General features: G+C 37.4%; 1 protein-coding gene across 1 annotated transcript; it reads left to right on the top strand.

Moving 5' to 3' along the window:
• The first annotated feature begins 49,879 nt into the window (after positions 1–49,879).
• On the top strand, positions 49,880–141,745 carry col16a1 (collagen, type XVI, alpha 1). The gene is given in 73 exon segments (XM_048201530.1): positions 49,880–50,191; positions 55,902–55,995; positions 61,002–61,070; positions 65,001–65,118; positions 71,887–72,010; positions 73,382–73,663; positions 74,175–74,255; positions 78,325–78,399; positions 87,639–87,671; positions 92,681–92,716; positions 93,233–93,280; positions 93,631–93,666; positions 95,203–95,247; positions 95,390–95,428; positions 95,536–95,589; positions 96,267–96,311; positions 96,448–96,543; positions 100,354–100,392; positions 100,563–100,607; positions 100,890–100,925; positions 103,002–103,054; positions 103,056–103,122; positions 103,857–103,892; positions 105,635–105,670; positions 105,789–105,887; positions 106,260–106,304; positions 106,990–107,025; positions 107,135–107,188; positions 107,964–108,014; positions 108,107–108,238; positions 108,311–108,346; positions 108,441–108,548; positions 108,794–108,842; positions 108,845–108,915; positions 110,059–110,112; positions 110,217–110,258; positions 110,409–110,444; positions 111,124–111,177; positions 111,275–111,343; positions 113,855–113,908; positions 114,413–114,439; positions 116,590–116,646; positions 116,808–116,849; positions 117,055–117,126; positions 118,058–118,111; positions 120,469–120,510; positions 121,861–121,977; positions 122,189–122,230; positions 122,813–122,890; positions 124,850–124,894; positions 126,187–126,231; positions 129,101–129,154; positions 129,990–130,043; positions 130,170–130,223; positions 131,078–131,122; positions 131,474–131,527; positions 131,851–131,886; positions 132,180–132,242; positions 132,505–132,576; positions 132,705–132,758; positions 134,243–134,287; positions 134,503–134,547; positions 134,945–134,998; positions 135,524–135,577; positions 135,909–135,959; positions 136,065–136,154; positions 136,249–136,284; positions 137,678–137,722; positions 140,124–140,327; positions 140,592–140,655; positions 140,782–140,958; positions 141,051–141,128; positions 141,217–141,745. Coding segments are annotated over 72 exon segments (4,806 nt in total). The 5' UTR covers positions 49,880–50,191; positions 55,902–55,919; the 3' UTR covers positions 141,414–141,745.
• The last annotated feature ends 2,434 nt before the right edge of the window (positions 141,746–144,179 follow it).

The raw sequence follows: 144,179 nt of genomic DNA, 5'->3' as shown, positions 1-144,179 counted from the left end.
AGATAGCTCGCGAGCGTCTCTTCGACCTGAGGCATCGCTGTATAACCGTGTTCTTTCCCTCCCATGATGTTACTATACAGAGATGTTGTTGGGTTATGAACACGGAAATGTGCCGGACTCTGCCACGATCTCGACACCTCGGTGTGGAGATCTGGAAAGAACGGCAATCCCCGGGGCTGAGGTTGTGCTCGGGCAGGGAGAAAGCGCTCATCTAATTTGCTTTTAACTCGCGCTTCAGGTCTTTCTTCTGGCCATTCGATTTTTAATTTAGCCACTGCCCGAGTCAATACCTCTAAAAGCTCCTCATATGCTGGAGATGCGGGTGGCGGGCCCTCATCTCCAGCACCGGCGCTCGCTACATCCATCTCCTCGGAGACAGATAAGCGAAGCTCCGGTGCCTCCACTCTGGGGGAAGAAACCGCTACGCGTGCTTCCGCGGCCAGAGAAGAGGCAGCAGATCTGGCAGGTGAGGGTCGAGATAGGGCAGAACCCATCTCTAACCCCTCCACCAGATCCATTTGTGAACCCCAGGAACGAAGTCTACGCTGTGCCTTGGCAGCAGCGGGACCCGTGCCCTGGGGAACACTCGCCGCGGCATCCTCCTTTTTATCAAAGAACGCGCGGCGTGATCGGAGTACACGGAGCGTTAACTTCTCACAATGCACGCAGACAGCTCCCTCGAGAGCTGCCTGTGCATGCTCCACTCCCATACAAGCAACACACATATCATGTGTATCCCCGCCCGTGATGAAACGAGGGCAGGGAGGAGCACATCTAGTGAACTGTTGCTTATCTTTCTCCACCATAATCGTGTCTTTGCAATATATATATATAGTACTAATATATATGCTTGGTGACTAAAATACTCTTGTCCTCGGACAAAGAGATATTTTGTTTGCTGTAGATAATGACAGACAACACCAAATAAGACACACAATACACAGAGCGCTTGCTGAAGACGCAGAAGCTGGCGTTCTTTGTTCTCAGGGGTGCTTTATAGTTTCCTGGTCCGTGACGTCACCCGCTCTGACGTCCCGCTACACTATTGGTTTGATTTCACGAGTGCTTCAAGACGTAATCACGCAGAGGCGTTCCCAAAGCGACTACGCAGCGTCGATGTTCCCATGAAAGGGAACTAAGATGGAGATGTCCAGGCAAATTTTCGTTGTGCTCTTTCGGAATATAAACACAAAAAAGCACTATTTTCCACAGTTAATACCAAAGAATCATGTCCGCATATACAGTAGAGGTTAGATAGTAGGGTACAACAGGGCTAAAGGCACCCCGGGGTAAAAGGCGCATTTGACTTTATTCTCTTTTAAACCACTAGATGGCACAAAAATTCAGCTCAGCACTTTTCTTAAAGGGATAGTTCACACAAAAATGAAAATTATCCCATAATTTACTCAACCTCAAGCCATTTTAGGTGTATGTGACTTTCTTCTTTCAACCAAACACAATCAGAGTTATATTAAAAAATATCCTGGCTCTTCCAAACTTCATAATGGAAGTGAATGGTGCTATTTTTTTGAAGCCAAAAGAAGTGCATCCATCAGTAATCCACACAGCTCCAGGGGGTTAATAAAGGCCTTCTGAAGTGAAACAATAAATTTTTGGGCTGGGCAACAAACTCAAGCTCTTCTGATAGGTTAGACTTCACTCTTCGGCACACTTTTATGATGGATGGATGCGCTTTTTTGGACTTCAAAAAACAAACAAAATTTATACCAAAATGGAAGAAGATAGTCATATACACCTAGGATGGCTTGAGGGTGAGTAAATTATGGGATAATTTTCATTTTGGGGTGAACTATCTCTTTAACAAATCAAGCATTCTGCGTTAGTTCAGGCAGGCCTCGTAGCCAAGCTCCACTATCAGCTGATTCACAAATTACAACCCCACCCATATCAGCTGATCTGATTTCTATGGACTCTATTTGCAACTCTCAAATAAGTCGCATTACTTAAACGCAGCTTCTGTCTCTCTGCTTGCTTGGCTGCTTCCACTGCATGCTGCATGCGACCCACCTCCTCCCCCAGCTCCTCCTTAAACTTTTGTTTAACTTAATCAGTGTCATTCTGTTGTCATTGATGCATGCTTTCCCCAGAAGCTGCTGCTGTTCCCGGTCTTAGCTTTCATGGAGCTCATGAAAAGGACAGGGAATTTAGAATAGAGCCATACCGCCAAATGTAACTTCAGCAAAATATGCCAATAAAAAATGGACTAAAAAGTTTGTCTCTGGTCATTTTTTTGACTCAAGTGGTCCTAACTGAATTACTTTTGATGATGCACATGGAAATTTGGCTGATCATTGAAGCGATTGCGAACTGCAACGCAAAGTTGATTCTGCATTAACTTGATCTAATATTTAATGTTTTTAGATTTATGTAGCAAATGAGAAGTGATACAAATAATGACTATATTTTGAGACAAAGGTTTTGTTAATGATTTTCAGTTTTTTCAACGCTGACTTGAAAGGGCATTCCAGTTAACAGTTCCTACTGAGGACTAAATGTGCGTTCATGCCATGTCGTAATTACCGTAATGATTCTGAACTGTAAAAAGCCTTGTAGGACTTGTAATTACAACATGTAAACCCATAATTTTACTTGTTGACGCTACGACTTGTACCACCTGACCACTGCAGATTTAAGGTGTGTTCGACTTGAAGCGGCGCTGTGCAGACTGATCGGTGTATGATATCAAAGCACCACCAGTGTGATTCAAAAGCATATGGACCTTTATTTACAGTAATTACTACATGGCATGAACACAGCATAAGACTTTCTTCTTATTTCAAGCACAAATCCTAAAACATAAAATTGGTTTAAGCATATAATTATAAAAAAAGAAGAAAAAAAAGAATGATGAAGAAAATGGCCTTTTGCTTTGTAAACTTTTCTTGGGCATCATATGTTTTTTACACCATCATTTGAACTGCTCATTCTGTTTTAGTTTGATTTTGTTTCTGTCTGTTGTGTCTTCATTATTCTGCTGCACTTCACCTCTATCATTTATCATCTACCACCACTTATTCCATTGGGTCAGACTTCTCCCCACACACGCCAACATTAATGCTTATGAATTATTCCACTTTTAGAGATGAGAGCCTTTCATATGTTTTGAGGAATGGCATAAAGTCATAACTCTGTATCATTTATTGTTCATAATTGGCAACTGCATTGTTTACATTAAAGGTGCCATCGAACGTTTTTTTACAAGATGTAATATAAGTCTAAGGTGTCCCCTGAATGTGTCTGTGAAGTTTCAGCTCAAAATACCCCATAGATTTTTTTGTAATTAATTTTGTAACTGCCTATTTTGGGGCATAATTAGAAATGCGTCGATTCAGGTTGCGGCCCTTTTAATTACTCGCGCTCTCTGCCCCCTCCCGAGCTCTCGACTCTATCATTGCATAAACAAAGTTTACACAGCTAATATAACCCTCAAAATGGATCTTTACAAAGTGTTCGTCATGCATACTGCATGCATGCGTCGGATCATGCGAGTATTGCATTTATTTGGATGATTACATTTGATTCTGAATGAGTTTGAGGCTATGCTCCATGGCTAACGGCTAACGCTACACTGTTGGAGAGATTTATAAAGAATGAAGTTGTGTTTATGAATTATACAGATTGCAAGTGTTTAAAAATGAAAATAGCGACGGCTCTTGTCTCCGTGAATACAGTAAGAAACGATGGTAACTTTAACCACATTTAACAGTACATTAACAACATGCTAACGAAACATTTAGAAAGACAATTTACAAATATCACTAAAAATATCATGTTATCATGGATCATGTCAGTTATTATCACTCCATCTGCCATTTTTCGCTATTGTTCTTGCTTGCTTACCTAGTCTGATGATTCAGCTGTGCACAGATCCAGATACGTTAATACTGGCTGCCCTTGTGTAATGCCTTGAACATGGGCTGGCATATGCAAATATTGGGGGCGTACATATTAACGAGCCCGACTGTTACGTAACAGTCGGTGTTATGTTGAGATTCGCATGTTCTTCGGAGGTCTTTTAAACAAATGAGATTTACATAAGAAGGAGGAAACAATGGAGTTTGAGACTCACTGTATGTCATTTCCATGTACTGAACTCTTGTTATTTAACTATGCCAAGATAAATTCAATTTTTATTTCTAGGGCACCTTTAAGTTAGGCTCAATCCTAGGCATCAAATACCAAACCAACTCATTTACTCACTGTGTTGTTCAAAATAACAGCCCCTCGGACATTCAAATTTTCTTTCTGTTTTACACAGAAAATAAATTGATAAATAAATAAAATCCTGCAGGTTTGGAATGATATGAGGGTGAGTAAAGGATGATAAAAATGAAAATGTTTGGACAAACTTACACCTTAATGGCAGTCGCTAAACCCTCATGGTTTTGTTTAGATTTACAGTTTTTTCCCAACCCATTTCTCAATACTTATTTCTCAAAACGTACTTCATCAAAACTCTTCACACAGTTATCCTAACCAACTCTCAGCTTGGCACAGCAGATAATTTCACATCCAAATTGCACTAAAACTACCAAAACACTTTATTCATGTCTCAAATCAACTTATTCTTCCGAACACTAGCAGATGTTGTCACTAAACAAGCACATTTTGTCACTCATAAAACAATGACCTAAAAACATTAACAACAGTTACAGTAGCACACAATATTTTCTTTTATAAAATTAATTTACAAAAAAGAATGACACTCTTTATAATTCACTGCAGTACTGTATGTTACATGGTTCATGTTTACATTACATTAGAAAATTATTCCTACATTTTCCCCTTTTGTATAAATGGCAATGAAAGTAAAAGACCAACCCTTGTGTAGGTGTTCAGCTACATTTTGATAGTATTTCATTTTTTACATTTGGAATTTCAATATGGTTTTACTTAGTTTTGTTTTGGGGTCACACTTTAATTTGGGGAACACAAACTAAACACTTCACTATTAACTATGACTGTTTGCCCTCAATCAACTCCTACTTACTGCTTATTAATAGTTAATAAAGCAGTTGTTAAGTTTAGGTATTAAGGGATGTAGAATAAGGCATTGATATGTGCTTTATACGGTAAGTATTAAAGGGATAGTTCACCCAAAAATGAAAATTTGATGTTTATCTGCTTACCCCCAGCGCATCCAAGATGTAGGTGACTTTGTTACTTCAGTAGAACACAAATGATGATTTTTAACTCCAACCACTGCCGTCTGTCAGCCGTATAATGGCAGTAGATGGGAACTTCATCTATAAGAGTAAATAAAGCTTGCTTAGACAAATCCAAATTAAACCCTGCAGCTCGTGACGACACACTGATGTCCTAAGACACGAAACGATCGGTTTGTGTGAGAAACCGAACAGTATTTATATCATTTTTTACCTCTAATACACCACTATGTCCAACTCCGTTCATGACTCCTTTAGTGATGTCTGATCGCGCTCTGACAGCGGCAGTGATGTCTGACACTCATTGAAGTATATGCGCGAGACATCACTTCTGTTGTCAGAGCGCGATCAGACATCACTAAAGGAGCCATGAACGGAGTTGGACATGGTGTATTAGAGGTAAAAAATGATATAAATACTGTTCGGTTTCTCACACAAACCGATCGTTTCGTGTCTTAGGACATTAATGTGTCGTCACGAGCTGCAGGGTTTAATTTGGATTTGTCTAAGCAAGCTTTATTTACTCTTATAGATGAAGTTCCCATCTACTGCAATTATTTGACTGACAGACGGCAGCGGTTGGAGTCAAAAATCATCATTTGTGTTCTACTGAAGAAAAAATGTCACCTACATCTTGGATGCGCTGGGGGTAAGCAGATAAACATCAAATTTTCATTTTTGGGTGAACTATCCCTTTAATAAACAGCCAATATGCTAGTAATATGCAAGCTAATAAGCAATTACTTAATAGTGAGGATTGGACCATAAACTAAAGTGTTACCATGTTAGGTTTTGAACTTAAGTTTAACAGTTTTGGAAAGAGTATGAAAACATATGCAAATTGGCCTGTAGGTACATAATGTTTTGGCTGTATTTTAGTTTGAGTGAAAAAAAATGAATGCAATTTGAGAGATGTAGTCACTGAATGCATTTTGTGCCAAACAGTGATAAATGACCCACAGTTTAGCACATAGACTAATGTTGTGCTCACTGTGTGAAGAGTTTTAAAAAAGTCCTAGCAATTGTAAAAAAAAAAAACAACAAAAAAAAACAAAACAAAACTGTAATGCCTGCAATTCCCTCACTTTATTTTTTTCTCTCTCTCTTCTCTCAACACTTTCAGTTTATTCCTGTAAGTATCTCTTACAGTATTTCACCATCATACTCCTCTGTCTATGAAAATGTGCCTCTTTTATTGATTGAATAAATATTTTAAAGCTAATTAAATATGGTGCTTCTTTTGAGGATGGTGTGCCGAGAACAATTCTGCAGCCTGGCATTATAGGCTCCTTGGGAACATGGAGACACATCCAAATCTCTTTAGCTGCAGCTCTGTGACCGTGTGAGAGCAGATAATGTCAGTGATAGTGTGAGCTCTGCCAGTTGCCATGGAAAACAGAACTGTCTCCCTCCTGTAACATAAAAATGTAATAATTCAGCATTTCCACAAATAAACAACTGAAGACAGGGGAATTTCAGAACATCTTTAGAAGCATCCTGGCACTTCTCTTTGCACGCTCACAGTTGCATGATTGAACAAGGAGGTGCATTGTTGTGCAAACATGTAGAAGAACCCATAGAAGCTTCCATCATTTATACATGGCAAAATCTTTTTATATATAGGCTCTTTATATATAATTTTTTGCTTATAACAAATATGGATATTTTTCTTACAAACTTCGCTTCAGAAGGCCTTCATTAACCCCCTGGAGCTGTATGGATCATTCTTATGATGGATGAATGTCTTACCATTATAAAGCTTGGAAGAGCCAGGATATTTTATTATATATCCGATTGTGTTCGTCTGAAGATATACACCTATAGGATGGCTTGAGGGTGAGTAAATCTTGTAAATCAAAATTTTCATTTTGGAGTGAACTATTCCTTTAAAGGATTAGTCCACTTTTAAACAAACTTTTCCTGATAATTTACTCACCCCCATGTCATCCAATATGTCCATGTCTTTCTTTCTTCAGTCGAAAAGAAATGAAAGTTTTTGATGAAAACATTACTGGATTTTTCTCCTTATAGTGGACTTCAATGGGCACCAAACAATTAAAGGTCAAAATTAGTTTCACTGCAGCTTCAAATTGTTCAACACGATCCCAGATGAGAAATAAGGGTCTTATCTAGTGAAACCATCACTCATTTTCTGAAAAAAAATTGAAAATTATATAAGTTTTAACCTTAAATGCTCATCTTGAACTAGCTCTCTTCTTCTTCTCCTCTAATTGAATTCCAGCAGTGTAGACACTGCTAAGAGTATTACTGCCCTCTACAGGTCATAGTTTGAACTAATTTTTATATGCAATATGCTAGTTCAATAGTATATAACAATTAGTTCAAACTTTGGCGGGCAGTATTACGCTTAGCAGCGTCTACACTGCTGGAATTCTAATAGAGAAGAAGAAGAAGAGAGCTAGTTCAAGATGAGCATTTCTGGTTAAAACTTACATAATTTTCAATTTTTTTCAGAAAATGAGTGATGTTTCACTAGATAAGACCCTTATTTCTCATCTGGGATCGTGTTGAACAATTTGAAGCTGCAGTGAAACTAATTTTGACCTTCAATTGTTTGGTGCCCATTGAAGTCCACTATAAGGAGAAAAATCCTGGAATGTTTTCATCAAAAACTTTAATTTCTTTTCGACTGAATAAAGAAAGACATGGACATCTTGGATGACATGGGGGTGAGTAAATTATCAGGAAAAGTTTGTTTAAAAGTGGACTAATCCTTTAAGCAATTCACTGGTGCGCAGCTGAATTCAGAAAATCGCTTTTACAATGATCAGACGAACAGACTTGGTTTTGTACCAAAAGGTGTACTGTGAAATCACCCTTATAATTGTATTGCATATAATTTCCACTCAAAACATTTACACAGTGAGATGGTTTGAAGTCACATAGTTCAGAAATTAAAGGTAGGGTAAGTCATTTTTGGAGAGGCTAGCAATAGCAAGCTAGCTTTGAATACATAAGATCCCACCCTCCCTTCAGAGCATCCCTAAAGCCACGCATCCTCCGGTGTTTAGCGTCATTGTTAGTGCACTCACCTCGCCTGCAAGCAGCGGACGGGCTGGGGTTCGAGATCGACTCGGAGCAGGGTGGTTAGGATTGGAGTGTGAGTTTTGGAGGTGGAGCAATGAAGAAAGGGGTGGGTTTGTTTGGGTTAATTTCAAATATCAACAATGTCCAACAGTGTTTTTTAAAATCTATTGATCCCACCTTTAATGTATAGATGTAGAAGGTCTTCTGTCTCGCTATCGATAGACATGAACATCTCTAATCCTCTCTCTTTCTTTCTCTTTGGAGATTTGTCATAGAAAAAAAGTGGCACCCAATTTCCAGACACATAAAAGAGCAGCCTTTAAGGGTCCTTCAGTTTGCACAGGGATGCCGGGGGCATTGCCCTTCATCTTGTCTTCCTTTACTTTAATTAGCCAGGAGAAAATTGAGCTTTTCTTCTCCTCTCTCCTGATTGCCTCTTTTGTTCTAATACAGCTCAGATACGGAGACCGAATTGCTTTTGCGGACAGGGGGAACTAGAGCAAAGCAGACCACAGCGGTGCGAGACTCTAATGATAATGAACATGGCCTCTCTAATGCGGCTTCACGGTTTTATTCGTATATGAAGTATCTCTGCTCATCAAGTGCCATTCCCTTGATTGAGACTAGAGTGCTTCTTTTTATCCTAAAAGTCATGGAGATAAAGGAAATGCACTTTTAATTACAAAATGAGATGCCGTTATGCTTTATCATATATGATTGTCTGGACATGCTTGATGAGATCTGCCTTATATTATTAGTTTTATGGATATAAGGATCTTGAAGCGGATGACCATCTTGTGCTATGTTTTATTGGGATACTCATTTCTTGGTGGCACTGAACCAATGGGAAATGACTATGGTGCCTGATTTGCACCATTTGGTTTAGCAAACTAAAAATGGTCAGTAATGGTTAAATGGTTTGTAAATAGTTCTTATTTCTTTTTATTTTTAATGACGATTAAATTACGATTTTTAGTTGCCATTTACTGTCTGTTTAGTTTTTGTATTCTTCCCTTATAAATTGTTCCATGACAATATGTGCCACCGTAATCACAATAATACCATCAGTTACAGGTTTTATTTTAAATTCATGTTCAGATTTATGTAAAATTCATAACAATACAACATGCTATAAATTATAAAACGATAAAGCCATTATTGCTACTTTTTGCAGTGAACTGTATCATCACTCTAGCCAGCGTCTCCAGGGAATCCACTCAGATCTGTGTGAAATGGCCTGCTAGATTTGCCAAAATATTCTTTGAAATTTATTCATGAGTTGAGTTATGTTTGCGGCCATTTGGCTCAACTAAATGACACTCATTTTAATTTGCACTGTTCTTAATATATTTCACAAAGAGGGCTACACTATTTTTCTTTTTCTTTTGTAAATTTTTGCCACTTCAAGTGATAAAAATGCATTCCGATGGCGGTTTATTAATGGTGGAGGAGCGTGGTCAGTCACATGATTATCATCTGTAAACAAAATGTCATTTGCTTGGGACAATATGAATAAATTCATATTTAGTTTTTTTTTTTTTTTTTTGTCTTGCATTTTCTCTCAAAATGAAAGATGTCATTTTAAAAATGTAGAAATTTGCAGAAATAAGTTAATGCAACATCTTATTTACATAAGGTAAACATTTGACTTGGCTATTTGGTTTATAATTTTAATGTATATAATACATATTTTAAAATGTTATACCTGTTGCTGCCATAATAATGGCCCATTTCAAATGTTTATGTGCTTTTCTTCTCTTTCTTTTTTGTTCTAACAGCTCCCACTCTAATGTTCTTGTAAACACCTTCCAGCATTTCAGTTATGAAGGTGTTCATCTTTAAAATGTATGGAAATTATTGCCAAGTTACTGTACAGTGCTTGGCAGTGGTCAAAAAGGATTACAAAATGTCTTTTGGATCCCCTCTTATAAACTCAGAGATGGTGTTTGTCAAAAAAAAAAGTAGGTAGGCGAGTAGGTAATTTGGCCGGGTGGTGGAGAAAAACGCAGACATTCTGCATTTGGAGAGCAATAAAATTGCAATAAAATTCAACCCCTGTAAATGCTGAAAATATCGTACGTCCCTAGAAACAATTACCGTCTGAATAGGGCTTTAGATGTAAAAAACTAAACTGTGGTTGGTTGCTCGCATCCTGTGATCATATTTTGTTTTTCTTTTCTTTTTTTTTTTACTTTTTTTTGAGAGAGATAATAAAGCAATAAGAGAAGTCATCAGGTTTTATTAGATCAGACCAGTCTGCACTGATTGAAAATGTTTTAAAGGTGCCCTAGAATTAAAAATTGAATTTACCTTGGCATAGTTGAATAACAAGAGTTCAGTACATGGAAATGACATACAGTGAGCCTCAAACTCCATTGTTTCCTCCTTCTTATATAAATCTCATTTGTTTAAAAGACCTCCGAAGAACAGGCGAATCTCAACATAACACAGACTTTACGTAACAGTCGGGATCATCAAATGTTCGCCCCCAAATTTGCATATGCCAGCTCATGTTCAAGGCATAACAAGGGCAGCCAGTATTAACGTCTGGATCTGTGCACAGCTGAATCATCAGACTAGGTAAGCAAGAAGAACAATAGCGAAAAATGGCAGATGGAGCATAATAACTGCTGATCATGATATTTTTAGTGATATTTGTAAATTGTCTTTCTAAATGTTTCGTTAGCATGTTGCAATGTACTTTAAATGTGGTTAAAGTTACCATCGTTTCTTATTTTCACAGAGACAAGAATGTCATTATTTTCATTTTTTAAACACTTGCAGTCTGTATAATTCATAAACACAACATCATTCTTTATAAATCTCTCCAACAGTGTGTAATGTTAGCTTTAGCCACGGAGCACAGCCTCAAACTCATTCAGAATCAAATGTAATACATCCAAATAAATACTATACTTACGCGATTAGACATGCTGCCTGACAAACACTTTGTAAAGATCCATTTTGAGGGTTATATTAGCTGTGTGAACTTTGTTTATGCTGTTTAAGACGGGGGTGGGAGCACGAGAATTTAAAGGGGCCGTGCAGCCTGAATCGGCACATATTTAATGATGCCCCAAAATAGGCAGTTAAAAAAAATGAATAAAAAATAAATCTATGGGGTATTTTGAGCTGAAACTTCACAGACACATTCAGGGGACACCTTAGACTTATATTAGATCTTTTGAAAACACGTTCTACGGCACCTTTAATTTTTTTGTGTGTGTTAATAATTATTTATATTTATTTTTATATAATCATTTTCAAATGGATTCAAACTGACTGACTGTCCACACTATCAAGTGAAGTCAAATCAGTTTCTGTTGACACTGTAGTCAATATCCACTCTATCTACATGAGTTGCTAGTAATGTTGAGTTGCACTGTGCTTCACAAGGCTTGTAAGACAACACATGTCATTTTAAACATTCATGTGGATATATGAGCATAATATTTATTCAGTTGAATTGTTCAATTGAAATTGAACTGCCCTTCAAAATAAATTGAGTCAGATACACCAAAAAAAATAGATTTTTGTTGCCTGTCTGAACAAAACTATAGAGGCATATTGTGATTTGAACCCATACTCTTGCTTTTCTATGATTTTGACCAACATAATCATGTTAAACATTTAGTCTGTGTACTACATCCAGATGATGACAGTAATAGTGAAAAAGACTATAAGTCATGTCTGAATGTTTTACTACACATTTTCTCTATTTTCTGCCAATGTATTTTGCTGTTTTCCCGGTGTGAGGTACAGTATGCTCCTAATCTGTCAATCATGTAAACACTGACATGGACAAACAACCTTTTATTTCCAGTCTGTAATCACCACTTTCTGAGAGAGTCGAAAGGCAAGGATTTAAATGGCTTCTATGGAGTTCAAAAGAGCATATGTGTGTCTTTGAATGGGTGAGTATGTTCATGTTGTTTGACCATGGTCAGTGGGCCGGGGCGAAGACATCACTCGTTCAGAGAGTGAGAGTTAGAAGCTCTCTAAAGAGATGCTGGGAGTGACCTTTCTCTTTTCTTATTCACTACCGTTCCACTTCAGCAGTCACAAGGACACAGCACACATACACACACTCCATACACAAACAGACAGGGGTTTCATTCGGGTGGTCCATTTCTGATCTTTTTCAGCTTTGAGCGAAAAGTACTTGGTCTATTTCAATGGCTGAATCATCTACTTCATCTACTGTGTGTAAGCTGCTGTGAAAGAGTTATTATCACAATTATGGAAAATGAATTGCTGTCTTTAATCCCGCTGTGTGAATAACATTTTGCTTCTTACTAAAACAAGTGCCTGATTAAACACTGATTAAAGCTCAGGAGATGTTAAGCAGGTACTGGGCTGTATCTTATGTTTTAATCACTTAGCATCAATCATAATGTTACAGTATACTGTAACGCCTGCAGAACTCCTCAGAAAGTTCTAGAGATTTCAGAAGAATTCGAATGCTGGTCATTCCTTTCCATTTAAAATGTTGGACCCTGTTTTGGAGGTGCACTATTTCTCTGACAATCACAAAAATATGAAAAAAGCAAATAAAAACGACGTTATTGATTTACTTACAGATGCAATGTGTGTGTTTGTTTATAAAAAGATTTTATTTTGCTATATACAAAGTTTTGTGATGAAACTCTAGATGGCACAAGCTGACAGGTCCTTAACTAAATTTGCAATCACGTCATTCTCTATAGGGCACAGCTGATTGTTGTAGCTGATTGGTTCCTGTTGTATTGGTTCCTGTTGCAGTAGCAATGAGCTCGCTGCTTAACCTTCAAATACTGGTCAGCATTTGCTGTAGCAGTTGCAGTGTGCTTTCAGAAACCCTCCACCTTCGCCAGATCCACCTGCATAGATCTGCTATGGGTAATTCATTTATGCTATTTTCTACAGCAGCAGCATGTCTTACTGCTCACGTGTCATGTATGTATTGGCAGTAGCAAGTCCCGTACTTGCTCATCAGCAGCAGCAATGACCTACAACAGCAGCAGCATAGCAGATCTATTCCGCCAAGACTAAACATATCAACATTGTCATATCCATTACCATGACAAACACTGTCATGATATATATATTACAGTGGGTTCGGAAAGTATTCAGACCCCCTTAAATGTTTCACTCCTTGTTATATTGCAGCCATTTGCTAAAATCATTTAAGTTCATTTTTTTCCTCATTAATGTACACACAGCACCCCATATTGACAGAAAAACACAGAATTGTTGACATTTTTGCAGATTTATTAAAAAAGAAAAACTGAAATATCACATGGTCCTAAGTATTCAGACCCTTTCCTCAGTATTTAGTAGAAGCACCCTTTTGATCTAATAGAGCCATGCATCTTTTTGGGAAAGATGCAACAAGTTTTTCACACCTGGATTTGGGGATCATCTGCCATTCCTCCTTGCAGATCATCTCCAGTTCTGTCAGGTTGGATGGTAAACGTTGGTGGACAGCCATTTTTAGGTCTCTCCAGAGATGCTCAACTGGGTTTAAGTCAGGGCTCTGGCTGGGCCATTCAAGAACAGTCACAGAGTTGTTGTGAAGCCACTCCTTCGTTATTTTAGCTGTGTGCTTAGGGTCATTGTCTTGTTGGAAGGTAAACCTTCGGCCCAGTCTGAGGTCCTGAGCACTCTGGAGAAGGTTTTCGTCCAGGATATCCCTGTACTTGGCAGCATTCATCTTTCCCTCGATTGCAACCAGTCGTCCTGTCCCTGCAGCTGAAAAACACCCCCACAGCATGATGCTGCCACCACCATGCTTCACTGTTGGGACTGTATTGGGCAGGTGATGAGCAGTGCCTTGTTTTCTCCACAAATTCCACTTAGAATTAAGGCCAAAAAGTTCTATCTTGGTCTCATCAGACCAGAGAATCTTATTTCTCACCATCTTGGAGTCCTTCAGGTGTTTTTTTTAGCAAACTCCATGCAGGCTTTCATGTGTCTTGCACTGAGGAGAGGCTTCCGTCGGGCCACTCTGCCATAAAGGCCAGACTGGTGGAGGGCTGCAGTGATGGTTGACTTTCTACAACTTTCTCCCATCTCCCGACTGCATCTCTGGAGCTCAGCCACAGTGATCTTTGGGTTCTTCTTTACCTCTCTTCTCCCCCGATAGCTCAGTTTGGCCGGACGGCCAGCTCTAGGATGGGTTCTGGTCATCCCAAACGTCTTCCATTTAAGGATTATGGAGGCCACTGTGCTCTTAGGAACCTTAAGTGCAGCAGAATTTGAATCCTTTGACCTCATGATTCTCATTTGCTCTGACATGCACTGTGAGCTGTAAGGTCTTATATAGACAGGTGTGTGGCTTTCCTAATCAAGTCCAATCAGTATAATCAAACACAGCTGGACTCAAATAAAGGTGTAGAACCATCTCAAGGATGATCAGAAGAAATGGACAGCACCTGAGTTAAATATATGAGTGTCACAGCAAAGGGTCTGAGTACTTAGGACCATGTGATATTTCCGTTTTTCTTTCTTAATAAATCTGCAAAAATGTCAACAATTCTGTGTTTTTCTGTCAATATGGGGTGCTGTGTGTACATTAATGAGGAAAAAAATGAACTTAAATGATTTTAGCAAATGGCTGCAATATAACAAAGAGTGAAAAATTTAAGGGGGTCTGAATACTTTCCGTACCCACTGTATATATAATATTCCTCTGGAACATGCATGTAGACATGGTTGGGAATCACTAATGGCTTATGACATTTTATAGTTCAATCACACTTAAAAATAGTTGGTTGCATAACATGTAGTGCTCTGACATTTTGTGCATAAAGTCCACCTGTGGTGAAAATCAATTTATGTCGCTTATATGTCTGTTTTGTGTTTTTAATATGCTTTAAGACAAACCATGTGCAAATACATAAGTCAACACCATTGTTGAGTATTTTCTGTTTAAAACGGCAGTGATCTAAAGATCTAAAGACTTGATCTATCTCAAAAACACGGTTTGAAATCGTTGGTGTTTGTGACGTCACAAACTACCTTGTAACCAATCACGTCAACGTGCTGGCTTTAGCATATCATTAACCATGACTGTCCCTGAAGCAGGGGAGTCTCAAGGGAATCCCGGTATATTTTTCTGATGTACATTACGATGTTATGATGAACTATGCCTATCTCTACTGACGTTCTGAGTTGTTCAAAGCATTTCCAAGGATACTGATTGTTAGAAGGCAGCTGTCTGACTCAGATGGTGAATGGGAACATGGTTTGTAACATTAGCAACACATTATTAGCAGCTGTTTGATAATGTAGTCAAATTTAGTAGAAAAAGTTGAATCATATTAATTACTGTTATGTGTCCGACGTTGTAAACAGCGATACCATTGTGCAGTGTTTACCTCAGTAAGTTGACCGAGTGGATCTCTGAGCTTGTGCGAGGGAGTGGATGTGGAGCTAATTAGCATATTTATAGATCTGTGTATATTAAATGAAGCAAGGGTGTAGAGTTACATTCAGGCTATTTTAAGGCATGGGGATTTTTTTTTTTTTTTCTCATCAAAGATGAGTTTTAAAGGATAAAATTATTGACTACAGGGGACTTTAAGTAAGAATACACTCTTTTTCATTGCATTTTGATATCAATAATGCTTTCTGAGTCAGACAACAGGGTTTTATAATTACCTTTAGTAGCAGGTCACCACTACAAAATACTGTTTGGCGTTAACAAATCTCTCTGTCTCTCTCTGTAGGCTATCAGTTAGTCTTCTACACTAGGAATGCCAATGCGTTTGCAGTTGTCATCACTCATGGTTAGCAGTGACCAAATGAAATTAGCCTCTCTGTCATATTTGCATCTCACTCTGATGACATCCATCTCCTGGAGCTAATGGGTGGTGATGGACAATTCCTCTAGGATAGTCATAGTTTTAACGCCCCCTCCTATTTTATTCGTTTTCTCCATGGCTGACTATTGATATTACTTCTCCATTGCAACAACAGAATCACAAGTAGCTCACTCTCATCCCTGTGATAAATTTCCTAGATTTGTTTTGCTGAGATCTATTGCATTCTTTACCTCTAGTGACACTGGCTGGATTTTCCTATCGGAGTAAGTGATGCTCTCCTGCATCGATGTGCCACAGCTACACTCATGACCGCGACCGCCGTACAACATTAAGGAGCACTAGAGCGTGTCCTTCACCAGCTGCAGTCATGGTGTGAGATTGTCTGCTACCTTAAAACAAACTTTTATTACCGTCTTTCTTCTGGGCGGGATATAGCGGGGACATTGTGTCTGTGGCTTAATCCACATTTGGAACAATCTGTCTGATTTGGAATGGCCAGAGAATAAACCTTGATAGCAGTGGTGGATGGCGTTGAGTTCCAACTGCCAAATCTCTCGCTATCTGTCATTCCCCTATTTCTCCAGAAGCCTGGATCCCACTCTGTTTTCCTCCTCCAGACGGGATATAAGTCACTCTGCAGACATCTCAGCAGAGCCAGGAATTAAAACGCTCGACGTAAGACAGTCAAAAATAAACTGAAACAAAATGAGGCTTATTTATATCCCACACCCTGCGCTCATTATCCTGTCCATCCCATCTCCCTTTTTCTTACCCAATTACCCCATTCCTTCCTTGCCCATAAGTAGCCAGTTGACGGAGAGTGACAGAAGCTTGTTGTACGCGGTGTCAGAGCTGGTGTTGTGCGCTGAAGGGCGGTGAAGCACATGGTGATGGTGTCATTCTTGGACACCTATGCACAGCATCTAATTTATCACGGTGCTGATGGTTTACATATGCCTGGGATAATTGCCCCCAACATAAACAACCGTTGCTGCCGAGTGATTTATTAGCATGTCATTGCTTCCTAAGCTCACCAGTCATGGAGGTGAGAGGGGATTATTGGGTGAGCTGGATTTGAGGTCTTTTTATAGACTTCTATATGTTCATATTTGTTTATCAGTTGCTCCTTGTGTATATTGAGTTGTAAACCTCTAACAATCTGTATGGGTAATGAACTTTGTTCCCACATAAAGGCCCATTCAAACCAAGGACTATTACGGTAACAATAAAGATTTAGTTTTAAAAATCGTTTCTAAATTGAAAAGAATAGCAGAGTCCACACAACAACTATATCGATAACGACACAGAGGAATGATATCGTGGGTATCACTGTCAGAGCAATTTTTTTTCCCAGCTAACGAACGATAAAAGCATTGACAGATAATCAGAATTCATCTAGCATTAAAGAGCTTGAGCATTTAAAGTGACGAGACAAAACTGCAGCGCACGTTTATAATAAACAGAACGTTATGGAGTGTTGGTGTGGACACTCGTATAGTTATCTTTACTTATCCTTCTTGGTGTGGGCCTTTAGACCCCAAGTCTAGTGCTTCAACAGCTGCAAACAGCACGGTATAGAGTATCGTGCACAGTAGCGTGACGTAAATTTAGGTAGGGCAGATTCTGTTTATTAGTGCTAGTTTATGTTGAACATTTTGTAAGCTTTATATTCTAATCAGTGAACATGCAGACTCACATTTGGCAGAGGTCTAGTGTCCTTGCGTTATTCAGCCAGAGGGTGGCGCTCTAATTTTGATTGACAGGCTTTAAGTACACTTGACACACACATAGAATGGTATCTTAGAATTGCCTTAAATGTAGTATTTATTGCCTCAGAATGTTGTTTTAGAATATTACGAGTTGTGGAATTCTGGTGAGGGAAAGAAAGTCATGTCTATTCTCAGAACAAACATAAAACAAGCAGAACGGCACTATATTAAAGGGTTGGTTCACCCAAAAATGAATTCGGTCATTAATTACTCACCCTCATGTTGTTCCACACCCGTAAGACCTTCGTTCATCTTCGGAATACAAATTAAGATATTTTTGATAAAATCAGATGGCTCAGTGAGGCCTGCATTGACAGCAAGTTAATTTACACTTTCAAACACCCAGAAAGGTACTAAAGATATATTTAAAACAGTTCATGTGACTACATTGGTCCAAATGATTGGTGGTGATGAACTGAGAAATCAAATTTTCCTTGAGCTTTTGACATATAAGAGGTCATCATTCTGTAAGAATATCCTGTAAGTTTCAGAACTGAAAACTTCCTTGTTAGTCCAATAAAAGCTTTTATTGACACCAGACCCAGCAAAGGACAGGTTTTTCAAAGTGGGGATCTATGACGTCAAAGGGCAGCAAGCCTAAGTAACATAGGCCTACGTGGTGCTAAACCAGATCGAGCTACCAAGCAATAAACATGCCGTTGAGGATTACAAAATATTGTGCAGTGCCTGGACTCGACAGTAATGCAACAACATGTAAGTAACTGTGTTAATTCTAATGCCTGATCTGATATGTAATGATTCATGTACTGTCAGATGTTCTTTGTCTGTGTGTCAGTAAATCAAACCTATGACTAAACGTCAACTTGCGTTGTTTCTCTTAGTAGGATGAAAATAATATGTTATTTAATGGTGATTAAAGAAGGCAATCAAAGAAGGCTCCCTTTGCAATCATTGGAGCAGTGCTCGCTGAAACTGTCAATCAAACAGCGCGAGTTTATCAGTGACCGACACACGCAAAACTACCGTTTTATTCAACGAATCTCTTAATTATATCATTTTATACTGTTAGTGAAGATGAAAGCATTCGTTAATGTGCAGAAATTGAGTTGCAATGATGAGATCACTGCTTTCATGCGCTCAACATGTTTTTGATCGGCTACAGTGTTCATCTCTGCAACCTTTCATGCAACAATCTAAATATAGTGCCATAGATCTAAATGTAATGCAACACTTTTCATGATTAGTTAACCTTGAGAGCTGTAATAGTAAAAAACGCTAAAAGAGAGAGTAATTTCAAATGGAAAGATGTCAGCCAATCACAGCAGTGGGCGTTTACACTGAAGTCTCAAAGCAGACATGCCTCTTAAAACAGAGCGTTCAAACCAGAGTGCTAAAATCAGGGTAGGAAAAAATGCCTTTTATTTCTAAATTATGACAATTTTTGACATAAAAAGCATACTAACATTATAAGTGTACCCCAGGAAACATTATAAAACAATAAAACTATGCGCTTTAATGTTATGAAGCGATGAGAATACTTTTTGTGTGCCAAAAAAACAAAATAACGACTTTATTCAACAATATCTAGTGATGGGCGATTTCACAACACTGCTTCATGAAGCTTCGACGCTTTATGAATCTTTTGTTTCAAATCAGTGGTTCAGAGCGTGTATCAAACTGCCACACGAACCATTGAAATTTTGAAACACTTATGACGTAATGAAGCCTCATTTACTGAAATCACATGACTTTCATGTTCTGAACCACTGATTCGAAATAAAAGATTCGTAAAGTTTCGAAGCTTCATGAAGCAGTGTTTTGAAATCGTCCATCACTAGATATTGTTGAATAAAGTCGTTTTTTTTTTTTTGTTGTTGTTTGGTGCACAAAAATTATTCTCGTCGATTCATAACATTAAGGTTGAACCACTGTAGTCACATGAACTATTTTTAATATGTGTTTAGTACCTTTCCAGGCATTGAAAGTGTAAATTAACTTGTAAATGCAGGCCTCATATCTTCTTGGTCTGGAGCGAGGTTTATGTAAAGTAATGTAAAATAACTAGGGCAGTCTGAAATCTGCCCCAATGGCTGCAGTTTCATTTTTTACCACAGATTTACATTGGGGCCCTGTAGAACTGGGCAGGGTTCAGGCACCCACTGCGCCACTTAGCATCATGATACATGCCTGCCGAAGTCATACATTAAATTTTAATATATCCCGCTCACTTTATGACTTAAAATAATCTAGAAAATCCCAAGAATATTTGTTGCAGAATACTAAACACATTTACAATTTATTATTGATTCAGTTTATATAGAGGTCTATGTTTTGGATGAATATTTTGGTTGGACTCTATGTATTGCCATGCTGGAGGGTTCTCTGACTTAATACTGTGGCTGAAAGCCAGCAATCCAATAATGCTGAAGGAAAAAGAGAGAAGGACCTGGAAACAAGAGAATAGTGAAGAATAGCGTATGACAATGTATGACAGCTGACGAAGATGAGAGATTAGATGAGAATGAAAAGGAGAAAACAGCAAAAAGGAGCAAGGGAACAAAAAACAAAGCAATGCCAAGAACTGTCATCTAAGATTATTTGTACCCAGTTTAGAATTATTTGCACTGGTTTTGTGGTTTCAAACATTGACCTTTTTTCTTTTTCTTTTTTTATGGACATTTATAATAATGAAAATGTACAATTCTTTAAAGAATGGTATAGACAATATAATGTCTTTAAAAAATTACATAAAAAGTGTTTTGTATTAGGCATTTAGTTGAAATGCTGGGTATGGGAAAAGTACTATTAAATTAGGCCAACCTTTTAGATTCCTGAGTGATTTAAATGTATTATTTGTTTGTAAGATCAGGTAAAGTACATCACTAAGAAGGAAATATCTGTGGCATATGCAGGTAAACATGAATGTACCAATAGTCTGTTGTCTGTCTGTTCCACACCGCTAAACAAAACGATGAACGTTTACATTACATGTCAGTCGGACGGCCTCTTCCTGATTAAAAGTGTGCGGTCCTTGGCCAATTACAGAGGCTAAAGATCTCAGACATTTGGTTGTCAGGCAAAAGTTCTGGATATGCAAGACTAGTCGTGTGACAAATGATTTTTTTTAGTGCAAATATATGTAGCCCCTCAATTAATATGAGGTCATTAATGTTTAAAATTAAAGTTTTAGATGGAGTATTCACTGCAAAAAAGTGTAGCATGTCACATGACACATTTTAAAGTATTTAATATCAATTGCCCATTTATTGATATATATTACCACGACTGTACTATGCTACCACCATAGTAGACTACTTTCTGTAAGGTTCCTTATATTCCATAACATTTTCTGTCCTTAGTCAGCATTTTCGTAAGGGAGATTATCGTATAAAGCATTTTTACAGTTGTTTACATTCAGGAAAACTTATCTTATTCAGTAAGGAGACAATTTAAGTAAACAGGCACTCTGCTGCACTGCAGTACCAGCATACGGTAACTCCATAATGCCACACACTCTGACCACAGACCAGAGACAGAGCCGTGCTCAGACAGTGAAGAACACCTATCAGCAGATGCCCTCCCTGGGGCTGTATTCTTTCCTGTCCATTCACAACTAGCCTTGCCCGCAGGGCCCTGCTGTGCTTGTGCTAAAGTCAGCTCTACCTGCAGCAGCTCACCCACATCTACTCTCCATGATGCCCTGTCACAGAGCCACAGAATAAGACAACCCTGACAGCTCTAGTCATCACTTTAGTTCCAGAACAGGGTTAAATGTTTGTCAGTGCACTTTCATAACATGATACTCACAATGAAAAACAATAACACAACTATTATGATACCTAGAACCATGAACCTATCAAGATGTTGCTATTCCAAATTCAGCTTCATTTTGTGCATTAAGACCTCGATATACTCATGGTGAAGTTCTTCGCTTAGGGTTAAAAAGAAGTTTGAAATACCTTTGCAGCGGTATACTGTTCAAATCCTGATGCTGCCCAATCTGCTGAGAGCGGCATTTAGATTAGTGTTGTCAAAATTACTGACTTTGATGCCAAGTTGGTACTGAAATGTTAAAAACATGATGCTTTGAGCACTGTTGATCAGATTCGTAAACACTTCTGATTGGCCATTGTGTTCACAGGCTCAACAGATACGTCTGTTATTGGCTACTCCTATTAGTTCATTCCTATTAGTTATGAATGGGAGAAGCGCAATATGGTGGAATAGGTCCTGCCTTCTAAGTAAAAGAGCCAATAGCTGATTGATAAAGTCATTGCGTCACTGCAGCAGCCGTTAGAAGCTCCGGTTCCCATAGAAACCTGAGACTTGCGCTTAGGACTGCACATGAGCATGAGCTGGTCTAGCCTGAAAAATAAGCTTTTTACACTATTTGAGCATATGAAACAACATTTATAGGAGTTCATGTCAGATTTTGTTGTTGATTTGAAATACAGGTGCTGGTCATATAATTAGAATATCGTGAAAAAGTTCATTTTTTTATTGTTAATTTTTTTTTAAAAAAATGAAACTTTCATATATTCTAGATTCCCTACATGTAAAGTAAAACATTTCAAAAGTTTTTTTACATTTTGATGATTGGAGCATACAGCTCATGAAAGTCCAAAATCCAGTATCTCAAAATATTAGAATATTTCCTAAGATCAATCAAAAAATGGATTTTCAAAACAGAAAAGTTCAAGTTCTTTAAAGTATGTTCATTTGTACACTCAATACTTGGTCTAATGACTTGCTCTAGCACAAATTACAGCATCAGTGAAGTGTGGCATGGAAGTGATCAGCCTGTGGCACTGCTGAGGCACTATTGAGCCTTCAGATCATCTGTATATTGTTGGATCGACTGTTTCTCATCTTTCTCTTGAAAATATCCCATAGATTCAGGGGTCAGGCATGTTGGCTGGCCAATAAAGCACAGTAATATCATGGTCAGCAAACCACTTGGAAGTGGTTTTTGCACTGTGGGCAGGTGCTAAAGTCCTGCTGGAAAAGGAAATCAGCATCTCCATAAAGCTTGTCAGCAGATGGAAGCATAAAGTGCTCCAAAATCTCCTGGAAGATGGCTGCATTGACTTTGCACTTGATAAAACACAATGGACCAACACCAGCAGACGTCACGGCCCCCCAAATCATTACTAACTTCAGAAACTTCCCACTAGACTTCAAGCAGCTTGGATTCTGTGCCTCTCCAGTCTTCCTTCAGACTCTGGGACCATGATTTCAACATGAAATGCAAAATTTACTTTTATCTGAAAAGAGGACTTTCGACCACTGTTCACTGTCCAGTTTTTTTCTCCTTAGCCCAGGTAAGATGCTTCTGGCGTTGTTTCTGTTTCAGAAGTGGCTTGGTAGTCCTTTTCCTGAAGATGTCCAAGTGTGGTGGCTCTTGATGCGCTGACTCCGGCTTCATTTGACTCATTGTGAAGCTCTCCCAAGTGTTTGAATCGGCTTTACTTGACAAGTATTCTCAAGCTTGTAGTCATCCCTGTTGCTTGTGCACCTTTGCCTACCCAATTTCTTCCTTCTAGTCAACTTTGCATTTAATATGCTTTGATACATTACTCTGTAAACAGCCACCACATTCAGTAATGACCATCTGTGACTTACTCTCTTTGTGGAGGGTGTCAATGATTGTCTCCTGGACCATTGCCAAGTCAGCAGTCTTCCCCATTAGTGTGGTTTCAAAGAACAAGAGATACCCGAAATTTATACTGTAGGGATGGTCATTTAATGAAACTCAAATGTAAATATTCTAATATTTTGAGATACTGGATTTTGGACTTTCATGAGCTGTACGCTCTAATCATCAAAATTAAAAAAAAAAAAAAAAAAAACCTTTTGAAATGTTTTACTTTACATGTAGGGAATCTAGAATATATGAAAGTTTCATTTTTAAAAATAATTTACAATAAAAAAAATGAACTTTTTCACGATATGCTAATTATATGACCAGCACCTGTATGTTAATTGTGAGTTCACTGAGCAGATTTCAGGGATTTGAGATTTCAGGATTTCCCCATTCAAATAGATAGGACTTGGTCTTGGATGCCCGAAATAGCTGCCCGGAGGCGTTGCAAATATGGTCACCGAGTAAACAGACTTTCCTTGAAAGGGACTTTGCTATTACTTAATCACCACGGACCAATGGTTGTTCGAAGGTGTTTACCAGCTGGAGTGAACTTTTCAGGAAAGCTGTTTCAAACTGTTTCAAACGCCCCAATACGAATTCCAAACAAACTTCATTTTGGCCTGATTTTGTTCAAAATGATGTCACACCTGTTTTGCTTGAAGCATCAGGGCCTTTAGTGATGGGCATTTTCAATAACTTTTCAATAATTTGTTAAAAAACCGTGGCTTTGTTTGGAAATGTTTTTGTTGGCACAAAACTGACAAGGTAACTAACGATATTGTGATTACTCAATGTTACATTTATGCTTATTGAACTGTTGTATAAAAATTGTGCTATTTGCCTGAATATATTCATGTGATATTACTAAATAACGTGATTCTGTATCAGAATTAAATATTCTAAAATGCAGTGTCTGCCCTGACTAAGAGCTTTGCTCTTTAGGGTGTTCGATGTTCAAATGAAACCTACTCCACTGCCTTGGAGAAACATTTACGATGCATTACAGTTTCAAGAGAGTTATTATAAAGGAGCGCGTATCAAAACATCTTTCTATGCATTTCGCTTAGGAGAAGTTACAATTACTAGAGGAGCCAGAGGTCTGAAGATCAGAGCTGCTGCTCGGTGCGAGTGGGTGTATGGAAGAACTTGACGGCAGAAGAAATCACATCAAGATTTAAGATGGTTTCAGACACCAGACTTCCTGTTAAATCACGTGCATTCTCAAATATTCCATCAAAAATCTCAGCGTAGGATAATGAAAATCAGGTTATTTCGGTCCTCCTTTTTCTCTTTTCTTCATTCCGTTCCCTATACACACAGCAACTGTTGTTTTTATTGAGGATCATCAAAACTACCTATTTATTTATATATATTTTTGACTTAGGGCTCATGTCACTCAGTTTTAGCACCAACAGACTAAATAAAGCAAGGATTTTGTTTCACCCTCACCTTTTTTTCTTTTTTTTTTCTGAAATATGTCCACCCCCTCCTTTCTGTCTCTTTCCTCTGACAGCACGGTGAGTTAAAGAGATCTTGTTTGCTTACTCTGTTTTTCTCTCTCACCCTCATGTCTCCTAACCTGCTAGTGTTTTTAATCAATGGAGTTCAGTAAAGGTCCCAGGGGAACAGGGCACTGTGGGTAAGGAGGTTAATGCGCTGGCAGTTTGAGATACACTTGTGACATTTCCATCCAGCATCTGTTTTCATCTGGCTTGATTTAGGGGTGGCTGACTGCGTAATGTGGACGGCCAAAGAGAACAGCTACAGTCGTTCTGTGGCCATTCATGCATTCTCCACCATGTAAATGTTGCCTCCAAGTGGTGTACAGGAGAACTGCGGACTGACGAAACACTCGGCATTGGTTCTCATTACAGGTCACTCTTTGTCGGATGGTTTGCTGTGGAACATCACAGTCATGCAGTCCGAGCACTGTGTGCCACTCAAATATGAGAGGAAAGGAAGACAGAAAAACAATTAAATGATGAATATGATGCACCAAAGTTGGACCAGCAAGACTGAAAGACAGAGAAAGGGGGAAACGATAAAAGCAGAGGGAGTGTGTAAAAGGTCAAAGATAAGGGCATAAAGAGAATGAAAGCAAGCTTGACTAAGAGAATAACTAACTAAATTAGGAGAATTTCACTGAAGATGAACAGCACGGACATTTTGGCTGCCACTTCAATTTAATCTGATATGAATTCAATGAGCAATGGTGATCTTTTCAACCGCAGTGTAATTACTGGAGGAACAACAGGCGTTTTTTGAATAGACTGCAGTCTAAATGGCCCCATTTCGTTCTTCCGCTGCTGATCTTGTCAGAGAATGTCAATTATCATCTTAAACACTGCCTGATAAGGAAGAAGTGCAGAGGAAGGAAGAAGAGAGGGCAACAGAGAGAAAAGCATATGCTATAGGGGTAGTAGTCGGTCAGGTGAATGCTAATGCAGCAGTCCACCTCCCGGAGTTTAGCATTATCCGACAGAAGACAAGTCTGCTAATGGTGGGGCATTTTAAACACCATTTGAAATAGATAAATCATTCACTATACAGAGCTGAGAAGAGAGGCCATCCAAAGTCCAGACATGCCTTTTATGTTGGGATTTTACCGAGACATTAGCCAGAAGCTATAAGGAGATTTGTGATATTTTATCAGAATATGTAATGAAGCTTAAAGAGACCTCAGAGGATTGAACTTTTGTTAGTTTTATATATTAAAGCTAAAGTGTGTAATCTCTGTAACACTGGCAGCGTCGAATAGAACATAATGACACCCCCTATCTGTCATTGGTTAGAAAAACAGGTAGCCCCACCCTAAACGCAAATGTTTGGTTGAGACAGGGTCACCGTGTGTGGCTGGTCGGGACTTTTCAGGGAAATCAAATTACTGTGACTTATACTGTGGCCTGTCAATCAGTGTGTTTTACACTATTTATCTCAAACTTTAATTTATCGAAAACGACAAAATTACCCAGAATGCATTGTTTTACGGAATATTACTGTTTCAATGGAAAACTGTATTTTACTGTGTAAATTTGTTTAGTTTTTTTTTTAGTGTTGTTTTGAACAAGAAACTTGTCAAAATTGTTTTTATACTAAATCCCAGCAACCACTTCACCCTGCTCTGCCCCATTTCATTTTAAGCATTTTAATGGTAAGCATGGTAATTAAAGGAGCCATTTTTCTCTAGAACAGCAAACAATAAAAAAAATACAAGAAAAAATGATTGAACAAATATATAAAACATTGGCAGATATATATAAAACATCTGCTGATTCAGATCTGATCTGTCATTAACATAATCAAAAATCTATTTTTTTTTTTTTTTTTTTTTTTTTACCTTAAAATAGTTTTTGCCCTGCAAATCTCTTTTTTAATTTTTATTTATAACTATCATGCTCATGTCTGAGAGTGATTTCATCCTTGTAAATAATTTCTAAGTGGTTAAACTGATATGTTACAAGCATCCCCGGTCTCCACCACTCACTGACTATCCAGCTGTGATAAGAGGAAGTATTAGCATGGGAAGAAAAAAAAGAAAAAAAAACTACACACTTCAGCTCTAAAGCTATGCATACTCTCTCTAAATTATGCAGAGCAATGAATAAAGTGATATTCACTTTATAGAAGCGCACTAACAAGGCAGATGGTGACTTAGGTAACTGACTCAAGTTAACTTAACAGCTGAATCAGCTATATCTAAGTAGAGCTTTAAAAATGGTGGAGTTTCTTGGAGTTGTCCTCTTTTTCGATCCCACCTCATGAAATACTACACCATAAGAGAGAGAGAAAAATTAGGTGATAAATATTTCTATCCTATGACAGGAAACATCGCCTTGATCTTTCCCTGAAGAACACAGAGCTGTGTAAACATCATGAAAAATTGAAAGGAGGCATCTCAGCTGCCTTGCTAATCCGGAGAGGCAGATCTAGGCTGCAAACAGCTGCACTGAGACTCAAGGCTGCCTCGGTTTCAAAGGTCCCTAAACCTCTGCTCCTTCTATGCATGGCACATGTTAGTGTTACAGTAGCCAAGTAACCGTACGCAGAAGATTGTGACTCTAAAGCCGAGTTCAGACTGCACGATTTTAGCCCCGATTTTGGCTCGCCGACAGCTTGAGAAATCGCCGACAAATGCCCGAAATCACAGGCAAATCGGTGCTCGTTCACGCGAGTGACAATCACGCAGTGTGAATGAGCAAAGACGTGATCTGAGAGAATCGCCGACGAGTCGCCGACACCCGTGAGATATTTGGCATGCTAAATATCTGGACCTGTCGGCGATTCAAAATCCTGCAGTGTGAAAATTGTTCTGACTGAAAACTACATCTGCGATGACCGACAGCCAATGAGAGAGCAAGATACAGAGCAGCGGAGAGTTCGGGGAGGAGTTATAGACCACAATATCAGCAAGCATGGCTTCGTTTCAGATAAACATTACAATTTTATCATACAGAAGCAAAGCACAAACATTTGCTTGACCATCAACAGCAGCACATTGAAAAGTTATGTATTTTGCTCCAACTGTCGTTGCAGAACACACAATCCTTCGCGTCTCCCCAAACATTTCCTTCTCCATATTCTTCTTTTCTTTATGTTGTTTTCACTGCAAATCAGCGCACAGGCAATTTGTATTTCAAGCTTCTTGCGGGCTACTATTTTTAATAATAATCCCACCGTGTGTCTCAATCAGCTCCCTAGTTCAGTAGTCAGGGCACTGATCAGGGTATCAGCCACATTCGCTTTCATTATATACTGATTCACGACCTAGGGAGCTAGAGAGCTGATTGAGACACAGGGCCAGTCTCACGTGAGAACTCTGGTCTTGCGCGCGTTGTTTCCTTGTCATGTCTCGTGTGTGTTTGGTTGTGAAACGTAGTTTGCGTGCCAGACAGAGTTGTCGGCGATTCTTCCTATTGTAAAGTCATGCAGTGTGAAACCTTCTGTCGCCGATCCATCGTGCAGTATGAACATAGCAGCGACTGAATGTTGGCCAAGATAGTCATGCAGTGTGAAAAGAACAGTGACCCGACTACTTTGAAAATCGTGCAGTCTGAACTCGGCTTAACCTGCTTTAGATTTTCTTGAGACTGAGATAATTGGCTAGTTTTATGTGCAGTGTTAGCTATAGGTGAAGTGAGAATCATAAATTAATTGCATAGCGCACAAATCACAAAATGACCACATCCCCAATGGCTCCTGGAGAATGGACAGTGAGAAAATGGTGAAGATTAGCCAAATTGGTCTTTCATTCGACAAAGTAATAAACAACACATTTAAAGCTAAAAGCTGTTAAAATGATCCTTATTAATTGGCCACTTGGGTCTTTGGAGTCATTAAGCAATCCCAAGAAAATGAACTAGGACCAAAAAGATAAATACAATTAAGTATATGTAGTATAATCTGTCTGAAATTGTGTGTGTAGCCTATATAATTTTAAAATTCCCTGCTGACATATAGTAACAATAGAACCTTCTTAAGAGAGTTTGGTCACATTAGCTATTTATAAGGGTTAATGTGATCCATCAGGTCTGATGATTACAAAGTTTTAACCTAGAAAGTCTATTGTCTAATTTTCTTTAAGTACAAGTGGTTTTGTTCGCTTCTCCTGAGGGCTCATTAATCTTAAAATAAAAGAAGAAGAAGAAAAGTTTTTTGCATATTGAGTATAGTACCTAATGATAAAGCATCTGTTTACTGCAAATGTACTTACAATTAAAGATCTAGATAGGTAACACTAAGGTTCTTGGTTCAAAAGTTGTATTGTTGTAAAATATTATTTTCATGATTTATCACTTTTTTTTTTTTTTTTTTTTTTTTTTTTTTTTTTGCCAGATCAACTTAGAAAATTAATGTGGTTCAGATAACATAATGTTTTGAGGGGGGTGTTGAAAGACATGAAATGTATAATTTAATATAATACCCCAATCAGTGTTTTTAACCATGGAAAGACATCACCTGACCTCACGTTTACCCACGGAAAGTCGTTCAGCACTGTTTCAGTCATTCAGCATTTTGTTGTTTCAACTTAAAAAAGTGTTTGTGCTGCCTTAAAATTTTAAGTTAAGTCTACTCAAATATCCAAGTTGTCACTTAGTACAACGTCACATTTCAAGTTGGCTAAACGTAAAATTTTAAGGCAGCATGAACACTTATTCTTTCAAGTTGAAACAATTTTTTATTTTTTTTTAATTTTTTTTTACAGCGAGTGTCAGTAGTTGGGTAGCTAGTCGCTAAAATTGTAAATAATCGGTTTTAGCCTGCATGGTGTTGAGTTTGAGACAAGATGTTTAAGAAATGACATACAATCTTCTGAACTTTTCCTAACTTTTCACTTTTACAGTCATTATTTTACAGCCACTCAGATAGTCACCAGTGTCCATGAAGGTCCACATATGCACTCAACCTCTTGAGAATCATCTTGTCACCGTATGGATCTCTGATTTCTAAGTCTCTCTGCACAATTGGCTGAGGGTTAAAGCGTATGTTTGTTTACACACTCATGCTTGCCATATCCTCCCTCCCCTCGTCTAAACCCACACACATGCTTTCTCTATGCTTCTTTAGCTTGTTTGGAATACACGCTGAGATCAGAGGACATAAAGTCTTCAGAGGCCCTCTGAGCGCTTGCAGTCCTATTCCTGTACCCACACCCCCTCCAAAACGAGAGAGAGAGAGGGAGTGAGGGAGAGCAGAGAGTGAGAGAGGGATAAAGAAAGAGGGAGGATGTTAAGGCAGGATCACAAAAATAGAGCAATGTGTTACAGAGATAATAAGGTCCCCCCGCTGAGCACATACAACAGCACAAAGTCAAATGTGATCAAGCCTCCACAGAGCATCAAGGCTACAAATGAGCACAGCTGCAGAAACGCCAATGACTGCGCGTGTCCGGTCAAGGATCATGGGATACAGGCACGTTTGTGTACAAAAATGTGTTGGAAGCTGCCTTATATTATATGTCCTTGTATTTACAGTGAGTGCATGCTGCAAAGCTAAAGAAACCCCTTCTTTTTCAAAGAAGACAATTGTTTCTAAACCTCCTACAGTGTGCAAGTCTCAGACTGTGCCCTTGACAGCAGACCACCCACTCTCCCCAATAAAGCTAGTACTCGCTCTCATCTCGAAAGCCACACAGGGGACGACTGCTTAACTATCCACTCAATAGGATCAATGGCTGGGAGACAATCAATAATACCTTGATCCTGTGCGGAGCCGGATTCTATCTAGAGATAAAGTGCATAAATCCGCTCGCGTTGGAACTGATGGTGTGCCGTAAAAATGAACAGAACAACAGCCTCATAAATCAAAGGGTTCAGTCTCACAGACTGAACGTATTTTCACGAGCGTCTGGGGTGGGCAGACCGGTGTGAAACAGCTCAGTGGCAGTGTCTTGTGTTTAAATTCTTCTTGCGATAAAAATGATCAGCTGAGTCAAACTAATGGAACACATATGCTTCTCGCTTCCTGTTTTTGCCTCTTTCCCCTAATGTGCTGTTCCAAGGTCCAATACCTATTACAAATACTGTCTCACCGTTTTCATAGATCCGCATTTTGGTTGTTTACACAGAGATGATAACAGTATCATTTTCAAAAACTTTCACTTTGAAACCCGTTTTCAAAAGTTTGCGTTTTGAATGGTCAGAAGGCATAAAATAAACGGACCAAGGCATAAAAGTTTTCCATTTTCAGTTGAAAATGGTATCGTATAAACAGCCCCTAAAGTGTCCTAACCAGATGCGATGCGATATGATTCCAGCGACGAGCAATTTGACTGTCCACTCTAGACGCGACACGACAATTGATAAAATCAATCAAAAACCACAGCCAATCAGAAGAGAGTGTGGGTGGGCTCTCTCGGCAAGAGCACAGTAGACACAGGCTGCATCCGAAAACTGGAAAATGCTGCCTTCTGAGGACACATTTCAAGGTAAGAAGGCATCAAGGCACGTCCGAATCCAATGTTAGCTTCACTTCCTGTCTCATAAGATACCTTCCTCAGATCGATTTTTGAAGGAAGCATGGATGTATCCTTAGCTACCTTTGATATCCACAATCCTGTGCTTTCCATTCTGTGACAGTTGAGCTAGAAAAATAAAGATGGCGTCCAAAAGTTGCGTTTGCTGCTCAGTTTGTGCATAAATGTACGATTTTGACCAACATATTTCAATTTTGATATAATTTCTATAGAGAAATTGCTACTGTAGTAATTAATCATGTGTTTAGTTCTCACCAAAGCTCACACTATTTTGCTGTAGATCATTAAACCGTTACGCTGCCTCAGAAGTCTGTCTGAAATCAGTTTCGTGAGGAGCCTTCATGCACAAACGCTGCCGTACAAGTCATTCTCTTATAAGGCAGCGAGGCAGCAAGACAGCTACCTAAGTTAGGTTTTCGGACGCAGCCACAATGAAATGGGCAAGTACATAGTAAAGTTTATAAATATTACACCATTTAAACATTATCTAAAGTACATACAGAGTGACTGAACCAATCATTGTCATAGAATACACTTGTTTGTTCGCCATGAATTGACAGTTTGAATAGTACCCATTTATTTATTTTCAAGATCTGAGGTGAATTAGCCAGTGTTTTCATTGCAGTTAAAAAGCTGGGAACACAGAATGATATTCAAACTCACATTAGACGCTTTTAACATTAAATAAAGCACATAAACAGTACCTGATCATTGCCTTTGTGTTGAAATAGAAACCGTTTCTAAAATAGAATTGTCGCGTGTCGTCGTCGCGGCTGGTTAGGACAAAAACTCCAACAAGGAAAATATAGACCTTATGTAGCCCCGCCCGTTTTCAGCGCTGCGCTCGTTGTCTTTCGACTTCCGGCTTGTATTTCCACAGCTATCTTATGTATTTATGAATGAACTGCTCATTTTAAAATCTTCCCGGTCTACTGACATTTGTTAAGACATCTGCTTTAAACATAACAATGCTCATGATAACTTTCATTAACTCTACAACAGGTAAATTCACTTCACCAGCTAATTATTCTTCAACAGCGATGCCATAGAAATATACAGGGCTACCGCAAAAACGGAAGTTCAAAGACAATATTCTAAAGATGGCGGCGCGCATGTTTCTCTGGAAAATAAGGTCTATACCTTTTATCGTGTTTTGCGGCGTCGCGTCTGGTTACAGTTAGTGATGGCCGATTTCGAAACACTGCTTCATGAAGCTCCGAAGCTTCATGAATCTTTTGTTTCGAATCAGTGATTCGGAGCGTGTATCAAACTGCTAAAGTCACGTGATTTTAGTAAATGAGGCTTCATTACGTCATTACTGTTTCGAAACATTTCAAAACAGTTTGAATCATGGTTCACCAGAGAGGGCGATGATAAAGTGAACCCATGAATCATGCAGATTCACTGAGAACTGTTGAACAAGTGTCTAGGGCTTTACCCTATGGTTTTACTTGATCTCCGATCAGTTTTATACATTTGAAGATGCTTTGATTATACATTAGAATAATTAAAATTAATAATGGTAGTTATTAATCTCTTATTGGCCTGTTTAGCTTGAGCCATGGAACAGAGAAACACGCATTGAAAATTGATAAAAGAACACATATTATACAGACACTCTATATTTAATCTTATTAGTGATTAGTTAATTCCATTTAATTGATTTTACTTTAAATAAAACTTTTGTTAAATCTTTGTTAAAGGGTATTTTTAATGCATGTTTGGCCTGATTTTTTTTTGCACTGTTCTGACCACTAGGGGTCACCGTGGAGACAGTTAGATGTTTCGACTCGATCATTACGGCACATTTGATTCAACTGCTTCAGTGTTTCATGAAGCCTCGATCTGCCCATCACTAGTTACAGTTATGACTATTTTACAAATATGGCATTATTTGTCATGATTGTAACTTTATATCTCACCTAGGGTAAGTTTACTAAAGACTACTAAAAATAGAAACGTTTCTCCATATACACACGTTTTTCGCTGACAGAAAACAACGCCGTTCACATGGATCCTCGAAAACGACTAAATGCTAGTGATGGGCAGATCGAGGCTTCATGAAACACTGAAGCAGTTGAATCAAATGTGCCGTAATGATTCGAGGCTTCGAAACAATCTGACACTCGTCTCCACGGTGACCCCTAGTGGTCAGAACAGTGCAAATGCAAAAAAAAACTCAGGCCAAACATGCATTAAAAATACCCTTTAACAAATGTATTTAACAAAAGTTTTATTTAAAGTAAAATCAATTAAATGGAATTAACTAATCATCTAATAAGATTAAATATAGAGTGTCTGTATAATATGTGTTCTTTAATCAATTTTCAATGCGTGTTTCTCTGTTCCATGGCTCAAGCTAAACAGGCCAATAAGAGATTAATAACTACCATTATTAATTTTAATTATTCTAATGTATAATCAAAGCATCTTCAAATGTATAAAACTGATCGGAGATCAAGTAAAACCATAGGGTAAAGCCCTAGACACTTGTTCAACAGTTCTCAGTGAATCTGCATGATTCATGGGTTCACTTTATCATCGCCCTCTACTGGTGAACCATTGAAATTTCAAACTGTTTTGAAATGTTTCGAAACAGTAATGACGTAATGAAGCCTCATTTACTAAAATCACGTGACTTTAGCAGTTTGATACACGCTCTGAATCACTGATTCGAAACAAAAGATTCATGAAGCTTCGGAGCTTCATGAAGCAGTGTTTCGAAATCGGCCATCACTACTAAATGCCAGGCCAGTAAGTTAGTTGGTGAATTCAATTTGTAAAGAAACACTACATGCCTATATTATGACTATGGGGGCGTTTATGCTATATGGTTTTAAACTAAACGTGAAAAACGTTTTATGCGTTTTGGCCATTCATACACGATAAATGTGTTTTGGGGGTCTAAAATGCAAACTTTTGAAAACAGGTTTCAAAGTGCAAGTTTTTGAAAACGATACCATTATCGTGTCTGTGTAAACTACAAAAACATGGAATTTGTGAAAACGGTGAAGTCTCTTCTTCTTCTTCTTCTTCTTCTTCTTCTTCTTCTTCTTCTTCTTCTTCTTCTTCTTCTTCTTCTTCTTCTTTAATGGCGGTTGGCATCCAGCTTAATGGTGCATTACCGCCAGAGTGTGGATCAGTCAGTAAGTTCACAATATAACTCAGGGATAGAGAGGGGAAGGAGGGGGGAGAGAACGAAGAAAAAAAAATAAGAAAAAAACCCTTCCTTACCATTATATAGTGAAGTCATGTGCATGCGTATTACATGTTCAGTCTATAGGCACATAGTGTTTCTTTACAAAGTGACATTGCCAACTACTGGCCTGGCATGCATAATACAGCACTTTAGTCATTTTCGTGGATCCATGTGAACGGAGATACTGCGCGCGGAACTTTTCAAAAATGTAAAGAAAAAACTTTTCCGTTATTAGTACATTGTTGTCATATAAACGTACCCTATATTTCACAATTAAAGTCACAATTGTCACTTTTTTATTGTAATTGTGACTTTATATCTCACAGTTGTCACTTTTTATTGTAATTGTGTCTTTGTCCCACAATTGTCACTTTATATCTCACAATTGTGAAATACAGTCATTACAATAAAAATTGACAATTGTGAATTTATATATCACAATTTTGACTATACATCTCACACTATTTATCTTATAAATGCAGCTTTAGTTCTCATGATTATTTTATATTTTAGCTATCAACATCTTTTGCCATTTTCATAATCAAATGGCAATTAATGATGAAAAATGGCAGCAGAATTGTGTTATGTGTAGTCACCAGCAGGGGCTAGCTGTGTTTTTTTTTTTTTCTTCAAGGTGTGGGACCCGACGGCCTATTTTTTGGCTTTGAGACTATAGCGTATGCTTTTGTCAAAGTGATTATATTGAGCTTTGATCAATAGCTGACAGGTGTGCGGGGTGTGTCTGTTGTGTCTGCTTTGGAACTAGGGCATCATTGCATCTTATACAGATCCCAGCGTCCCAGATCCACATGCAATCAAACTTCCTTCAGATGTATTGTTTATGCAATAAAAGACAATGACTAGCATTAATCTAGTCTGCAACATCTCATTTAATGTTAAGTGTTACATTGTCCCTAACACTGCAGCAATCATTTAGGAGTTGACTAATGCACACAGTAAAACAAAGAAAGGAGGTGTCAGTGATGCGAGGAGTGATGTACTGTAAGCACAATGGTTTTTAAGAATTCAGAGAAAGACACGCTCAACTAAAACCTTCGAATGCGTCGTGCTTTATCAAAGTCCATTCATGTATTCCTGCACATAATTTAGCATTAAATCAATCCGTGAGTTATAGCCTTCACCTTTTCATTTGCATAATTTCCCAGCACGCTGATCTTTCCACATCTGCTGTTGGCGCAGTCCCACTGCAGACACTAATGCGAAGAGGATGTGAGCATTCATGTTGCCCCATCAGCCCTCATCGCCCAAGGCTGCTCTTTCTTTCTCTCATTGACTGTCTCTTGCTTTTGCTTTCTCTCTGTCGCTTTCCCTCCAGCTGCAAAATTTTACTCCCTTTTTACATTTCTAGGCTTTTTTTTTTGTCTAATCATTCTGTGATTTTTAATTTGAGGCAGCTAAAATCATTGTTTTGTCTAAAAACTTAATCTAATCATTAATGAGCAGATCCAACTATTTAATTTAAAGGAATAGTTCACACAAAAGGGAAATTCTGTCATTATTTTCACCCTCATGTCATTCAAAATTCTTTATTTTTGTTGTGGAACACAGAAGTGGAAAGCCTTTTATATTTATTAATTTAGCAGATGCTTTTATTCAAAGTGACTTACAGATGAGGAATGCAACAAGCAATTCATCTTAAAAGGATAGTTCACACAAAAGTGAACATTCTGTCATCATTTACTCACCCTCAAGTTGTTACAAACTTGTATGAATTTCTTTGTTCTACTGAACACAAAAGAAGATATTTTGAAGAATATGGGTATCCAAATGGTTGATGGACCCCATTGACTTCCATAGTATGGAGGAAAAAAAATTACTATGGTCAATGGGCCCATCAATTGTTTGGTTACTGACATTCTTCAAAATATCTTCTTTTGTGTTTAGCAGAAGAAAGAAATTCATACAGATTTGGAACAACTCTGGGTGAACTTTTGGGCGAACTATCACTTTAAGGAGGCGATAACACGAGAAGTGTTAGCAATACAGAGTTATATGTCATCGTCCAGACAAGCAGAAGCTAGAACAGGGAATGTTAAGAATAGTGAAAGCATAGAAGAAACTGCTATTGTGCCATTTCATGCAATGAATGGGGACTGGAGCATTCAAGCTTCAAAAAAACACTCAAAAGCACCATAGTATCATAAATGTAGTCAATATGACTCACACACTATTTTCAACGTCTTCGGGTATCATACAATAGCTTTATGTGGTGGAAATAATGAAAAAAAGTTATCATTTTTTTCATTATTTAAAGAGTAGAGTTATTTACTGATACAGATAAGTCATGAGTTAAATTTGAGAACCACATGACTTTTTGTAAATTGGATCAATGATTCACTAAAAAGATGTTTAAAACAGTTTCTGTGAATAACCACTTAAATTTTGATCAGTTTGTCATACAGTACAAAGCGTGTATGACCTCAGAAGATTTTACCTTTTACTCATATATCCACTTCATTAAACATTTATGGTACTTTGAGTTCTTTTTGAAACTTAAAAGTCTCACAGTAACTTCTTGGGAAAAGCGACTATCACATTCTTCAGAATTTCTCTTTTTGTGTTCCACAGAAGAATCATACCTTTCTGAAACTTCATCAGGACATATAATGACATTGTTTTCATTTTAAGGTGAACTACTCCTTTATCAAGCATGAGCTTGCCTGGGTCCATTCTTTAGCACAGCCTTGAGCGCTTCAGGGCTTTCACTTTACGTGATTTATTGGTGAACTGAGCTAAAGCACTTCAGGTCAACCAGTTATTCCAGAGAGACCCCGAACCCAGAGCTAAAACAGAGCACGAGAAGCTCTCCCTAACAAAATGATAAAAGCAAAGAGTACATTTCTGCTGTCTGTTTAGATTTAAATTTATCAAATATCATGTCCCTCAAGGCTCACTGCACTGGGAAAAGTCACCTTTCATCTGGTCTTCCATTCTGAGTGTTTACCAAAACCAACTTCTCACAAGGCTCACCACCGCCAGGCCCGGGCCAGTGTAATGGGATAAGAGCATAACAAACAGGGCCGAGGACATAAGGGAGGCATATTTATGCTGGACTCACCAAGACATGCTCTCATTGATTTGGTTTGACACTAACTGCATGTTTTATATAGACCAGTGGACAAGGATGAATGACTCTAGTGAGAAGAAAATGCGGTCTTTTTTATTTCATATAAATGTATGAATTTTTGCACTTTTCAGTTGTACTGTCAGCATGTCTGCGTGTGTATGCATGCAGGTGTTTGTTTATGAACTACCAACAAGTGCACGCTTATACCGCATAGCCTTTGGCATGTTTGTACTGTATATATTGCATTCAAATGACTTCAGCCCTACAAACTCGATTACATGGGCAGCCAAACGCATCAGTATGTACTCCAGGTGCATCAAAGCAATTCTTTCAAGTGCAGTTTTGCTTTTTTAAGATGATTTAGTGCTGAAGGTACCTCAAGCTAATTAAAGAGCCACATCAATAGTCCACTTCAGCCACGTTGTAATGTTCAGCTGGAAAGCAAATTTGGTGTGTGGTAAGAGATGATTCACAAACAGCTCAGATAGAAGATATAAAAAAATTTCTACTCGGGTGGTGTGAACCAAAGCAAATGTATCATCTAATCAGATCTGACCTTAAGAAAAGGTAACATAATATTAGACATAATATTTCAGTGCCAGATCTCGCCTAGCTAATAACATCAAATGAATGCTAATCATTACCAGTCCAGTCTATACCTGTACTGGTGTTGGAAACGGAGAAAGCTTTTTTGTCATTTGATAACTTTCTAATAAGGTTTTATTTAACTGTTTTATTTAGGTTTTGGCCCGATCGGAACCAAACCAGTGCAGCAAGATTCTCTGGAGTCTGATTGTAAATAATTATCAAAAAAAAAAAAATAAATTCACGGCCCCTAAGGGCTTCCAAAATGTTACAAGTGGGTGGAGCCACTTTTACTAAAATGGCTATAACTCGTGAACGGAATGAGATATTTTCACTAAACTCAGCACACCAATGTGAGAGACTGGCTACAAAACACATGTAAATGGCTACAAAAACACATGTAAATGGCTATAACTACTTCACTGTTAGACCAGTTGACTTGAAAATTGGCATGCAGTGTCTTTGTCCAAGTTGCCATGATCGTGTATGAGGACATTGATGTATCTCGAAAAAAATGTCCGACATCGGCCAATGAAATTTGAGCAGCTCTCAGACAAGGTTAACGGAGGCCGATTGGAATGAAACTTGCTGGGCAAGTTTGACTCACTGTCCTAGAGGCCTGTGAGAAATTCAAAAGAAAACGGGCATCAGGGGGATTGTGTATCGAGCAATTTTTTGCACATGCCCACAACATTCATACCATGTTGTATAACTCCTCATTCTGAGCAACTTTGCCTCTGGGACAGCCACTGTCAATTGAATCATTCGTTAAATATTCGTGATTATGTAAAAAACCTACTTTTGCGAACTAGTCCTAGGTTTTTTGACCGATCAGAACCAAACCAGTGCAGTACAATTCTATGGATTCTCTAGGTCAATAATTATCCAAAAAAGTTTAACTTTATCCTTTGGGTAGCTATAACAGGTTAATTTAGAAAAGAGGTGTGGCCAAGTGCTCACAAAAGCCTATAAATCCTAAACAAAAAGAACTTTATGAAAATAGGTGAGCACATGCAGCATATGGCTCTAAAGAAGCATGCCATGCAACTTTTATGGAGATCGGACCATAGGTGGCAATATAACTGTTAAAAAGCTTTAAAAACGATATATTTCCTATGTTAAAGGAACATGCCACTATTTTTGAAAATAGGCTAATTTTCCAACTCCCCTAGAGGTAAACAGTTTTACCGTTTTTAAATCCATTCAGCCAATCTCCGGGTCTGGCGGTACCACTTTTAGCATAGCTTAGCATAGTTCATTGAATCTGATTAGACCGTTAGCATCTCGCTCAAAAAAATGACCAAAGAGTTTCAATATTTTTCCTATTTAAAACTTGACTCTTCTGTAGTTACATCGTGTACTAAGACCAACGGAAAATGAAAAGGTGCGATTTTCTAGGCCGATATGGCTAGGAAATATACTCTCTTTCCGGTGTAATAATCAATGAACTTTGCTGCCGTACCTTGGGTGCAGCAGGCGCAATGATATTACGCAGCGACTGTGACCCCGTTTGCACAGGGAGCATGCCTTGCAACCATGGAGACATTTGTGAGAGGTGCTGCGTAATATCATTGTGCCTGCTGCACCCAAGGTAGGTTCATTGATTATTACGCCAAAATGAAAGTATAGTTCCTAGCCATATTGGCCCAGAAAATCGCAACTTTTCATTTTCCGTCGGCCTTAGTACACGATGTAACTACAGAAGAGTCAAGTATTAAATAGGAAAAATATCGAAACTCTTTGGACGTTTTTTTGAGCGAGATGCTATTGGTCTCATCAGATTCAATGAACTATGCTAAGCTATGCTAAAAGTGGTACCGCCAGACCCGGAGATCGGCTGAATGGATTCGAAAAAGGTAAAACTCAACTGTTTAACTCTAGGGGAGTTGGAAACTATTTTCAAAAAAAGTGGAGTGTTCCTTTAAACTTCCTGTATTGGATGTAAACAGTCTTTTCCATCTATGATCTAAGCTTGCTAAATAAAACATAATACCTTTTTACGCATGTGCTTTAAGGCCTTAAAGCGCTTGAACCCCGATAATTGCCGCTCACAGCTATATTTTTTTCTGAAAATTCCATTGCACAGTAAAATTTTGTAAAGACAATCAAAAATGGTTTTAAATAATTGTAATGATGGCAATGTGAGGTACAACATTAGTGCTTGGAAGCTTTTCAGCAGGTTACATCGTAGATGTTGACAAGTGAGTGTATTATGAGTCATTAATGGATCGTTCACTAAACCGATTTGTTCAGAAACACTAGCTGTTTTCGAAATCGCCCCCTATACCCTTATTCACTATTCCCTACATTAGTCCACTAATATAGTCCAGTTGAAGGAGTGAATGAAAACAAGTGAGCGAATTCAGACACTGAGTGTACCGGAAGGGCGGTCGCTTTTGCATAGTTTGTGCTTGCTGTTTAATAATCATTTGAAGCTTAGCAAACTGGCAGCTCCAGTAGTAATGAAAAGATTTACCTTGAACTCTGTCATGGAAACTAGCAACCTTAATGAAACTATTTAATAATCAATTAAAAAGAAACTTATACCTGTATGATATTATGCTGTACTCACTTTGGACAAGCGGTTTGGAAAATGGAAGGATGAGCCACGGGAGTCATCTTCTGGCAAGATGCGGGAATTCATTCGGCATGACCCTCACAGTGCATTTTAAGTATTCTCTAGCTGTTGAATGTACATCATTTGTACACTTTTTATTGCTGTGGTGCATTAGGTTGAATGCTGTGGTGCATTAGGTTGAATGAGTGCACTTGATTGCTTCCACTATGGTTTGTCCTTGAAAGTTTGAAGTTGGTTGTGAAGCTAAATTATGTGTAGCTGCAGGGATTCAGTCGAAATGAAAGTTGTAAGAGAAGTGAAAAACAGTCTGTGAAGAACGGAGGCTGTTTTACATCTTGACTGGAAAATACATTTGGCAAAAAAAAAGTCCGGATTCATGTTAGGATCAGCTTTGCGGTGCATGTTTGGAAGGATGTCTGGAAAAATTGGGGATTGTGAGTGTGCAAGGAATTCCCAAAGAGGCTGTCTATCCCATCCATCTCCTCCAAGTTACTGCAGGGTCTATTGTATCATCTGCTCTGATAGAATAGAATAGAATAGAATAGAATAGAATAGAATAGAATAGAATAGAATCTTTATTGCCACACAGATTTTCCAATATTATTCTTAAACCCAATCAAATTATACAATACAATCATATTCAAGTTTAAATAAATAAGTTTTAGAAGAAAATTTTATCCAACTCAGCCTAAAATATTCAAATGTCATAAATGTCAACCTTATGTAATTGAGGCACATTTGTAAGTGCTCCAAACTCTATTGGCTGTTGTGGTCATGACTATATTCCTCTGTCTCAGCAAGTTCCATCCCCCTAGTTTTTTCCATCTCTTACTTCCTAAATGGGACTGTAAAAGAAAGTCTCTGAATATGTGTCAGTTGGCCATGAGCGCTATATTTTCCTTTTTTTTTTGGCATTGGATGTGGCAGAAGTGTCAGCCATATTGTCTCTAACACTGTGAAGAAAACTTTAACATGCTCCACCAATCTGTCCACTTATCTTGCTTCTTTCTCTCTCTCTCTGCTCTACAACAGCTGTCTATTAATTAGGATCGAGATTATGGGAGTGATCAAGTTTTGTTTTGTGTCAGTCTTTGTCAAATTTGGTTGCTGGTCTGAAAACTTATCTTGGTGCAGATATTATACCGTTTCCTTGGTTTCTGGTGTAAGTGGTTGCTGGTTCAGCAGATTTTAGGGGCTGGTGCGGTGCCAATTTTTCTGGGCCAGAACTTTCTTTTCTGTTCTGGAAATGTGTGTAGGGACTACATTGCCTTAATTATGCAAAGCAGTCTTTGGCTTTCTATAGGGCTGCACAATTAATATAGATTATGATAATGTCTGCTACAATTAATTAATTGTAAAAACCAACTTATAGACAGCCGGTCCTTATGAGTGAGTTTTATTACTCATTTGCTTTGACAGTGACACACAGAATGAGCTGACACTCATATAGAAATTTTAGAAAGCATCTACAAAGTACTTGCATTTTGTAATATATTTTGGCATTTTGAAACTACACACTCTTAAAAATTAAAGGTGCCCTAGAATTAAATATTGAATTTATATTGGCATAGTTGAATAACAAGAGTTCAGTACATGGAAAAGACATACACTGAGTTTCAAACTCCATTGTTTCCTCCTTCTTTTATAAATCTCATTTGTTTAAAAGACCTCCGAAGAACAGGCGAATCTCAACATAACACTGACTGTTACGTAACAGTCGGGATCATTAATATGTACGCCCCCAATATTTGCATATGCCAGCCCATGATCAAGCCATTAGACAAGGGCAGAACATCTGGATGTGCAGAGCTGAATCATCAGACTAGGTAAGCAAGCAAGAACAATAGCGAAAAATGGCAGATGGAGCAATAATAAGTGACATGATCCATGATAGCATGATATTTTTAGTGATATTTGTGAATTGTCTTTCTAAATGTTTTGTTAGCATGTTGCTAACGTACTGTTAAATGTGGTTAAAGTTACCATCGTTTCTTACTGTATTCACGGAGACGTAGCTATTTTCATTTTTAAACACTTGCAGTCTGTATAATGCATAAACACAACTTTTCTTTATAAATCTCTCCAACAGTGTGTTAGCTTTAGCCACGCAGCATAGCCTCAAACTCATTCAGAATCAAATGTAATACATCCAAATAAATACTATACTTACATGATCCGATGTATGTATGCAAGCAGCATGCATGACGAACATCTTGTAAAGATCCATTTTGAGGGTTATATTAGCTGTGTAAACTGTGTTTATGCTGTTCAAGGCAAGCGCGAGCTCCGGGGGAGGGGGAGCACGAGAATTAAAGGGGCTGCAACCTATATATCGGTGCATAGTTAATGATGCCCCAAAATAGGCAGTTAAAAAAATTAATTAAAAAAAAAATCTATGGGGTATTTTGAGCTGAAACTTCACAGACACATTCAGGGGACACCTTAGACTTATATTACATCTTTTAAAAAGAAGTTCTAGGGCACCTTTAAGGTTCCAACAGGTGTTTTTTGCAGTGATGCCATAGAAGTACCATTTTTGGTTCCCTAAAGAACCTTTCAGTAATCAGTTCTTAGAAGAACCATTTTTTTCTTAGTGTGAAGAACATTTTAATAATCTGAAGAACCTTTTTCACTATAAAGAACAATGGAAACATTCTTCTTTAAATGTTCTTCATGGAACCACCAATGAACCTTTATTTTTAAGAGTGTACTGTATGTTTTCATTTAAAAAAATATATTTTTTCTTAAGAAGCTGTTTACAACATATCTACCATATATTTTGCTATATGGGTCATAATGGGATAGGATTAAAATTAATAATTGTTTGATCAAACAGCAGTGTTGTTTTTTTTTTTTTTTTTTACAATGTTTCTGTAAATATGTATTTTCATTTTTAGGTTGCAAAAGTAAATTGTTGTGGCTTCTTTCCATGAGGCTCTCATATGTGTCTAAGGGTCTGTGTTCAAGCTCATAGATTAGATGATTCATATCTGTTACTCTCTGCTGAACCTTGAAATCAAATCCAATTGTTGTGGTTGGATAGGTGTGCCCAGTCCTTGAGCATTGACTTCTCTGTGATGCTATTCGAGAATCATCCACCAAGAGCATTTGGTGAGAAAAAAAAAAAAAAAACAGATCTTTTTTTTTTTCTCCCCATCCCTCATCCTCTTAAGAGTGCAAAACTGTATGGAATGGAAGTTAAAGGCCAAAAAAAAAAGACTGCCAGGCCATATTCCTTTAAATGGACTTTGCTCAAGAGTGAAGAAACACAAGCTTGAGATGGGCAAAGGAATTTGAGTCATTGAAACGAGACAGATGGGGTAGCAGCAGGAGATTAAAAAAAATAAAACACTTTAATGCTTCTTCAATACAGAAAAAAAAAAAAAAAAGATTCTAAACTTTTAGCATAAGTGTATAGCCAGCATACTGCAAGGCTTAAGCTTGTCACCTCTGATGTTTTCAGTCGTTGACTATTCTATGCCAAGAAGTCTCCATCACAATCCTCTTTTAGTGTGCTTGTTTTTGAGATGTGCTCCAACAAGCGTGAATTTGAACTGACACTGCAGGAATAGGAATTTATTCAATTACAACTCAAAGAAATTTGACATGCATTTTGGGGATCGAAGTGTTCTTCCACCCTGGGCGACAAATTTGTTAAATGTAATGAATATAAATTAATGCAACCTTCTAGGTGACATTTCAAATAATACTTTGTTTGTATGGATGGCTGTAAAACTTCTAAAACTTTCAAATGTTTCTTAAAGAACTTTCCTTTTCTAGTTAAATGTTATTCCGTTCTGCATCCTTAAAGGGATAGTTCACCCAAAAATGAAAATTCTGTCACAAAAATATGGGTAACCAAACAGTGGATTATGGAAGCCCATTTCCGCCACTAAATAAAAAAAATTACAGTAATTGTGACTTCATCTCACAATTGCAAGTTTATATCTGACAAATCTGACCTTTTTCTTATAATTACGTGTTATAAAGTCACAATTCTGAGATATAAACTCACAATTGCATGATAAAAAGTCAGAATTGCGAGATATAAACTCGCAATTGCGTGATGTAAAGTTACAATTCTGAGATATAAACTCGCAATTGTGAGAAAAAAAGTCAGAATTGCGAGGAAAAAAAGTCAGAATTGTGACTTTATATCAGGCAATTGCGAGTTTATATCTCAGAATTTTGAATTTTTTTCCTCACAATTGTGTGATATAAAGTTAGAGTTGCGAGATATAAAGTCACAATCCTGAGATATAAACTCATAATTGCGTGATATAAAGTCAATTCTGAGATAAACTTGCAATTGCATGATATAAAGTCAATTCTGAGAAAAACTCCCAATTGTGTGATATAAAGTCAACTCTGAGATATAAACTCGCAATTGTGAGAAAAAAGTCAGAATTGCGAGAAAAAAAGTTGGAATTGTGACTTTATATCACGCAATTGTGAGTTTATATCTCAGAATTCTGATTTTTTTTTTTCTCACAATTGTGAATTATAAAGTCAGAATTGCGAGAAAAAAGTCAGAATTCTGACTTTATATCACGCAATTACGAGTTTATATCTCGCAATTCTGACTTTGTAACTCGCAATTGAGAAAAAAGTCAGAATTCTGGGATACAAAGTCGCAATTACTGTTTTTATTTTTTATTTAGTGGCAGAAACGGGCTTCCATAGTTGATGGACCCCATTGACTCAAAATATCATCTTTTGTGCTCAGCAGAAGAAAGAAATTCATACAGGTTTCAAACAACTTGAAGAATGACAGAATTTTCATGTTTGGGTGAACTATCCCTTTAAGTTTGCTACCTCAATTCAAATTCAGGAATTCACAAGCCAGTATGAATGGGAACTATCTTCAGTCTTGCAGTTTGCCTTAGGCTTTATGGGCAAGCAGAAAAGGACATTCCTCATAGAAAGCCATTTCTCTTCACTGAAAATTGCTTACCCACATTCAAACATTATTCTGATCAACAAACCTATTACAAATGTTCTCAGAAACTTTGAGAAATGTTACAAATAATGTCAAGCATATCAAGCTGGAATACTGGCATCATTTGTGCCTGACCTTTTTTTTCCATTATCCAATTACTTTTCTCATTCCATTAAAATTTCATGGATCCATTTGAATGATCAACAAAATCTGACTAGAGGCGTTTCACATTTGGCAGGGTATAGTCTCATCTTAATTTATACTATGCAAAAAAGCTGTTTGCTTTGCACAGCATGTATACAAAAATCCCAGTCACAAGAAACTGTAGAATGAAACTTACACTTTTTTCAGGATTCTCTGATAAACAGAAAGTTTAAGAGTTCAGCATTTATTTTAAATAGATTTTTTTTTTTTTTGGTAACAATGTAAAAGACTTTACTGTCACTTTTGATCAATTTAATGCATCCTTGCATCCTTCATCCTGATGAAACAAATTAATTTCTTTCATTTTTTTTTTTTTTTTTTACTCACCCAAAACTTTTAAATGGTATTTTGGCACTTCAGTCTCATGCAGCATCCTCTTTGTCAGTACGTGCACTTTGGGCTTTACATGAGAATCAATGATCAATTTTCAATTATTATATTCATTAAATATACTGCTAGCATCCAGTGTTTTAAGACACTCTACCCACAAATATATTCTACAGATATTTTAAGAGAATTTTTGGATGCTTTTTAAAGCTTTCCTGCATAGGGTCTTCTATTTCTGTCTACTCTTCTCCTGCTTTAAAGAACATAGGTGGAAATCGATGCCAAAGCCAGACAGGGGATCATAAAAAATTTGATATGTAGAACCCAGACTGAATATGAAAGCTAGTCCTCTCTGTCATATTATTTAATGGTCTAACTGCAGATGAAACATGTTTTGGCTGTGCTCCAGCACCACTGCTGCTGCTTATTTGTATCCCCGGGGTAGGTTTTTACAACGTAGTTTACATCATCTCATCTATATTTTACAATATGACATCAAGATTGTCCATCGTTCCAAACAGCACAGCACAATCACAGAGGGGAATGTTGGACTTCATATGGTGAGGCTAACTCAGGAACACAATGATGCAGCATTAGTATGTAAAATCTGGCCCTTCTCACTCCCTGGGATTGGTCCTGATATATTATGGACAATCCAACGCTCTGAAACATACTTTCTCGAGTATTTCTCGACTTTGGACCTTATGTTTAGCATAGTCTAGGACTAGAGGCACATGAGGATAGATAGCACATTTTTTTTCCAGATGTTCCTGTCATCGCTCCAGCCACTTACATCCTGTTTTTCTAGATGCCTTGAACTTTAAGAGAACCAGGTCATTGTTAAGACACAGATGAGCAGGTTAAGTCAAAGCTTATGAGCAGGTTAAGTCAAAGGTTATGCCCTTTGTGCAAAAAAGACTGAAGATGGCAAAAGTAGTTTAGCAGCCTTGTTCTATGAAATGTATTAGGTTGTTAAAGCAAGCTGACTTTATCAAGCCATGACTTATCAGTGCCTTTGCTGTGCAAATCAGAAGTGTTAGACATAAATGACATCCAGGGCTCTTAGCCCATTAATACCATATCATGGTGCAAAACAACAATTCAAACCAGGTTTCCCAAATTTTGGATCTTTAGTGTGGCTATCAAGATCTAGAAAAGATCAGATAAAATTAAGAATTAAAGATACCTGATACCCACAGCCCATTGGTACAAGGATGTTAAAAAGTTTAAATATATTTTGGAGTTCAAATACACTCTACAAACATACTTGTTCTTGCAACTTCTTTGAGGCAGTCTTTAAAAATTTGTCATAAAAAAAAAAAGACAAAAAAAAAAAGAAGCTAAACATTGCTTCTGCAAGGGGAATGTAAATTTATAAGAAAGATTGATGTAGCTAAACTATTATGGCAGAACTGTATATAGGCCTATGAGCAGGACTTTTATAGATTTTATGTTACCTGATAAGGGGTGTGTTTCCCGAAAGCGTTGCTTCGGTCGCCAACTATGGTCGCAAGTTCCGTCGTTATCAACATATTTCAACGAATCCACAGTTCCAACGAACATTCGCAAACAGCATCGCAAAGTTGTGCAGCTCTCAACAACAGCTCTCAATGTGGTTAAAAGCTTAGTTTCTTGTTTTTATGACATGTGGACTTAATAAATCATAATCTTGAGCAAAAGTGAGCAATTTGACATTCAGTATAATCTATATCTTTTATTTCGAATATAGCCTATACAAAATAATTTAAATCTTTTAGTTTGTCAAGAGATTTAGAGCCGTTTTTGAAGAGTGCGCATGTGCATACGTGAGACAAATGAGAATTAGTCCGCAGATGCCATGTCTGTAATTTCTATTAAAATAAATCTAACATTAATTAGATTTCAAACGGATTCATTGGTAACACTTTACAATAAGGTTCATTAGTTAACATTAGTTAACATGAACTAATAATGAACTGCACTTATAGAGCATTTATTAATCTTTGTTCATGTTCAATTTCAACATTTACTAATACATTATTAAAATCTTGTTAACATTAGTTAATGCACTGTGAACTAACATGAACAAACAATGAACAACTGTATTTTCAATAACTAACATTAACAAAGATTAGTAAATACAATAACAAGTATTGCTCATGGTTAGTTCATGTTAGTTAACACATTAACTGTTTAATTAATGAACCTTATTGTAAAGTGTTACTGATTCATTCATTAACAGAAGTTATTACTCCACCACATGCATAACATCATTCACCAACGTAGTTGAACGACAAATTTGCGACAATACGATTTCGGGAAACAGTTGTGACTAGTTAGTTGATTTCTTCAACGATGTACAGGTCACTGAACATGCAATGGTTTTAAATAAAATGGTTTTAATAGTTTAATTGATTGAATAAAACATATTTTTGATTTGCAGGTAGTTCTGTCATCATTAATATTACTTCATAAATGTATATACTGTAATAACTACATATTATATAATTATAATATTAACATTATTAGTTATTATTTTGAAAATTGCAGTAATATTTAGCAGTAATATATCAATATTGATATTACAGTACAATATTGTATTAATTACAGCAGAAGCAAAGTAAAAGTAGAAAATGCAGTAAAAATACAGTACTGTTTTGTAGAATTACAGTACTGTTCTTGTGTACTGTAAATTGAATTACAGTACAATTACAATTGTAAATCAAAATACAGTAACTTGCTGGCAACCGTGCAGCCAGTACTGTACTGTAAAAATACAAGAAAATCGTTAACAGTGTATAGTTAGCAGCGAGTTTCGTCGTTGTACGGGAAACGCACCCGTTTAGCTCCTTTTGAAGAAACTTTTACTATGGGAAGGCAGATAACAGCTGAAGTGATTGGTCAAGTACAGCACGAGCTGCTAACAATTCATTTTCAATGAGAAACTTTGATTGTTGTGAAGGATTATTGTTTGTGGCATTAGATTCATATTTCCAAATAATTTGTAATACTTTCATATTGTAGTTTGCCAATAATTAGCCTACCCATACATGTTGTGCTTCTAAAACCTTCAGCATTATATTTCACTGTAAACTATCAAACAGCCAAAGCACAACAACTCTTCAGCTCCAATGGCCTTATGGGAAAAGTGGTTGGACATCTCAAAGAGGGAGCAGCATGTCCTCCAGGTATACTGTTTCATCAATAGTGTAGGCTATTCAGATATCATACATACTGCTTTTACTTAAATATGCATATTTGGACACTGGGAATGTTTTTGCAAGAAGTTATGAATTACCACAGTGAACTTTTATAGGGGTCAGCAACTTATTTCGATTAAAAACGTATATTATAGTTACAGGAAACAAATACAATTCAATCCACATGTTTACCGCCAAAGCCAAAACAACAGAACAAGGACCAGACGACTTTTTTGCAGATTAACCATATGGTTACCATCAAAACTGTGGCAGCACTTTGTAATATTTTGCCTTTGGTTTTCAGTCACCGATGACCTGTCTAACCCACAACGATGTCTGCATTACCATGACCTCAGATAAGTTCCTCAGCCGTGGAATCATAGTTGAAAAGGGGGAATCATCAAACAAAGCAGGACTTGTGGGAGCGGAAAGAAAAGCCTGCGGCGCGTTTCCACACACTTCAGCTGATGATGTCATCGCGCGTATCCTGGAGATTCTCCCATCAAGAAACGACAGAGAGGGGAAAGTTTATTAAAACAACTGTGAGGGGAGGGGAGAAAAGAGTTGGAGAAGGAGAACTCCCAGGCAAAAACTTTATCCACGCAGGAGAGGACTCTTGGAAGCTCTTTCAGCAAACTGGATTACACTAAGAACAGTTTTCTGTGGATTAATGTGGCCATAATTCATTGGATTAACGAACGCAGAAGGTAAAATTACGTTTTTTTTGGTGGTCTGTCATATGGGGAATCTTTACGATGACAAGGATCCTTGCAAACCCCCCAGGGAGATATAGTTTAGGTTTTTTCATTAGTTATAGGCTATTTACGTCTGAAACGTGACATTTGCAGCCTATTCCATATTTGACGTAATTTATTTATCAATATAGGCTACTGTATGCATATAATCACGCGTTTCATGCTTTGTGAGGATGCAAATGATAGGAATGTTTCGTTCTATATCAGATATTAGTTATATAGCCGTTTAAATTTAGGCTATTTCCTTCATTATTCAAATGTGCGGTTCACAACGTTTTTTTTTTCATTTAATTTGGCACATGTTATACTCCACATGCTGTTAGTCCAAATGTGTATTTTATTTAATTTTATTTTTTTGCTATTGCACTTTTGACCACTTTGGTTTTTGGTAAAAAGTTTTTGACTTGTTGCCCTAAACGTGGCCCCCAAGCGGTAGAGCGTGATAACGCGCGCGCTCAGGGTATTCTGATAGCGTCGCCTTTTCTTTACTGCTTATATATATATATATATATATATATATATATATATATATATATATATATATATATATATATATATATTGCTCAATTTAACACAAACAGTATGAGGGGAAATATTGATTTGTAATGAACAACTTTTTTTTTTTACAAATCTAAAAAAATTATGCACACTAAGAAATAAATCGCAAGGGTATAATAAAACAACAACAAAAATGAGAGAAAAATATATTTAATTCTGGCTAATAATAATATTACCTACATTGGTTTTGCTTTACATTAATACAAATCACAGTAGTATTGTTTAAAGTTATAAAATGAAAAATGAGCTGCTCTTTCCACACGCACATCTGGACAGCTGCGTGTCACAATAACGTTTGGATTATAATCACATCCCTGTGATGTTGTCTGTATGAGGAGAAGAGAAGGTTTGGAAGCATCTGCAGCGTGCAGCTGTGCAATCTCACACTTCTCTCTGATAATTTCCGAATAGGCATTGCGTGTCACGATGCAGCTTAAGTGTAATGTGAAGGACAGTTCTTTCATGCAACCTTCTGGCAAGGTGCTTTTAAATTTGATACAGACCATAGTTCATTCATGATCTCTTTCTAAACCTTCTCAGCACACTCTCTGCCTAGGGTACACACAGGGCTTTTTTTCAAAATCAGCCCGTGGGAGTGGAAAAAATGCATGCTCAATCTGATGGTAAAACCATCTGGTTTAATGCGGGGGGAGTCAAGGTGAGGAGACATAACTTGTGGACACAGACTATTCCCATTTGGTGAATTTGGCATATGTTCCATTAAGAATTCGATTTAGTTTCAAGCTTCAAGCTTCAAGCAAACCAATTCCAGTCTCCTTGAGTGAGAAGCAGAAAAAAAGAGATAAATGCTCCTTTGGAAAAGAATGATTGCAAAACAGATGTAATTGAAGGTTAAACAGTGCCGCAGACATGATTACAAATGCCACAGACCCGATTATAAATCTCTCTGGATTGCTCCCTGCATGTGTTTGAAGTGTCTCTCTAGCTCCCAGGTTCCTGTATCCAAATGGTCTGTGCTGAAAATTTGGGTATATGCACCAGGTTCAGCCTTTCTATTTAACCTTTTAGGATGTTTATGATGTCATATCATTAGGTTTTCACACCAGTTACATTTTTAGCACCTCCAAAATAGTGATTTATAACCCAGCGAATAGCTGACAGCACTAAAGACCTTCATAAAATAAGAATACTGTTTGTCGCTTGTTTGCACTGTTCTGAAGAGAGAGAGAGAGAGAGAGAGAGAGAGAGAGTCTAACACTCCCTCTTTCCCTGAGCTCTCAGGCTCTGACATGAAAACAACACACTACGCGGCTTCTTGACAGCCTCCTTCCTGTCAGCGGTCTGCAAAACAAAATGACTGTAGACGTTTTAACAATAGCTAATTAAAGCGCTTGTTTATTAAAAATCACATTGTCACTTTTAGCCATTCTCTTAGATGGTCCCGGATTATTGTTTTCGCATGCGTAGATTGATTGTAACGATCAATCTTTCATTGAAACGCTATGAATTGTCGTTTGTAGCCCACATACTTGATTCCCTAACTAGTGCTTTTTGCCATTTCAACTATAGACATTCACTTCAGATTTCCAGGCACTGAGCCAAGACAGAATGCGAGAGAGACTCTTTCCTTTATCTGCGCGGTCCAGCTGTTCTCGCTGCACAGCAAACAGAGTGAAATGGGAACAAAACAAGCACAAGCTTTAATTTCCATTCCTTTTTCTGTGCGTGGAAGCGAATGGTAATGAGAAATTGCCCAGAGGCATTGAATACAGGTAATGGAGTATCTCCGCCTCGCTCACCTGAAATGGATGTTGTCTTGTTTACTAGAACACTGTTGATTTCGTGGTGAGAAGTGAGGTAGAGCTTTGTAAATAACTGAAACGGAATGATACAAACAGACGTGCGGGCGGCCGGTGAAAGAAAGGTAGAGCGTTTCTCATCTTCAGGTGATAGTGTATACTCTGGGGTGGTGTTATTTCGCATGACACCTTCACTTTCGGTGTCTCAACTGGTATAGCGCCTACAGGTGGTGTGACCTCAGTCGGAGGATGCAGATTAGGTGTTGCCTGCACAAACATCGCCGACAAGCTGAAATTTACAAGAAAGCCATTAAAGGCCGAGGAGAAGACCTTGTCCCTCGGGCGTTCTGACTAATACATCACTCTGACAGGTTCATGTCCAGACATGCCAGTGAGGGTCACTTTGAGTGAACAGCATGTCTGTAAAGAGGAAAGTGAGGTGGTGTTGGTTCCGTGAACACATATAAACATGTTTGAGATATACTTTATCGTCTGTTTAGTTTCATTTGCATGTTACAAGCAATTACAGATGCTGAATCCCTCCATATGCACTGAAAGATAATACACATAAATCATTTGTACACATAAGAACACTTCTTATATTTAATAGCAAGGGAAAACGGAATTCTTTGTGTGTGTGTGTTTGTGTGTGTGTGTAGTCCTGCTAAACCCTATGTAATGGGGTCAAAATGTCCCCACTATGATGGCAATATCTAAAATCTTTGTCCTTGCGGGGACACTTTTTGGTCCCCATGAGGAAAACATCTTATAAATCATACAGAATGATGTTTTTTGAAAATGTAAAGGAAAAATTGTAAAAAAAAAAAAAAAAAAAAAAAATGTAAAGAAAGTTTTCTGTGATGGGTTTAGGGTTAGGGGATAGAATATACAGTTTGTACAGTATAATAATCATTATGTCTACACTGTAAAACTCGATAAGTTCAGAATACTCAAAACATTTGAGCAAACTTATTACCTGAAAACATTTAAGTAAACTAACTAATTTTTTTAAGTTAGTAGAAATTAAAATTTTTGGGCCCTATCATACACGTGGCCAGGCGTGACGTAAATGTTTTTTGCTAGTTTCAGCCCAACACAGTTATCATTTTCATGTACTGCGCAATGTTGTTTATATAGCAAATGCATTTGCACCCATTTGTGCACGCATGGGTGTGCTGGTATGAAAATTAGGTGTGTTCAGGTGCATTGTTGGTGCGCTGCTATTTTGAAGCAGCTGAAATAGACTGCGCCATTGACCAACTGAAACCTGGTCAAGTCAATGGTGCAATATTTTTTATTTATTTTTGTTATTTAAAGAGTGCGTTATTGATATGCGCCTATAGGCGGGTGCACAATGCGCGTACACTCTGCTTGTTACACACCAGGGATGCGCAGCAGCACAAAAACATGCCAAATATTAAAAATAAAAGGATTACAGTGTAAAAGATTATTATTGTGTGCATAAGATAATGCTTTGGTGGAATCCGGCTCGTCCCGTAGATGGTCTGCTAGAGAAGCATTCGGTTTTTACACTTGCAAATTCCACCGTGTAAATAGCGAATGCAAAAAATAACACTTAATTTCAACATTTATTTATACAGTCCGATGCAAAGCATGCTGCAGCTCAACTCAATCATATTAAAGGGTTAGTTCACCCAAAAATGAAAATTCTGTCATTTATTACTCACCCTCATGTCGTTCCACACCCGTAAGACCTTCGTTAATCTTCGGAATGCAAATGAAGATATTTTTGTTGAAATCCGATGGCTCCGTGAGGCCTGCATAGCCAGCAATTTTAATTTGTGTTCTGAAGATTAACGAAGGTCTTACGGGTGTGGAACGGCATGAGGGTGAGTAATAAATTACATTATTTTCATTTTTGGGTGAACTAACCTTTTAAGTTCAGCTTACTACAATGAAATTTTGAGTTCACGCAATATTTTTCTATTAAATACAATGAACTTTCCTTATTATTTGAGTGAAACAAACTCATTTTATTTCATTAATTTCACTCTTCGATTTTACAGTTGTCCCTATGAAGCATGAGTACCCAACATGTGTTTTGTGTGTTTAAATAATTTAAACAGCTATTTTTTTTTTTTTTTTTTTTTTTAATTTTGCACTATATTATTGCTATGTTCAGAATAGCATACTACCTTGCTACTCTTATTGTTTCTGCACTATATAGTCCATTGTACATTACAGTTCAAAAGTTTGGAGTCAGTACCTTTAGTTGTTGTTCTTGTTGTTTAAAGAAATTATCCAGCAAGGATGCAAATAAATTGATCAAAAGTGACAGTAAAGACATTTAAAATGTTACAAAAAAATTATATTTTAAATAAATGCATTTTGAACTTTCTATTTATCAAAGGATCCTGAAAATATATATATCGCAGTTTCCACAAAAACACATCTCAACTGTTTTCAACATTGATTAAGGAACATGTGACAGTGAAGACTGGAGTAATGATGCTGAAAATGACAATTTAAAATGATATTATTAAAATAGAAAACAGTTGTATTTTAATCAAATAAATGCAGCCTTCTTGAGCACAAGAATCTTACTTATACCCAAACTTTTGAACAGTAGTAGCCTACTTGGATAACCTTATGTATACTGTATCCCATAATGCAATATGCTCTACTTTTATTTCCAATGTAATGGATGAACCAGAAGTAATATAATGTTTTACCATATTTATATGACTTATTTATTTGATTTCTGCACAAAATGGGATTAAAAATGCAAATCAACCTTTTTATTTCCAAGATGATATCTGGACGCCTCTTCAAGAATTAAACATGAAAATTGATGAGTTCCTGCACAGACTGAAACATTTAGAGTGGAATAATGGCTTCTGTTTTACATATTATTATTGTTTTAATAGTAGGCAGTGTACTGTGCATTATTCAGTATTGTGAAGCATTGTGTTTCTGTGTATGTGAGAGATGACACTGTTACTGAAAGGGACAGATGGACACTGTAATGATAATCGTCAAACGTCATGGGTTACAAAGCTTTATTGGAAATGCTTTGGATCATTAGCGCAATTTATACTCTAAAAGCACCCATCCAACCCTTTAGGCACCATTATTAATCTGGCCTTTAACCGCTGTATTGATTATGACTGCTCCCACAAGCTTTCTTACACTTTCCAGCAATTATTTCGAAGCTCTTTTATTGCAGACGTATGGTATTAAATGTAAAAGACGTAAGGTATTAAATGGCTGTGTCATTAAGAATGAGCTTAGAACAGTATTTCTTAACACACCTGTTTCCTGATTATTTACATCGGTCTTGGTTTCTCTCACCTGTTCACTTAATCTTTTTTTATCATGGTTAGGAGCTGAAGGAGGGAGTCATGAGGGTCATCTGCTCCTCTCTGGTGCTTCTCACCATCTGCTTGGGTCACGGGGGTCGACTGGCATCAGCTGAAGGTAAGGGCCTGGTCTCCAAATCAAAGGATGACTTTGTCAGAGGCTAGCTCAGACAGCTAAGATTCTGTATGTTTAATTCATACTACTTCCAACATAACATTATGAATTTTTAAAGGAATAGTTAAAGGGGTACTTCAGTCAAAAATTAAAATTCTACTATCATTTACTAACCTGCATGTCAATCTAAACCCATAGGATTTGATGGAACATGAAAGGAGATATTTTGAAGAAGTGTACTGGCCGCCATTGTTAGTCCTCATGGAGACTGACACTTTCAAGCTTCAGAAAGCATGATATGCTTTAAAAGCACAATAAAAGTGTTGGTGCACTACATACCAAGTCTTTACAGTCATAGTTTTGTGTTAGAAACAGACCAACATTAAAGTGGTTATCCACTGAACTAGAGAACTGCTGCGAATGGATCAATAAATCAGATGAACTGATTCACGAATAAAGCATTCAGATTGGTTTGTGAACCGGACAAAGGGATTCACTGAAAATTCGTTCATGAATCATGTGTCACAGCTTCTCTCAAGAACTCATCTGATACAACTGAAGCGGATGTCAATATTAATCATTTTCCTGCTCCAGAAGACTTGGAACAGTTGTAGGGCCACTTTTATGATACTTTGTTGTATTTTTGCACAATGAAGCTTAAAAGTCTCAATCAGCATCATATTCGCATGAAAAAGAGTGAACAGCACCATTCTTTAAAACATCTCCTTTTGCTTTCCACAGAAAAAATAAAGTCATATGTTTTGAAGAACATGAAGGTGAGTAAATCATGTCAGTAGCTTACTTTTTGGGTGAACTATCCATTAATACAGCAAACAAATCTAAGGCGATGGATCTTGAAGAGGAAATGTATATATAGTGTCATATTCCAAATGAATCCGAATGCCCAACTATCATTGTTTAACTGAATGCACTCTTTAGTGAAGCCTTCTGTGCTTACATTTGCTGTATCTGTATGCCAACTAGGCAAGCTTGAGTCAGCCAAAAGTACTCATTGCTCCTTATTTTACAATTTCCATTCAAATGTTGTACTTTTATAAGGTCTGGTAATACTTAAAATGAAAAAAAGGAGGGGGGGAAAAAAGCATGAAAGAACAAGGACTTGTGGAAAATGGCTCAGCGTTTAAAGAGCGATGCCATGCCTTGTTCTCAAGACTGCCAGGGCTGTTTCTCAAAAATATAGTTATGGAAATTTGGGACCTTCTCATCTTTCCCCTTACTTTCTCATGCAGCAGAATCGAGTAGTAAGTGGGGGTGCCTCAGTATTTATACTTTTGATTTTCAAATGGCAATTTATATCCTCAGAGTAATTAGTCTAATTTTTAAGACGTTTTGAAGTCCTTCAGAAACTACTGGCTAGTGGTTTCATACAAGACTGGCTTGTGCCCTAATAATGTGAGGAAACATGAGAAGCTCTGCTTGTTTTGAGGCCGAATCTCAAGTTTAAAGTTTGTTAGGACTTGTTTGATATCATTCATCACTTTATACTCTTAATGCATGTTGTTTTGCACTTTTGCTTGTTAGGCTCTTCTCATGCTGGGTCTCTGTGGGGTTTGACGCAGGAGTGAGAAATGTCAACACCTTTTATGTATTATATAATAATGCTGCTTTATCTTATTATTATAATAATGCAAGTCTGGCTGAATGTAGCCACACATCTACTGAAATATTAGCATATAAACCTCTGTTTCCATTAGTGCTTCTTATGCCAAAAATAGTGCAGATTGATAATATGAGTACACAGTCTTTTTATGTTTAAGGCTAAACCTCTTTTCAAACATTCAACAGTCAAATCCAAGATTTGTTTGATGACTTCAATCAAACCATATTTGGTCATTTTTAAAGGGTTAGTTCACCCAAAAATGAAAAGTCTATCATTTATTACTTACTCAAGTCGTTCCACACCCGTAAGACCTTCATTCATCTTCGGAACACAAATTAAGATATTTTTGATAAAATCCGATGGCTCAGTGAGGCCTGCATTGCCAGCAAGACAGTTAACACTTTCAATGCCCAGAAAGCTACTAAAGACGTATTTAAAACAGTTCATGTGACTACAGTGGTTCAACCTTAATGTTACGAAGCAACGAGAACACTTTTTGTGTGCCAAAAAACAAAATAACGACTTTATTCAACAATATCTAGTGGTGGGCTATTTCAAAACACTGCTTCATGAAGCTTCAAAGCTTTACGAATCTTTTGTTTCAAATCAGTGGTTCGGAGCGTGTATCAAACAGCCAAAATATTTTATGTGACTTTTTCCCTTGTGCATTTTTGTTCTGATTGCACCATTTTCTATTTCATCACCATATAAAACTGTCCTCAGAAGTGATGCATGATTGCTTGAACTAACAAACTAATCCACATTCCCACATTCAGCCACCTCCAATTACCCTGGGCTTGCATTTCACAGTGTGGATGGCATCTCTGGGATGTCGTTTCTCACCCCCAGCTGTGCAAATCCCCAATTGACTTTCTCCTTAATGAGTTTCTTCAGGCCAAATTTGAGACCTAAAAATATACAATAAACAATATGCAATCAGGGACAAATAGAGCAGAGGCCGCAGGAGTGAATCTGAACAAGGGTAAGACACAGTATTTCACCTACATGAGCTTTCCAGATAATGTTAATGAGGAGACATTTTGACTGAATCCAGGCAAGGTGAAATGTTTTTGTTCCTTATTTTTTTTTTTATCCCAACATTTTTTCTTCTACCCTCTATAAAAATGGATGTGTTTTTATATTTCATTCTTTTTGCAAGTGAAGGATTTTGTATTTCTAAGAACCTTAAAAGAGTCTAACAGTGAAGCAGCTTGTACAGCTACATATCTCTAAATTAAAAGAAAGCTGACTCTTAACGTAAGAAATCCTAAACCTCAGAAACTTTCACTCCACTTCAAATTCTAGCCCTGTCTGCAATGCTTGATGACGTGTCTGTTCTCCATGCATGTGAAATGCACTTCTCCTCCCCCTGCATTCAACTTTCCATCATCGCCTCAGGAGCGAGAGCCGCCTCCAGCTTTCCTATCTCCTCCCTGACATCTCCGCATCTTAATCCCGCCTTTTTGCCGTGTGAAAGCAGAGGGGCTTTGTAGAACCAAGAAGAAAAGGGGTTTAGCAGAGTCTGTCTGATTTCAAAAAGTGAAAATGCGAGAACAATTCAAAATGAATTCTTTATCTGTCAGATAAGTTTTTGTTGGAGACATTTCCTCCCTATCTGTATGTGCTGAGTTGGCTGTGGAGAGATTCAGGTGTTGTAGATTTAAAAAGAGCTCTTTGTAACTTGACAGGGCAAGAATACGAGTTGGAAAACCCATCACCTGCTCTCCTCCACCACTAGAAGCTCAACGAGACGGCTCTGAGCTGCTTCTCTCTTTTATTGCTTGAGATTCTCATACTCATCTGATCTCTGAAACTTCTAAGTGACAGTTCCCTACACCGCAGTAACTTGCTAATGCACTTTGATTGATGTATGTGTCTTTGAGCCAATCAAACCATGCTGATTAAAAACTCCTCTTGTCTCAGACACCTCTGACATGCTTCTTCACAAAGAAAAAAAGGTTTTTTTTTTTTTAAATGCCTAGTCCTAAAACTGAACTTTTCAGTGTTTCTGGATCATGAGAAAAGGCATGGAAAGATATATACAGAGTAGGGATGTACCAATGTATCGGCCAATAGAAGCAATTATTTTCACTATCGGCCATTGGCCGATTGTTTAAAAACAGCCGATTATCAGGGCCGATTATATCCTTTCGATCAAAAGGGGGCTGGAAAGATTGCAGTCAGACTGCAACTCATACTATGAAGAAAATATCTCTTATGTTAAGTTAGGGCTGTCAAAGTTAATGCGACCCTATGAATCACCCATAGTTTTTTCCTACACAAACGTTAATTGTGGTGTGCCTTCCATCCAATAGTCGCAAAGATCTTTTGTGCTTTGTTACTTCTGATAAGAAACAAAGTCTCAGCTTTCAAATTCTGTCCATTTTATCATGAAATTCAAGCAATAAATGGCACTTTGATGCTCTTAAATGTGACGGGACATATCGATCGCTGTAGTGTCTTAGTTCAAATGGCAGCACAAGTATTTTCTACCACTTTAATACAAGTTATAGCATGAAAAAACATGCAGGAATATCAAAAGATATGTTGAAAAATATAGTACAACACAACTTGTCCAAATGTATCATGTCACGTGTAATCGCTCATTCAATGTTTCACCCGCGGAAAGACGTCAATAAAACAACTTGAGAACAATATGTCACTTAACATTGCATTTACCTCAGGAAAGTTATCCAGTGTTCACAGTTTGTTAGTTAGCCATAAAAAAACACTAGAGAGGAGCTTATTTACTTTAATTATATATTGGTATCGGCAGATATCTTTCTGAATAATTGGCTCGTATTGGCAGAGAATGCCCTCATAATGCCCTTGCATAATTTTACGTAGATTTTAAATGCAACTTCCTCCCTGAAAACTTGTTTACATCAAGTTGCACAATAGTTGTGGGCAAAAAAGGAATGAGTTAAAGTTTTCTCATCTAGAGTACCAAATGAGCAAGGACCACCATTAATTCCCCCTTAATATCGCCATGAAACTGAAGTTATAGTTGTCTATTCTTCCCTATTTTGATGTATATCTGAGTGAAACGGCTACTTGATTGGATTGTATGAACTTTATGTCTTTTTAATATGTCGCCCACCAGTTGAGAATGTGTCAGACCACCTGTCATTGTCTTTGCCACTATGCAGTTAGATTGGGAGAGTGATTCCCCCAGAGAAGAGCATGTTATTTTTAGCTCCATTTATATCTGAGATGGTGTCTGTCTCCCTCAGACAATCATTGAATGCCTCAACTCGTTCACCTCATGTTCAGGACCAAGTTTTGACAGGACTCTTCATGATTGGTTGTACAAGTTGTTTTATGCAAGACCTTTCACAGGTGGCAGGACAAGATCTGCTGCAACTTGACTGCTTCTCTTTTTCTACAGGTGTCAGCTGCCCGTCCATACAGGTAGAAGACTGGAAGTTTCCTCAAACTGCCAGACACAACATTACAGGTAAAGACTGCTGCCATTAGATCTTCTTTATAGAAGCCAGAAATGAAAATTCTGTCATGTGCTCATGCCACATGATTTCCTTCTCCCAAGGAGTACAAAAGAAGACATTTAGTTGAATGTCCAACCTACTCTTTTCCTTACAATAAAAGTGAATGGTGGTGGATGGTTGGCAGCTCTAAAAAAGACCATAAAATTAGTCCATATGACTTGTACACTATATTGCAAGTATTTTAAAGAAATATGATAGCTTTGTGTGAGGAATAGACCAAATTTAAGTTATTATTCACTACAAATCATGCCTCAAAAATCATATGAGGTTTGAGCAAAATGATGGCGATAAGACATAATTTTCATTTTGTCTGAACTATCCCTATTCTCATAATTTTATGTTTATGAAAATGCAGAAACACTGTTTAGGGCCCATTCACACAGGACTTTTTCAATTCAATTTAATTATATTAATGGGTAAAATATATATTAAGAGTTTGGTTCCAAAACGCAATAACTCCATTTTGATTAATTTGAGTAAAAAGGTGTTTTCTTTACCAAGAAAGTGTCAAGATGAAAACCACTTTTTTCTGTTTCAGACTTTCACATAGCATCTTTTGGTTATAAAAATGAATTCCAAAATTAATTCAATGGGTCATCTTGTTAATGTTATAAATTATTTGTTATTACCGATTAAAGAGTATCTGGCGCTACCGCACGGTGAAATAAACACATTTGCCGAGTACATTGGTATTAAAAACGGCTTTTAAAAAAGCCTTCAATGTTTACAGTGCATGGAATGGTGCGCTGTGATTGGTTGAGAGCGGATATATCGCGTTCTGCAGAAAAAGGAGACCGGCGTTTGTTGCATTTTGGAAAGAAAGGGAGAAAACATCACAGAATAACACAATGGATATAGCCTGACGTGGTCATACTCCAATTCTAGTTCGAATATGAGTCTGATACTGCTCCATTGGGCTTTGATTATGGGGGCGTATTTCAACCGATCCAGGAAAGACCTCAATTGGATAGACCTACAACCAATCAGAGCTACAGAGTAAGTGACGTATGTTGAGCGACGCATAGTTGTCAACAGAACTCTTCTTAGCGACCATCGTGGCCAGCTGATAAATCAAACTTTTGCCGAATCCCGTAGGAAGGACGGCAAAGACATCTCTCCCATCGACAAATGCCTTGATCGCGGTCCTCTGTTCCTTTTTAAAAATGAATGCGCTGTCGATATCTTCTATAACAGACGCGATGGCGGAATCTAAGTAACACATCTCAGTTCTTCAACAGTCATTGTTGTAAACTAATTGACCTTTCGCAAAGACCCGCCCCCCTTACTGTTGCTTTGTCCGACAAGCCGTGGCGCTGTCACGCCACACAGAGTGGAAGATACATCGCGGAGCAAAGAGGAAACTGACAACACATCGACAGACGAGACAGAGCAGGTTACTTATGATATTAAACAAAGTCCCAGCTTTCAAACTGTAGTTATTAAAAAAAATCAAATAATAAAAACCGTTTTGTGGCTCTTTAATGTGTTGTGACCCGGGCTTGACATTAACTTTTTTGCTCACCAGCCACTGTGGCTAGTGGTTTTCCAAAGTTACTAGCCACTCAGCATTTTCACTGGCCACAATTTTGATGTTGGTAAATTACATTTTATATGATTAAAGTTGACTTTGTTATGCTTAAATTACTTTATTTTGAGTCATTTTACTTGATTTAGAAGATTTAAAACCCTTTCAAACTTTTAAATGCAGATTGACCACCTAAATCAAGACTACATTTTGTATATCAGCTGGTATGTACAGGTGGGCAAGAGGTAGACAATATGAGCATGGGCTAATATGAGAAATTGTATAAGTTATTTGTGTTAGGCTATATAAAAGAACAAAGAAGCAAATTACAAAAACAATAGTACATTAAAAATAATCTTTTTTCAGATACAGTAGGTTTATTTAACATATAGCCTACATTTATTTAACATCTTTTGTTGTTTGATTAACATTAATGACAGACAGGTAGGCCTATTTAATTGGGCTGCTGAATGCATGGACGTAACTGACGCATATCCAGTTATTACCCACCTGTTTACGTCCACTTAAGCCATAACCGACTGTATTCACGCGAGATACTCCACACGATGGACATTTAGACATCTGTGTGCACGTGTATTTGACTATTCAGGCGCGAGGAGAACTGATCGCGCGCGCGACAGAGAGAGAGCGCTTTTGTTGTGTGTCATTCAGCGCAATTCCGCCTATCGCTCCTTCACTAACTGCACGTAAATAACGAATTGTGTGATTGGATTGTAATTTTGTGCTACGACGATCTTCGACGATCATTTGGCTGTAAACTGAAATTATATTCAACCCGCCAAAGTGGCTAGTGGGAGTGGCTGTCTTACCCGCCACAGCTGAAATCTACCCGCATTTGGCGGGTGTTAAGCTGCATTCACGTCACCTCGTACTTACCGGAATCTTGAAATGACAACACGTGACGTTATATTCGGAGCTGTTCACGTCCTTTTGGTCCTTGGACTGGGAATTATGCGTTTCCATGGCACCACTATCTACAGCGGTCAGGTGGTACAGTGGCCACGTGGTACATCTGGGAGCTTTCAGAAAACTCCCAGCTTACAAGCTGTAACTACGATCTCTACGAGGACGTGAACGCTTTTTACAAGCTAGAATCTCGTAACTACAGGAATTACAAGGCCGCGTGAACGCACCTTTAATGTCAAGCCCTGGTTGTGACCATGATCGTGACCGATTGCTGTAGCGCCTCAGCTCAAGAGGCTCGTGAACCGATAGTATAATCAAATAAACATGAATGAACATGAGAATGAATGTTGTTTCAAACGCGGAAAGACGTCAATATGCACAATTTTTCAAGTTTAACTCCACCGAGTTTAATCTTCTAACTCCTGACTGCTTTGTCGGACAAAACGGCGGATGCGGCGTTCTGATTGGTTAGATCGCTTGTCAATCAAACTCCCCAAGCGCTCTTTGATGACGTAGACGATTACGTTTCTGGTGATAATCTGTCAATCATCGCCCTGACAATGTGATTGGTCCGAACAGTTTCTGTTCGAGCATAATTACTCCTCTACGGATCGAGTCCAGACCGAACTCCCCGACCTCAAAATGTTGTGGGCGGGTCTAAGTTCGGCTGGCATCCAGGCTACAATGGATATCGCATTTTGCGCAAAATTAATAAATGACTTTTCAATACAGACCAGATACAATACTGATTTTGGCGGAAACTCAAATGTTTTTTGAAAATGCTGTTTATCACGTTTTGGAACCAAACTCTTCATATATATATATATATATATATATATATATATATATATATATATATATATATAATATTACCCATTAATATAATTAAATTGCAATTTAAAATGCATATAATACAGTAAAAACAGTAATATTATGAAATATTATTTCATTTTAAAATAACCATTTTGTATTTGAATATATGTACTGTATATATTATGTTTTATTTATTTTGATTTTTTATATATATTTATATTTTCAACACTGGCTTCAACTCTATTTGTATGTCGTTAACCACCCAATTATTTCTGCACACTTTATGTCCAAAAATGGGAAAGATGTTCACTCTATATATGCACTGCCATCTGTAATCATTCCAGCCTTTTAATACACTTAATAAAAGTCCAACTGCCCATAAAGCAGTCTAAGGAATAGTCTATGAGCTGAAAGATATAGATACTCACAGTATTAAGATTCCTCCTTTGGCCTTACACGAATTGAAAACTGTCACAGATGCCACACTATTAAGGTTCCTGATATGAATTGAAAACTGCCTCAGCAGAGATGATACATAGCGTAGGACATGTCAAATAGCAGTCCACTGATTCATTAGCCTGTGGGGTGGTAAATGGATTTATCGCCCTATCTGCAGGTTTCAATCTGGCACACCGTTTCTCCCTGCTGAAGAACAGCGAGGTCAAGAAAATCCGAAATCCGAGAGGGCCTGTCATCCTTCGGCTTGGGAAAGTCCAACTCATCAAACCTACAGAGTAATTTGTTTTTACCTTTCCTCTTCCTGTTTTTCTTATCTGTTTTTCCTCAGAGATTCAGAGAGAGGGAAAGTTAATTTCCATCATTTTCTGTAACCCTTCAATTATATAAATAACTACACTTTCACTCTCAGTCTATGGAGTCTGTTCATCCTCTAAAAGCAATACAGTTCAATAAGCTATAATTGCAGAACTACCAAAGTATTCTAGCAGGTCAGTACAAGCCTTGAATTCCTGGCTGTTGACTGTTATTTGGTCTAACATTTACAGTAGCATCATGAAAGAATCACAATAATGTTACCAGAGAGATTCTGACTTCCTCCTTATGTTATGTCCATCTCTCTGCAAATAAACATTTCAACAGATTACATGCTGCCTTGTGCTTTTCCACAGAAACGCTGTTAAATTTTTTATTAACAATAACTTTAAGTGCTTTTGGTGAGACCTCAAGGCACAGTAACAATCCGTTTTATGACAATGCTTTTATTGAGCCGTGCGTAGATGAAAAATGACAATGATATAAGCTAATGGGTTCTGTTTCCTCTGAGTTTTCAGGTACTGCATGTTGAGATGACAAAGTTTGCATTGGTTTAGACTACACATCAGGTTCCTTATTAGAATTTCCTGTTATCCTTTTCTCTAGACTTAACAGAAATGAGAGTTTGAGTGTTTGAGCCAAATACGTCAGAAGAGTAATACTGAAGCTCTCGCTCTTGTGCTGCACTGTAGAACCTTTTTATACTCTTTTTGTACTTGCTCTGTCCTCAATCTGCAGTATATACAGTAGGGGTGAATTCAGGGTGATTGGGGCACTTTTTGCGATTGAAATGACTTTGTCCAAATCAAGCTGAAATCACCCCTATATCATGAACTCACACACACGCACACATACACAAACACACACACACACAAAATTATGTCCTTCAAAAGCCCTATATGGACAGGAGGACTACTTCAGATTTATAGTGTTAAAGGCACAATATGTAAGATTTTTAGATTAAAATATATATAAAAAACACTAGAACAATGTTATATTTTTTGCTAACTTTCGTACTTACATTATCCCAAATGTATCCAAGAATTTTTAAATCCAGCGAAATAAGCAGTTTTAACCAGTCGCCTTTCAATTACATCATACACGTGTTACCCTCGGTTTCCGGTTTTATTTTGTAGAAACCATGGAACCACCAAAGACGCTTTAATATATTATGTTTTATTAGATAGGTGAGCAACTGTTTGGATGGATAAATTCATAGACAGAAAACTAATCATGTTATATACAGTAGATCAACACAGTAAGTCTTATTGTTTAAATCTTGTTTTCTTGATTTACAGCGAGTACCATGTTTTATCATGCCTAATATCGATCTAGCTTACTGCAGTGTGCCACAAGATTCTCATATCAGCCGCTGAGCGAACGCAGAGTAGCACTAGAACAACTTTCAACACACAGATGTATCTAATATGATAAACAGTGCTGCTTTACCTCACATACGCTTGACCGGAAGAAGCGGAAGCGGAGACTGCGGCATAATAAAAGTCCTGCTGCTCTCGAGATGTGTTACGCTCATCTCTCATTAGCAATCACTCCAGCTGCCTCATTTCTGCTCGCACAGCCCTGCTTCATACTACAGTAACGTTAATAATCTCATCCATGAATGTGATTTCTGCCCGAGTCCCATCCCGATTCTTTTCCACCGGCTATAGACATGAATACAACACTTCCCATGATTCCACGAAATCAAGTCGTCATCAAGCTACGCCTTTGTTTTGATAAGCGACCTCTAGCGGCGAAAATTGACATAATGTGCCTTTAATGCTCTAACAACCTCTGTAAACATTTTGGAGGAAGATATGGTGACCACAGGTAAAGTAGGACATTTAATTCTGATCATTTAAATTTGTGTTTAAAATAAGATCCAAATTGGTACAATGGTTTCATCATATATAGCCTCTAGCCTGTTGAAGTTTAGAGTGACGTGAATATTATAATGGACACACTATCTTTATCTCTATCCCTCCTAGAGAGTTATCCATTAGTTTTCAGATGTTTGGACAAGTGTTCTGTTTGTCTCTAATAGTGCTTGAGCAGCTGTTAATCTCCCTATCGTAAGATGGTAGCTGTTCTCTGGCTGACACTCTCTTTAGAGAAGGCTGCTTGGCAGTTGCAAATAAACATGAGGATGTGACACAGCTTATCTTTGTGCTGATAGTGCATTGCAAGAAATGTTACTTAAAGGTTAGGGATTTGGATCCAGATGTTAGATGGAAATCTGGAACTCTTCTCTTTATAAGTGCATCCCAATTTGCGTATTTGTGCATTATTTAATGCCATTTTTATAAAAAGTGTTAAAAATTGTTTTATAAGTGGTGACAGTTCCAAAAAGAGAAAGTATACTTCAAATTCACTTAAAGGATTAGTCCACTTTTAAACAAACTTTCCCTGATAATTTACTCACCCCCATGTTATCCAAGAAGTTAATGTCTTTCTTTCTTCAGTCGAAAAGAAATTAAGGTTTTTGATGAAAACATTCCAGGATTATTCTCCTTATAGTGGACTCCAGTGGCCTCCAAATGGTTGAAGGTCAAAATTACAGTTTCAGTGCAGCTTCAAAGGGCTTTAAACAATACCAGACGAGGAATAAGGGAATAAGGGTATTGTCTAGCGAAACGATCGGTCATTTTCAAAAAACAAAACAAAAAACAACTGTATATGCTTTATATAAACAAATGATCGCTTTGAACATACTTCCACTTTCTGCATTCTTCAAAACGCTTACGCTGTATGTCCTACGCCTTTCCTATTCTACTTACGGAATGAACGCGGCGGCAGTTTTTTCCGCAAGTAGAATAGGGAAGGCGTAGGAAATACAGCGTAAGCGTTTTGAAGTATGCAGAAAGCGGAAGTAAGTTCAAGGTGATAATTTGTTTATATAAAGCATATACAGTTGTATTTTTTCTAGCAATTGTTTCACTAGACAAGACCCTTATTCCTCGTCTGGTATCGTTTAAAGCCCTTTGAAGCTGCACTGAAACTTTAATTTTGACCTTCAACCGTCTGGAGGCCATTGAAGTCCACTATAAGGTGAATAATCCTGGAATGTTTTCATCAAAAACCTTAATTTCTTTTCGACTGAAGAAAGAAAGACATGAACATCTTGGATGACATGGGGGTGAGTAAATTATCAGGAAAAGTTTATTTAAAAGTGGACTAATCCTTTAATTAAAGGGGCTATACAGTATGTAGAATTCAGAAACCCTTGTTATTATTTTAGAATCAGATCACAACAATTTCACAAAAAATGTGGTCAGATTTGCTAATATATGTTAGTTTCCAAAATGCATTCTTGTTCCATTTCATGTCTCCTTTAGCTGTAATAATAATTGTCTTATGGTTGAAAGTTGTACAGTTTGACTTTCTGAAACTTTGAAAGGAGAGGCAAAGATACACATACACACAGACATACCCAAATCCCCCCATCATCAGGGAGTTCCTCTCTAAGAATGGAGCCCCAGGTGCTTTCCCCATTTGAAACCTGAGCTCTTTTTCTCCCGCTCTAAATCTCATCTCGTAGCCAGAAAGAGAGCAAGAGCCTGCACTTGAATCTCACTCGATATGGCCGGCTTACTGCAGAGGGGGGAAAAAAAAAAACAAGATTCTTCCTACATAAATGCTCTCCTACATTCTCTTTCAATGAGATAAAGTTTAATGTAAAGTCTTGTCAGCTGGTCTTTGATATTTGATAGCAGCAGATGGTGTTTAAATTGTTCAGCCACCTCTGTGTTAGTCATTCTCTTAGCTTAGACTTGGCCTGTAATAGAACTGTCTACCTCTTGCTTTCCTTTATCTCAGATTTCACCTCACCTGGGAGAGAGATGGAGGGTGTATGTTTGAGTGTGTTTACCCAGGTCTTTGTATTTGTGTCCGAGAAGAAGTACAGAAAATCGGGGGCTGATAAGAATAACAGATAATCAGCAGCTTGTTTTGGCTGATACTGATAGTGAAGCATTTTACTTTTTATAGCTAATTAGCTAATTAATTAAAACTACTCACTTGACACCTAATAAGTGTTGTTTAAAAACACTGAACTTTACAACTAATATAGGCGATGTGACCAACTCTTTTTAATTAGCGTACAAATTAGAAATGTTCTGTTTTTAATTAATGAAATATGCTCATAATAACCATAACAGGATTTGCTGAAATACCATACTAATCACTTTATGCATTTTATATCACTGGAAAGGTCTGCAACATGTTTGTTTTAGTCACATACACTACCATTCAAATGTTTTCTTTTTTATAGTGTAAATTACTTCTCTGATGCCAAAGCTGAATTTTCAGCATCATTACTCCACTCTTCAGTGTCACATGATCCTTCGGAAATCATTCTAATATGCTAATTTGATGCTCAAGAAACATTTTATTATTATTATCAATGTTGAAAACAACTGTGCTGCTTAATATTTTTGTGGAAACCATAAAAACCTTGTAGAAAGTTCAATAGTACAGCGTTTATTTGAAAAAGAAATCATTTTTAACATTATAAATACAATGAAACTCATGATGGCGCAGACTGATGAGTCGGTCAGCTTGCACATCGTTCTTTATTGGGCACAGCTGATTGGTTCCTGCTGTATCAGTAGGCAATGATCTTGCTGCTTATCTTTGAAATACTTGGTCAGCTTCTGCCATAACAGTTTGCAGCGCTCTTTCAGGATCCCCACAGCTCCACCTGTATAGATCTGCTACGGGTAATTCATGTATGCTATTGTGCAGCAACAGTATGTCTTACTTACTCACAGCAGTGTGTCATATATGTAGCAAGTCCCGAACTTGCTCAGCAGCAGCGTAGCAGATCTATTCCGCCATGACTAAACATATTAACATTGTCATATCCATTACCATGCCAAACACTCTGAGAGTTGTCATGACAGAAATGTCTTTATTGTCATTTTTGATCAATTTAATGCATTTTAATTTCTTTAAAGGGATAGTTCACCAAAAAATGAAAATTTGATGTTTATCTGCTTACCCCCAGCGCATCCAAGATGTAGGTGTCTTTGTTTCTTCAGTAGAACACAACTGATGATTTTTAACTCCAACCGTTGCCGTCTGTCAGTGGTATAATGCAAGTCAGCGGGAACTTGGACTATAAGAGTAAATAAAACACGACAGACAAATCAATGTGTCGTCACGAGCCGCAGGGTTTAATTTGGATTTGTCTGTCCTGTTTTATTTACTCTTATAGTCCAAGTTCCCGCTGACTTGCATTATACCACTGACAGACGGCAACGGTTGCAGTTAAAAATCATCATTTGTGTTCTACTGAAGAAACAAAGACACCTACATCTTGGATGCTCTGGGGGTAAGCAGATAAACATCAAATTTTCATTTTTGGGTGAACTATTTTTCGTGAACTATCCCTTTAAGGGAAAAAGAAATGTGAATGGTATTGTATTGTCTTTATGAAACGCTCAGACACACATTTAATGGGTTGTTCGCACATTAAAAATAGCTTGATGGAGCACAGCAGAGTATTAACTCTGTTGCTAATATAACCTGCTAATTTGTTGCTCATTGTTCCTAATATAAACCCCAGGCTTGTCTGTAAGTAAATATATTTCTCTCCTACATTCGGATCGGTCTGTTGATTTAAAAGTGGCAGATGCCGCACTTCAAAAGTCTTAAAGCAATTTTAAAAACACAAAAATATTATCAGACATGACATGCTAACTTGGCTAAAACGTGACATGCTAACATGCTAACTTGGCAGCATGACATGCTAACTTGGCTAAAAAACACTGCAGTTTTATAGGCCACACTTACACACTGAAAATATGAGCCTGTTTAGTTCTTACGCACACATTATGAAAAAAAAAGTGCACCAATTAAATATACCGTAACAAATTATCGGCTAAAAATTGCTGTAATTCCACTGTTGGCATTCCACAATAACTGAACGTTCCTTGTTACTGGACGCCAATATATCATGCACCTCTGTTCTATAAAGTGTCACAATATATAGACCTACTGTCTCCAGTAATCAAATTAAAAATCATTAATCTTTGATTTATGATGGCCCTTTCAGTGGATTAGTTTTGTTCAGTAATATCAACAAGAAAACTTTGAAAGAAATGTGTACCTCATCCCCTGTCATAACAAGTTTCATCCTGTACAAACTAACTCTCTCTCTCTCTCTCTCTATCTCTCTCTCTCTAGTGCTTAGTCCTGATTTCATTTTTTTTTCCTTGAGGAGGCCAGCCTCACTGTTATTACTCTGGATTCTAACTCTCTGTTATAAATCAATGTCACCTCATTTTAGAGACAAACAAGCTTCCTGCTCATTGTCGTGCATGTTATGCATGCATGTATGTGTTTATGATGAGCTTCCCGCCGTTCCATGATTTGTGTGTGAATGAACTCCAGCCAGCACTGAGTCTATGTGTGTGTGTGTGTGTGTGTGTATTTGAGATGGTAAACACATTCCTGGAGTTTGTCTGCCCTTGACCCACCAAGAGGCAGGCAAACTGTTTATCTAGGAAAGAGACAGAAGTTGAGAATGAAGATGGGGATTGCTGAGCTGTATTTCTTTTCAAAATTAGTGTCAGGGGTTATCCCTCTATCTGTATCCACAGCACCATTAATACAGAGATACTCCCACTTCTGCTACCATTCAGACTGATTCTGTACTATTACAACCCACCTGCTCCATGCCTATTTGTTTATTCATGTGCTGCAGTCTAACCACATCCTTGTCTTCTCAGTCAAGTGTTTCCTCATGGACTTCCAGAGGAGTTCACCCTGGTCTTCACCATGTTGCTGAAGAAGAAATCTTTGAATGATAACATTTACCTGTTCCAAATCTCAGATGAGCACGGATATCCTCAGGTGTGTGTCAAGTCAAGTCAAGTCAAGTCAAATTTATTTATATAGCGCTTTTTACAATTGGTAATTGTTTCAAAGCAGCTTTACATATTAGAAGCACAGAAAAAAAAAGAGAAGTGGTTAAAAATGAGCTGTACAAGCAAGCGTGGTAAAATGTAACAAATACAAGATGGTGCTACATTAAGCCAATGTCGGCTGACTCCCAGGGGTGGAAAAAAACCCCTAGGAGAAAAACCCAGCGTGTTAACACTGGGAAAAAAGTCCTAGGAGGGAAAAAACCCCTTGGAAGATATATATAATATATGTAAATGGATATGGAGATCAAAATCTGAATTATACATTTGTATTATAGAGATTAAAAATAGATTATATATAAATATATGTAAGCGGATACGGGGATTAAAAATCTGCTGTGTCTTCAGGAAATGATAATTTTAGGACTTCAACGCTATTATTTGTTAGATATTTTTATTTATATTAGACTGGGTGGTGCAAAAGGTAGCACTCTTTACGTGACACGTGTAGAATTCTTATATCCTTCTTTCATAACATGTATTTCAATTTAACAGCAAGCTAGTGCTTGATTATTATGCTACAGCAAGGTCCAAAACTAACACTTTGTTTGAGTTATTGTCTTTATGTGAGAAATTTGGCTTTGGAACATAAATTAAACCATTATAGTTAAATAAGGAAAAAATGTAATCTTAAAACAGGCATCTTAATCTTGAAACAATGTTATATCCTAATTAAAAAGCTAAATAATTTACACTTCTGTTGAGAAGTTTCTTATGCTCACCAAGGCTGTATTTATTTGATCAGAAATTCAGTAGAAACAGTAATTGTGTAAAATATTTTTACAGTTTAAAATAACAGTTTTCTATTATAATCACAGATCTAATTTATTCCTGTGATCAAAGCTGAATTTTCAGCATCATTACTCCAGTCTTCAGTGTCACATGATCCTTCAGAAATCATTATAATATGCTGATTTACTGCTCAAGAAACATTTATTATGATCATTAATGTTGAAAACCATTTTGATGCTTAATATTTCTGTTGAAAAATTAGTTTTTTTCAGGATTCTGTGATGAATAGAAAGTTCAATTTATTTGAAATGGAAATATTACTGTCACTTTTGATCAATTTAATGCATCCTTGCTGAATAAAAGTATTAATTTCTTTAAAAAAAAAAAAAACTGACCCCAAACTTTTGAACAGTAGTTTGTTGTTATGAAATAATTAAAAACATGGCTAAAGGAAATATTAATGACCAACAGGTATGGAAAAAAACTTAATTGGACCCTATACTGCAGCTTCAACAAAATCACATGTAAAATAAAACACTTGTTTTCTCTATTTATCATACTCCTTTAGTTCTCAGTAGACTGGAATGGTCCAGATGGCAACCTGGCCCTGCGGGCAAGAGGGTCTGACCCCGAAGGGTCCATGGTGGGATGCGTGTTCGGCGGTGAGGGTGTGGAATCCCTGAAGGACATGCGCTGGCATAAGGTGGCTCTGAGCCTGCAGAGTAATGCGGCCTCCTTGCACGTGGACTGCAGCTCCATTGAGAACAAGCCTCTGGAGCTCCGTGGCCAATTGCCCATCAATGGACACACGCTGTTGGGTATGAGGGCTACTGATGCTGCCCCTGTGGAGGTGAGGAACTCTGGTGATCCTACAAATGATTGAAGCCGTATTTTAAGCCTTTTCCAAAGGACAATGCTTAGAATACAAGGATGTCAATTAGATGAATGACTGCAGAAGCCTCCAGCTCCTCTGTTAATTGAGTGCTATACACTGCTAATAGAGTAGTCGGAAGTTGATGTTTCCTATAAGCCGGCTTCCCGCAGGTTTTGCCCTAGGCATCCTTTCTGCAAGGGAAATGTAGCAGGGGCGTGTCTGTGGATGTATGAGAGACAGGAAGACTACAGGCGCTTCTCTTCAGGGCTAACTCTACTGAGCACACTCAGCTCAAAAAAGATGAAAAGAACAGCCTGTGGTAGCCTAAACGAGTTTCATCCATTACTAATTAATTAGTTTGTTAATCCAACCACTTAGTGAAATGATCATGTAAGTGGTCATATGTAAAGCACTGGGGGTCCAGCATTTAAATAGCTCAATTTCTTGGTCTGCTTTTAATATGCTTTCTCTCTTTTTCTTTCTTCAGATTGATGTCCAGCAAGTGATGGTGTATTGTGACCCCACTCTGGCTATCCAGGAGGCCTGCTGTGAGATACCTGGAGCTCGGGTAATACTGTCAAAAATACCAGAAAATGCTCTTATACATGGTATTACGCCAAATATCAAAGTTATTTTGTGTAGTGAATTAATTTCTATTAGTTGTCGGCCATTATGGGCTGTTAAATGGCTTTGTATACTGTTATATACTAGACAGCAGGGTGCCTGATGGCCAATATAATGGAAATATGTACCCATTTCAGTTTAAAATGAGATGTACACAGCAAAAACAACACTTGTTTGGACAATGTTTACTGAATGAACAAAAGATAGAAAATGTTATCTAAGGCTGTTGGTAGGTTTTGTACTGTAACAAAAGGAAAAGGAAATCACTTCTGTAATTTGACGTCCAGTAATTGGCCATTTTAACATTATCAGCATTTAATTTGTCAGATAAATCAGACTGTCAATAATTTATTTCATTTTGTAGCATAAAAGATACAGAAAGGCTCAATTTTAATTTTTTGGGCAACCACAAAAGAAAAAACTGTACAACTGAACCATTGAATTAAGTTGTTTAATAGATGATTTAAGTAATAGTGTTGTTATTGTTAACTATAAAACTATTAAAATCATTTTTATTAATTAAAGTAAAATATCTATAAATATGAGAACAACTTATTAAGAATTACTTAAACTTAAAAGAAACAAACAAAAATTAGAAATGTTGCACTGGCAACTTACTGAAATAAATACTTTCTTAAAAATAGGATCAAAATATCGTCTTGTTCCCATGAACCCAATATTTAATGTATTGTATCGTGAACTAAGTGTGTCATCACTAAGTGTGGCTTGTAACTTTGGAAAACCACTAACCACAGTGGCTGGATGCAAATGTGGCCCTGTTTTTGGGTAAAGTTACTTTTAAAAGTAATGCTTTACAATACTGTGTTACTCCCTAAAAAAGTAACTAATTGCATTAAATAGTTACTTTTTATGAAAAGTAATTTGTTACATTACTTTTGAAGGAAATGCATGCTTTACTTGTGTTACTTATTTGAAAAAGTAACTTATTTTGTTGTAAATTGAAAAAGTAATGTTGCTTTACTAGTTACTTGAAAAAAGTAATCTGATTACATAACTCAAGTTACGTGTAATGCATTACACTGGCCCTGACTACATACAACTAACCCTAAACCAAACCTAATACTAGGCCTAACTTTAGTAAGTACATGTATTTAATTAATATTATTACTCAGTACTTAAATGTATAACAAGAACACCTTAAAATAAAGTGTAACCAATTGTAATAGTGAAAATAAGAGAAAAAATTGTCAGAGAGCCAGGTAAGTCAGAGAAAATAATAATGTTTAATTAGTTTCTTTGAATATGAAGCTGTTTGCATCAAAGTAATTGTAAAAATTGAGTCCTATACAGAGTCATTTAACAATGAATTGTCTCATGCATGGAAATTAAACCGTTAAATCTATAGGTTTAGCCTAATGGATTGAACCTACCACAGAACAAGTATAGGTAGAAGGTAAAAAACCCAGAAGGTAAAAAAAAAAAAAAAAAAAAAAAGGTGAGTTTTTTTTCCCCCAGCATTATAAAGAAATATTTCACCCAAGCTGATGAAACACTTGCACATGTTTTCAATGATCACAGCAGAGGCAAAGCTCATGTTTTGCTAAGGGAATGGATGCGTTCTTTCTGTCAAAAAATCATTGTTGTAGTTTTACTTGATGGATCAAGCTTCAGCAGCGGCTCAGCTTCCATCGGGACAGCTGTGGTGGAGGAACAGCGCCTGAGTCATCGATGTGGGAGTGCTGCTTTATTTGAGGATTTGGAATTTGGTGCGTTTCCCCTCTCTGAATTGATCAGAGCTTTGGCAAGACTTGCTGAATCGAAAAGGCTCACAGGAATGCGTCACTCACAGATAACTTCAGCCTGTATGAAAAGCATCCAGCCACCCACAGAATGAATAGTAAAGAAGGTAGAGATCAGGAAATGTCACCTGTGAAACTTATTTGACAAAGAAAGTGCACATGGGAATAGGTACAGCAAGCTCTGAGCTGGTATTCTGAATTTGATGCAATTTTGGATCAGAGGATATTTCACAGCCAAGAACTATTAGATATCATTAGTTGAGTGCCAGATGGACCATTTTTAGTCTGAAAGGATGATTCAGTGATTATTCCCTTTACATGTTAGCTGCCTATTTGTGAGGTAAGATATGAATAACATTAAAACCATGTGACTAAAACATGAAGGATTCTGTTGTGAATGTAAGCCAACAAAGTTCTTTGTGCTCTGTTGTTTTGGGGCGAATGCTCAAAGCTCCCTGCGAGCAGTGTTTAAAATGGAAACAAGGGCATCTATTTCCCTCTGAATGCATGTGCATGGCTTTTTAAAAGCAGAGGAGTCAGCGATTACATATTGAGATGCAGAGGAAAGGATGTCGCAGATGTCTTGAAAGACCACATTTGTTGAAAGTATCAATACCAGGAAGTGTGCATGATAACTTGATTTACAGTACATGAAATCCAGTGTTATTTTTGTATTATTTATATACTATTATAGTATTTATTCATATTTTGAAGTAGCTTTTATTTTTATATTTAAGTTTTAGCAATTTAGTTTTGTGCTTTTGTCATTTTTATTAGTTTTACTGTTTTTTATTTTTTTCAGTTTTAATTTTAGTCATTTTAGTGCTTCAACCTAAACTTATTTCAGGTATTTAGTTCAGTAACCTTTCTAATTTCGTAAGTTTTTCAGCTAATATTTATATTTTATTTAGGCTTCATTACAGTTGATGAAATAAAGTTTTAATTAAAGTGCTCCAATTATGCTATTTAAAGGTTCCTAATTTTGTTTTGGAGGTCTCTTAAAATAGGTTTACATGTATCCAAGGTCAAAAAACACTTTAATTTTATCATAATATACATCGTAGCATCACTCATTTTCTCACAGTGTCTAAACGGTTCGATAAAGGATTCGGTCTCTCTAAACCCCTCCTTTCCGAAAGCCTACTCTGCTCTGATTGGTCAGATGGCCCAGTCTCTTGTGATTGGTCTACCGCTTACAGCACGTGTCAGAAATGAAACGCCCGTTACCATTATCTGAAATTCGGCTCTGGAGGCTTGCTCAGCACTTGTATACACAGTGATACGAACAGTAAAGGTCCTTGCACACTGAGTCTGAAATTTTCGTATGTGTTTTTTCGTATTCGCCATCCTAAAAATCCATCACGCACAGAACATACTGAGTCTGATGCGTATTAATCTGTTGCGAAAATATTTGCAAAACAATACAAAATGGAGTCTTCAAGCAGTGAGGATGATTTTGTTGTCCTCTCTCTTCTTGAAAAAAGTGAAAATAAAGAGGAAATATTGGGTCCATCCAATCCTGAGATTGCGTAGAGAGGAAGGACAGTTCCACCTCCTTATCAAGGAGGTGCGGGGGGTTAACCGGAGCAATTCAAATTTTACTTCAGGATGTCAGTGGCTCAGTTTGATGCCACAATCTGTCTTTACATGCCGTCTCTTTGTATTCCGCACTTTGTTTATCATACAGTACTTTGTGCTGCGAGACGAAGTGGATCAACTTGTCAGGCACCATTCTGGATTTTGGCATTCGCTTGGACGGTGGCTCTGAATTGTCAATACACCTTTCAAAATTATTGCTACAGATGCGAAAAACACAGAAAATTAAACCTGATCCGAATTTTTTTATGACAGACGAAAGTTTTGGAGGCAGTGTGCAAAAGTGATTGATACAACGTGAGGTCGTATTTATTTTTTAACGTGTGAAAATTTTGGAAGTGCATGCAAAGTGGATTTGCTTTCACAGCACAGAAAACAGCATCTCCTCGACAGGCTGGCATTATTCAAATTTGTTACAAACCTACATAGCTTCATGGATAGGTTCATGAATTACTGACGACTTGTTTCAGTTCAGAATAATTTAACTCCATTTATCGTGCACTATGATCTTTGAAACTTTGCAGACCTTTTACATTCAAAAACAGCTATATTACACACTACATGAAAGTTAATATCTGAAAAAAACATAATAAGGGGACTTTAACAATAACAACAATAATCAAATTGGTTTGACTTGTGATCTCTGTGCTTCCACAGTGCCCACCAGATGCTCCCAAGAGTCGAAGAGCTGCAGAGAACCAGGTGGAGTTTGTGCCCAGTCCCTTCTCTGAGGTAAATTATTCTTAATCTTGTGCAATTAAAACCTGTTTAACCAAAAACAGGTTGTAGAAATGTTATTATTGAAATACAGCACATAAACTCATTAGTTTGCAACAAGATCTCTCGATGCTGCACTTGAACATGAGCCACTGAAAGTGTGCAAGGGCCTCTAATGAACAGATCTTACAGAAATTAAGAGAGGGTTTGTTAGTTCTTGAATGTGGGATCTGATCTTGAGATGGTTTGAAGACGCACAGTTCTTGCTCTCAGTGGGTGCCATTAAGGGGGCGCACAAACAGGATGCATTCATAAGCAACAAGAATGCAGTGGAATGGAATATTTTGAAGAGGCCTCTTGAAACTGAATTGTTCAACACCATTTTAAAAAAGCAACACAGATACACAGTGACCAAAGACATCCATCAAATGCATTTGTACATATTAACCAATAATTTAAAATGGTGCAAACAGAACAAATCCCATGTGTATGCCGTCTAAAGCCCAGAGAGGTGATCTTTCTAGAATAGGTTTACCAGGTTTACCCTTTAGGCAAATATGCTAATAATATACTAATGTGCAGCATCCAGTTGAGTTTTTCGTATATTTCCCCTGTTAGAACACATGAATGGTTCATCCCGGCAGCATTACAGCACATAAATAGATGAAGAGATGAGATGAAGATGTGATGTAGGCTGATAAATATTTCTCATTCTGATATATTCGACATAAAATGACACAGTTAGTGGCCATTAAGCATCCCACTAGCAGGCAGTTGAATGAGCTCTTCTGCAGAAACTGGAAATGAACGTAAATTCTTATGAACAATGCCCAGTGGGCTGTAGCAGTGCTGAAATCAAACATTCTCTGCTTCCACTGCTCTTTTATTAATTTTTTTATTCTTGTCCTTCTTGCGCTTTCCTATTTTTAGTGGGAATTTTGCATGCAAACTGAATTTTTGGCCCATCATCTCCAGTTTAGGATGTGTTCTCACTGCACATTAATACTTAAGTTGATAAAATGTATAGTTTCTTTTAAGGCTTTGTAAACAAAAACTGCACAGATCATAGAATCACATTTTTTTTTTTTTTTATATTATATTATATTATATTATATTATATTATATATATTATATTATATTATATATAGAGCTGTCTCTGACTAAAGATTTTAGTTGACTATTAGACGTTCATTTAAGCCATTAGTCAACTAGTCGCATGTTTATGATATTAATTTAAATACTTAAATATATACTGGGGGGGAGGTGACATCAGAAAATGGTTTGAGTCTCAGGGCTGAGAAAGAATATTACAGGTGCTGGTCATATAATTAGAATATCGTGAAAAAGTTTTTTTTTTTTTTTAATTTGTTGATTAGAGCCTACAGCTAATGAAAGTCCAAAATCCAGTATCTCAAAATATTAGAATATTTACATTTGAGTTTCAATAAATGACCATCCCTACAGTATAAATTTCGGGTGTCTCTTGTTCTTTGAAACCACTCTAATGGGGAAGACTGCTGACATGGCAATGGTCCAGGAGACAATCATTGACACCCTCCACAAAGAGAGTAAGTCACAGATGGTCATTACTGAATGTGGTGGCTGTTTACAGAGTGATGTATCAAAGCATATTAAATGCAAAGTTGACTAGAAGGAAGAAATTGGGTAGGCAAAGGTGCACAAGCAACAGGGATGACCACAAGCTTGAGAATACTGTCAAGTAAAGCCGATTCAAACACTTGAGAGAGCTTCACAATGAGTCAAATGAAGCCGGAGTCAGCGCATCAAGAGTCACCACACTCAGACATCTTCAGGAAAAGGACTACCAAGCCACTTCTGAAACAGAAACAACATCAGAAGCATCTTACCTGGGCTAAGGAGAAAAAGAACTGGACAGTGAACAGTGGTCGAAAGTCCTCTTTTCAGATAAAAGTAAATTTTGCATTTCATGTTGAAATCATGGTCCCAGAGTCTGAAGGAAGACTGGAGAGGCACAGAATCCAAGCTGCTTGAAGTCTAGTGGGAAGTTTCTGAAGTTAGTAATGATTTGGGGGGTCGTGACATCTGCTGGTGTTGGTCCATTGTGTTTTATCAAGTGCAAAGTCAATGCAGCCATCTTCCAGGAGATTTTGGAGCACTTTATGCTTCCATCTGCTGACAAGCTTTATGGAGATGCTGATTTCCTTTTCCAGCAGGACTTTAGCACCTGCCCACAGTGCAAAAACCACTTCCAAGTGGTTTGCTGACCATGATATTACTGTACTTTATTGGCCAGCCAACATGCCTGCCCCTGAATCTATGGGATATTTTCAAGAGAAAGATGAGAAACAGTCGATCCAACAATATACAGATGATCTGAAGGCTCAATAGTGCCTCAGCAGTGCCACAGGCTGATCACTTCCATGCCGCACTTCACTGATGCTGTAATATGTGCTGCTGACCAAGTATTGAGTGCACAAATGAACATACTTTAAAGAACTTGAACTTTTCTGTTTTGAAAATCCATTTTTTGATTGATCTTAGGAAATATTATAATATTTTGAGATACTGGATTTTGGCCTTTCATGAGCTGTACGCTCTTATCATCAAAATTAAAAAAAAAAAAAAAAAAAAAAAAACTTTTGAAATGTTTTACTTTACATGTAGGGAATCTAGAATATATGAACGTTTCTTTTTTAAAAATAATTTACAATAAAAAAATGAACTTTTTCACGATGTTCTAATTATATGACCAGCACCTGTATATGTAACATTGCTATCATTGTTCTACATTACAGAGAGATACTAAAACTTAAGCCTTTAAAAATTTAGCATTCAAGTGTAAGCATAAAGCTTGCCGCAGCGCTCCGGCAAAGGTAATGATTATAAATGTCTCGGAAAAAACAGAAAGGAGACTTTCTGAACATTTTAATAATTTATTAATAAACTCAGTGTTGGCTGAAAAGATGAAGTTGATGATGCTGACTCGTCTCTAATTGGATGCGCCTATAGAGAGTTAAGTTAAACATGTCATGCCGTAATTGCGGTCCTAATTTAGCTTCCACACTCTGCATGAATACTTGCCTAGGCACCTAATAATAGCGCATATTTGTCATTCAGTACATTCTATATCTTTCATCCCTTTTAATTTTGATCTATGCATGTTTGCATGTTTGCATGTCAAAATTTGGCCAAATAAGTTTCTTCTCTTCTCAAATTTCTTTGATCGACTATTATAATACTACTAATACTAATATTAGTAATACATTCTTTCTCAAAAATATGAAAAAATTCTTTTTTTTTTTGACTTGACAGCATGACTTTTGAAATTATAAAAAAGACACTCTGGAATTCGGCTAAAAACCTCCTCATGTGTTCCAAGGAAAAAGAACAATTATGTTGGTTTGGAGGAATATAGTGGTGAGTAAATGATAGAGTTTTCATTTTTGGATGAACTGTACCTTTAAAACAATCCTTCTGCTAGCCAATCATACACTATAAACAAAGCTCTACCAAAGTTGTATGACATAGAGCTGAAGTTTGCATCAGCAGCAATGAGTAAACACAATTTCACTGACCCCATCGCACCATTTCACGTTTCTGTGTCTCTACCTTCTCCAGGAATAACCTTAGTTCAGTCTTTTCCATATAACAATAACTTCTACTTAGACCAGATATTTGGATGCTATTTTCCCCTGAAAAAACAGTTCATCAGCAGTTTCTCAGTGATGTTGGTGTGGGCTGCTCTTGTTGTTTCTCCTGGCAGCAGTGAGTCATGATCATTAGCAGGGCTAATAAAAAGCTGGTTGGTGAAGGTACTTCAGCTAGTCTCCAGCTGGTCACATATCTTCTCTACTTGCCACGTGTATTGTTTGGTATACACTCACACGTGCAACATAATTACATCCAGAGGGCTCTGTATTAGAGCCAGACACACTCAAAGCAGCTTGTTACATCCACACAGTTACACATACAACAAATATGTAGTTGTTCTTAAACTCCCACTTTGTGTGGAAAAACATCTCGACATCAATCACTCTCAGAGTCACAAGAACAGTAGAACATTTGAGGTGGAAATTATATAAATTGTTTGATCTTGTGGTGTAAATGCTCTTAATCTCTGCTGCCATACTGACAGAGGAATTAGCTCCATTGGTACACATTAGATGTATCACTTTGTGTGCTTTCATGCCACGTCCTGTCTCGGTATTTTCTCATTTCATCCCTCTGATAAAATGTTAGCAGTGCTAACAAATTAATGTTTGACCATGCCTGCCAAATTGAGCAATTGTCTGAATTTAGACAGCATGGCACGATTTATACACTACAGGAATCATTTTCTAAATTAGTAATCTAAAGGCATTCGACATTAATTATTGTCTTATTTCTGCTTATTTATCCTTCAAATGTTTGATAAGTTATAAATAATAATATGTCCATAATATATGTTCAGTTAAAGGGATAGTTCACCCTAAAATGAATAATATTATTAAGGGCATACGGCATTAGAACAACACCAGGGTGATTAAATGATGACTTTTAATGTTAGGCCATGTCCACACTAATACGTTTACGTTTGAGAACGCATCTTTTTCTCTCAGTTTTGGCCTTCCGTCCACACTCAGACGGCGGCGTTTTTGTCAAGGAAAACTGAGCTTTTTGAAAATGCTCTCAAAAGTGGATACATTTGAAAATGCCGTTTTCGTGTTGTAGTTTGGATGTTGAAAACGGAAGTATTTGAAAACGATGATGCATGTTTAGTCATGTGACTCATATTGTACCCATATATATCTATAGTTATACCGAGCCTGCATGTTTGTGCCTGCTATTTAGTGTAACATTGTTGCACAATATAAATGCTCATCCATGATGCAGTTGCATTTTAAACCCGATTTTGTGTGCAACCTGGGCGCAACAGTGAGTGATGTTATCATATGTTCATAAAATGATCATGCCAGAAGAATAGCTTGAGAACTTTATTATATCTGCTCTCTTCATCATCTTGTGAGCTTTTAGTATGTTTTATGCATGCGCAGTAAGGGGATTTAAGCGTTTTCAGATGTTTCAGTGTGGATGAGCAACTCTTTGAAAAGGCTTGAAAATGCTAGTGTGGATGGGGAGCGTTTTTAGATGAAAACTCAGTTTTTAAATGTTTCCGGATTAATGTAGACGTAGCCTAAGGGCCAACTATTCCTATAATTATTAATTACTAATTTGTTAAAGCTTAACTGCTGCATAAATAATGGATAATATGCCTTTACTATGTGTTCAGTTAATCATTAACTAACGGTGTGTTAATATTTAAAGGATTAGTTCACTTCTGAATGAAAATTTCCTGATAATTTACTCACCTCCATGTCATCCAAGATGTTCATGTCTTTCTTTCTTCAGTCGAAAAGAAATTAAGGTTTTTGAGAAAAACATTCCAGGATTAAACTCCATAAAGTGGACTTCAGTGGGGTTCCCGGGGTGAAAGGTCCAAATTGCAGTTTCATTGCAGCTTCAAAAGGAATAAGTGTCTTATCTAGTGAAACGATCGGTCATTTTCTAAAAAAAAAAATTAAAATTTATATACTTTTTAACCTCGTCTTGCACTAGCTCTGCGATCCGCACACATGATGCAATCACATTACAAAGGTCACGCGTGAAACAACGATATCGGACGATTTTGAAGTTGGAGGAGAAAATTAGATAAAGTTTTTCACCCTATATACCGCAGTACTTCCGCCTAAGTCACGTGTGTCCTTTCAACGTAATGCGTGGCGTATCGCAGAGCAGTGCAAGACGAGCATTTGTGGTTAAAAAGTATATGTTTTTTTTTTTGGTTTTTTTTTAAATGACCGATTGTTTCGCTAGACAAGACCCTTATTCCTCGCCTGGGATCGCGTAGAGCCATTTGAAGCTGCATTGAAACTGCAATTTCAGTGAACCCCATTGAAGTCCACTATATGGAGAGGAATCCTGGAATGTTTTCCTCAAAAACCTTAATTATTTTTGACTGAAGAAAGAAAGACATGAACATCTTGGATGACATGGGGGTGAGTAAATTATCAGGAAATATTCATTCAGAAATCAACTAATCCTTTAAGTACAGTATAATTATGGACCCGTAAAATAAAATGTTACAATTCAATAAATTGCAGTTGCATTACTTTAAAAAAAAAAAAAAACCCTGCTATGTTTTGCCTACGTGTGCATGATATCATGCACAAATTATGGTTTTTGTGTGAGTGTGTTTGTGTTAATTCAAGGAATTCTTCCATATACAGTCTTAACCAGATAGACCACAGCTGTGAACTTAAACACATACTTCCAGCCTTTCCCTTTAAAAGAATTAAAAAAAAAAAAAAAATCACACATGCTCCCATGTTTCCCCCGACCCGGGTTACTGTCTTGTAGCATAGCAGTCTGTGTTTTACGACGGACTGTAATGTGTTCCAGGCTGTGTAGGACGCTGCTAGCATTAGCCTACTTCTGCGTTAACCCCTTCCTCCTACCCAGATCCTCAAACCACCCCACTTTAAAGTCCCTTAAAAGCACAGCATTCTTATGTCATCACATTCTTTTTCCAATGAGCTCACCGTCAGGGAGAAATTCATGAGCTGAGAGCTGCACGGCTACAGCTAAACAAAGTTTTCTGCATTATTCATGCGCTCATTCCACCAGGGTTTTTGGAACAGGTCATCATAATTCTCTTCCATCCTGTGCAAGCCTGTAGCTATATGGACGCTATGTCCATTTCGTGTTCTCTGCGGAACCCTGTTTTTAGCGTTTGTGTGTGCATGTATGCGCTCTCAGCAATTTCTAAGCTGGATCTCAGGGTATGACTGGAGATTAGGTACTGAGCACTTTTCTTGCATGCTCTTTTTTTTATGATTTCTCCTTACTTTTTCATGCCTATCCAGTCTGATCAGCCTTCCCTATGCTGTGTTTGCTTTCCCTGCTCGGACATGACTCAAGTATTTACTTTCACATCTGCTCCACAAACACATCTTTTGTTTTTCTGTCTGTCGCTGATGTTCTCTTTCAAATCATGTTCCTCCTCACTGCACTTCCCCCTCTCTTTTCCTGCCAGTTCTCCTCCCCATTTGCACTCTTTCATAAGAGTCTCATTCACTGTTGATCATACTGACAAAACTCACCGTAAGAGTAATATGACAATACAAACAGATCTATATAAAGCAAACACTTGAGTGCGCCAACATCAGGCAGAACTTTGTAAGATAAGAATGAGGAGTGAGAGATGGTGTTTTACATACATAGGCATTGCTAGACCCTTTTTAGGGGGCTTCAGCTCTTCTGTCTTTCTTCTCAGTCACCCCTAAAAATCTGTGATTGTAATCTCTCTTTATGTTTCCTGAAACTGCAGCTGCAGTAAGCTAACTAAAGTTATTTCATTCTGAATTCTCTTTGTATCAGTTGTTAAAAACCTCTAAAAAACAATTCGTCAATGCCTATGTATCTTTTTTTATTATTATTATTTGTGCTCATCATTTTTAACTAAAATGTGGTAACTCGATCTTAATGTGAAACGACAGACTTCTCTCTGGTGACATAGTTATTTAGTCTGTTTAAACTCCGCCCCTTTCTTATAGTTAAAGGGATAGTTCACCCAAAAATGAAAATTATCCCATAATTTACTCACCCTCAAGCTATCCTAGCTGTATATGACTTTCTTCTTTCAGTCAAACACAATCGGAGTTATATTAAAGGTGCCCTAGAACCAGTTTTTACAAGATGTAATATAAGTCTAAGGTGTCCCCTGAATGTGTCTGTGAAGTTTCAGCTCAAAATACCCCATAGATTTTTTTTAATTAATTTTTTTAAATGCTTATTTTGAAGCATCATTAACTATGCACCGATTAAGTGTGTGTGGCCCCTTTAAATCCTCTCGCTCTCTGCCCCTGAGCTCTCGACTATAATACAGTGCATTTACAAAGTTCACACAGCTAATATAACCCTCAAATGGATCTTTACCAAATGTTCGTCATGCATGCTGCATGCATGCATCGGATCATGTGTGTATTGTATTTATTTGGATGTTTACATTTGATTCTGAATGAGTTTGATAGTGCTCCGTGGCTAACGGCTAATGCTACACTGTTGGAGAGATTTATAAAGAGTGAAGTTGTGTTTATGAATTATACAGACTGCAAGTGTTTAAAAATGAAAATAGCGACAGCTCTTGTCTCCGTGGATACAGTAAGAAACGATGGTAACTTTAATCACATTTAACAGTACATTAGCAACATGCTAACGAAACATTTAGAAAGACAATTTACAAATATCACTAAAAATATCATGATATCATGGATCATGTCAGTTATTATCGCTCCATCTGCCATTTTTCGCTATTGTCCTTGCTTGCTTACCTAGTCTGATGATTCAGCTGTGCACAGATCCAGACATTACTGCCTGCCCTTGTGTAATGCCTTGAACATGGGCTGGCATATGCAAATATTGGGGGCGTACATATTAATGATCCCAACTGTCTTTTAAACAAATTAGATTTATATAAGGAGGAAACAATGGTGTTTGAGACTCACTGTATGTCATTTCCATGTACTGAACTCTTGTTATTCAACTATGTCAAGGTAAATTAAATTTTTCATTTAGATGGCACCTTTAAAAAATATCCTGGCTCTTCCAAGCTTTATAATGGGAGTGAATGGTGCCTTTTATTTTTTTGAAGCCCAAAAAAGCGCATCCATCCATCATAAAAGTAATAAAGGCCTTCTGACGTGAGGCGATGTGTTTTTGTAAGAAAAATATCCATAATTATAACTTTTCAAACTGTAATTACTAGCTTCCGGTAACGTCTGTGCATTCACGAGAGAGTCGAGTTCTGATGTATGACGTGTGACGTAGCATAAGCTTAGGTGAGAGTAGACGCCTCGAGACAAACTCAAGCTCCTTCGACATTTCTCTCTAAAAATTCTCGTTTTAGACTTCCAATTTTTGACTGGTGTTTTGCTTTGCTCTATCCACTGTGCGTCCGTGTGCGTCAGTACGTCATGCATCGAGTCAGTGGTCACTCTTCCCCCGGAACTAGACTCGCATACGATCGTTACCAGAAGCTAAAAAGCTCACAATCACATCTGCTTGAACTGGTTTCTTATTTCATGCAGAATTTTATCTTAACATTTAAATTACTATTAGTCTCTCTTTGGTTCAAATGATGTCCATGGTGAAACTGTTTTTCTCACTTGGAAATTATATATTGGTTATGAAAATCTAATCTTTTTTGTCCATTTCTTTGTTTTTATGTTCTATAGGCAATCCTCGGATCCAAGGAACTGGCGGAAAAAGTAAGTTATTTGAATTAAGTCAACAGAAAAATTAGTTCTATTTGCCATGATAGCAACAGACCATCCCAATTATGAAGCTCCAAACTTGACAAAAAGAAGTGCGGCCCCAGCAGATTCCACCTAATTGCTAGAAATGCAGTTTAATTTGTAAGTAAACTGCTGCGTGCTGAGTTGCCGTGGGAAGAACATTGACACTGACCCTGACAAACACATATATAAGATAATTAACTACTGATAGTAGATCATATTGTGTGATGGTACACCAGGATCTAGAGATACTTTTGCTTGCTAAATGTGCTTCCTGACACAATACAAGAATACCGCCCATGTTTCGTACACAAAACTCCTGTTCGTTTGACACCTTTCGCCCTCTCTGCACCCACTCAACACTCATCTTTTATGACTCATATAGAAAAGGTATTACCTGCTTTCAAATAAATTGCAATGCCTGAAAATACCAGTATTTGAGTGGGATGCAAGTGGGGCTTTTGTGGTTTTGGTATGATTCACAGAGCTAAACAATGGGTCAATGGCCCTGTCCCAAATTGTTGTAGATCCGTGTTAATATTGTAAACTAAATAAATAAAATATAAGATGAAAAAATAATAAAAACCTTTCCTTGAGAGCTAACTGAAATATTACTAAAAGTATACATAAAATAAAAATGTTATATATAAATATTCAATTTAATAGCAGAAATCTGAAGCTTATGTTATAAAAGCATTTACATTAATTCTTCAATTAAAACTAAAGTTGTTCTCATCTTTTTCACAGCCATTTTAGGCTTTTAGGTGTTGCAAAAAAAAAAAAAAAAAAAAAGTTGGATGCAACTTTACACAGAAAAGGCCAGTATGTGATTTTTCTTTCACACAAAATTAAAGGGTTAGTTCATCCAAAAATTCTGTCATTAATTACACACCCTCATGTTGTTCCAAACCTGTAAGACTTTCATCATTCTTATGAATGCAAATGAAGATGAAATCTGAGAGATTTCTGTCACTCCATAGACAGCCTATGTAATTGAAATTTTGACACTTCAAAAAGTTCATAAAGAGATAGTAAAGCTAATCTTTAGTCCAAATTTTCTGAAGAGACCTGATTGTTTTATCAGATTAAATGTAGGCATTTATTCATATATAAACATTCATCAACATGCTTGAGCTTCCGTTTACCACAACTGATGTGTATTAGTAATAGCATGTATCATTATTATGATACATGTTATTACATGAGGACGTGGTAAATGGACATGAGGACGTGGTAAACGGAAGCTCATTTCATGCGAAATCCAAAGAGGTTCATTCTCATGTTAAGGCGGGTGCACACTGTGCGATTTTGGCTACGATTTGTTCGTCTGAGACAAATTTTGAGAATCCTAAAAGATTCCTATAATCCTAGGCAAAAATCTGTAGTCTTTGATCGCTAGTTTGACGTTCACCGACAGCCGATTAATGACTGTTGCAATCAAAATTTTACCTCCGACGAAATTCTGGCAGTGTCAGAAGATTTGGCGCACAGTCCTGCAGTGTGACTTCTACGACAAACGTCAATTTGTCTTCGTTTTTCAAGACAAGCCATGATCAAAATTAACGCTAGAGATTTCTTTGTTAGTAACCATTTCAGTCCTGCGTGTAATGCAGCTCACTGTCACCGAAATGTGTGTGGGTCGATGATGTAAAACTCCGGTCAAGATTTCAAGCGTGTGTCCGTTTTTAACATGTCTTAACTGTCGTACAGTCTGACATATTGGACAGCTGAGATCCCACAGTGTGACATGAGGACCATGCTTGTACAGTGTGACAAGCAACAATCGTAAAGGACTCCCACACAGCAGGAGACTCCTAGGCAGATCCGCATTCAAGTCACCAAACCCGCGTGACTGTCACATTCGTTTTGGCACCGCCCAAAGGATCAGTTCTGCCTCCGGGCGGCGCCGTAAATTCTACTGTCAATCAGCGGATCCTGAGCGGACCCATGTCGGATCCGAGGACGCGCACGTGCCTTTACTGTAACGCTTGTATCAATTTGAGGGTCCCAAACGGACCCGCCGCGGAGGTAAGGTTTTAATCGCGGATGCAGCGCGGAGCCATGGCGGGTCCACGATCCGCCTTCGTTGCGGATCCTTCACTGCGTGCAAGTAGACGCCGATATGCGTCCGTTCGTGGATACGGTCCGGAAGCCGTGATACCTCCGCGGCCGATCCGCCGCAGAGTTCTTTTGCTGTGTGGGCTATTATAAATCGCAGTGTGCACCCAGCTTTACACAGCACATTTGAGCTTCCGCAAGAGGTTTGTTCTCACGTGTGAAGCAGATTCGGGTTGAGCTTTTATTTATATTTGCTGATCAATGTTTATATGTGAATAAAAGCCTAAATGAAGTCTGTTCATCATAAAAAGTGATTGAGTATCTTCAGAAAATTTGGACTAAACCGCTCTATTCATATGGATTAGTTTAATGATCTCTTTATGAACTTTTTGAAGTGTCAAAGTGGTAGTCGTGTAGCTGTCTATGGAGGGACAGAAGTCCCTCAGATTTCATCAAAAAGATATTCATTTGGGTTCTGAAAATGAACGAAACTATTAAGGCCCCGGTATACCTAAAACGAAATCGAAGAACGAACTGATGTGACGTCATTTTGAACAAAATCAGGCCAAAACGAAGTTCGTTTTGTGTTCTTTTTGAAAGTTCGAAATGGCTTGCCAAAGCAAACTTTCAGGAAAAGTTGCTTCTGCTGCAAAACACCTTCGTACTACCATTGGTCCGTGACGATAACGTAACAGGAGGTGTGCGCTGAGGCTCCGCCTTCACTAGCGTCGAACGCGTCTTTGACTCATTTCGTGTGTTTGAGTTTGTTGAGGTAATGCTGCGTTCACACCGAACGCGTCTGGGGCGTCAAATTCGCGCCAGACGCGTCTAGTTGGACGCTTGAACATTTTTAAGTCAGACGCTTCAGACGCGCGTAAAATTCGCTCAATTCGCGCGTCTAAACAAAGTGTGTTCAGACGCGAATTTGCGTCATGGGAGGGGCTTTCATCTCTTTCTGCACAGATCCTCTGAATAAACACATAAGGTGCGTCCCAATTCGCGTACTTGTGCACTATTCTATGACGTTTTTAAGTAAAATAGTGCAGTAGTGCGTTCACACTGAAAATTCCAAAAAGAAAAAGTGCACTTTAAATACCCGGATGGTGCACTAAATTAACGGAAAAAACGAAGTGTGGAATGTTGGACACTTCGTGCACTCAACTGTCGCAGCTTTAATTACGTAGCAGAGGGGAAGGGAGGATCGGACTCCGTTGTTAAATGACAAAATAACCTCATACAATTCACGCACTACATGGATGAGTGCATAGTGCACAAGTACATAGTGTATAAGTGCATAGTGTATAGTGCGTCATTTGGGACGCAACAATAATCTCGTCAATTGGAAACCTGCTCGGCAATTTAACTCGGTTATGCCGGCCGACTTTTGCTAGCTAGAAGGTGGGCTATCAACGGCTAAAATCATGCAAAAAGTTTTACATCTAACCAGATTGTCCGATTTCTTCGCTTATTCTCTTCCAGGCAAGGTCCTGGTTTATTCCTGTCTCGAGTTAAATATAATGAGACATCATAGAGCTACAGGGTGGCCACACACACAGCGAGATCTTTGTTCTGGTCTCCACCACTGATCACATCATAAACACGTTACTACGAAAGCAGAGTCCCTGATTGGTTAACGCGCCGCGAATTTACGCCAAAGTTCAGATTTTTCAACTCGGGCGTTTGGGCGTCAGACGCTCAATTCGCGCGTCAGCCGCGTGAACGCTCAATTCGCGCCGCGCTATTCGCGCGTCAACGGCCGATTCGCGCCGCGCTAGAAATTGATTCAAGCGTCCGCAGGACACCTAGACGCGCGTTTACATTGACTTAACATGTAAATCAGACGCCTCAGACGCCCCAGACGCGTTCGGTGTGAACGCAGCATAACACTGTTTTTCATGTTTGATACTGTAAAACTGCTTGATTTTAAGCAATCTAAAGTGATATGAAGACGTGCTAATTTGCAGAGCTCGTGCTAACATACCCATGGTGTTATGATCAGACGCTTTTCTGATGCTTTCTATAATAAATGCTTGCTGTTGTCTCATTTTTGTTGAGTTTACTTTGTTACTTTAAACAGTGAACATATTAACGTTAAAGGATTGGCCCCATTTACTTCATGTTCAATTACAGTGCCTCACTGTAACCCACATTTTACAGAAAAGAAAGGACAAGTTGAAATTAAATTATGTGATGATCAATATTACTCCACGAATGCTGTTGATTGAGCTTGACTTGTAAACAGTGAGTGCACAATTGGTCAGACACACAAACTCTCTTAAAATGATATCATCTCTAACAGTAGAATATACAGTAGGCTCGCATATAAATCTATTGATTCATGCAAACAGAGCGAGTGCGTGAAAATCCCAAAGAGTTGATTTCCATCATGTTGCTTTCTTCTGTGTGCACCTCTGGAAAGAATGAATCAGCCCAATGCGTCAGCCAACTGTTCTCAGAGCTGCGGCACAGAGACGGGCCTCTTCTCTCTTACCTCACCACATCAATGCGCGTTAACCGCCTGTTGGCTGAGCAGGACTCGACGGTTGTAGATTTTGTTTTAATTGTGCTCTTCCGCTAAAAACTAACAGTTATTTATTAGTGTTTCACTTCCAGTGCCCCCCTCCATTATAGCTGTGCAGCTGGCTTTGGTGAGCATTGCTGTGAGGAGTCTTCTGTTCTTATTGATCTTTGTCTCTCGTGAGAGAACCGCGGCAAGCTGAAATGACACGCAGAAGTGGTCCTCGTGCGCACGCCCCCGATTCTGCACTCCCATGCCGATTAACGTTATGTTGCACTGCCACCCGCAGGCCAACGTATGTTACAACGTCAAAGGCAAAGCTGGATGAGAGTAGAGTGGAGCGAAATACTATATCAAAATCATACTTGTCATCGATAGGAACAACCAGGTTTTCTCTTTTTTCCAGTGTGCAGGCTGTGTACTGCTCAGTGAGGAATCGAGTGTGGGTATTCACATTCAGTTCGTCGTGCGCAGCATGTATAATGGCTATGTTTGTAGGCAGCAGGATTTGCATGCATGAGTGTGCATGAGTGCTGCGTGCAGTGTTATCACGCCCTTGGAAAGAGATGCATTTATGTCTTTGAAAAATCTGGCAAGGATTTATGATGCTTGTAAAGTATGAATGTTTAAAGGTTGGCCAGACTTTCTGCTACTTTGGAGGAACTTTATGAGAAGCAGCTATCAATGCACTTGCAAAGCCACATGCACTCACTGTGTAGTGTTCTTAATGCATTTTTGCATTGCCAGATTAGATTTTTTTTTTGGGCAGTGCCAGATATTTTTGCACAGTGTCAAGGATTGATCAAGGCTTTCACCACCACGTCACATGCTCTGTTCTATATTTGCATGTACAAAATTGAAATCTTGGCACTGTCTTTTTCACAGGGGGTTCATGTGATGTTATGTTATATGCATGCAGTACATTGAATTCTTGAATGTATATTGCAGGTTATCCAAGAGGGCTTATACGGGTCAGTCAGGCTTCAAAGGAGAGAAGGGAGAGCGGGTAAGGAATGTAAATCTTTGAACAAGTATGTTTGTGTGCAAAATCCTCTGTCCAGGCTTGCTGGGAATAAATGATTACAGAGCTGTTTATTTTGGCATATTATACAAATGCCTCATTAGGAGCTAGCTTCTGTGCCAGTGATCCAGCTTGGCCAACTACTCAACTTTCATTATTACTGGCATTATCTCTTAATATATTAATAACATTAATGAAAAACCCTGCATTTAGACAATATTAAGTGTCCTCAGGATGTGGACTGATATGAAGCATTACAAAAGCAAGACTATTACTGTATAAGTATATGTGATATTGTTCCTTAAAATGTTCATATAAAATGTTTGATTTCACAGGGTTTGGACTGTACTGGTGCTGGAGTTCCTGGACGAGTGAGTCAATATGGTTTTTGCATGGAAAATAACCTTTCTGGCACAGACTGGTCCTTAGTTATGAATAAACTGTCCTGTTTTAAAGTATATATATATATATATATATATATATATATATATATATATATATATATATATATATATATATATATATATATATATATACATACATACATACAGTGCTTAAAATTTAATACCCGCTAAGTACAAAGCGGTGTTGAAACAGTGTTTGAACATGAACGTGAACAAATGTGAATGACGCTCGGGACAGTTTGCGGGGCAGTGTTGCATTGTCACGAAAGTTTAAGCCTTGTTTTAAGTTTTAAGCCAATTTAAATATTCAAGCTCAAGAAAACACAAAAGGGAACTCAGTTCGTTACTCACTGTGTGGGGAGTTTTCTGTGTGCAAACATCTGAAGTGCGCGCCCAGAAAGCCGCATCAAAGGCAGCGTGCAAATTCTGAATTGAGCTATTTTTCACGTCTTCTTGCACTTGAACAGACATGCTCAAACAAAATTGTCAAAATCCCCATCTTGGCAAGTATCCTTCTAAACATAGTCAGTTTTGTCTTAGAGGTGCAGTGTCTAAATTTCTATTGGTGAGGTTGCGAATTGCAACCAACGGCGCCCACCCCTCCATTTCGAAGCACATAGAAAAGCTACGGTGTCTGACACAGGACAAAGATGTTGTCTTCTAAGACAGCAGAGAGTAGCCAGTCAAGCAATGAGGATTCTTCTTACTTCTAACAAAGAACGATCTCTGCTTCTAACAAACCAGGCAACTACTACTTCTACTTTGTGCGTATTAAAAAGAAGAACAACAACATAGTGATGAAACGCACTCTGCAGTTTGTCTGTTTAGGGCTACTGTAGAAACATGCTGAGGATATGCAGATAGAAATGGCTCATTCTAAGGTAATAAAAACATAACGGTTCATCATGAAAGGTCTTTATACACCACTGAAAACATATTTATGTATATTATATTGCATTTCTGTCAATAGATCCTCCTAAAATTTACACAGTGCACCTTTAAGTGAACATAAAGTTAATAAATAAAACGCTTGTGTAACAGTAGATTAGATCTGTGCATTAGCTCTTAAAGTGACAGCAGCCTAATAAACCTTCTGATGTCTGTGTTTTTAATGTTAATCAAACAACAAAAGACAAAAAACAATCACGTATTGCTCTTGACTGAATAACTTTTGTAACTTTAATAAGGATTAATCTATGTTTCATGGTTTCATGTTTTCTGGTAAAACAATATTTGTGGCTGGTAAATTTTGTTAAGTCACCAGCTGCTGGCAGGTGTGGCAAAAAGTTAGTTTTAGGTCCTGTATGTTTATACTGTAGATATATTAGATTATCAACATAGTAAACTGAGCTAAATTTGCCACGAGTCTTAGTATTATTTTAGTATTGTTTCCAGGTTTAAAGTAGATTATCAATCCCAGATTTTCTTTGTGGTCTCAGATGTTTGGACTCCACGGAATGTGAACTAGTTGTTTGGGTGACATCCTGTATCTGTGTGTTTTAGTGCTTAGAAGGTGCTAAAGGGGCGAAAGGAGAGAAGGGAGAGTCGGTAAGTGTGTGCGCCAACCTTGTCTTTTAGAGAGAGATGGACGATCGAATTTTTGTTCAACACGATTCACTGAGGCAGAGGGGATATCTTGATACTATTTCTGGCTATTGATTCACCCATTTCTCATTCTCTTATGTTTCAGGGTCTGGCTGCCAACTGGGGGGAAGCAATAGGAGTAAAGGTAAAGGAAGACAGCACCATGTTGGTATGATGTGTATGCGTGTTAGAGCTTGTCACTTACTTCTCTCTCCATTTCTGTCTGTCTGTCTCTCTCATATACGTACTCAGGGGGACAAAGGGCAGAAAGGAGACATCGGAGCCCCCGGAAGTCCAGGCAAAGATGTTAGTGACTACAATTTGAAACATGCTCATATTTATGACCTACTTTAAGTACATTGTACATGCCTCTAGATCCCCTCCTTCAGACATGTTGAAATATTTCAGTGTCTCGCTACAGGAGCGTATTCAAAAAATCATGAACGATTATGTAATCCATCGCATACACGCTACGTCTCTGTGCACATTATTTTCATTTTACAAGGATTTAAGAGTCTCTTTCCTTTTATATTGTTTAAAGTGGCTCCATATATTCAGAGTGCTCTTCTGCGAAAAGCATTATGTTTTAGACTCTTACCCATATACTCACTGCTGCCTTTTTTTCATTAGATATCTCTTCGGGTGTTAAATCTTCTTAATGCTGCATAGATTACATAAGCCAACAAAGAGCCACAAATCAATGCAGCCTCATTGATTCTTTTAAATGGATAGCCGGGTCGTATTATGCTTAATCTTTTCTATTCCGTATACAAAGCATGCTAAGGGGATGGCAAATATGGCCGAGCTGGCTAATGCATACTTGGAATTTGCCTTTAAACTGTTTATCTAAACCTCAAGTCGTCGGTGAACTGACTTGTTTGATTCCTTTTAGAGGGCTGTTATGTAAGCAGAGTGATACTGCTAATGCCAGTGTTCGAGATGAACTCAAGCTAATGATCTTTTATTGGTCTTGGCTGTCATAGGGTCGAGCTAATCCTATTTGTGTGGTGGGCCCTAAAGGACAAAAGGTAAAATGGACTGATCCTCTTGGGATTCATTTAACAGTTTTCTGGGATACTATAAATGAACTCTAGTTTTGTGCTGTAATTATCTTTAGTGCTTGTTATGCACAGCCAGTGTTTCCCAGCTCTGATTAATTCACAGGGTGTTCCTGGTTTAGTCGGTCCAGAAGGGCTTGCAGGGGAACCAGGCCGCCCAGGCCTTCCCGGACTGCCCGGGGTTGGGTTACCAGGACCACCGGTAGGAATATTCATCATTTAAATACAGTCTTTCTAGACAATTTTAAGATTTTAAAGTTTGATTTTAAAGGTGCCCTAGAATCAAAAATTGAATTTACCTTGGCATAGTTGAATGATAAGAGTTCAGTACACAAAAGACATACGTTGAGTTTCAAACTCCATTGCTTCCTCCTTCTTATATAAATCTCATTTGTTTAAAAGACCTCCGGAAAACAGGCGAATCTCAACATAACACCGACTGTTACATAACAGTCGGGATCATTAATATGTATGACCCCAATATTTGCATATGCCAGCTCATGTTCAAGGCATTACACAAGGGCAGCCAGTATTAATGTCTGGATCTGTGCACAGCTGAATCATCAGACTAGGTAAGCAAGCAAGAACAATAGCAAAAAATGGCAGATGGAGCAATAATAACTGACATGATCCATGATATCATGATATTTTAGTGATATTTGTAAATTGTCTTTCTAAATGTTTCGTTAGCATGTTACTAATGTACTGTTAAATGTGGTTAAAGTTACCATCATTTATTACTGTATTCGCGGAGACAAGAGCTGTCGCTATTTTCATTTTTAAACACTTGCAGTCTGTATAATTCATAAACAAAACTTCATTCTTTGTAAATCTCTCCAACAGTGTAGCATTAGCCCGTTAGCCACAGAGCACTATCAAACTCATTCAGAATCAAATGTAAACATCCAAATAAATACTATACTCACAGGAATCGATGCATGCATGCAGCATGAATGACAAACATCTTGTAAAGATCCATTTGAGGGTTATATTAGCTGTGTGAACTTTGTTTATGCACTGTATAACTGCACTTACAGTCGAGAGCTCGGAAGGGCAGGGAGCGAGAGATTTAAAGGGGCCGCGCAACCTGAATCGGTGCATACAGTAGTTAATGATGCCCCAAAATAGGCAGTTAAAAAAAATAATTTAAAAAAATCTATGGGGTATTTTGAGCTGAAACTTCACAGACACATTCAGGGGACACCTTAAACTTATATTACATCTTTTGTAAAGACGTTCTATGGCACCTTTAATACCTTTTAAAGTTACAAATTTTTGGATGTATTCTCTTGTGTATTCTTTTTGAGTTTATTGAATAGAAATCCAAAAATAGTGTTGAATTGCAAAAATTGGAGAGTCCTGCAAGGGTCCTGTTTGGTAAAACCTGCACCCGCCCTATATCTGCATTACTTAACAGAACACCCGACCCGTTATCTGACAGCAGCACTAATTTAATTCCGGACCCGACCCGACCCGTTTGACATAAAGACTGCGACCTGAACCGCACCTGCATTAAATCTACTTCATCAGCTAAACAAAAATTGTTTATTTGTCATGTACTGTAACACAAGCAATCAAACCAACATTAGGCATTCAACAAAGATGGGAACTTCTATCCGTCACGTAAACAATACAAACTTTTGCCTACATCATGTGAACAGTCTGCTCATACAGGCTATTTTGTACAAAAGAACAGCCAAATAATAGTCTATCAGGATATTTTAGCAGATTCACTCATGCATTTAAATGTGGTTTTCTCTCCTGAAACTCTGCAGTGTAAATGTGGCTGTTGGTCCTCTTAGCAGCATGAAAATTAAAACATTTATTCAAATTATGAATAGATTATATACGAGCAAATAGCGCTCCCTTTATAATGACTGAAGCTGTCAATCACTTCAGTTGCAGCTCGATTGGCTACAATGCTCAACGCTGCGAATCGAGTTTTAATTAGAAACGTTTGACGGTGTGGTGAGAAATCTCCTTTAGGACCCAGAGTGATCCCATTGGTTCAACTGACTTTTAATGGGTAGTATTTTTAGTGACTGATTTTAATTCCTGCAAAATCACATCATGATTTATATAGTTTAAATTGTGTTAAAATGACCATTAATGTCTTTTAAATTGCATGGTTCATATACTGGTATATAACTGAAGCCATAGGTTGTGAAATCAAGCATTTCTCATTCTTATTGTCTTTGTTAGCTTATGTACTAGCATAGCATACATCTATCTGATTAGCCTGCTAGCTTAGCTCATTATTAGGTCTGTTTTTTGCTTTCAATATAGTTCCCAATTACATGTTTCAAATTAATTAGGTTTGTGTGTACTTAGCAGGACAATTAATATATCAAATATTAAATTACTTTTACAGAACATAGTATGTTGCAACAATCCTTATCCCTTAAAAAAAAAAAAATCTTAGGCATGGTTTTGTTTCCAGTTTGTTTTATTATGCAATACATAGACAATCATTTTATGTTTCAAGCATGTTTGTGCACTTAAAGGTGCCCTAGATTCAAAAATTGAATTTATCTTGGCATAGTTAAATAACAAGAGTTCAGTACATGGAAAAGACATACAGTGAGTCTCAAACCCCATTGTTTCCTCCTTCTTATATAAATCTCATTTGTTTAAACGACCTCCGAAGAACAGGCGAATCTCAACATAACACCGACTGTTATGTAACAGTCGGGGTGTACGCCCCAATATTTGCATAATGCCAGCCCATGTTCCCAACATTATGAAAGGGATTACACAAGGGTAGCCAGTTAACGTCTAGAGATGCACACAGCCGAATCATCAGACTAGGTAAGCAAGAACAACAGCGAAAAATGGCAGATGGAGCAATAATAACTGACATGATCCATGATAGCATGATATTTTTACTGATATTTGTAAATTGTCTTTCTAAATGTTTCGTTAGCATGTTGCTAATGTACTGTTAAATGTGGTTAAAGTTACCATCGTTTCTTACTGTATTCACGGAGACAAGAGCCGTCGCTATTTTCATTTTTTAAACACTTGCAGTCTGTATAATGCATAAACACAACTTCATTCTTTATAAATCTCTCCAACAGTGTAGCATTAGCCGTTAGCCACGGAGGACAGCCTCAAATTCACTCAGAATAAAACTTTAACATCCAAATAAATACTTTACTCACATAATTCGAAGCATGCATACAGCATGCATGACGAACATCTTGTAAAGATCCATTTGAGGGTTATATTAGCTGTGTGAACTTTGTAAATGCGCTGTAATATAGTCGACAGCTCATGTGGCAGGGAGCACGCGATTTAAGGGGGCGGCGCCGAGTGTAAATCAGTGCATTGTTAATGATGCCCCAAAATAGGCAGTTAAAAAAATTAATTTAAAAAACTCTATGGGGTATTTTGAGCTGAAACTTCACAGACATTCAGGAGACACCTTAGACTTATATTACATCTTCTGAAAAAGCTTTCTTGGGCACCTTTAATGTAATAAACATTATACAATAGTGAAATAGGTTATAATTAGTGAAGACACAACTTTTGATCAGGCATTACCGCCTGGTTCCTAAAGGAGACCCGATTTCTGGGGGGGACTCGATTTCTCATGACAGCGGTCTTCAGACTACAGGGCGACCTGCACCCGCACAGCAAATGACGAAATGTAAATATCATTCCACCCGTTACATCAAATATTAGCGGTTCATCACGATAATCTTCACAAATGAACACAGTTTTTATGAATTTTGAAGCGTAAATAAAATATGCAGACTAAACGTAGAGTAGATGATATTACTGATGTATTTTATATCGTAAAATAAAACGTGAAAATATTTGAGCTTGTGTTCACCGCAGACCTTATTTCAAGCATTTAACCAAAAACCCATTCAAAACACCTATTGACTTCAGGACGATGGAACCAGAAGTGGTAAAATGCTAACTCGTTTCCAGGTCTACAAAAATACGACCACTCTATAGTGTGCAGTATACAGTAATCAGTACCCAAACAGTTGTCTTTTTCTCACAGGGGCCCCCTGGTGGACCTCCAGGATCTAAAGGGGAGAAAGTATGTTTACCATTAAATTCTAGTGTATCTGTTATTATTATTGTTTTATCTGTTTTCTTGCTTTGACCCCAAAGTGATGAAGATTTTAACATATTTTTACAATTAGCTTTCCCGATATGTCTCTTGCAATGCCATATGTGCTAATAACAAAACATTCTGTACATGTCTAGGGGAATTCTGGAACACCTGGTGAAGATGGAAAGCCTGGAGAACCTGTAAGTGAATTTTTTCTTATTTTGACCTATAGAGAGATGTCAATGTGAAATGATGGTGTGTGCTGAATTGCTAAGATTGAAGATGCTAATTATCCTGATTTTCTATCACTATCCTGATTGTTCTGTCACTGTAAGGGACAAAATGTGTTTACTATCATCAGCACCATAATTAGTTTTATTACCACTGGAGCTATCAGCACATAATTTGCATTTGCAACTCAATGAGCTTCTGTGGTTGTAATCTTCATGCATACCCAAAGACGTGTTTTGTTTTGCTGACAGGGTCCGAGAGGTCCTTGGGGACCTAAAGGCGAGAAGGTAAGCTATAGCAGTCTGAATTTCAGATTCTGCATGAAAATTGCTGTTGCGTGTTATGAGTCTACTCAGAATTCACAGAAAGTCACAGTGCATATTCTTACCTGTTATTACTTTATTTTACATTTAAAGGGTGAGTTCATCATAAAATTCTTTACTCATTCTCATGTTGCTCCAAACCCATATGACGTTCTTTCTTGCGATTTGTTTTTTCCATAACATGAAACTGCTAAAAAAAAAAACACTTCTTACTTTAAATAAAATAATTGTTAAATGAAATAAAATAAAAGATAAACAACTTACATTGATTTCATTTTAGCTAGTTGTCCAGGCAGCATTTCTTATTTTAATTTAGTTTAACCTGATGTACTAAAATAACTAAACTAATAACTAAAATACAAACTATTAAAAACTATTTAGACAATATTTAAAAACCAAAAACTATTAAGAATAACAAAAACACAACCAAACAGTGTTAATTTTGACAGCAAATTTTGATGTAGTTTTAGTCATAGTCTTTTGACTAAAATTCCATTTAGTTTTAGTCATATTTTAGTCATCAGAAATTGTTTTAGGTTTAGCCTAGATTTAGTTGACTAAATATCATAAGATTTTAGTTGACTAAATTTACAATAGATTTAGTCAACTAAAATCTAATTTAGTTAAATTGTAATGCATTAAGTAAGCATTTCTCTAACAATACACAGATCCAACACTCTGATTTACCTCTGATATTCTCCCAACTGTTTATGTTTACTTAAGACGACCAACTGTACTTTACTCGCCAAAGCGGACGGTTTTTGAGCGCAACAGCGTTGCTTTTCCCGTGGTTAGATCAGCACGTTCAAATGTGCGCATTCTCCACACAGGACAGCAGTCCTGACTGGATATCTTCCCAAATCGTCCCTCTCTATCATTTTCATCTCGTTTTTATTCATTGCCGAAAATTAGAGTAGATTTTAGTCATAGTTTTAGAAATTCAAAACGCATTTTTATTTAGTAATCGTCACGTTTTTGTCCGTGAACAAATCTAAAATTAACACTGCAACCAAATTACTCAAGCTTTAAGTAAAATGAAAATGGAAAATATAAAAATTAAAACTGACTAAAAAATATAAATTAAAACTATAATAGTATATCAATGATACTAAAATATCACTGCCATATATTATAGTTTTATTTTTTGATATTTTAGATTAGCTTTTATTTTTATATTTTCAGTTTTAATTTTAATTTTTTATCATTTTCTTATTTGTTTTTGTCATTTTTATTTATATTATTATTTAGGTTTAATTTAATTTAATTTTTATTTTTTATTTTATTTCCAATTAGTAATTTTATTGTATAAAATTACCTGTAATTTTTCTAATTTTTAAGTTTTCATCTATTAATTTAGTAATTAACGATATTAAAGGGTTAGTTCACCCAAAAATGAAAATAATGTCATTAATTACTCACCCTCATGTCGTTCTACACCTGTAAGTCCTTCGTTCATCTTCGGAACACAAATTAAGATATTTTTGATGAAATTCAATGGCTCAGTGAGGCCTCTATTGCCAAACTTCTCCGAACTTCTCAAGATCCAGAAAGGTACGCAAAACATATTTAAAACAGTTCATGTGAGTACCGTGGTTCTACCTTAATATTATTAAGCGACGAGAATACTTTTTGTTCGCCAAAAAAACTAAATAATGACTTTTCAACAATCTAGTGATGGCCGATTGCCGCTTCAAATCTTTTGTTTCGAATCAGTGTTTCAGAGTGTCAAAGTCATGTGATTTCAGCAGTTTGGCAGTTTGACATGCAATCCGATTCGAAACAAAAGATTCGAAGCAGTGTTTTGAAATCGGCCATCACTAGATATTGTTGAAAAGTCGTTATTTTGTCTTTTTGGTGAAGGTCTTACGAGTGTAGAATGACATGAGGATGAGTAATTAATGACATTATTTTCATTTTTGGGTGAACTAACCCTTTAACCCTGAGTCATACAGGTTTGGAACAATAACAGGCAAATAAATGATGACAGAATTTTTGTTTTGGGGGGAACAATCCTTTTAATAAGCTTCTTTCTTTTCTTAGGGAGAATCGTGTGAGCCATGTTCAGTGGTCTCTTCGGAGTCTGGCAACACTGTGCCACAGAGCCAAGCAGGGGCCTAAAGGAGAACCAGGGGCCCCAGGCTTAGGAGAACGTGGCCCACCTGTGAGTTCACTCTGAAACTAACTTGAGAAACTGCTTGTGTTTACCACAAAAAGCTAAAAACTGTTTTTGTCTCTGTGTAGAATCCTGAATCTTCTTTTAAATTCCATTACTCAAATCTGTGCCTGGTCGGTACTTTATCATTGCAAAAAGATGCTGTTCACCTCAGTGGGCCCGCCATATTTGTGTTTGCCAAGCTCGATGAAATAATCCAACAATCAGCCAGGTCTTTTTCGCCTGCTGTTGTTGTGTTGAATGGGTAATGCTGTCACCATTCTACTACCCTCTCGAAGGGTGAACAGATATTCTATCATGGTTCATTATATCTTCAGGGACATTCAGGTCTCTCTTATCATCCATTAAAATCAAACAACTTTTTAGACCACTTTCCACGTCAGATTCCATTTTACTCAGTGACTCTGGTAAAGGCCTTTCCATTTTTAGCCCATTAAAATTTCTCCATTCTATTCCACAGAGTAAGATGGATAAATTCTTAGAAAAAAGTATTCTGTGCGGCATAAAACACTTGTTCGCATTTCTCTGTAATGATTTCCAATACCATCACGATCTATTCCTCATATCTAGTTATGGGATAGAGAGCGAGAGCATAAGTTGCAGAAAATGACAGGGTGCAAATGCAGGACATTTGCAGCGGGGAAGCTGCGGTCAGCTAGGATGACATTAGTGTCATGATTAAGGAGACTGATGCTGATACTTATATGGCTCTCTTTTCATAGGGCCCTGCAGGACTGGATGGCAAAGCAGGAGAGAAGGTGTGTGTTTACTTTCTGTTTCTTACTGCATAGAAACCCATATAATGAGTACAACGCATGAATATATGCATGATTAGAGGGGGAATATCATCATTCCTGTGTTTGCTAAGGCAGGTATTATATTGCTCATACTCACTGTTTGATATTTCAACAAACCCTTAAACTTAAGTATTAAACTTCAGCATGTGACGTGTCCTGCACTGTTTGTTTTATAGAAGTACCCAAAATCATATAGCATCTACAATTAACACCAACTAATTTATTTTGAATTAAAAAATAAAAATGACTGATAAAATTCGACATTCACAAAGCACCAGCCACAATGTCTTTTGGATAAAAAAAATAAAAATAAACTACTCTAAGATCATGAAGGCTATTTTTCCATGGGCAAATTCCACATATTTTCCTTAAATTCTAAAATGTGTATTTTTTTTTTTTTAATTATCTCATTTAGTTCCCCTGAGGTCCACTTATAATGTTAATCAAGATTTCTTGCACTAAAACTAGTCATAATTTAGCTTACATTACCATTTTCCACCCTCTCTCTGACCCTTAGAATTAATTGGGCTGTTTTTGCTACTTTACATTTCAGACTTTAGTGTAAATATCCTATTTGCATGAGAAATTAGAAACAACACTTCAGACTATTAGTATGTATCCAACTTCCTTCTTATTACTTAATTACTGACCAGGCCAAGCACTGTATATCTGTTGTTGATGTGTAAATATGCACCATAATATGTTAATGTAGTCATTTTTATTACATAGCAAACTACTTTATAATGAGCCATTTTGAACAGCTTGGATTTACAAAAGACACACAGTGAAACATTAGCAATGAAAAGTCATGGAGACAGTTATTTTTGCAGCTGAACTTATTGCATATGCATTTATAGGAGTTTTCCTTTCAGATGCAAAATTTATGGGAGGAGAATATTTGAATTAATCATACAAAGTTATTCACTATGGTTTGCGTAGTCAATTTACTGGCATTATTTAACACCCCCAAAAAAAACGTCTTAACGCATTTAGCACTTGACATGGCTGCGGTAGTCGCTGTTTGGAGGAGACACCACAGAGAACAGAGAGCATGTGGAAGAAAGGAGACTTCTGTTAATTTATTTGGAATGCCACATGAAGACATTATCAGAACATATCATTTTCCTAGCAGCTTTATTTTTAATTTGCACTGCTCTTGGTAGATTGCCTTGGTCATAATGGAAATGATTTGGCTGCGCCTGTGTCCCTTAATTTACGAATTGTCAGTAGATCACCCACAGAACTCCCATCTGCACTTTTTTTGGATTGCGGTCTCATGCTAATTTCCCCTTTTTAGTAACTTTGGCCCTTTGAGTATTGAGTTCTGAGTTCTGAAACAGTATGTTTGCATTTTTATGGACAGTTTTGAACTTATTTTGGACTAGTCACTGGAAAATAACTATTAGTTAAATTATTTGGCCTATTTTAGTCATTTACCAATCCAGAGTAAACAGTATGACCACACACACAAAGACAATGAAATGAGGCCTTCAGTTTTATGCCAGAAGTTGCTTCCTGTCGGAGAGCTTTTCCTCAAGAATCAGCAGCTGTACATTGTGACAACTACAGCACGTTGCATTGTGTATTCCAGACTAAACTGCTGCCTGCTTTTTTCAAATTCAAGAGTGCTGAATTACTGAAAATGTTATCAAGAGTTTGAGCTACTTTTACAAACTGTCTTACACGTTGCGATTCTTTCACAGGGGGACCCAGGAGCTGATGGGGCCAAAGGTGAAAAGGTATGTCTGCCAGGTGTTGTCGAGAAAGATGAAGAATCTGTTCGCTGTTTGTGAATTACTTGACATTGCACTTAATTTTGCAATTTCTCTCAAAGTCTTGCCATCTTCGTTCTGTTAGGGTGAACCATGTTCCGGCTGCCCTACCAATGGAGAGATTCCAGCAGGAATTTTGAATCTAAAGGGAGAGAAGGGAGATGCAGGGCAGAAAGGAGAGCAGGTGAATGTTGTGGAGTGGTTCCTCATTGACAGCTAGCACAGCATTTTAAAAACTTCTGCATCACTTCCTCCCATAAGTCCTGAAGTGCAGTAAATTAAAATGCAAACAGTTTTTGATATCCACTTTAGTTTCTGCTTATGAGTGCACAGGGATGCATATATATTCGCTCATGCATACAACGCAGACAACTCCACGCATTTGGCTCGGATATACGCTTCAGGCACAAATGCTTTTAAAAAATTATTTTAATGACAGATTGGGGAATTAACCAGCCAAGGCTTTCATTTCATGTCTGATAAACAAGAAAATATGCACTGATCTTCTCTGATCTTCTTTTTCTTTCCTTTTGTTTTATTTGATATTCATGTATAGGGAGAACCAGGCCCAAGTGGCTTTGCCGGACTAAAAGGGGAAAAGGTAAACCTAATGGATATGTATTCACTCGAAAGCTGCATTCCTACAATTTCAATGGTTTTAAGGTTGTTAAACATTTTTATAGATGGGTTACATGCTCTTACAGTGACCCCACAGTGTATTTGGACACTTAGATGTATGGATGTCATTATGTTAGGTAATTCAAACAAATGCATTTCACAAAAATAAGTTGGTTGTCAGATTTAGTGGAACATCTCTATACTTAATGTGATGAACTACACCTGTGGTAGCAACCTCTAGGGCACCTGTGTGGAGAGAAAATGACTTCATACATCTATTTAAAATGACCTTGGGACCAGATGGTTAAAAGTAATTGCAAAAAGTTAGTTTTGAGAAAACTTTGAGCGTCATTTGGTTCCAGTGCCATTTTTTTATTGGTATTATCATTATTTTGTCCAGTGCAGTGATTCATACAATTACAACTGTGGCTTATGTGACAAAATACATGTGCATGTCTAAAGTGTACACTTTTAAAAATAAAGGTTCTTAAATTGTATCAAAAGCCTTTGTTTTTAAGAGTATGTTAACTATTGAAGGTATAGAAATAGTAAAGTCTCTTTGGAAACAATAAGATGTGGACAGTAGTTTATTGTTTTACATGTTCATCCACTTGTCCGATTTTCTGAAGTTGATTATGTCACATTGTTGACACCCTGTTTGGTTACAGGGGAATGCGGGCAGCAGAGGAAATGAGGGAAAAACGGTAAGTAGTTATTTTGTATTCATGTTTATTCTTTTTTATTTTTACTTACATCTGTGATTTATGACTGACCTCAGCATTAGATAAATATGCAGATGTTAATGTTTTTTAGGGCAAACCTGGTCCAAGAGGGCCAAGTGGGAAAGATGGAAATAAAGGAGCCAAGGTGATTTAAGCTCAACTCGAGTTTGTTATTCTGCACTAATTGTAAAGTTTTGATTAGAACCTCACAGAAATAGTGAAAATAGTGGAAGAGACAAATACAATTAAAAAATAAACTGCTGAAATAATTGCTGAAAGACTGTGCAGCTGAGTTTAGTGTGCCTGCCAGGAAACATTTATATAAAATTTTAAACCAATAACATTTCACAGCATTGCTGTTTTTGCTGTATTTGTGATAAAATAACTGCAGCCTTAGTAAGCATAATTAAGCGGAGTCTTTCAAAAACTTGCCGACCCCAAAATTTTGAATGGTAGTGTATATAATTAATATACAGGGGGAGTCCAAAATCTGAGGCTGCATTTAAAATCTGCATTCATTTGAACCCTAAAATATTGAAAAAAGAAACATAAATTATTTTTTTATATTATATTTATTTGATATAATATGAAAAATATTATAAGAATGTATATTTATAATTATAAAATATTTTAAGAATTTCATACTCTTCACTTTTTTCTGTCACTAGTTTTAGTTTTAGTTAATTTATTTAATTGAAAAGGGACCATGTACAATTTTTAACATAAATTAAACATGATCATCATGTTTTAAACACATTTTTAGAGTTAATTCAGCTTGAGTTTCACTGGGATTAAAGTAAATGAGGAACAAACCAAATAAAAAAATATTCTAAAACTCAAATTGTTAAACTGATAATATAACTTAAAATAGAAATAGTCCAAAATAGAAGCATTTTCACCAATGGTTTAATGTTTTGCAGGGTGATTCTGGCCAGCCTGGTTTAGGGACTCCTGGTCTAAAAGGTGAAAAGGTAAGTAAATGTTTTCACACTGTGGTTTTCTCTTCTTCATTAGAAGTGTATGGATGTGCTTGCATAGTACAAATGTGCCTTTTGTATTAAAGGGAGACTCATGTGGTGTGTGCCAAACCACTGTCTCTGAGGTGGGAAGTGGCCCATCTACGATAAAGGTCGCAGGGGAACAAGGCCCTCCAGGACCTCCAGGCCCACCAGGAGAAGGAGTTGAGGGCAAACAGGTAAGCATGACTGTTTTACACACTGTGTTAGTGTACTTTAAGCCTAAAACACACTGACCTTGCTCTCAACAGGGGCCACCAGGTCTTCAAGGTTTCAAAGGAGAGAAAGTAAGTTAATTATTTTTTAAAACAGAGCAAATAATAGCGTGTTCACAATATGGGGGATTTTTCTAGGCATTAAATATCATATTTATGTCTGTAGGGTGATCAGGGTTTACAGGGAGACCCAGGTGTGTCTGGGACACCTGGAGCCCCAGGACTTCAAGGAGAGCCAGGCAGGAACGGCCTTAATGGACTAAAAGGAGAAAAGGTCATTGATCATGTGGTCACATATTAATTACATTGCCTTAAATTATGTGCCATCACAGGGCATTTGAGTAATCATTAATCATGTTGATATAATTGATTACGGCTTTAGAATTAAGGTGTTATACGACTTATGTACAAGGCAAAAAAATCTCACCAGATCAGAACTCTTGACCATCTGGATTTCTGCTCCCTTGCAAATTGAAGGCTTTCTGTCTTTTCTTATTGCATCTGTGTCTGTATCGACAGGGAGATGCATGTGACAGCTGTCCATCACTCCCTGAAGGAAATGGCAATTTGCTGGCTTACCAGGACCCAAGGGAGAGAGAGGAGAGCCAGGTTTGCCAGGCGAGGGCAGAGGAGGGAAACAGGTGCAGGTTTTTCTGTACAAATGCATGCTTTCTTAAATAATTAGTGGTGTTTGCTATGACTATTGCACAAACTTAGGGTTAGATGTTTAAAACAAACTCTTAACTCCAAATATTAAACTTGGGAACACAGTTTGTGCTACATATACTTCAAATCATGCGTCTCGTTGAGGAGAGGTGTGCTGTCCAAGTGACTGGACTTGCGATTTTTCCCTAGCAGGTGATACAAAAGCAAACAATGAACTATGAATTACATATTCATCTAATCTAATGTTTAAAATACTGCCTTTTAAGTTGTTTCATCATTGATTTGGACATTCAGTGTGAAAATATATTCATTATTACAAATGCTAGATGAAGTTAATCATGATTATTTGCAGAAACCTGTGTGAATAATAGGGATGTAATGCATAAAAGCATAAAAAATAAAAATTTTTATATATATATATATATATATATATATATTTATAATTTATATACTTTGACACTCTCATATTAGCCACATCTTACACCGCAGCTGTTATCAAATATTTAATATGTTTTAATAAATTTATTTTTGAAACTTCTTTTGTAAGAAGTATTTTTTCTGTATAAATGTATTTTTCATTAACTGGAGTACCTCGTTTTGCTGTGTTTGTCAAATGGGGATACTAGATTTGCACATTTTAGAGAGCACAGAAGACTGAAAGACTTTATTGACTGTTGCCCCTGCTCATTTTAAGCCTCATGCTTGGCTTGATTTTATTTTCATTATTTATGTTTCTATATTATTAAGAAAACCGAAGTGTATTTTCTTTTGTTGTTGTGGATGTCCCAACTGAGATACAGGATTTGCAATTTTCAGAGAGTTAATTAATTATTTATATTTTGGTTACAGGTAATAAAAATGTAAATGGTTTTGGCACATAATATCATAATATTGATATATACCTACTGCAGACCCAAATCTAATAATCACATTGTGGCATGTTTTAAAGTATCTGCAAATATCGTATCGCTGGCTAAGAGAATTGAGTCAGATCGCACCATGATGAAATGCATGATGTACTCCCTAATTTGTTGATTGTAAAAAAAAATAAATAAAAATGTACATGACCCAGGATCTAGCAACATCTGGACTCTTTCTTTTATTTCTTTATTCTGTAGGGACGACCAGGCCCACCTGGTGTCCAGGGACCTCCAGGGCTCAAAGGAAGTCAGGTAAAGTTACAATCTTGACTAATGTGCAATGCATACATCAGTCACATTTATGTGCCAGAGTTATAAGAGTGACTGTGGAGTGATGCTTGTGTTTATTTCATTAGGGTGATGCTGGGCCTGCAGGCATTGGCCTTCCAGGACTGCAGGTGAATGAACAGCTATTGTAATCAGTTAGACAAACTCTTGTTGTTTTTTTTTTATATACTATTTTTTGAGAAATGTACAGGTCTCGGTTGTGTTTAAATAATTCCTTGACTGCACCAGCCCTTTGTAATGTTTTGATGTTCTCATTTCAGGGTGAGCAGGGACCTAGAGGTTTTCCTGGAGTTGCTGTAAGTGCACAAAAAGTATCTTGTTCTTTGGTGTTCACACATGGATTTGGCCCTTTGAGTGTGCAAATTTGCAGATTGTTGTTCTCTTTGAATTGTCTGTATTTTTTCTTGTCTACTTTTATCTGATACATACACTACTGTTCAAAAGTTTTAGGGTTGGTAAATGTTGGCAAATGTTTGATCAAAAATACAGTAAAACAGTAAAAACAGTAGTACTATGTAATATTATTACAATTTAAAATGTATTGTCATGTATTCCTGTGATGTCAAAGCTGAATTTTCAGCATCATTACTTCAGTCTTAAGTGTCACATGATCTTTCAGAAATCATTCTAATAGGCTGATTTGCTGCTCAAGAAACATTTCTTATTATTATGAATGTTGAAAAGAATGTTTGTGGAAACTGATCAATTTTTCAGGATGAAAGTTCAAAAGAGCAGCATTTATTTGAAATAGAAATCCTGTAACATTATAAACATCTTTACTGTAATTTTTGATCAATTTAATGCATCCTTGCTAAATAAAAGTAATATTTTCTTAGCAAAAGAAAAACGAAATCGTACTAACCCCCAGACTTTTAAACAGTAGTGAATAAGTCACAATAATAAATTAAAACAGCCCTGTTTAATATGTACCACATGTAAAAACCAAGTGTGAAATCAGTCATGTTTGTCCTACAGGGTCCAGAAGGACGTCAAGGACCCGCAGGGCCAATTGGACCAGCAGGACAAAGGGTAGATCACCAATGCAATGGCACAGTACTCTACAGGCCAAAAGAGACACTGGACACTGACCTCACTATTATCCTAATGTATTGCTTGATACCAATAGGGTTCAAAAGGAGAGATGGGACCACCAGGGCCACAAGGACCAATGGGAATGGGACAAATCGGACCTCCGGTAAGAGCATGTCGTGGACAAAAGGATTTTCCTCAACTAGGGAGGCAGACATTTTTTTCTGCCTCCCTTAATTATATAAATTTAATATCTGAATGCCATTATATAAGTACACCAATGAGCTAAAACATTATGACCACCTGCCTAATATGCTGTTGGTCCTGCCAACCCGCTGAGGCATGGACTCTACAAGACCCCTGAAGGTGTCCTGGGGTATCTGGCACCAAGACGTTAACAGCAGATCCTTCAAGACCTGTATGATGTAGAACCACCGTGGATAGAACATGTTGGTCCAGAACATCCCATAGATATTCAATTGGATTGAGACATGGGGAATTTGAAGGCCAGGCCCAGGGCAACACCTTGAACTCTTAATCATGTTCCTCAAACATGATGTGCCCATTTTGACGGTGGACAGGGGTCATCATAGGCACTCTGTTTGGTCTGCGGCTATGCAGCCCCATACCTACCGGAAAGCAATGCACTGTGTGTTGTGACACATTCCTCCCATAACCATCATTAAAGGGGACCTATTATGCCCCCTTTTACAAGATGTAAAATAAGTCTCTGATGTCCCCAGAGTGTGTATGTGAAGTTTTAGCTAAAAATACCCAACATATATTTTTTTTATAGCATGGTAAAATTGCCACTTTTTGGGGTTGAGCAAAAACGTTTCAGTGTGTGCCCTTTAAATGCAAATGAGCTGCTGCGCTCGGCCTAAGAGGGCGGAGCTTCAACAGCTGATTCTCCGAATATATGCTGCATGGAGATAGAACAGGTATAGTTTAGTTTAATTATGGTTATAACTTATATTGTCTTCTTGTTTTTAGCCACTATATTAGTACAAGCCAGTTTACCGATAAGATTTTTAACATTTATTGTACTTCACACAAAATATGAAGCATCTGTTTTCACTCTAGAAAATCACTGTAAGAGCTTAAAGGTGCCCTAGAATCAAAAATTGAAGGGAGCGATTTAAAGGGGCCGCAGCCTGAATCGGCGCATAGTTAATGATGCCCCAAAATAGGCAGTTAAAAAAATTTATAAAAAAAAATCTATGGGGTATTTTGAGCTGAAACTTCACAGACACATTCAGGGGACACCAGAGACTTATATTACATCTTTTGAAAAGACGTTCTACGGCACCTTTAATAAAACACAGTGCAAGTGTGTATTAAAATATTATCCATAAACTCTCTCTCCCTCTCCCTTGCATTATCATCAACATACACAGCAAAGTACACAGACACACTCGTTACAACTAACAGTAAACAAATATATAGAGACCCTATGCCTTTTCGGGTGGTGCTTAATAAACTGGTACACTTTATATCCGTAAATCAGCTCTGATGAACTGTAATAAAGTGCTCTCACCTTTATTACTGCCGTATCCAGTATCACTCTGGAGACTGTAAGCTGGATCACGAACAGTTTACTGATCTATACTTGAGTAACAACTTTTTAGCAGAGTCTCTGTTTTGTATCTTCCCTTTGTATTGGCATTGGCTCACAAAGCAGTCCGGTGTGAAATGATTCGCGTAGACATAAACAAATTTCGGTAGAGTTGAGGGGGCATTTTCTTCGAAAACAAAATGAATCCACCTCATCTTCAGCGGCTCAGATTTCAGGAGTAAATGGAGAGAGCTATGTGGATTAATCCATCCAGCTACAGAACACCTAAAACGCTTGGGAGACATTCTCATCAGTGCAGTAATGGCGGACTGCGTAAACTTGCTGTGAACTCACTCAGGGCGGTTCAATGTTAAAATGGCAGTGTCTGTCAACATTCGTGGGTGGGACCTGTGGCTATTTTGACTGCTTATGATTTATGGGGATTAAAAAAAAGGAGTGGTTGGATTTTTATAATTATAGGGTGGTTGTGTACACACACTGCCAACACACATTTATGTCCAAACACCATGCAAAAGTGAATTTTGCATAATAGGTCCCCTTTAAAATGTTTTGTGATTTTAGATGTGCTTTTGTTTGCTTGGACCAGACAGGATAGCCTTTGTTGCCCTCATGCATCGATGAGCCTTGGGTGCCCAAAAGCTTGTCGCTGATTTGTGGTTTGTCCTCTGACTGTTGGTAAATTCTCACCACTGTTGACCGAGAGAAACCCACAAGCTTTGCCGTTTCAGAGATCCTCTAACCGAGTCACCTTGCCATTACAATTTGGCCCTTGTCAAAGTCACTCAGATCTTTATTCCTGCCAATTTCTCCTGCATCCACCATGTTGATTACGAGAACTGATTGTTTAGCTACCTAGACCTTAATATGTGGCTTTGTTAAGAGACGATCAACGCCATTCGCTTCATTTGTGACTGGTCATAATATTTTGGCTCATCAGTGTACATTGTCTGTTTTGCATAATAAATAATGCAGTATAAGTACATATTTCACATTTATGATGTTAATATTCATGTTCACAATGTACTGATTCAATAAAAATAAGGGAAATTGGGAGTGGAGTGAGACACAGCCAGTAAATGATTTATATATTGTGTTTCACAGGGTAGGGATGGTACGACAGGATCGCCTGGAATACCAGGGCAGGATGGGAGTCCTGTAAGTTATTTATTTATTTCTTTATTCATTAATTCCTCTCCAGCAATCCTTTGATCAACTCCTCCAGCTTATTCCCTTATTGTGACAAACACTCTGTCATTAACAAATTCATGCAACCATATTGTCCATTGTTCATTGCTTTGGCGTCTAGAGACGGCATCAAACAAACTTCCATAAACTGCGTAGACAAAGGCAGCGAGAGTTTGTTGTCTTGCCAGAGCTCTTCTCATTAAAAAAAGCAAAGTTAGCGTTGTTTCTTCTGGCATCAGATGTTAATTACCTGGGGCTTTGTCGCAGAGAGCTTGAGGAGCGAATCCATAGACAGACTTGGGTCATATCCGACTCTGCCTGGATCCCTAACAGCAACACATTGTCTGCTTGCATCACGTCACCTGTCGCTGCTCCTCCCCGATCTACACTCATCTCGCTTTGCCCTGGAGAGTTACACACAATAACACTGTCTAACTGAGCCTTTGTGTGTGTGTGTTTCTCCTTGTCTTTCAGGGAGTCACTGGGCCTAAGGGTGACAAGGTAAGTGTCTGGATCAGTGAGCTGGGGAGGCGATTTCAAGGTCCCCCGAAGCAGTGAGATTGTGTATGTGTGGAGAGAAGGAGGGATAGGAGGAGTAATGTTTAGAGCGACCGTCTGTACGCACAATGATGTGTCCACCCTGGAGACACAAACAGACGCATAAGTCTGACAGAAGAGTTTGACAGTGCTGAAAAAGTTAAAAATGCCCTCGAGCTAAAACAGGACTATTAATTGGTGAATATAACAGCTGTCATCTGTAATCTGACAACATCACAGAGTATCAAAGAGAAAGGAAGTGAGCGTGAGGGAGATGAGAAAGAGAGACCTCGAAAGCAAAGGCCTGGAAATGCTTCATTCTTTAATGTCCTCTGTTGTCTCCCAGACTAATTTGTCTAAACACAGAGGAAAGTGGCAGCTGATATCAAATGATGCATATTCCTCCTAAGTGTGATGAAGTGCTCTGTCAGTCCTGTTGAGTGCCAGGATAGAATTCTACAGCGAAAACCTTTTGTAATTCGACGTCATGTGATGTTGAGTCACACTGTAACATGTCTGTGTGTGTGTGTGTGTGTGTGTGTGTGTGTGTGTGTGTGTGTGCGTGCACATGCATGTCATACATATATACACTACCGTTCAAAAGTTTGGGGTCTGTAAGATTTTTTTAATGTTTTAAAAGAAGTATCTTCTGCTCACCAAGCCTGCATTTATTTGATTAAAAATACAAACAAAAACAGTAATATTGTGAAATATTATTCCAATTTAAAACAGCTGTTTTCTATGTCAATATACAGTAAACTGTAATTTATTCCTGTGATCAAAGCTGAATTTTCAGCTTCATTACTTCAGTCTTCAGTGTCACATAATCCTTCAGAAATCAATCTAATATGATGATTTGATGCTCAAGAAACATTTATGATTATTATCAATGTTGAAAACAGTTATTTACATTTTTATTTCATGATGCTATGACGAATAGAAAGTTCAAAAGAACAGCATTTGTCTGAAATTAAATCTTTTGTAACATTGAACACTACCGTTGAAAAGTTTGGGGTCAGTAAGAATTTTAATTTTATTTTTGGGGGATAGAAATAAAATTAATCAATACTTTATTCATCAAGGATGAGTTAAACTGATCAAAAGTTACAGTAAAGACAATTATAATGTTAGAAAATATTCTATTTTAAATAAATGCTGTTCTTTTGAACTTTCTATTCATCGAAGAATTTTGAAAAAAAATTGTACACAACTGTTTTCAACATTGATAATAATAATGAATGTTTCTTGAGCATCAAATCATATTAGATTGATTTCTGAAGGATCATGTGACACTGAAGACTGAAGTAATGATGCTGAAAATTCAGCTTTGATCACAGGAATAAATTACAGTTTACTGTATATTGACATAGAAAACAGCTGTTTTAAATTGGAATAATATTTCACAATATTACTGTTTTTGTTTGTATTTTTAATCAAATAAATGCAGGCTTGGTGAGCAGAAGATACTTCTTTTAAAACATTAAAAAATCTTACTGACCCCAAACTTTTGAATGGTAGTGTATGTCTATATATATATATATATATATATATATATATATATATATATATATATATATATATATATATATATATATATATATATATATATATATATATATATATATGTGTGTGTTTATATAAATAGATAAAGATATAGATAGATAGATATAGATAGATAGAATAGATATAGATAGATAGAATATCATAATGCATATTATATGTTTGTTGTAGTTTAATGATCTTTTAGTTATTGTCAAAAAGCAAAAATAAAACAATAATAAAATGCATTTTTGTTATACACAAAAACATTCTGTATCATAATAATAAACATGATACATTAACTTTGTTGAGTTGCGATTCTTGCTTTTAATATAAGTTGAATATATCAGGTGTAGCTAGCAATACACTAATGGTGAGTTTGCTCCAATTAGCAAACACCTAGCAACGCCCTAGCAACCACCCAGAACACACTAAAACCATACAGCAACATAACAACCATTCAGAATACTTTAGCAACCACATAGATTTGCTGTTGCAACAACCTAGCATAGTTGTGGCAGTTTACTTAGAAAATGTAGAAATCATTGCAACTAAATTGTTTTTCTGTGTCATAGGGTGAACCAGGAGAGTGCAACTGTTTGCAATATACGTCCCCTGGAACTGGCGGACCTGTGAGCTAATGATTTATTTAATTGCTGTTAATCAGGAGGACATTAGCACACTCTTATACATATACACCCCGAAAATATTGGCTATTAAACATAACCTTTTAAAACACTCACTTCAGATCATGTCATTTGCAGTTCTGAACTTGGTTGCTCTTTTCTTGCAGGGGGTCCCAGGTGGTGAGAGCAGGTGGCAGCCCGGTCCACAGGTCTGACTTCCTTTTTCACTCTTTGTCTCCCTTCTGCTGCTTAAACGTCTGCATTTTGAGTTTGTAAAAGGAAAAAAAGAACTATTGGACTACTGAAGACATAAAAATGAATGTGGGAGTGATTGTAACTCTTTTAAAGATTAATGAATGCCCCCTTTTTTTTTTCTTTTTTTTTACTTATTTCATTTTGCTAAATGTGTCTTAGGGTCCTCCTGGACCACCAGGCCCTCCAGGTCCTCCAGGACCCCAGGGCTTCATAGGAATCCCAGGCCCACAGGTGAGTATTAAACAGATGGCATCATGGTGTACCTCTGCTTTTTCTGTCTGTTTCTCCTCCATCCTGCTGTCTTTGTGGGGCTTCTGTATTGGGAAGGCCTGCATGGATAACTCTGAGCTTCAGCTAAAGCAAATTTAAATGCACCAATAAATGTTTACATATAAAAACAAATGTTACTTTAGCAAATAATGATTAATACTTAAAGCTGCCATTAATGTAATGTAATGTAAATATAATGTCATGCAACTGTAATGTAGTTTGTAAAAGATCGCTATGTTAAATTTGCACGCTTTAAAGGGGCTTCTGGGACTTTTGGTTAGTGCCGTGGGATGTGCTTTGTTAACGGCTGTGCTTTTTTTAAAAGTTATTGTAAAGTAAATGTAGATATTAATGTAGCTTGTAAATCTAAAGCCTTAATGTGTAGTTAAAATATTGCGCAAAAATATGACTTAAATGCAATCTTAATTAATATATTAATTAAATAAGTGGTTGGGGATCGATCATGCTGCTTTTTCTTTTTAAAAACCATGCAGAGCTCACTGTGAGGTTGGTGTAAAATACACATGTCCATTGTTCATATGTATTATTCATCAGGTATTTTTTAAATGTAGAATGAGAAATAAGATGGTATTTCAGACCATCAACTTTACAATCACCCTGATAAACTGGCAAATTTACTTCTGTATGATCTCACCGTGAGCACTGAGTGGTCTTTAACCTGGTGTTGTGTTGATTTCCCAAGCCTCAGAAGAACTGAAATTAAAAAATAGACAGAGAAAGGCAAGTAAAATGTAAATGTCTACTCCGAGCTGGAACACAAACCAGGAGAGGGTCCAGGGCTTTGGCTACTTTCCCTCTGCCCCGCTGGAGAAGGAGGTGTCCAGATTGTGGCCACAAGCTAAACCAATTCAACCTCAGTTCCTTCTTACAGGGTATCCCTGGCAACGATGGCGTACCAGGGAAACCGGGTCCCCCCGGCCAAGCAGTGAGTAACCAGACAGGGGGAGGAGCTAGTGGAGTGCAACAGCTTTATTAAAGTATAAAACACAGATCAAGGAGCCTTGTTGGTCGACTTCTGCGTTGTTAGAAGGGGAGCAGGTTGGGCCTCTTTGAACTAATGCGGGGAGACGGAGCTCGCTAGAGGTGATTCACGAGGACAATAGCAATGACGAGCTTTTTTTATAATACAAAAAAGAACCAGTAAGCATTTGTAAGGATCTTAGCTCAGCACTCTGTGAGACGTCTCTGTTGCAGTGTGTCCTTTATGGCCGCCGATGGTCCCATTACCCTTTCGGTGTTAACTCACAGTCTCCAAGGCTTTGTGTAATGGTAAACACTGCCATTGTGTTGAGTTACGGTTAGGATGGCCATTACTGTGAGTGATGTGCCTACAGAAAGAGCCATTAGATCTTTGGTTGGAAGCAGGATTTCGGCATTAATGGCCCCGTCTCTCCGCACGCATATTTTCTCAGCTGGCCGGAGGCCCATCCTGGAATCAGAGCACCGGGCTTCCAGCCTGCAGAGGAAATTTGGCCAGACTTCAGTCCTGGTCCGCTCTGCTCCACTTCTATCGGCAGAATCCGACCACCAAGTTCTTCCAGAGCACAATCGGATCTAAACCATGTTATTCTTTTAATTCTCATTCGCCAACCCGCTAAAACAAGCTCAATCCCAAAGCTAGTTCATTAATATTCCAAATGAATTCTGACATTTACAGCCAAAAACACTAAATAGTTCAATTAAATGAGTAATGAATAACATAAGGAATTCAAATGGTCCTCTTAAAAACTAAAAAAATATTAAAACCGTAATTACAGTAGTTTGGATTAAAAGTAATTGGATGGCATAAGGTGCTATCATAAGAGTGGTGCCGGAATGAAACCACTTTACTGTGGAGAGCCCAAACCAGCCGGTGGTGAGAGGAGACGATGTACTTGAAGCACATCAGTATCTGGATGCTCATAGCACCTTCAAGAGCATCTGAGGGCCGCTCTCATCCTCGGTCAAGCTCTCAGGTTCAACTGTAGTTAGAGTAATATTCCAGTCCTCTATACCAAAAAGGGCCATGTGGGCCAATTGCGTGAAATATATTAGTTGAAGTGGAATTTGAGTTGAATTCCTTAAAATGCTTTAAAATTCTCGCTACATACTCCACATGAGTTCACATTGTGGGTGTTGCACAATGGAATGTTAGGAATTGTCTGTTTTTGTCCTTCTGGATATCTTGGCCCTGTTTACACCTGGTATTAAGATGCATTTTGGTCGATCGGATCACAAGTGGACGATGCTAAATACAGGTGTAATGGGCTCTAAAATGCTTTGAGGTTGTCCACTTTCGACCACTTCCTGAGGTAGTCGAAAACGCATTTGACCGGATTATATTCGTAGTGTAAACGCTCGTGTGGTCAAATGTGTTCATACTGCCACAAAAGTCCGCTTACTGACTTAATGTTTAAACATTATGGGAAGTGCGCTAGCCAGATGGGATTTAATCTTTGTCGGCTGAAGACCCAAGTTTGGTTTGAAGATGAAAAACGTACCAAGCAACATACATTCACTGCATTCGGCGTGGTATTGTGGCTGTCAGAGCAGAAATTAAAGCTGATGCTCTCTGTGTGTTGTTTTTTGTTGTTGTTTTTGTTGTGTCTGGCCGCGTTCATATTTCAATTGTGCGAGCTTCTTTCATCCATTAGATCAAAAGACAAAAAAAACATACATTCACCCACCCATAGACCCTCCCCTCGAAGAAATTGGTTGAAAATGGACAGAAGAGACCACTTAAAAAACCAGGTGTAAACGGGAATGTGTCTCCCTCGTCCACTTGTGATCTGATCGACCAAAATGCATCTAAATACCAGGTGTAAACAGGGCCCTTTTGTGCTCTGAAACTAATGCTTATTAAAGTAGGATGTGAAAGTAACTTCTTATCGATGCTGTAAATGACCAACTAGCATAATATTTTCAACCATAACTAATTACATTTTCATTTACATGTTTATAGATGCAATTAGCCAGCAAACTGTTTTGAAATGACAGCTTAATAAATGTAGCATAATGTGAAATAATGTATCACGTTAAATTATTCTCTGATTTTTTTTTTCTGAATAATTTCATGCAAAATAATTTCCTTATTAAAATGAGATTTTTGTTATTAATGACATAATGAGATCATAACTTCTATTTCAAAGCAATGCTTTCATAAATAACTTTTAGTGGACTGCATTGCCTTGGTCTCACCATAGTCACTTTCTTCTGAACTTTTGATGATAACTGCACATTCAGTTGTTATGAAAAGTGTTTTTGATGCAGTCACCATGTCTGACTGTCTCCTCCATCTTGCAGCCTCCTGTTCTTCTGCCTCAGGATTCAGCTTCCACAGGCAAGGTAAGCAAACAGTCTAATCTGCATCTTTATATTAACTGCAGGTGTTCAACTTTTATAGCATTATTAGAATGCATGTGTTATGAAACACTGGTGTTATCTGGTAATGTGTATAGAAATGTACACATTAGTATTTGTTGGTATGGTGTGAATACCAACCCCCAAATAATACACATACAACAGCAAGACATCGATGCCATGTGTACATTTTCATTTGGAAGATTTTTAGTGCCAAATAGCCCTTGGTGGATAGAGAGATGATGCAGGGAACACCTGATGCACATTGCCCAAATGAAAGTGCTGCATTTTTAGCCATATTTCATTTCAAGTATCCAACTATATAAATACATAGTTTATGATGCTTTCATGGCAATGCCATTAAAATTTGATTTTAACTACAATTAAAAAATTTGGGGTCTGTAAGTCCCATCTGCTCAAAAAAGCACCATTTATTTGATCAAAAATGCACTACAACAGCAATATAGTGAAATATTATATTTTTATATATTTAAATATTTAATATATATTTTAAAATGTAATTTATTCCTCTGATGGAACAGCTGAGTTTTCAGCAGCCATTACTCCAGTCTTCAGTGTCACATGATCCATTCATGTTAGAAATCGTTCTCATGCTCAAGAAACATTTCCTATTATTATCAATGTTGAAAACAGTTGTGCTGCTATAAGACGCAATTGTGAGTTTATAACTCGCAATTGTAAGTTTAAAAGTTGAAAAGAAGTCTGAATTGTGAGATGCAAACTTGCAATTGTGAGGAAAAAAGTCAGATTTGCTACATAAGTCGCAATTACCTTTTTAATTTTTTTATTTCATGGCGGAAACGAGCTTTAATAGCATTCTATCGTGCAATATGTTGCTTAAAAATCCCTGTCTGATGTTTATAAGATGTTCAGCAGATGCATTTAAGATGTTTACGATTTTATTTAGATGTTTATCAAATGTTTGTCGAAAAATAAGACACTTGAAATAGAACATAATCTTTTTCACCCATGTCTCAGTGATGTATGTGTGCTGTTTGGGTAGAGAATATCTCTGATCAGAGTTGGTTTAAAACTGATTTATTTTATAAACCCTATTTTTTTGGCTTTGAAACCTTGTGCATTCTTGGAGCTGAGGTTTGAATTCTTTCAAACTGCCATGTGAGAGCACGATATTTAACAAAATATCCTGTGTTTATATTTCATGCATACTCCTCAGTCTGTCTGAACCGCATTACTCTTCAATGCAGCAATGATATTCACTTGTATTTGCATGCCGATGCTGTGCATTTATTGTTCATGTGCTCCTTGAAGTGACTACACATGTGTTCCTGTCATGTGTATGCTTCACTATAGGAGGGCTGTGGCGAATGCTCCAAGGGCCTACCAGGTGTGCCCGGCATGGTGGGCTCTAAGGGCGAGAAGGGAGATCAGGGCAAGCCTGGCGCTGTGCCCTTAGAAGGATGTGAACGGGTGAGAGGGATGAATGATGGATGATGTGATTAGTATTAAACAGACAACGGTGTGGGTTTGTGTTCATAACATTGATTTGTTCACACTTGTTTTCTGTTTTCTGTTTGGTATTCCTTTTTGATTTCTACAGTACCCAATGGTTTTGTACAACATATAGTACTGTTTGAATGCACACAGATTTCTAAATCCATCTCTATGATCACCTTTACAGTGTTTTCAGTCGGTGCAGAGAGAGGAAACACCAAGTGGGCCTGTAAGTTGGTGGATAATAATATTCTATTATAAATAATATTTGTTTATAATAAGTTAATATTAAAAACAAGACAATTCAGAATCAGTTCTTTCTTTTGAGAGACAATAACTGCATTATCGTGCATTTTGCAGACTTTTTTCCATTCACAATCAGCTATATAACACACTGCATAAAATGTAATATCCAAAAAAAGCATAAGAGAGGCACTTTTAACTAGAAAAAACACTTAACTGCATAAATGACTCAAAACCATGATGAACAGCAGCATTTAGCTAAATATTTCACATAGGTAGTTAAACAAAGGCTCTCACTGAATCAAGTAATCATTCTTTAGAATTGGTTCATTTACATGAATGTCCAAACGACCCAGTTCACTAAATGAATCAGAATGCTAGAAAGAACACATTAGGGAAGTGTTATATCATGCGATGCTGCTACTCACTGGAAAAAGTAGCTTGTTATTTATTTTGAAAGTAGCTGAGTTACTATCACGCTACTGAAAATTGTCATTTATTCCATTGTACTGACACAAAAAAGCATTTTTTTTGATTGTAACCCTTTATGTCGGCTCAATGTTTTTAGACGGGTAACAGCGGTCAGTGTGTTGGTGCACCAGGGATTCCCGGATACCCAGGAACCCCAGGAGCCAAAGGAGAACCGGTAAGAGATTCAGATAACAGTTTTATTAGGGGCTTTCGCTCCGAATAGTTATAGGAACTAGCCTCTAGAAATGGTTCCCAAGAACTGATTTCTCCCCCGGGCCATGTTCTTGGTTGCAGTCGCACTGGAATAGAACTCTAAAGCGGCCAACAGCGGCATCTTTAAAGGGTTAGTTCACCCAAAAATGAAATTTCTTTCATTTATTACTCACCCTCATGCCGTTCCACACCCGTAAGACCTTCGTTAATCTTCGGAACGCAAATTAAGATATTTTTGTTGAAATCCGATGGCTCCTTGAGGCCTGCATAGGGAGCAATGACATTTCCTCTCTCAAGATCCATTAATGTACTAAAAACACATCTAAATCAGTTCATGTGAGTACAGTGGTTCAATATTAATATTACAAAGCGACGAGAATATTTTTGGAGCGCCAAAAAAACAAAATAACGACTTATATAGTGATGGCCGATTTCAAAACACTGCTTCAGGAAGCTTCGGAGCATAATGAATCAGTGTATCGAATCAGCTGATCGGAGCGCCAGAGTCACGTGATTTCATCAGTTTGGTGGTTTGACATGCGATCAGATTCATGATTCGACACAGAAGAATCATAACGCTCCGAAGCTTCCTGAAGCAGTGTTTTGAAATCAGCCATCACTAAATAAGTCGTTATTTTGTTTTTTTGGCGCACCAAAAATATTCTCTTCGCTTTATAATATTAATATTGAACCACTGTACTCACATGAACTGATTTAAATATGTTTTTAGTACCTGTATGGATCTTGAGAGAGGAAATGCCATTGCTGGCTATGCAGGCCTCACAGAGCCACCGAATTTTAACAAAAATATCTTAATTTGTGTTCCAAAGATTAACGAAGGTCTTACGGGTGTGGAACGGCATGAGGTGAGTAATTAATGACATTATTTTAATTTTTGGGTGAACTAACCCTTTAAGCACGGTATTTACAAACGCTAAAAACCGGTGGATGGAGGATGCCGTGATCACGTTGTGTTTGTTGTATGTTGTGGGTTTCGTGATAACGGAGATGGAATGTAAACGCATAATTTATGCGACTGAAAGAGCAAAAAGTGGGGTTAAGAGATGAAATCTCCAATGACAACTTTCAGTATATCATCTAGGCGGAGACAAAAACACAACCCTGCAAACAACAGGTATATGCAGGTTATCGCTGTTTTCCATGTTTGTGAAGTAAATACGTTTACACGGCTTTTTAAAATTGCCGGGTGCCAGTGTTTGACATGCGTTTAACCAATCAATGTACACTTATGTCACAGATAGTTCCTATAGTGCTGGTTTAGACCCTACTCTGAAGTAAGAGTTAATAAAGGAGTTCCTAGAACTAAAATCATTCCTAGTTCCTGCGGTGCGAACACGGCAAAATCCGGGTACTTCAGCCAATAGTTCTAGGAACTATGAAAAGGTTACTCCGGTGTGAAAGGCCCTATTAGTACCAGTGCCAATTAGAGAGGATAAAAGAGCTCTGCTGCACCCTAACACAATACTATAATTTTATAAGCAAATATGTTATAAAAATTATATATAACACACTCAAAATATATTATTCTGTCCCAGATCTGTGTTATCAGAGGCTTAGGGATGATCTGAAAAGGTGGGGGTGGGGGGACACATTTCTAAACCTTATCATCTTGACTCATGAATATTAATTAGGTGATGTAATGTATGCCCAGTCATCCTAAATGATTTGCTGAAAGCCAATTAGGTGGGAGCTAGGCAAAGTAGCATTACTTACCGCCTGCACATTCATTCAGTTCACTGCTGATGCAACCGGTTGGCAGAGGCTTCTGCTCGGTCTTAGTCATCATGCTGAATTGCCAGTAATGATTATTTTCCAAAAAGGTGTCCCCCCCCTAACCCAGCTATAATGGTTGTTCCGCTTGTGTTCTATAAAACATTATCCTCGTCTGTTTTCACTGTAGGGTCCCAGAGGTGAGCGAGGACCCCCTGGTCTTGTTGGAGCCCCGGTGAAGTTTCCTCTTTCCCCCAGATTGTCTCCCTAAAAGGCAATTTCTAGCAGGATTCCCTTTTTTTAGCCCTCTTTTCTGAGACTGAGTGACCTCAGATAGCTTTACAGTACAGTCCGTATCATAAGAGACAAACCAATGCTGAGATCTTGTTTCAGAAGTGCAGCATACGGTGAACTGCTCTGCATGACTTCATTTAGTCATTAGCATTTATTCCCACGATGCAGTGTTTGTTTGCACGATCTATTTTCTTTCAGGTTCAGTGTTTTCAATTAGGACAGACCAAGAAGTAAAAACAGCATAGGAGATACTCTTTGCTGTGAGGTTAGAGAGCCCCCTACAGGTTTGGAAGAGAAATGCAGAAGGTTTTCCAAAAGAGTCCCAAACCTGTGTCTAACCTAATTTCATGATGGAAATGAGAGTTAAGACTTTGTGCCCGTTTTAACTTGTGTGCACTGGCTGGGGAGGATTCTTATTATAGACCAGGAGTCTGCAACCCTTTTTGATATGAATTGCCTTGAATCAATTTTTTTTGCAATGTGTAAATGCACACAACCTTTTTTTGTTGTTGTTTTTAAACAAATTAATGTTTTTTGTTTGTATGTTTTTTTCAAAAAAGAATGCATTTAATTGCTCAAAAGTGACATTAAAGACATTTACATTGTTACAAAATATTTCTATTTTAAACATTCTATTCATCAGAAACTCCTGGGAAAAAAGTCACAGTTTCCATTCAAAAACATTTTAAGCAGCACAACCTTTTTCAGCATTGATAATAATAAGAAGAAATGTTTCTTGTGCAGAAAATCAGCATATTAGAATGATTTCTGAAGGATCACGTGACACTGAAGACTGGAGCAATGATGCTAAAAATTCAGCTTTGATGTCACAGGAATAAATTACATTTTAAAGTATGTATTAAAATTGAAAACATTTAAATTGTAATATTATTATGCTCTGACATTTGTATCAGTTATTGCTCTGCAAAAAAGCAACAAATGGAACAAACTCACTGAAACCCATAGAAAGTTTATTGTGATTCACTTTGAGCTGTGCGTTGGTCCGCACAAATTGTTTGTCCGTAATGCACAGTTCCGTTGAGCTTCATCGCACTTTAGTACTAACATCACATTCAGTTCAAAACAAAGTGAAACAGGCTGCATGACAATGAGAAATGAAGAGGTAGATTTAGGACTTATTAGGATTGCTTGTATTTGTTTGCTTGTTGATTTTGCCCATTATAAAGGAATATGTTTCTCTTATGTTGTTCTCTTATTATCTGTCTTTCATAGGGCAATATTGGTTTCCCTGGTGCGCAAGGACCCCCTGGCCTGACTGTAAGTCAAAGCACACCAACTCACAATCAGCTCAAACAAACACATTCAGAAGATGTTCAATTACCTCAGAAAAGCAGCTCATCTTCTCTCGTGCAGCATAATAAATGCCATGACATAGAAATAAAACTGTACTGTTGTGGTTCTTGTTCAATTACCTCTCCATAGCCATTGCGTATGTGGTGCTGACAGGTTATTTTGCAACGCCTAGAATGGCATGTTTTAGCAATGAATTGGTGAATCGAGTCTGAGTCAGAATGGATTTTATTTTAATGCCGTCCAGCTTTATGCTTTGTGAGCTTTATCTGACTCTCTTTAATGCGCTTCAATCGAATCTGAAACAACAAACTCAGCGGTGTAGATTTTTTGCCGTTTTTTTTTTTCTTTTCCTATTAGCACAGAAAAACAGAAAATAAAGATTTACAGTATAGGCTGATGTTTTCCAAATTGAAATTTTCTGTGGAATTGATCCACTAATAGAATGATATATAACTGAACCACTGAGGAGACTGTGCAGTCAGCAAGATTCAAGAGAATAACAGAAAGACATTGGCAACAGAGACAGGGGCATTTTTCCTCTTTATTTCTAGCTTATTATTCAAATACTGAAGCCCTCTCCTATTTCTGTTTAATGTACAGAGACAGCTATAAGTGAGCCATTATTAAGTTCCTGAAGAGTCTAAACATTGGCTCTGTGACAGTTTCTTTCAGTTCTTTCTTGGTTTATGTGATATTTCAACATCTGGCTCAACCAGTGGTGTGAATTTGGAACAGACTACTTTAATCATTCATAAATTAAACAAGCTAAAGGTGCCCTAGAACTTCTTTTTAAAATATGTAATATAAGTCTAAGGTGTCCCCTGAATGTGTCTGTGAAGTTTCAGCTCAAAATACCCCATAGATTTTTTTTTATTCATTTTTTTTAACTGCCTATTTTGGGGCATCATTAACTATGCACCGATATAGGTTGCGGCCCCTTTAAATCTTGTGCTCCGCCACGCCCGGAGCTCGCTCTTGCCTTAAACAGCAAACACAAAGTTCACACAGCTAATATAACCCTCAAAATGGATCTTTACAAGATATTCGTCATGCATGCTGCGTGTATGGATCGGATCATGTGAGTATAGTATTTATTTGGATGTATTACATTTGGTTCTGAATGAGTTTGAGGCTATGCTCCGTGGCTAACGGCTAATGCTACACTGTTTGAGAGATTTATAAAGAATGAAGTTGTGTTTATGCATTATACAGACTGCAAGTGTTTAAAAATTAAAATACGACGGCTCTCTTGTCTCCGTGAATACAGTAAGAAACGATGGTAACTTTAACCACATTTAACAGTACATTAGCAACATGCTAACGAAACATTTAGAAAGACAATTCACAAATATCACTAAAAATATCATGTATCATGGATCATGTCAGTTATTACCGCTCCATCTGCCATTTTTCGCTGTTGTCTTGCTTGCTTACTTAGTCTGATGAATCTGCTGTGCACATCCAGACGTTCTGCCCTTGTGTAATGCCTCGATCATGGCCTGGCATATGCAAATATTGGGGGCGTACACTGTTACGTAACAGTCGGTGTTATGTTGAGATTCACCTGTTCTTCTGAGGTCTTTTAAACAAATGAGATTTATATAAGAAGGAGGAAACAATGGAGTTTGAAACTCACTGTATGTCTTTTCCATGTACTGAACTCTTGTTATTCAACTATGCCAATATAAATTCAATATTTAATTCTAGGGCACCTTTAAAGGGGACCTATAATGCCTATAATGACCTAAGATGTAATATAAGTCTCTGGTGTCCCCAGAAATGTGTCAGCTCAAAATACCCCACAGATCATTATAACAGCTTGTCAAATTTGCCCCTATTTGGGTGTGGAAAAAAAACACGCCGTTTTTGTGTGTGTCCCTTTAAATGCAAATGAGCTGCTGCTCCCGGCCCTCTTTCCAGAAGTAAAAGAAAATATCTCCCTTTGCATTGAACTTTGAGCATCGTACCTTGGCAGATGTTGTTTATGCTCAAACAGCAACATTACACACTAACTAAAGTTAAAATAGTGAAATCATAATCAACCACCCCTTTAAACAAGTTTTAGACTTGCTGCTGGTAGCTCTTAATTTCATTTTTATTATTTATGCTGTTTTATTTTATTTTTTTATGACGTTGCGGTCCATTTGCCCTTGACCTAGCTAAATAAAATATCCCTACAAAAATGTTGTTTTCTTCCCACAGGGCGTACCTTTACTTACAGTTTTCCTCAATCAATTTTAACTAAGGTCAATGCATTTAGAAAAAGTAAGTTAGTAAATAGGAACAATCAGTCTAGGAACATTATGAACTGTTTAGATCACAATGTTAATCGTTTAAAGATCATTGACCTTTCCTTAGGGAAATGTGTTAAATCGATTAAGAAAAAAAAAAGATACAACTCTAAGTGTTGTATCTATGCAGGAAGCATTTACTGATTGATCATCCAATATGATATTCAGCTCAGGTCTACACCATATTCATTATGCTTGCATTTGCTAAAAGGCATGTTTTGTCCCGTGACTATAAAGGAAAAAACAATAAAAACAAAAACTCTGCATCATTTGGCTGTGTTTCTGGAATACAAATGACATTAATTCATTTTCCTTACTTTCAACCCCTGCTTATAAAATAAATGGCAAGCTGGTGGCAGATGTATAAATTGTTTTGTATTGTGATTAAGTTTAAAATGATCTGAACTGCAAGGCGGTGGGTAACCAGAAGTATTCTCCAACAAGACTAAAAAGGCTGCTGGTTAATGTGTGATATTATAATATTAATATTTTTGCCGGCTCTCTCTCTAATGCCTCTTTGCTTTTTTTTTTTTTAATCAAAGGGTCAACAAGGTCAGAGAGGCACAGATGGACTTCCAGGACAGAAAGGTGAACAGGTGTGTCAACTTCAAGTATGTCTTGAGTAATTCAGGAATATATGGGTCAATGACATGACATGCATATTTTTTTATCCAAGTGCATTATTTCCTTTTAAAATAATTTGATAAATTCATGACATATATCACTTTATTCTATAAAACCTATTTAGTTTGAATTCATTTTTATACATTTAAATAATACATATTATATTTTGTTCTCTTAAACCCCCAAAATGTCAGGTGGTGCAACTGTCTGGATAAATGAAAACTATGAAATAAGAAAACTATTTAAAATGGTGTCTTAATAATAAAAAAATTTAATCTAGATACTATGGAATAATTTTAGGTTTGAAACCTTTCATATAAACTAATTTCATAAATATCAGTAGTTTTAAAGTTGTTGAGATAATTGAAAAACTTTGTCCAGCAATTTGTATATTCTCAAATGTAAGGGTGGCACAACTCCAAACATGGCTCTTTTATTATGAATTGACAAGGACCCCAACTGATCCTTGTGGCAAAGTAAAAAGTTTTGTAGATCTCTCTCAAATACTAAAAACTGCGAATTTCAAGTATAGGTAGGTTGGTACACTTTCCATGTCAGCTGGTACAACTACAGTACAGTATACATACAACAATTTGGTTTTAACGTCTGACATAAAAACAGTCAAAAATGAATTTAAACATTTTGAAATGTTATTTAACCACTGAAACATGCTTAAACACATTGTTCATGACTCAAAAATATGCATTATACACAATATCAGTTTTGAAAATAATAATGACCCGTATAGTAGAAAGGTGCCAATGTACAGTTTGCTGTGTTATTGAGTGGTTTTGATATTTTCTCAAGGGTTCAGCAGGAAATCCTGGCTATCCTGGAACTATGGGACCACCTGGACTCCCTGTAAGTGGAATCAACATTTTTCCCAAATGATCAGATGCAGAGGCATCTTATATTAGTGTAGTGGGATAACTGTGGGATAACTAAATGTTTGATTGGCAGGTTGAAATCGATTTTCCTTTTTTTCAGGGACTTAAAGGAGAGCGTGGCAATCCAGGCACTGTGGGACAGAAAGGAGAATCAGTAAGAATGCTGATGTTAAATTTACAGTGTCCATATTATTCAGTGACTTTCATAGTTTAACACAGTACAAATGTCTTGAAATGTTTAAAAATCATGTTTAAATGTGTATAAATACTCTATAGTTTAAAAGTTTTGGGTCGGTAAGATTTATTATGGTTTATGAAAGTTTCTTATGCTCACCAAGGCTGCATTATTTAATCAAAACTACAGTAAAAACAGTAATATTGGAAAAATGATTATGATTTAAAATAACAGTTTTTTTATTTAAATATATTTATAATGTAATTTATTCATGTGATGCAAAGCTGAATTTTCAGCATCATTACTCCAGTCTTACTCCAGTGTCACATGATCATTCAGAAATCATTCTAATATGCTGATTTGCTGCTTAAGAAATATTTATTATTATTATCAATGTTGAAAATAGTTGTGCTGCATAATATTATTTGTGTAAACCGTGATGATTTTATTCAGGATTCTTTGATGTGTAGAAAGTTTAAAAAAAAAAACACCATATATTTAAAATAGTAATCTTTTGTAATATAATGCAATATATTATGCAATTTATGCAATATAAAAGCCTTTACTTTCATTTTGATCATCTTAATTTCTCCTTGTTGAATGCAAGTGTCAATTTAAAAAAAAAAAAAAAAAATCTTACTGACTCCAAACTTTTGAATGGTAGTACGCACATGATATGCACAAAAATACTTACTTTTCAGACCCCCTTAACCCTTTATTCTCCTTTTATTCGGACTCTCCTTTGGAGAGTTCAAGCCACACAGGAACATACACAGAGGATATCTTATAATGACTTCGTAAACAGTGTTTGAAACTTTGCACTTGTTTTATAGGGCCCACCGGGATCTCCGGGTTATCAAGGACCGGTTGGACCAGCAGTGAGTAAACATCCAGTTTTAATGGTTCACGTATACTCTGACCCTCAATAGCACTGCACTTCATTGGTTGTCTTTTTTATCATTGGCTTTTTCAAAACAAACCCTTATCCCTTGAATGGGTGATAATCATGCACAGTATATATCTTAGAAGCCAGATTCCCTTTTGTATTCTCTTGTGAGTAATAGCTCTCAGATCAAACAAGCAAGCTTCAAACATTTTATAGATTCAATGTGAAAAACTGTTAGGAAACATTGATTTATGTTCTTTCCTTTCTCAAAAAGATTCAGCATTATTCTCAAAAACTGTGACAATTTGTAGTGTTAAACAACGTACGTTTTCTTGACCGGCAGGGTCCTAAAGGGGAAGGTGGAACGTTGGGACCCGTTGGACCAAAGGGAGATCAGGTATGAAAGCATGTTACTGATATGTCGGCAACAAAAATCATTCTTTCTGTATCCATCATATCCTTTGATATCACATTCTCGTGACACCTTATTCTTTCATAATACAATATGTAGAGCAAGTTGTTCTGTTTGCGTTTTCAAATTTGTAAGCCCAAGATCTGAGAAGTGTTCTAAACACATACCGTTTTTTCCTGGAAAATAAATATTTATAACTTTGTGTATCCACTCATATTCCCAGGTGGATCACCTTGATTTTGTTGCTGTGATTTTAGAACAGTAACAGTGATGCACACAGTAACAGTTCTCTCATCTTTTGTTTTCAGGGCTTCCAAGGAACCCAAGGATTCCCAGGACAACCGGTGAGATTTCAGTCATTATCAGTCATCATTCAGTCACTATTTCCCTTACCTGTCATATAGAGTCCTCCCACTCGCATTCTGGTATGGGACACCATTTTTTCATAATCCAATCGATTCCTGATGGATGAGGTCAAGTTTCGCCCAACATTTTTTTCATTCAGTATCCTGTTTCATTTGAAAATAGAATAGAAATAGAATTAATATTGACGTCTGAATTCTGAAATAATCCTCATCTCTCTGTATATGCTAATGGTACAAACCAAGATCTCTTACTGTTGCCTTCATGTCTCCAGGGTCCTCCAGGTTTTCCGGGAAAAGCAGGTCCTCCGGGCCCACCAGGACCACAGGCTGAGAAAGCAAGTGACAGTTCTATAATGCTTGAACATACATTGATGAATGAAATTATACCACATAGGTGACATTCCTCGCTTGCGTCAGATATAAATATATAAGAGCAATGACATTTGATGGATGATTCACCATTAACATTCATCTGCATTATCTCTAACAGTCACTTTCACAAACAAGCACTCTGACATACCGCACTTTGGACGTAAAACATGTGGAATGTAGATGCTCCTCTATAAAGCACTCACCTTACTTCATGTACTCCACTAGGGTACTGCTGGAGTTCAGGGCTCACAGGGACCCACAGGTCCCCCAGGATCACCCGGATCCCCAGGCATGCCTGTGAGTGTTAGAATCTTCTGGATAGACTCCTATTACAGCAAACATTCAGCCTATCATGTCTCTGTAATAATTAAAACTTTGACTAAATAATCATTTTGTTTTGCTTTGCATTTTGTGTTTGTTTAAAGGGACCACCTGGAATGGAAGGACTAGATGGCAAAGATGGAAAACCAGGTTTAAGGGTCAGGAAAGAAAAAAAATATATATATATATATATATAACCACATGTATTGTATTTTTGCAAAATATATGAGCAATATCACACAAGTAGCTGTGCGATATGGCTGTATATCAGCACGGCTGTGATTCGGCTGTAGGTAATCACAGCGTGCTGATATACAGCCATATCACACGGCTACGAGTGTGATATTGCATTTATACAACAGTTCGACGGCACGAGAGTGTAAATAAATAAGAAATAACAACGGAGTGTCGTTAAACCCTCTTTTGTGCAGAACTACTTCCTTCCGCCATGGATTCATGGACCAAGCCTACGTTACTAATTCTAAAACATCACTTTAGAGCTAGAAACGAAGGAATGTTGAGTCCCTCCATTGAAAATACTCATTGTATTTTGTACAGTATTAATGAGAGTGAGAGAGAGAGATTGCCCGAGCAAGCATTACCTGTGTCTGATATAACATTCATTCTTCAGGTCAATATCCATAATATTATATCCATTATAAAAATCAGTTTGAATGTCTGCTGAGGAAAGCGATCTTTGTATTTGTCCTTTTTACAGTTGAGGGAATTTTCCATAACAGCGCTAAAACAATATCCTTTGTTTACAAAAGTCCCTTTCAATTGAAAAGTCTCTTGCGACCTACTCATTCACTTGTAAAGTTTGCCGCCATCTAATGGTGTATTAATGTAACTTTCACTCAATCCATATTATGCACCAATGGACCCTTTCTCAATACCAAATACAATATATTATTTATATAAAATAAATTTATTGAACAACAATATTTAAATTAACAACAATATCCATTGTAAATGACAATAAGAAATAAACACAATTGTACAGTTCAGTCAAACGTACAAAAGCAATGCTCTACAGGATGTAAATATAGCCTGTATATTAAATTATTAAATTTATCATAGCTCAATTCGATTTGCTCAGGAGCAAGTAATAGATTAATAAGATTAAAGATTGCCCGTTTTACGTACCCAAAATTAATTATACCTAATTTTTAACCACTATAAGAGCCAGCATCAAATCCCCAAAGCACTGGCCGAGTTGAAGCTGTTCTCAGCGGATACACGAGCACTGAATGGCCGCTGACGGCCTGGAGCTCACATCTGCGAAAGCATCAAAACAAATATTAAAATAGGTGCTATGATTAAATACGAATCACATAATTCATGTCTAAACAACTTTATTCTCACCTAAAAACTCTTAAAACTACAGTTTGTGGTACAATAAGCGTAGTATTTGTAAAAAAAAACAAACAAAAAAAAAATAGTGGATTTGCTCAGCCGCCATGACAGTTGCTTCAAGCATAGTGATACAAACAGTGAAAAGGTAGGAGTGCTGTTATCACTAGAATATCGCACGGCTCTCCGCCGAACTGTTGTGTGTATATATATATATAATTTGTCTTGTTTTTGTCGCAGTTGTTTATATTTTTCTCCATTTCTGTTTTATTCTCACAATATCACACAGGGTGAACCAGGACCAGCTGGCCCTGTCGGACCCAGGGGAATACCGGTATTAACCGTGCCATATTTTCCTTCTTCGTTTTCACTTTCCAAGTTCTTTGTAGATTTTATCAGTGACACATGAATACAAAAATCAACAGTTGGAACAAAGCCTGGAACAAAGAACAAAGTCAACTTTAATTAAGCGTCTCTAAGGAGGAGCTTGACTTGCTTTGGACTTCTCTGATTGGAAGAGGCTCACTGTATAACTGTTTCTCATTCCAGGGTTTCAAGGGCATCAAAGGGCACACAGGTCTCCCAGGAATGAAAGTACGAGAATTTTCTTGAGTTTCATAGCCTTGTCATTATTTCTATTTGAAAAGTTTAGTGCATAAATGAATAAAAGATGAAAGTTTCCATTGATCCTGTCTGTAAAGCTGATGTGTGTAATGTTTTGATGTTGTAATACTTTCTCTTAATGAGCAGAGACAACCACAAGTAAGCCATACATGAGCTGAAAAGTGTAATTACTGCATTGTTTATATTGTTCTGTCTGTTTAAATGGCCCAACATGTCAACTTTGAGCTCAACCTATGGCGTAAGCTTAGGAAAACTGCTTGGAAACAATCATTATTTTTTTTAAAAACTGTTTTTATTTTGTCTTTTTACATATTTATTTTTCTCTTATGCTGCATTACCCATCTCTTTTCCTCATTTTTATCTGTAGGGAGATAGAGGACCTCAGGGACCAGCTGGAGCAACAGGAAGGCCTGGTCTAGAGGTAAGCTGTCTTCTATTAGACATAATGCCACTGCACCTTTAAATGCGCTATAGATTTCTCTACAAATGCTCTATAGATTTCAGATAACGAAAGAATGCTTTCTGCACCCTTAAACCAGAAATATACTCTATGTAAGTAAGCAAACAAAGATGCAAATGCTTGGCCAATGTATTGCAAGCATGTGATCCCTTTGTACATTCCTAATGTGTGTTGTCATGTGTGGCAGCAACAAATCTCAGTACTCAAGGGAGCGACTGAGTTAGCTCTTTCTTGCCAAGCCATTTCATTATTCTATTCAAACAGAGATGAAGAGACATACTTATGTTTAACTGATTTGTTCAGGAATATCCTCTTTAAACATTTGCTTTATCATGATAGTAATTAGCAGACAATTCACGCTTATGTCCATAATAAAATAAGGTGGCGCCGGCAATATTTAAAATATAAAATATGGCACCGCCAGCAATCCTGAGAATGCAACACATACTTGCGTCATGCTATGTCTGGATTTTACGTGCATTTCAGGGTGATCCTGGTTCTCCTGGACCTCAAGGACCACCTGGAGCTCCAGGACATATGGTAAGTATTTAAAATGTTTTATAATCTCTCCTTTAGTTTATACATATGCACTACCATTCAAAAATCTAATGATTTTTAAAAAAAATTGAAAAAAGTCTCTTGTACTCACCAAGGCGGCATTTATTTAATACAGTAAAAAGAACAGTTTTCTAGTTTAATATGTTTTCAAATGTAATTTATTCCTGTGATGGCAAAGCTGAATTTTCAGCAACCATTTGCAATAAAAGTATTAAAAAAGGGAATCTTACAGAGCTCAAAGCTTTGAACAGTAGTGTACAGAAAAATCCCTTGAGAATGTGATGGCATAATGCTTGCAACTGGAAATTTCTAGGGTGCTGCCGGATCTTCAGGGCCACCGGGACCAGTTGGGGCACCTGGAGTGGTGAGCAAAATTGTCTTCTGAAACAGATATTGTGTCAGTGATGTTTTTAATGAGTTGAATGCTTTATGTCTTTGTTGAATGCTGTGGCTTTTTGTTCTTTACTAGGGCATTAAGGGAGAAAAGGGTGAGGCGGGAGAGAGAGGACAGGCTGGATTACCTGGCCCACCAGGGATGCCAGGTCATCCAGGGCAGATGGTCAGTACCTAAACTTAGTTTGTTTACATTAATATTTACCATAAGTTTTTTTAGATTGTAATTAATTTATTCTTTCAAACCTTTTTTTCTGTAGGGTGAACCAGGAAGTGATGGAGCGGCGGGTAAAGACGTAAGTGTCTCCTTTATTTGCATCAGTATACGACCTTAAAAACACAATATACAACTTTTATAAACATGTCAGTCATTCAAAAGAATCTGTATCCCATTTGGTACAAAAATGTGTTTGACTGTTGGATTTTTTCCACTGCCTCTCCCTCATATAAAACAGAATTACTTAAATTTGGACAGATGTAAATTGAATAATCAGTTACAGTGAATTTTTAATAATGTGTTTACATGACACAGACTTTAGATTAACACAGGTAATTGCCAGCTGTCTTAAGCCGGGCACACATTTAACGACTAGCTAAACATTCTAAGACTGTGCTCAACATACAAGCGATTGTTTCCTGCGACTGAAGCCGATTTAAATACTTACACGTGGAATTTGAACACCGACTGCAATCGCAGACTGAACGCAACTGGCTCTGATTAGACGCGTTTGAGCGCGATCAGTCATAAGTATCAATTTACATTCATAATCGGCCTTACAATCGTTAAGTGTGTGCGCGGCTTTACTCAGAATTCTAGAAACTTTCTAGAAACTTTATTGAATTATTATTACTTTCGATTAACGGATAAATACCAGTTTTTCCTTTGCATTTTTCTCATACAGACAACAACAATGTCAAAATTATCCCCATTCACATTGATCTGCGAAAACGACTAAAAACGCTGTATTATCCGTGCCAGGCCAGTAGTTGGCGACGTCAGTTTGTAAAGAAACACTACGCACCTGTTGACTGAACATGTAATACACATGCACATGACGTCACCATTTTCACAAATTCGCATTTTTGTAGTTTACACGGAGACAATAACGGTATCGTTTTCAAAAACGTGTGCTGCATCCACACTCGCGTACTTTTGAATTTTCTTTACGATCGTAGAAAAAGTATGTTCTATACCTACCAGCGTCAGTTGCGTTGCTTCACTGCCATTCATAAATCCCCTCCTGTGGCCTCATGGGATAGTAAAGTTTCCATCGAATGCCCACCCTAGAATCTACAGTAGGTGGAAGTAGTAGGTCATCTGGGGACTTTTTGCCTTCTGTTTTTTGAAAACTACTGTATGTATTCGGACATACTTGTACTCTTTTTGGCTGTTTTTTTGCTACATTTTCAAAACTTTCTAGAAGCTTAATTGGATTATTATTACTTCTGATCAACAAATAAATGCCAGCTGTCTTATTTAGAATTCTAAAAACTTTCTAGAAGCATATTTGATTTGATTGTTAAAATCAGGTTAATTAATTAATTACTGTATATTTACACATTCATAATTGAAATATGGCCACATTCTAATTGATAAAGGTATGTTCTTGTGCACATAGACGCAATGGTTATTACTGCAAAACTCTGTACTACTTGTCCCAGTTTCACTCTAATTATTTGTAACCGCAGGGAGCCCCAGGCCTGCCAGGAGAACCCGGTCTTCAGGGACCGAAGGTAAGGTGCATTGTTTTCACATCTCTGTTATTAATGTCTTTGCACCACTGAACGCTGTCATCTTTTCACATGCATTTGGATACATCTTATTCAGGCATAAGAGAGTGTTTCCCCCTCCCATCAATGTGCTCAACACATCCTGTTAGTTTTTGTGCTTACATTTGTACAATGAAGTTGTCAGGTGGCTCCATCTGCAATCACAAGAGCCTGTTATCTAACCTCACTTTGCCTTCACTCTTTATTTTTTTTTTTTCCCTCATCTGCCACAGTAGCCTGTTTGAACACCACTCTCAGCTTACATAGTGACACCATTATGCTCTGTAATAAAGCCATACAGGAGCCTCTATCTGTCACTGTGACAGGACAGCATTGTCAGGTTTTTGAAGTTTAGGCTTGAATGAGGTGAGAGTAGTGCTTTTCCCCCGACCCATTAGCAGAAGCCCTTAAATGTGTAAACAAGTGACTCGACTACTACATGTACAACATCAGTATTGGGAATGCTACTTGAAACTGTCGCTTTACAAGCTGCTTATAAATTAAAATATTAAAACTGCCCTACCCTAAACTACACTTTAGCAAAAAGTAGCTACATTGAAGCTATTAAAGGTGCAATGTGTAAAATTTGGGAGGATGTATTGACAGAAATGCAATATAATATACATAACTGTGTTTTCAGTTGTGTATAAATACCTTACATAATGAACCGTTATGTTTTATTACCTTAGAATGAGCCATTTCTATCTACATACACCACGGGTCCCCCCTTCATGTCAAGTCGTCATTTTCCGCCCTTCTACAGCAGCCCTAAATGGACATACACTCTGCAGAGCACGTTTCATTACTATGTTGTTGTTCTTCTAAATAGTTTGTGTTTTTAGAGGCAGCTTGCATCGTCACTATGTTGAATACGCATGATGAGATAGTAGTGGTAGTAGTAGTTGTCTGGTTTATTAGCAGCAGAGACCGTTCTTTGTTTGTTAGAAGTAAGAAGAAACCTCTTCACTGGCTAACGTACTCTCTACTGTCTCAAATGACATCTTTGTCTTGTGTCAGCCAGACGGCCACCGTATCTTCTCTTTGTGATATTTAAACATATTTTAATACAACTATTAGCATTAATCAACATTTGAAGAGATAAGTTAGTACTAAGTGCAGCCAATGAAATTAGACAAGGTCATAATTTATAAAGCCAAACTGAAAACATAACAATGAACAACAGCAATTAAATATATATATATATATACAAAAAGAAGACATGAAATGCAGAGTTAAAAACAAACAAAAAAATCAAAATTTGTTTGTCTATTTTAGGCCATTTTCTAAATGAGCCATGAATTTCAGTGAAAAAAAAAAAAAAATCTTGCTTAGCTGCTAAAAATCTAAAACTATTAAAAAGAAACATTTTGGTTAATTAAAATAAAACTGAACTAAAAAAAAACCTAAATGAATATATCTTATATTAATGCAATAAAATAAGCTGAAGTTAAAGTAAAACTGAAATAAAAATGGATCAAAACTAAATATACATTTTTAAAAAAAGATAATAAAAATCATTTAAAAAACTAATAAAAATGACAAAAACAAAATAAAGTAGTTGAAACACTGATTGAGAGATAACACGTAAATATCTATGCATAGATCATCTCTTCTGCGCTTTTTCCTGTTGTGCCGGTTAGCAAACAGCATTGCATTACCACATGCGCCCCCTTCTGGATTGGAGTGTGGATTCCCTGTGACTGACTGTATTTGTCGTCTGACTGTATGCACCGAACCGTGACGGTTCGGGACATATGTACTGTTACACCCCTACAGTGTACATAGTAAAATGGAGTTTTGTGAGGAATCAACAGCATATTTATTTTGATGTGAATAAAAACAAGGCTGTGAGGGACAGAAGTATAGCACAGCATATACAATACGTTATACTGTCATATTCCTTTTTTTTTTTTTTTTTTTTTTTAAAAGACATTTTCAATTTTCAATGTTTTAAAAGCAAAGTCACACTACAATACAGGCCATTAAAGCTATCCCTCACTCATCTGTAGTCTACCCTGAATAAGCCATATTGATTAATCAATAGCTAATTTACAAAAAAAAATAGTTATATAAGAGTATACATACCCAGCAGAGGGCTTTTCAGGATGTAGAAAATTTACAACTGAATGCAAACCAGAATGAAATAGGCCATAATTATAGCGTTCACTGTATTCACGCTAGTCACCCTTATCATAAAAGTAGATAGGATGGACCTTGAACATTTTGTTTTGTGGACTGTATAGTGCTGAGTTTCTATATAAAGCCTATTATGCAGTGCTATTACAGGGATCATTGAGTAGCCTGTGGTCATTGTCCTAGAGTCACCTGTGTGATAAATCACAGCTGCTCCTTTGATACTGTCCAGGGTGAATCAGGGGCCGCAGGGCAAAGGGGACCTCCGGGAGAGCGTGGACGTCCTGGCCCACCAGGCGGAGGCGGAGGCTTTGCTTTTGGCTCCAAAGGACCAGAAGGGATCATAGGACCAGCCGGACCCCGTGGCGAAAGAGGAAGCCCCGGTTCACCTGGACCAGCTGGTACCCCCGGAACACCAGGAATCCCAGGGAATGATGTGAGGCTTATTCAGTGATGGCACACAGTAGGGCTGCACGATTAAATCGGATAAAACCACAATTGTGATATATTGGCTTAGTGTATCACAATTTAATTTTAAAATATACATATGTATATATATATATATATATATATATATATATATATATATATATATATATATATATACTCTGCGTATTTCAGAGTGAAGCACAGATTTATTAATATTTTAATATTAATTAATATTAGTATTTTAACTTCAAAATGTTTTTGTTTTTTTCAGGCTGTTGTAAACTATGATGAATTAAAATCCTTCATCAGACAGCAGGTCATAAAGATCTTTGACGGTGAGAGAACTTTATTGACCATACATATCTGAATGCTGAAAAATGCACTTGAACTGTATTTTTAGAAGGTTTATTTCACAGAGAAAGTGTCTTAGGTTGGTTTTCGAAGTTTATTTGTTCCCGCAGAGCGCATGGGCTACTACATGTCACGAATGCAGATGCCTGTGGAGATGGTTTCATCCCCTGGCCGACCAGGACCCCCAGGGAAAGATGGAAATCCAGGTATCCAAGGTCCCCCGGGGATGCCAGGCCGCCCTGGGCAGATCGGCCGTGAAGGAAGGCAGGGACCCATGGGTCCACCTGGTAAGAGGAACTAATGTGCTAATGTTTCCTACAGCGGTCCAATGTTCCATTTGCCCACTCTTCCATATGGATGCTTTCATATGTGTCCCCAGGTACCCCTGGTGTAAAGGGAGAGAAAGGAGATAAGGGTATGGGAGAGATGGGAGACAGTGGCCCTCCGGGTGCTCCAGGTCAGTTTTCAAATATGGAGGTCATTTTCCCAACTTTATTCTTCTGTCATACTGTAATTTCTTTCTCATTCCTATCCATCCCTCTAAGGTGTTCCTGGTCCTCCTGGTTATGGTAAGATGGGACCACCAGGTCCTTCAGGTCAGCAGGGCATCCCCGGAATTCCTGGACCTCCAGGACCCTCTGGACAGAAGGGAAAAGATGGCCGTTGTCACCCGTCAGACTGCATGAGTATGCCTGTGGAGTACAATCCCAAGGGCCCGTCTCCCAAAGGTCCCATGTACTAGAAGATGGTTTAAGAGAAATAAAAGATGGAGGATGGTACCCCAAGATTGACATTCTCACAATTACCTACCTGTACCTGCTAAGGCTTCTGAGAAGATCCATGGAGAACCAAAGGATTAATGTGCATTTCCTTTCCACATGATGCAATGCCAAAACACTGGTTCACCACGAATGGGGGACATTTGTAAGTTATTGTCTGCTGTTGAACCAGTGAAGACATCCCAAACTCGAGTGCCTTAACCCCTGGAAACTGTCCCATAATGCCACGCTTGCATCATAAACTGTTTTTATGCTTTATTATTACAGTAAATAATAAGACTTTTAGTTCCCTGGACATAGAAGGTGTTGAAAGTCATTACTGGTGCCCAGATTTATTCATCATTCAACATTTTCATTTCTTTACTAGCCCCCACAAGAGATATTAGTTGTCTTTTGGCACTTCACATCAGTCTTCAAGGCCCTTTATTATATTTTAAAGCAATATTCTGAGCTAAATACATGTTAAAATCATCTATGGCATATGGAAGCTTGTTTCCGCCATGAAATGAAAAAAAAATTAAAAAAAGGGAATTGTGAGTTTATATCTCACAATTCTGACTTTTTTTCTCTGAATTGCGAGATATAAACTCACAATTGCGAGTTATAATGTCAGAATTGCAAGATATAAACTTACAATTGCAAGTTATAAAGTCAGAATTGCGTGATATAAACTCAAAATTGTATTTTATAAAGTCAGAATTGCGATATAAACTTGCAATTCTAAAAAAAATTTCAAAATTGTGAGTTTATACCTCGCAATTCTGACTTTATAAAATACAATTTTGAGTTTATATCACGCAATTCTGACTTTATAAATCGCAATTGTGAATTTATATCTCGCAATTCTAAGAAAAATAGTCTGAATTGTGAGATAAAGTCAGAATTGCATGATAAAAACTCACAATTGCGAGAGAAAAAGTCAGAATTGTGACTATATCTCACAATTCTGAGTTTATAACACACAATTCTGACTTTATATCTTGCCATTCTGACTTTATAACTCGCAATTCTGACTTTATATTGCACAATTCTGACTCGCAATTCTGAGAAATAAAGTCAGAATTGTGAGATAAAAGTTGGCATTACCTTTTTTATTTTTTATTTAGTGGCGGAAAAAGCTTACATAATGGCATGCTGTTGATTACTGCAGGGATTATTTTGACTTATACACTGCTTATGAAAAAAAAAATGTTATGGGGCAAACGTACAAAAAAATATTCTTTTGTAACAAAATGAGGAATGAATCAAACTATTTTTCTGTAGAAATCGACATTATGCCAAAGATGCTGTTGATATGATCAGGAATATTCCTTTAATAATGTTTTTGTGAGGGGGTTGTTTTGGCAGCTGCTAATTTTGTTATTTTACTGCTTTGGCAAAGACAATGTGGCATAAATATCCATCTGTTTCCAATGAATAATTCCTTCCATAGTGTGAGCCATTTAATATAAAATAGTTTGATGTTATCATTAGAGGCATAGATACAATTGCCCTAATTAATTATGTTAATTATTCAAAATGAATTTCCCCAAGGGCTTGTGTTGTACATATTCATATTTATATGTAATGGCTTTTTGTACTTTTTAAAAAAATTGACATCAGCATGGCAGCCCTTTTTATTGTCGTCTCAGATATTTTGGAATAATTTTATAAGCTCTAAACAAATGGATGTTTTGTAAAGGTAGGTTTTATATGCAATTTTGGGTTAGAAAGCAATTTTGTGACGTATCACCAGGACGGAAAGAGATTTTATTTTTATAAGAGTATTTCAGTGACACCTATCTCTCGATGAGCTCTGTGATGACATCTCCTCCTCCACCACTCTGGGATGCGTTTTCCAAAAGCATCGTAAGCTTAAGTTGATCGTAGCTCCATTGAAACCATTGAAAACATTGGGAAACGCTACCCTGGACTCTTAAACTTGAATTTACATTGATATACTGTACCACTTGCAGCTGAACCATCATGTGCTTCTAGAACACTCTAATCTTACATATGCTTTGCTAAAACACACCAGAGCCCCAACCTTCACAGTTCAGTCATCTCTGAAGCGAACGGCATCTCTGATTCTCTGCTGCGTCAGCCAGTCTGATGCTTTTTACACTCTGCACTTTATCACTCCCTCGGACTGTATGCGTGTGTGAGTGTGTGTGAAGACAGAGAGAAAGAATCTGTATCTATATTGGGAGGATAGCTGAAAAGTTTAGCAGACCCATTTACAATTTTCAAATTACACCTTTTTCATGAAGTGACAGTATGCGCATGCCAATTTCAGATTGGCCTTTCATTCTTTTTTTTTTATCCCAAGCTTTAAAAAAATCTCCCCCTTCATCATGCAACTCATCATAGTGCTATTTGTAAGTCAAGTCATTTGTGTGCAAATTTTTTTTTAAAGAAACTTAAGAGAAGCAATAAAAGTTTTGAAAGCAGTTACAGTATATGGACTCATTCACTCACAGGTTTGCCAATCCCAAAACTGCATATTTATATAATATAATCAACTGCGTGTTAACGCAAATATCTAATCAGCCAATCACATGGCAGCAACTAAATGCATTCAGGCATGTAGACATGCCCAAGATGATCTGCTGAAGTTCAATTTGAACATCAGAATGGGGAAGAAAGGTAATTTAAGTGACTTTGAATGTGGTTATTGGTGCCAGACGTGCTGGTCTGAGTATTTCAGAAACTGCTGATCTACTGGGATTTTCACACACAACCATCTCTAG

Source organism: Megalobrama amblycephala, linkage group LG9 (assembly GCF_018812025.1).
Source record: "Megalobrama amblycephala isolate DHTTF-2021 linkage group LG9, ASM1881202v1, whole genome shotgun sequence".
Taxonomy (NCBI): domain Eukaryota; kingdom Metazoa; phylum Chordata; class Actinopteri; order Cypriniformes; family Xenocyprididae; genus Megalobrama; species Megalobrama amblycephala.
Note: the sequence above shows the minus strand (reverse complement) of the source record. Positions and strands in the feature narration are given on the sequence as shown.